This window comes from Arvicola amphibius, chromosome 6, assembly GCF_903992535.2.
Source record: "Arvicola amphibius chromosome 6, mArvAmp1.2, whole genome shotgun sequence".
Lineage (NCBI taxonomy): Eukaryota > Metazoa > Chordata > Mammalia > Rodentia > Cricetidae > Arvicola > Arvicola amphibius.
Genome location: NC_052052.2, coordinates 144,456,863 through 144,586,747, shown reverse-complemented (window position 1 = coordinate 144,586,747; position 129,885 = coordinate 144,456,863). Strand labels below are relative to the sequence as shown.

The 129,885-nt window shown below is 45.1% G+C and overlaps 3 protein-coding genes, 2 long non-coding RNA genes and 1 other non-coding gene across 35 annotated transcripts; 4 read left to right on the top strand and 2 right to left on the bottom strand.

Annotated features, from left to right (window-relative positions):
• Positions 1-1,807: 1,807 nt before the first annotated feature.
• LOC119816195 (sperm motility kinase X-like) lies at positions 1,808-42,794 on the bottom strand. 24 transcript variants are annotated; one of them, XM_042055208.1, is made up of 11 exons: positions 42,657-42,794; positions 41,188-41,248; positions 40,226-40,364; positions 39,941-40,050; positions 21,948-22,265; positions 5,205-6,784; positions 3,649-4,445; positions 3,330-3,505; positions 2,450-2,526; positions 2,081-2,202; positions 1,808-1,905 (listed from the first exon to the last, which is right to left on the bottom strand). In XM_042055208.1, the coding sequence occupies exons 5-6, from the start codon at positions 22,236-22,238 to the stop codon at positions 5,888-5,890; spliced, it is 1,188 nt and encodes a 395-aa protein (XP_041911142.1). In that variant the 5' UTR covers positions 22,239-22,265; positions 39,941-40,050; positions 40,226-40,364; positions 41,188-41,248; positions 42,657-42,794; the 3' UTR covers positions 1,808-1,905; positions 2,081-2,202; positions 2,450-2,526; positions 3,330-3,505; positions 3,649-4,445; positions 5,205-5,887. The 24 variants fall into 24 exon arrangements, with proteins under 24 accessions (XP_041911142.1, XP_041911146.1, XP_041911139.1 ...); XM_042055212.1 differs by having other exon boundaries at positions 40,226-40,361; XM_042055205.1 differs by lacking the exon at positions 42,657-42,794 and adding an exon at positions 42,239-42,371.
• Positions 42,795-50,499: 7,705 nt separating this feature from the next.
• On the top strand, positions 50,500-71,570 carry Tpmt (thiopurine S-methyltransferase). Of its 2 annotated transcripts, none has more exons than XM_038333019.1 (9): positions 50,500-50,642; positions 53,136-53,316; positions 54,488-54,580; positions 59,095-59,227; positions 60,268-60,320; positions 62,421-62,495; positions 66,439-66,524; positions 69,432-69,476; positions 70,814-71,570. In XM_038333019.1, exons 2-9 carry the CDS (start codon positions 53,180-53,182, stop codon positions 70,924-70,926), a joined length of 735 nt encoding a protein of 244 aa, XP_038188947.1. In that variant the 5' UTR covers positions 50,500-50,642; positions 53,136-53,179; the 3' UTR covers positions 70,927-71,570. The 2 variants fall into 2 exon arrangements, with proteins under 2 accessions (XP_038188947.1, XP_038188949.1); XM_038333021.1 differs by lacking the exon at positions 50,500-50,642 and adding an exon at positions 52,377-52,577.
• Positions 71,571-75,909: 4,339 nt separating this feature from the next.
• Nhlrc1 (NHL repeat containing E3 ubiquitin protein ligase 1) lies at positions 75,910-78,269 on the top strand. Of its 2 annotated transcripts, none has more exons than XM_038333018.2 (2): positions 75,910-77,156; positions 78,006-78,269. In XM_038333018.2, the coding sequence occupies exons 1-2, from the start codon at positions 75,983-75,985 to the stop codon at positions 78,026-78,028; spliced, it is 1,197 nt and encodes a 398-aa protein (XP_038188946.1). In that variant the 5' UTR covers positions 75,910-75,982; the 3' UTR covers positions 78,029-78,269. The 2 variants fall into 2 exon arrangements, with proteins under 2 accessions (XP_038188946.1, XP_038188945.1); XM_038333017.2 differs by having other exon boundaries at positions 77,982-78,269.
• On the top strand, positions 77,767-77,863 carry LOC119818164. The gene has a single exon (XR_005286068.1). It is a non-coding gene; the product is annotated as a small nucleolar RNA SNORA26 (small nucleolar RNA).
• A 5,893-nt stretch (positions 78,270-84,162) lies between the features above and the next one.
• Positions 84,163-111,952, bottom strand: LOC119816407. 3 transcript variants are annotated; one of them, XR_005285763.1, is made up of 4 exons: positions 111,836-111,941; positions 111,340-111,391; positions 98,357-98,420; positions 84,163-84,348 (listed from the first exon to the last, which is right to left on the bottom strand). It is a non-coding gene; the product is annotated as an uncharacterized LOC119816407 (long non-coding RNA). The 3 variants fall into 3 exon arrangements; XR_005285762.1 differs by having other exon boundaries at positions 111,667-111,939; XR_005285761.1 differs by lacking the exon at positions 111,340-111,391 and having other exon boundaries at positions 111,836-111,952.
• Positions 109,022-129,343, top strand: LOC119816406. Of its 3 annotated transcripts, XR_005285759.1 has the most exons (4): positions 109,022-109,081; positions 124,505-125,056; positions 128,143-128,604; positions 128,742-129,343. It is a non-coding gene; the product is annotated as an uncharacterized LOC119816406 (long non-coding RNA). The 3 variants fall into 3 exon arrangements; XR_005285760.1 differs by having other exon boundaries at positions 124,505-124,942; positions 128,143-129,343; XR_005285758.1 differs by having other exon boundaries at positions 128,143-129,343.
• Positions 129,344-129,885: the final 542 nt, after the last annotated feature.

The following is a 129,885-nucleotide window of genomic DNA, read 5'->3' as shown; positions in this document are numbered from 1 at the left end:
AGGTGGCCATCAGGCCTATGTTGGAATAGTCTATGTAAAGATCCTGGAGCACATTAGCTTCTGGTGACTGCACACATCCCCTCCAGCAGCGTGGGTAATGTGCAGCCAGGCACTGAGTGTGGTGTTGGGTTTGTGGTCCTGCTCATCACCTGACTATCTCCTCTCATGTTGAAGACTAAAGGCAACAACACCTTTTACTAAGCAGATAGAACATGATCACCCTCACTCCCACAGAGCTACCCAGCTACCTCTATGGTCTTTAGATAAGCCTCTTTCAGAAAAGACCACCTAGTCAGTGCTCAAGCTCTTGACTCTCTGGAGCATCTGTCTAGGGGCTAACAGGACATAGCTGCCACCTTCTCCTTGCCCAGGCCCTGACTTCACTGGGGTGTGGCTGGCCCAAGGGCCTAGCTCAGTAGTTATCCAATGACCTGGACTCACTCTGGCCCCACGAGCAAGCTCAGGGCCAGGCGATGTGAATCTTGCCTCCTACTCATGACCCTGAACCCCATTCAGATGAACTGTCTGGCCAGGGACAGAATTGCCAGAGGCCACCTCATAGGAGCAGCAGGGAGCCATTGACCTCAGAGCGTGGGTCCACCAGGAAGCAAAGCTCTGGTGGATAAAGCTCTGCTGGGTAAATCTCCAATAGGAAAGACCCCAACAACCTCAGCCCCAGCATGTCTCTTGCTACTGCTGTGCCTCTGCACGTGTGCCGCTGCCATCTTTCTCTGGTATCCGGCATGGCATGAATGGGCATGGGAAGATCCCCGCTGCCCTCAGTGTAGTCTTGGAAATATCCTATTCTACTGGGCATTTTTACCTGTGGATTATTGTGAAGATGATTTCCTCCTAAGCTGTTTAACTGAGCAATGATCTTATATAATAATAGTGTTAGTTTAAATAGGAATTTGATGATTGGTTTTTTTTTTTAAATAAACATAGTAAGGGATTATGAAAGAGGTTAATTTAGTGGAAAAATTAACATAGGTAAATACAGGGAGATAAAATGTTGCCCCTTCCTCTGATAAAGCAGAGGCTCAAGAGGATAAAAAAATGAAACAAGAAAGTATCACACAGCTAGAACACGTGAGTTTCTGTTGAGGAGTTGTATGGGCTGTAACTTAAGTTAACGATTAAGAAGAACTTCTGTCCCAGCAGCTCAAATTCTTTCAGTCTTAATATTGGGAGATGTGGTCACAGGTTTCAGAGGCCATCATAGCTGAAAAAAGCTTTCAAAATGACGTAAGGCTATATTAAGATGTTTCGTTAACAGTTCTGAGGTGAAAAACCCAAGGAAACAATCTAAAGTTTAGAAAGGTACATGGTTGAGTCAGGGACTCATTAAGGTTGGCGAACAGGAACAGAGCAGCCCAAATATTATTAGGTGACAAGCCTTTCTTGCCAGGATTGGTTGGTGACCAAAGGCGATGATTAATTCCTTATACCCACATCTGCCCTTAGATTTCTGATAAAAACAGAAACTGTTGATGAGTGGGTGTGCACCCTGAGAATTAAGAACGACTGTTTTTCATGTATGAAAGTTTAGGTTTGTGATTCCTTTAAGATTCTTTATAAGATAATCTTTTGAGATAAATAATAAAATGATTGGTTCTTTCTTTTTTAACTGCAAAGTGGTGCCTGCCAGAAAAAAAAAAAAACTGGCTGAGAAAAATACCTTGATTGCTTATACTGTTAACTGATTACAAGCTGCTTGGGTATGAATGTTCGTGGATTTTTGGGATGTCTTGTTTTTCACTTGTAGTGCATAAAACATTTAACCATGTAAGGGACATGGAAAACATGGTGTTTTTTAAACTTTAAATTTTAATCATTCTTGAAAAAGAGAATATAGCCACATTGTAATTTTTACATTGCTTGAAACAGTTTTCTGGGGTATATAACCTATAAAGGAGAAAAAATAAAGTTAGTTAGAAGGAAAACATCAAAAAGGAGGAAAGGAAAAACATAAGAAAAGATGTAGGAGGAAAGTCAGAAGGAAGACATCAAGATAGACAGAAGGGAAACAAACAAACAAAAATTGAGTAGATCAAGTGACAGAATAATAAAATGAACTAACCTTTGGCCCGCAGAAAAGTCCTCCTGTGTCTGTGTGTCCACTGGTTCACCTGCTCTGCATCTCCTCTTCAGTGTCTCTGACCTGCTGAAGGCTTGCCGTTCATCAGCACCCTCGAGGAGATCCTGCCATGTTGGAGATGTGGGAGATGTGTCTGTTTGTGTATGTGTGTTAATATGTGTGTGTATGTATGTATATGTGTGTGTGTGTGTGTGTGTATAAGTGTGTGTGTGTTTCCTTTCACTGCATGCCCCAATTTAAGTTTTACTCCCTCAGAGAAGTTAAAGGTCCACTGACTCCTCAGGCTCACCCCCAAACCCTGAGCTCTTGGAGGCTGGTCCTCATGGCAGTGATACAGAATGGATGCCATACCGTACAAGTGTGAAAAGATGCTGTCCATCTTCAACATCTCCGTGATGGTCTAGGCACATGCCTTAGGGTTTCTACTGCTGTGAAGAGACACCATGACCATGACAACTCTTATAAAGGAAAAGCTTTTAACTGTGGTGTCTTGCACTTTCAGAGATTCAGTCCATTATCATCATGGCAGGTCATGGCAGTGTGCAGGCAGACATAGTGCTGACTGGGTTTGATCAGAAAGCAGCACAAAATGATCTGAGACATTAGGTATGGCTTGAGAATATATGTGACCTCAAAGCTTGTCCCACAGTGACACACTTCCTCCAACAAGGCCACTCCTGCTCCAACAAAGCTACACCTCCCAATAGTGCCAGTCCCTTTGGTGGTTATTTTCTTTCAAACCACTGCAGCATAGAAGGCCAGGGTGAAGGTGAGCTGTCCTCATGACCCTTCCAAAGTACACCTATGCCTTCTCCCTGTCCTCCTTTGAAAGGCAGGCCAGTGCCAGTTGTTCTTGGGCTTGAGGCAGGCTGGCCTCAACAACCTCATACTTCCCTTTGTACTCAGGCCAGTACTGAGGTTAGATCAGACTCCTGCAACTTATCTTTTCCCAAAGGACTCAGTGACATCTTCATTGAGAGCCCCATACATTTGGCCCCTGCATTCAACACTGTATGGGTGGCCACTTTAAGTGCAAGAAGCCACTCTCTACCCAGGAGAACATGTACACAACTCGTACAGCAAGACACACAAGCTGACAGTGCTGGCTAAAACCCCTAGCCTGATGGTGATCAATGTTTCTAAATATGGACACGGGGTTCAAATGAATTCCACAGCTACTAACAATAGCATCTGGAGTTGCTATGCCCTAGGCCTGGCAAGGCCCACTCACCTCTACAAAGCAGAGCACAATCTCAGTCGTCCAAAGTGACACACATTCTTCTCCAGCTCGCTGGCACTGTCCTGTCGACAGAAGACAGGCTTGACTCTGATTTAAGTCCATGCAAAAGGGGCTGCTTCCTCCTTGTGACTCACTGGCCCAGAATGACATGAGACTGGTCCTCTAGCCTGGAAGGGATGGGGGCCACGGAACAGGAAGCAAAACCAACACCAGCCAGGGGAGCCTGGGGTGTCAGGACCCACAGAGCTCTGGGGACACTGTTGAGCTCGGGTTTTACAGGCTTTGCTCTACACTGAGCTACAGGACTCACCCATCCTGAGAAGAACACCAAGAGGCATTCTGACACAGGTATCCATCTGCCTGCTAACCTCACATGCCATCCGTTAAGCTGGTCACAATGGAATCCAAGTCCTACAGCACCAAGAGATGCAGCATCTTCTACTGTGACAGTTTGAGACCAGCATCCCACTAAGGTGCCTCTACCTTGGCAAGCCTCTGAGTAAAACTGTTGTCAAGCCAATTTACAAGAAGGAATTCTGAGGCCCCGAAGGGACAAGGGTAGAGCTCATGACCAGTGTCAGGAAGTCTCTGAAACTGTCCTTGTAGGGCTGTCCACCCTGACAAGTGTCAACAATTTGTCACAGAAGACTGATTGCGGTGTGGACTCAATCGGGCTGACCTACCTGGGCTCAGCTGGGGTAGGGAGGAAGTAACCGTCTGTCTGCTGAGAAGATCATTCCTCCAGCATTCTCAGTCATCCCCTCTCAACATGAGAAAAGACAGGGGGCAGGGCAGGGGGTGTGTCCCATCAGGTATCTTTGATGCTTGCTCCAAGTAAGGACTACGGGAGCGTCTCACCCCAGGCAGTCAATCCAATCCAAGCAGGACACTGCAAATGCTGGGCCAAATTGCTCCTGGCTGGGATTTCCTGGGGAGAAGCCTGTGGTAGTTTGCTTACCTCCTCCTGCATTGGACAAAGCCTTCTGTGCAGGACGTGTCGACACGCTGCCACCGAGATGTCCTGCCCGCCTCCTGCTGCAACTGTCTCAGTCCACCCCAGGCAGATCCCTACTCACCCTGTGGTTCGGCATCCATGGAGGCTCATCGCTTAAAAGCAGAAAGACATGTGAAATGCACTGTCTTGTGGCTGAAACCCACAGAACTTACTGTTGACTGTGCCGGTCCTGCTGTGCATAGGCCCCCACCGACTTCCTCCCTTCATCTTTGCTCCTTTTAGCCAACAGCCCCCCAGTTGCCTTTTCCCCCAGCCTCTGGTCACCATCCACTAGTCAACTGCTGTGGGATAATGCTCTTGTACCCTGACAAGCTTTGTCACTCATATTGGTTTAATAAAAAGCTGATTGGCCAATAGCCAGGCAGGAAGTATAGGTGGGGCGATGAGATTAGGAGAATTCTTGGAAAAGGAAAGGCTCAGTCTGCAGCCACCACCCAGACACTGAGGAAGCAAGATGAAAATTCTTCACTGAGATAAGGGACCAAGTCACATGGCTAAACATAGACAGGAATAATGAGTTAATTTAAGTTGTAAGAGCTAGTTAAAAATAAGCCTGAGCTAATAGGCCAAACAGTTTATAATTAATATAAGCCTCTGTGTGTTTCTTTGGGACTGAATGGCTGCAGTACCAGGCAGAACAGAAACTACTGTTTAGAGTCAACTTTCTCAGGATCCACATAAGGAGAGTGATGTGAGGTTGGGTCCTCAACTGCTGGCAGCATAGGATATGGGACATATGTTAAGGTACATATCCCAGAAACAGGTGCAATTACCATGTGTCTGTTACCAAAGGATGTTAGAAAATGCATAAATTAAATAAAATAGAAAAGTGCATCTTGGTTCCCCCTTACCTGGTTTTGTGGGACTCCCGTTCCCCTTCCACCAGGGTTTATGTGACTTGATTGTCCCCTCCTTCCTGTGGAGCCACTCTTCTCTGGAAAGTGCAGCTTCTCCTCTCAGCTGGCAAGCAGCAGCATAATCTTCGTAAGCCCTTCACTAGTCTCCTCTTTACCTGCTTCCATCCATCCCATATGCGAGGTGAGGCTATGGTCACTCTCTGGGGTCGGGCACTGGTGAGGTTTGGTTCCGATGTTTCCTGGGGGGTCAAGCTCTTGTCCTGATGAGCCTCTGTAGTGGTCACATCCTCAAGTCCCTCTTCGGAGATTCTCGAAGATGGTGTATGCTGGAGGAATGAGCTGCTCTGATGGGGATTTTCATTCTGGGTGATGTCATTTTCAGAATGAATATCCATGTGCTGCTCAAGGTCATGCTGCACCGGGCCACAGAACACACTCTTGGAAGCCCTGCTTCTCTTCCGCAGGCTGCTTCTCAGGAGCTGCTCATCATGGTTGGGCTGCACTGGACCACAGGAGACGCTCTTGGAAACCCTGCTTCTCTTCTTTAGGCTGCTGCTCAGTAGCTGCTCATGGTCATGCTGCAAAGGACCACACTGCGCCCCTGTGAGTGAGGTTGGCTTTTTTGTTGGCCAGCAGTGGATGGCAGGCATGCTGTGATTTTTTCTGACTGTCCTTTTTTATGAGTTTATTATCACCTGAGATGGATATTTTGCTGGCAGGGTTGAGGTGGAATTGTCAGGCTCACTCCCTATGCTCTTCAGGAGGTAATGGCAGATGGGAGGATCTGCAGGTGCCATGGCAGTATTGGGCTGCATGAGCTTTTCATTACAGTTGGAGTTGTCCACCCAGGGTGAATTATATTTTAATATTAAATAAGTTGCCATAATGCTGTCAAAGTTGTTTTCATATAAAGACTTGCTAATGTCCTTGGGGTTATAGCCCATGCCCCACATGGCTGCCATAATGCTGGGGTTGGGCTTGTTGGGGAGTAGTTCTAAGGACTGGGTGGGTTTTGAAAATTTTTCACTGCCCTTGAGCCACTCATGTTCCATAACGCCATGTATCTTGGGCCTCTGCCTGGGGTTGGTAGTGAACAACTTGACGATGAGACTGGCAATGTGCACTGGGAGCTTTGGTGGAATGTAGCAACGTGGCTTCTGCATTTCGATCTTCATCTGATTGTAAGTTTTTCCTTTGAAAGGGTAGTGCTTTGTCATCATGATATATAGAACCACTCCCATGCTCCAGATGTCAAGTGCCCTGGGATCATAGTCTTGGCTGCTGAAGAGCTCTGGGGCACAATAGGGAAGGGTGCCACAGAACATTGTTGACTCTGGCTCCATACTCACATTGATGGCTAAGCCAAAATCGCACAGCTTAACAATCTTATTTGCATCTATCAGAATGTTTTCTGGTTTGATGTCCCTATGTGCAATATCATTTTCGTGGCAATATTTAACAGCACAGACCAGTTGTGTGAATACGTGCCGGACCTCCACTTCCGGCATATGGTCCACTTCTAAGATATGACCAGCCAGATCACCCCTAGAGGCATATTCCAAAACCAAGTAGATGTGTTCAGTGGTTTTCAAGACATGGAACAATTTGATTATATTAGGGTGATCGAGGAATTTCATAATCTCTACCTCATTTTCAATAATATTAGAATTTGTTTTACCCCTTTCCAGCATCTTCAGAGCAACTGGTACTCCTGTGAGGAGGTGGAGAGCCATTTTCACCTGAGCAAAGTTTCCTGTACTGAGGGTCTTGAGGATCTTGTAATGATCCGTGAGGACATCCTCTTCAGAGCATCTGTCCTGAGGGTCCTGCTGCATCATCACCTCCTCAGTCCTGCTTCCATCCATTGTCTATCTCAGTCCCAACTCACAATACTAGGTATAAAAAATCAAAACCAATTCTGTTACATTTTGTTGTTATATTGAATTACTATGGCTGTAAATTACATATAGCAGGGTTGATTTTGGCTTCCAGAGGGAGCATCCATAATGGCAGGCAAGGTGTGGTTGAAGATGGAAGAAGCACAAAGCTAAGGGGTCATACGCTAGTCACACAGACAAGCAAAGCAGGAGAGGGTATAAATAGCTCCATAAAATATCATACTGGGAGAGACAAATGCCATGAGAAGTCTCCTACAAACCAATTTCAGCGATACATTTTTAAAGTTACTTGTTTCACATTGAATGCTAGTGATGGCCAGAAAGATAGAAAGGGACCATTAGATGGACGGAGGCATGAAAGAGGCCTTAAGGGGAAGGGGAGAGCAGAACATATGAGACATGAAGGGGGAAGAAGGGACTACTAGGCGTGGGAGCAGTAGCCAAATCTAAGGATATATGAAAAACGCATGTGAAAATATGATCATATATGCTTATTAAAAACTACAATTTAAAAAGGAAATTTGTATGATACTGTCCTCAATAAATGAATATAGCTCCTTCTAATGGCCATTGGTTAAGTAAATATCCCAGTGTCAGATACTGTCAGCCAAGGAAACCCCAAAGGCCCTCAAAACAATAGAGACCATTGCCACTGTTCTTAACTGTTCATCAGACTTGGTGGTCAGATTCTATTAATGGACACCACTCACTTGGTCTCAGAATGTACAGAAATCAAGTTGAAGATGAGCTGCATGTTTTCTCCCTATGGGCTACTCTTCACAGTACCAAAGGTGCTCTGCAGACTGCTGGGGGAGAAGAGTCACCAGCAGTCTGACCCAGCTGTGAACCCAGGAGCTACAATAATGACTTCCCAAGCAAGACATGCTCTCTAGGGAAACTGTGCCTGAACTGTTGTGGGCTTAACAACCACTTTTCGACTGGAGGGAACTCATGTCTGATTCTGAAAACCGGTCAAGAACCCTTAGCAGGGAAGGTCATAGGCCCCAGGGGGGACCTGCTGCTGTTTTGATTTCATGTTCTCAGATGACCTTCTAAATACAACACGTTGAATATTCACATATTCATAGATTGACGCTGCAGCCAACCGTCAGTGAAGCTTCCTACTGCTGTAGCCAAAGTAATGAGATTAAGAGACAGATGGTGGAGTGCTCAGCCCTAAACTGAGACAGTTCTATCACCGCCTCCAAGACTCAGGGGAATGTGGACAAAGAAGGCAAAGAGATGCCTCTGGACATGGCATGACTTTAACACTCGTGAACTCCACTTCATGCACTCAACCACACAAGCCTGGGCTCCCCAACTCTTTATCATTGGTAGAGGAAGGGGTCTATGAGACCCCATGGCCTTCTGAGGGACTACTGGAAAGTACTATTGGTTAGAATGAAATCATTTTCTTCAGTGATGTAGCCACGGTTAAGATGCCCTTGCTCAAGGGAACACTCCTCCATTGCTTCTGGGAGTGCAAAATTCATTGTCACTATAGAAATCAACACAGCAGTTGTTCAGAATCCTACCACTAGGACACTTGCTCAACTATGTTCATTGCAGCTTTATTCATAATCGTCAGACATTGAAACAACCTAGACATCCCTCAACCAAAGAATGAATAAAGAAAATGTGGTACACTTATACAATGAGTATTACTCAGCTGTTAAAAATGACATCAAGAAACTTGCAAAACAAGGATGGAACTAGAAAAAAATCATCCTCTGCGCGCAAGGCAACCCAGATTCAAGAAACTCAAATATATATTACCTATAAGTGGGTATCAGCTGTTAAGTAAAAGATAACCACGCTATAATCCACAGACCCAGAGAGGCTAGGTAACAAGAGGGGGCTCTAGTGAGGGGGTACACGGATCTCTCTAGGAATGGGAAATGAAAAGATTTTGTGGGGTGAACTGGGGGCAGGTGAGGATGCGAACAGGAAGAATCAGATGAGGGGGGGAGAGAGTATGGGAGATATGATTGGAATGGGGGCATTTGGTGGGCAATGTGGAAAACTAGTCCAGGGGACGACCTGAGCCTATGAGGTGTGACACTAGCGAGGACTCCTAGCATGAAGGTTGCAGAGCCTGAACTGTCCATCTTTGTAACCTGGTAAGGTTCCCAGGAGTGGGACTTGGGACACCAACCCAGCCACAAACCCTTCAACTATAGACCGCCTGTAGATGTGCTGGGGTAATGGTGGCTCAGAGCTTGTGGGAGTGGTCAGCCAATGGCTGGTCTAACTTAAGACCCACACCAAGAGAAGGAGCTCAGGCCCTGACACTGCTTGGATCCCAGAAAACTGAATCTCCCAGAGACCTAGGATGGAACCAAACATGACTGACAAAAAAAGTGAATGAAATGATTCCTATGATATTCTGCTATACTCATAGACTGGTGTTTAGCCCAATCATCATCAGAGAGACTTCCTCCCACAGTTGATGGGAGCAGAGGCAGAGACCTACAGCCAAACATTAGGTGGAGCTCAGGGACCCCGAGGAAGAGGGTGAAGAAGATAGTAGGATCCAGAAGGGTTGAAGATATCAGGAGAATACAGCCCACAGAGTCAACTAAGCGGTGCTCGTAGAAGCTCACAGAAACTGAAGCATCAACCACAGAGCCTGCATGGGACTATTCTAGATATTCTATAAATGTGCTGTAGTTGTTTTGCTTGGGTTTTTTTTTTTGTGGGACTCCTAACAGTGAGAACGGAGGTTGTCCTCTGACTCATTTCCCTGCTCTTGAGACCCTTTTCCTGCTACTGGATTGCCTCATGCGCCTTGTTATGAGGGTTTATGTTTCCTAGTCTTATTGCATCTTTATTGTTATGTCATCAGGTGGTATCCCTGGAGGTCTGCTCTTTTCTGCAGGGAAAGGGAGGAGGAATGGATATGGAAGGAGTTGGGAGGAACTGGGAGGAGTGGAAGGAGGGGAGGGTGTGGTTGGAATGTTTTGTATGAGAGAATAATAAACAAGCAAGCAAGCAAATGGAGGGGGGGGATGCCCTTGCCCTTACTCTGGCAAATACTCTCTCACCCATTCAAGAACAATACATTCTAATGAAACTTAGGGGGCCACACATTAAAAAGAACATATATATGTTGGAGGGGGGCTTCTTGAGAAGAAGGGCTCAGGCAGGATAGGGAGAGGCATGAGAATGAGAAAGGGGACTGGGATGCGAATGACTAAAATTCATCCTATAACTATCAAACAATAATCAGAACTATACTAAACAACCTAATGATGCACTTCAGGTCAGAGAAAACAGAGCAAACCAGTTGCTAAGCAGTGGGCAGCAATGCATAAAAAGAACAAAAACTGAAATTAACAAAACGTTACCAGAAAAAAAAAGAAAAAGAAACAAAGATATTTGAGAAGACATATAAAACTGAAAACCGTTTACCCCAAAACTAACCAAGAAAAAGGAGACACAAATTAATATAATTAGAGAAGAAAGGAGACAATATCACTTCAGGTACCATTGAAATCCAGGACTGCTAGGAAATGTTTTGAAAACATACTTACTTTAGGTGACTGGAGAATCTGGAATAAGTGGGCACATTTCTAGGCACACATTGGCCTAACAAAATTGAAGCAACAATTTGTAAAAACATTATTAGTAGATCACCAACAAAGTTGAAAAGATAATGAACAAATCCCTAAACAGAAGAAAAGTCCAGTGCCACATGAAATGCAGAGAAGCCTGAAAGACAATTGAAGAAAGAACGATCCCTGGACTAGTCCATTGAAAGGGACAGAATGCTTCCAAACTGCTTCCAGACCACCCTGATACCAAACCTACTAAAGATGCATAAATAGGGAAAAATTATAAGCCCTATTTCCTCCATGAGGCTTGGCTTGAAAATCTTAAGTGTGAATACTCAGTATTTCACACCAGTTTCAGCAACACATGAGACAGGCGATACAGGTCACAATGGAGTGAGTTCATCTAGGACTCATCAATTCAGGGATGGTTCCACATACTCAGACTGATAAGGGATACTGCATATAAACAGAATCCACAGAAAAATCACATGCTCACCATAAAGAGGAATAAAATGTCGACGTTTTTCAGGAGCCGGAGGTGATTGTGTATCACATGACTAGCCAGTGTCATAATCAGGGGTGGAGAGAAAAGGAGAAGGGGTGGAGAGAGAAGAAGAGAGGAGAGATTCAGAGGAGAGAGAGGAAGGAGAGAGAGAGAGAGAGAGGGGAGGGAGGGAGGAGGGGGCAAGAAGGCGGTGGCCTAGTAGGAGCAGTAGCCAGTAACATAAACCCAACCAATGAGGCTTTGACAAACCACCAAACAGTCAGAGTGAAGGGGTCCACGCCAACAGTGTAATGGCAAGTGTGTCACAAGCTGTTGGGTTTAGTCACTTTAGTCACTGTGACTTTTCTCAGCTCAAGGTTCTTTTGCGAGGAGTGCTATGAGGACTCAGAGCCCTTCTCCCCAGAGAACGATGAGTGACCAGACCAAGCAAGAGAATTGTCTTTATAATGATTCTTTACTAGTAGCTTCTATAGCTAATGCATTAAGGGGGTTCACACTCTTAGCACTCATGTAATAGACAACACATAAACAATTCCATATCACAATTATTAATCCTACTAATCCTAATGCATAAACCATTCCTAACCTACCTCATTTGACTTATCAAGTTATCTATAAAAGCATTCTTAACCTTAATACAACTTATCAATTAACATTTCCTAATCTTTAATAGCATTATACAACCTGATATCCTCTGTAAGATTTCTTCAGTCCTGAAGGGACTTTTGGTTTCTTCAGGATGGATGCCCAACCGCAGAAGCTCAGCTCTTGAGCACGTAGTCTGTGGTGGTCTGGCGATGGTCCTGCTCTCGGGTCTGCTCTTGGGGAGGCAAAAACGTTCTGTCTGCTCTCCGGGTCTGCTCCCGGAGACAAAGCGTTCCATCTGCTCTGCCATGGTTGCTGCTACGAGGCTCTGCTCTAGGGAAGCTAGCTCTACTTTCAGGAGCAAGGCTCTGCTCTCGGGAGGCAGGAGTTTGGAGGATCCTACCACTAGGCTCAGCAACATGCCAGGGCCATCATGAAAGTGAGATAACTGCCTTGCTTCTGCCCTCTCTTTTATTGCCCATCTGAAACTGCCTCTTGGCCGTCCTTCTAATAGCCTCATGTCCCAGGCTATCAGTATCACTTAACACAGAAGGGTGGGGGTCCTCGTGTGGCAAGATTACTGTCTTACCAAGGTTACTGGCTGCAGCTTTTCCCCTCTCGCAGGGCCAGATGGGTGTGTGGCAGCCTCTAAGTGGGCAAAATGTTCTCTTAATGTTCCTCCTTAATAATTTGCTACTTCACATCACCACACCCCCACCCAGTTTTTCCCTTACTTACTTTCTATTTTCTGAATTATACCTTATCCTATATTTCCTATATAGACCTATCCTGTACTATCCGCCCTTCCTACTTTACCTGCACTGACAGATCCTCTTTTTTTTTTTTAACTTATTCAGAGGGATCTGTGTCCCAGGCTCATTACAAATGCCAACAGGCAAGACTGTACCTGGGTGTTGGATGAGGAGAACAGGAAGCGCCTTTCCCAAATGCGTGACTCTGCACACTGTCTTCGTCACTGGCGTCCTTGTATTGATGGACGCCAACTGTCTAGATAGCTGAACTTCCAACTGAGTCCTGATTCACGACCTAATTGGTCACACACGCAGAACCTAACCAATCAAGCCAGCCAAGCCCGGAGAGCTCAACTGACTGGGAAGGCTGAAGGCCTGTGACCTGCGTGGGTCTGTGGTGAGGAGGCTCTAGAGGGCGGGATGAGTGACACAACATAAGTATTCATTGTGACTGCTCTCCAGGGCTGTGCCTGCTCCTGCCGCCTCCCCCACCTTTCTGGCCTCTGTCCACAGAATTCACGGCATACTTCTTCCCTCCCCAGTCCTCTTCTCACCTGTAAAGAACCTGCACTGACTTTCTGAAGGTTGGAGGTCGGGTTTCTGTCCAGCCATTAGCTCTCTTCCTGAGGGACATGGCAGACAAGAAACTGTCCACCACTGGGTGGGTCTCTGTCAGCTGCTGGATTCAGGGATCACAGGACTGCAGATACTCATGGCTTCACAGAGCTGGTTGTCTAAAAGGCAAAGTGCTCTCGCTTGAGGAGCGCCAGTGTGTGCCGTCTTCACCCCTGCGCCTCTCTCCTCATTAATGCCTCTGCCCAATCTATGTTAAAAACCTTCTCTTAGTGAATTCCAAGTTTACATCATAAAAAGTCATGGCTTATGCACCTTCTTGTGGTGTCCAACGTCTTAAAAAATTGAGAATTTTCCTCATTCTGAGTCTTTTTCTATTCTCTGCCCTGAGTATGTGATGGGCCGTTCTACAACAGACATTTCTGTTTCTCAGACTTGGAAACTTTCCCCAAACATATCATAACTTTCTCTCGTATGCTGTATCTGCAAACGCTTTCATATTCTTTTTCAATCATCCTCAATTTCTTGTTATGCTTTATCGATGCCCTGAGTGTTCCCTCCAGATCTCCATTTGTGATTTTATTCCTTCATATTCTTATTGAATATTCCTGTTTAAGCACCCCTTTTAAAGTGTCCAGTTATTGCTTGCTGGATGCATAATATTCTCTCATCTCTCCGAGGACTTTGAAGAGGTTATGTAGCAGGACGCTATGAAATAGGGAACTTTGTGCAAAGCTGTGTGGTCAGCAGCCATTTGTTTCCAAGCCTTTGGGAAAACACAGCCTCCAATTTTAGAAGCTGAGTCCTACATGCAGAGCTGGAGGGAACTGAATGGTGACCTTGCTGTACTTTTAACTGAGCAGAAATCTACTTTGTTTATATTTTTTCATAATGCCTCATGGCTCTTAAAACTGTGTTACTGGATAATAGGGGAAACTGTGCCTGAGATATATTGTATGAAAGAAGAATAAATTTTTAAAAGGGACTCACTGATTCTTTTTAAAATTAGGTATTTTTAAATGTGTTTATGTGGATTAGTGTTTTGCTTACATGTATGCCTGTCAGAGGTCTTCAATACAGTTCCTCATGATTTGCTGACCCCCATGCATCAATTTAATTTGTTGCTACCTCATAACTACAATTTTGATACTGTTATGTATCATAATGTAAATATCTGATAAGCATATATATCTTATGTGCGACTGCTTTTGGGGTCGCAACCCACAGGTTGAAAACGCTGGGCTAGAGGGTTAGATGGAAAGTGATCTCAACACTGAGAGTTATGAAATCAAAACGCCTGTCAACTGCGGAGAACATTGAAGAGGGTCTACAGAAACCATTCAGCCAAGATCTAATGTGTTACATGAGCGTGAATAAGGACTTTCATCCCAACAGTGTGCAAACTGCTAGCATGTGCAGGGTGTTGTGAGGGAGGTGTCTATCAAGGAGTGATAGCTCCCCATTTTTGAGGGGATCCGGGGGTGTTTTCCGGGGTCTGACACTTCACAGGGCATATAGAGCAGTTGAGTTCAGGTCATTCAGGGTTTGATACACAGCAGTGTACCCAGGGTGCCTATGGTAGAGGGAGAGGTGTCTAACAAGGCCTGGTATCAGTAGAATTGGATGGTGGCACCAGGGTTCCGTCCCTCTACCTGCAAATTTTATGAAGTCATTGTTTTTTCTTAGCTGAATAGTGTCCCATAGTGTATAACACTTTTAATTATCCAGTCATCAGTTGAAAGACATTTTGGTTTCTTTCCATTTCCGAACTTGTGAGTAGAGCAGTCGTGAGCGTGGCTGAGCAAGTCAAGTGTCTGCGGAACAGGGTGTTGAATCATTTGGGCATATGCCATGGAGTAGACTAGCTGGGTCATATGGTAGATTTTTAGCTTTTCGAAAATTGATGTTATCTTTTTAAATTGTTGCTGTCTTTGAGGCTATGACTGGCCTATTCAGCAACTGCAACTCCCGCCATCTCTAGTGCAGTTTGGCCACTAGAGTCGCAGCCTGAGAAAATTCTGTTACCTCAGGCATCAACTCTTTCAAAGCTACAGAAGGAACATATCTAAATCTCTTTCTCTCTGAAGAAGTCAAGATTCAAATGTTGAGGTAGAATCCTGCTCCCCAGAGAAGCTGAATAGCAAGCAGCTCACCTAGCTCACCTCCTTGCTTCACCCGAGAAATTCTTGTGCTTCTCCTCCCCTTTCCTAAAAATCCCTTCTCCACCTGGCTCCTCAGCTCTCTTCATTGTGTTTTTCCCATTTGGGGCAGGGTCCATGGAGCATATATCATCAAGTGATGTTTGACTTAATCTCCACCAAAGTGCTAGTGCTGCTCTTAGCCTCGGCCCTCCCCAACCTCCTGTGCTAAATAAATGTGCACCACTGATCTCCTCCAACGCCTGGTCACTGCTGACTTTCACAGTTATTCCAAAGTCACATGGTTTGGTATTTCCAGCCGCATCTATAGGATGTTCTTGACTTTTATGTCCCAGTGGCTGATGTTTCTTTTATGAAGGTACTCAGCTGTGGGACCACCTGCTGGAAAATGGGGTGCACCTCCTTCTTCTTAAAGCCAATAGCTGCTTATGAGGTTGACCAAATCTCCCCTACTACAAATTCTGTGCACAAGATGATTTTGCTGGTGTGCTTACTAACATAGTTTCCAGGTATAAGGCTGTTGTTCTTTCATGAGATACACCATGCAAGTGCTCTCTGGGAACTGGTTGATGACTTGTTCTAGACCTCGGTGGTTACTCTGGTGTTGATGGGAATGTGGTACACTCTTAGAAGCCATGCTTCTCTTCTGTAAGCTGCTGCTCAGTTTCTCATCATGTTGTGCTGCACAGGACACGCTCTTGAAGCCTTGCTTCTCTTCTGCAGGCTGCTACTCAAGAGCTGTTTGTCATGGTTGGGCTGCACAGGACCACATCAGATGCTTTTGGAAGTCACACTTCTTTTCTGTAAGCTCTGTTCATAAGTTGTTTCTTACTGTTGTGGTGCACAGGAACAAAGACAAGCTCTTGGAGACCCTATTTAACTTCTGCAGGCTGCTGCTCAGAAGCTGTCAAAGTTAGCCTGGACAGGATGACAAGATACGCTCTTGGAAGCCCTTCTTCTCTTCTGTAGACAGCTGTTCAGTTGCTCATTATGGTTGTGCTGCAGGAGGACCACAGGACATGCTCTTGAAAATAATGGTTCTCTTATGCAGGCTGTTCAGGAGGTGTTCAATGTCATGCAGAACAGGACAACAGGACATATTCTTGGGAGTCCTGTTTCTCTTCTGTAGGCTGCTGTTCAGAGAGTGCTTATGGTCGTGCTACAAAGGAGAACAAAGAAGGCCCTTGGAAACCCTGCTTCTCTTATGTAGGCTGCTGTTCAGTAGCTGCTCATGGTCATGCTGCAAAGGACCACACTGTGCACCTGTGGGGTGAGGTTGGCTTTTTTGCTGGCAGCAGTGGATGGAAGGCATGCTGTGATTTTTTTCTGTCTTTCTTCCTTACAAGTTTGTCATCACCATGAGACTGATATTTTGCTGGCAGGGTAGAGGTGGAATTGTTGGGCTCACTTCCTGTGCTCTTCAGGAAGTAATGGCAGGTGGGAGTTTCTATGGGTGCCATGGCAATATTGGGCTGCATGAGCTTAGTGTTGATGTTTTAAAATTAAGTTGGATGACATTATTAAATATTTTCATGTAAAGAGTCTTTATTGTGCTTAATTCTATAGCCCATGCCCCACATGGCTGCCATCCTACTGGGGTTGGGCTTGTTAGGGGAGTGCTTCTAGGGACAGGGTGGGTTTTGAGAACTCTTCACTGCCCTTGAGCCACTGATGTTCCATAACGTCATGTATCTTGGGACTCGGCAGAGGATGAGTAATGAATGACTGCATGACGAGACTGGCAGTGTGTGCTGGGAGCTTTGGCGGAATGTAGCAATGTTGCTTTTGCATGTTTTCTCCTTCACTTTTTTGTAAGTTGTTGCTGTGAATGGTAGTTAAGACTCTCCTCCAAACTCCCTTGAGGCTTATTTCTGTCCTAAAGGCCTTGAGGTTCAGGTCCTGAGATATTTTTGGCACAACAGGATGCAGGAAGAAAGATTTTAAGGTGAAAGATGTCTTAAGAGTCACATCCTATATATGGGATGGTGCCCGTCATTGGCAAAGTGCATTAAGAAAGCAGCAATCACATGCCCAAGTGAATGTCGGTGGTCATGCCTATGCTGCGTGTCCCATGGGACCACATTTTCTTTCCTTGCTGCCCCTTACCTGAGGGAAGAACTGCTTTTCTTTGTGTAGAAAGGCAGCAGAATAAACAGGAACACATGCAAATGATATGCCCCCTTATCCCCTTCCAGCCCCCTCGTCTGGTGGTTGTGGGGACTGTGGGTACCACTTGAGTCTGATCCTTGTGGATGGTAGGAGCTGGTGATGGTGCCTTGGAGTACAAATCCTCATCAACTCTTCATTTTTGTTTCTCCCATTCTGGGGAGGGTCATGTAGCATATATCATCAGGTGATACTTGATTTCAGTCTCCTCCAAAGTGCTATTGCTGCTATTAGCAGGCACAGCATCGCTCTGTGGGATGGGGTTGCAATGGCTGGTCGTGTCCTGCAGGTAACACAGTATGTGAAGGGATGAATTACTGAATGTTCTGTCATTGTAAACCTCCTGGAAACTCGTGTTCATGCTCTAGGCATCCACAACGTTCTAACACTGTGGGGTGGGGTTACAATTCATAATTGGTGTCCTCGAGGTCGCACAGGATGTCCAGTAACGATGTGGAGCGAGATAACTCCAGTCTGTCAGAAATGGATGCTCAGGCCATTAGCATGGGCCTTGGAGCCTGTGCGGTGAGGTTGGATTTAGATAGCAGCAGTGGATGGCAGGGATGCTGGAATTCTTGCTTGCTTTCTTGCTTTCTTTCTTTCATACAAGTTTGTCATCACCATGAGTCTGATAATTTACTGGCAGTGTAGAGGTGAAATTCTCGGGCTCACTCTATATATTCTTCAGGAAGTAATTAATGGCAGGTAGGAGGTTCTGCGGGTCCCATGGCAATATTGGGCTGCATGAACTTAGCAATATGGTGTTGTTGTCCACCCAGGGTAACTGATGTTATACAATTAGTTAAGTTGGAAGATGCTGTCAAATTTTTTTCAAGGAAGGAGTCTCTGATGTCATGGGGCTATAGTCCATGCCCCACATGGCTGCCATAATACTGGGGTTGGGCTTGATGGGGAGTGGTTCTAGGGACAAGGTGGGTTTTGAAAACTCTTCACTGCTCTTGAGCCACTGATGTTCCATAACGTCATGTATCTTGGGCCTCTGCCCAGGAGGAGTGGTGAACAACTGCACGACAAGACTGGCAACGTGTACTGGAAGCTTTGGCGGAACGAAGCAATGTGGCTCTTGCTTATCTATTTCTTCATTTGTTCATAAGTTTTTGCTTTGAATGACATTTAAGACTATCCTTCAAACTTCAGTGAGGCTTTTTTCTGTCCTACAGGCCTTGAGGAACAGGCCCTGAGATAATTTTGGTAGAACAGGATGCAGGAAGAAAGATTTTAAGGCAAAAGATGTCTTAAGAGTCACGACCTATCAATGGGTGATGCCCGTCATTTGCAAAGGGCATTAAGAACATAGTGATCACATGCCAAAGTGAATGTCATTGGTCATGCTTATGACGTGTGTCTCATGGGACCACATTTTTATTTTCCTTGCTGTCCCTTACCTGAGGGAAGAACTGCTTTTCTTTGTGTAGAAAGGCAGCAGTATAAACAGGAACTCATGAGAATGATTTGCCCCCTTATCCCCTTCCAGCCCCCTCGTCTGGTGGTTGTGGGGACTGTGGGTACCACTTGAGTCTGATCCTTGTGGATGGTAGGAGCTGGTGATGGTGCCTTGGAGTACAAATCCTCATCAACTCTTCATTTTTGTTTCTCCCATTCTGGGGAGGGTCATGTAGCATATATCATCAGGTGATACTTGATTTCAGTCTCCTCCAAAGTGCTATTGCTGCTATTAGCAGGCACAGCATCGCCCTGTGGGATGGGGTTGCAATGGCAGGTCGTGTCCTGCAGGTAACACAGTATGTGAAGGGATGAATTACTGAATGTTCTGTACATTGTCAACCTCCTGGAAACTCGTGTTCATGCTCTAGGCATCCACAACGTTCTAACACTGTGGGGTGGGGTTACAATTCATAATTGGTGTCCTCGAGGTCGCACAGGATGTCCAGTAATGATGTGGAGCGAGATAACTCCAGTCTGTCAGAAATGGATGCTCAGGCCATTAGCATGGGCCTTGGAGCCTGTGCGGTGAGGTTGGATTTAGATAGCAGCAGTGGATGGCAGGGATGCTGGAATTCTTGCTTGCTTTCTTGCTTTCTTTCTTTCATACAAGTTTGTCATCACCATGAGTCTGATAATTTACTGGCAGTGTAGAGGTGAAATTCTCGGGCTCACTCTATATATTCTTCAGGAAGTAATTAATGGCAGGTAGGAGGTTCTACGGGTCCCATGGCAATATTGGGCTGCATGAACTTAGCAATATGGTGTTGTTGTCCACCCAGGGTAACTGATGTTATACAATTAGTTAAGTTGGAAGATGCTGTCAAATTTTTTTCAAGGAAGGAGTCTCTGATGTCATGGGGCTATAGTCCATGCCCCACATGGCTGCCATAATACTGGGGTTGGGCTTGATGGGGAGTGGTTCTAGGGACAAGGTGGGTTTTGAAAACTCTTCACTGCTCTTGAGCCACTGATGTTCCATAACGTCATGTATCTTGGGCCTCTGCCCAAGGATGAGTGGTGAACAACTGCACGACAAGACTGGCAACGTGTACTGGAAACTTTGGCGGAACGAAGCCATGTGGCTCTTGCTTATCTATTTCTTCATTTGTTCGTAAGTTTTTGCTTTAATGACATTTAAGACTATCTTTCAAACTTCAGTGAGGCTTTTTTCTGTCCTACATGCCTTGAGGAATAGGCCCTGAGATATTTTTGGCACAACAGGATGCAGGAAGAAAGATTTTAAGGTGAAAGATGTCTTAAGAGTCACATCCTATATATGGGATGGTGCCCGTCATTGGCAAAGTGCATTAAGAAAGCCGCAATCACATGCCCAAGTGAATGTCGGTGGTCATGCCTATGCTGCGTGTCCCATGGGACCACATTTTTATTTTCCTTGTTGCCCCTTACCCGAGGTAAGTACTGCTTTTCTTTGTGTAGAAAGGCAGCAGTATAAACAGGAACTCATGAGAATGATTTGCCCCCTTATCCCCTTCCAGCCCCCTCGTCTGGTGGTTGTGGGGACTGTGGGTACCACTTGAGTCTGATCCTTGTGGATGGTAGGAGCTGGTGATGGTGCCTTGGAGTACAAATCCTCATCAACTCTTCATTTTTGTTTCTCCCATTCTGGGGAGGGTCATGTAGCATATATCATCAGGTGATACTTGATTTCAGTCTCCTCCAAAGTGCTATTGCTGCTATTAGCAGGCACAGCATCGCTCTGTGGGATGGGGTTGCAATGGCTGGTCGTGTCCTGCAGGTAACACAGTATGTGAAGGGATGAATTACTGAATGTTCTGTCATTGTAAACCTCCTGGAAACTCGTGTTCATGCTCTAGGCATTCAGTGTTCTAACCCTGTGGGTGGGGTTACAATTCATAATCGGTGTCCTTGAGGTAGCACAGGATGTCCTGCAGTGCTGTGCAGCACAATAACTCCAGTCTGTCGGCAATGGATGCTAATGACATTAGCATGGACACTGTTACTCCGTGGAGCAGAATTCCAAGGCCAGCTGGAGTCCAGACACCACTGTAGATGACGTAAGCTGAACCCTGAGCAGCTCTTGCTCCTTCCTTTTCATCCACCTCCTGCAGTTGATTCTTCCCAGAGGAGATGAAAGTGGGCGAGACAGGTGGGACCACCTGAAGGGCTCATGTTTCAACTGGGCTTCACAAGCTTCCCTGCCCATTAAAAAATGTATCCACTTATTAATGGATAATTTATTGTGGGTAGCCATGGCATCATTAAGACTTCGCTTTCCTAGATCACACACGATTTCTTGACCTTTGTAGCCCATGCTTCAGATGGTGTCTACAATCATGGCCACTGGAATTGTGGAAGATGTTTCTATATAGGCCAGTGGAAAACCTTCATCCCAGAGACATAGCTATGGGTGCCCCACAAGATGGCAGGTAGTCATCCTTCATGTGGGAAATACAACAGTAAAAAAGGAGACAAGGTTTGCATGTGCATGGATTTATGTGGAGTCAGACGCTTTGGGAAATGACGATCACCTGGTACTCTGTATCACAAAGTGAATCAGTGTGCCAAGTCACCACGTGTCATTGGAGAGTCTGTGATAGCCTCTGCCCTCCCCAACCTTCTGTGCTAAATAATAGTGTGTGCTACTGATCGCTGTCATCTGGCCACTGACAGCTTTGATTGCCATTCCAACATCACACGGTTTCACACGATTTCGTATTTCTAGCCTTATCTATAGGATGTTCTTGACTTTTATGTCCCATTGGCTGATGTTTCTTTTATGAATGGACTCAACTGTGAGTACCACCTGCTGAAAAATGGGGTGCACATCCTTCTTCATGAGGCCAAAGGCTGCTTATGAGGTTGACCCAATCTCCCCTGCTGCAAATTCTGTACACAAAATGATTTTACTACTGTGCTAACCAACTGAAACAGCTTCCTGGTATGAGGCTGTTGTACTTTCTTGACATCCACCACGCAGGTGCTCTCTGCGAACTTGTTGATGACCTTGTTCTAGACCTTGGCAGTTGGTTTACTCTGGTGTTGGCTTAGATGTGGCAGATGATCACCCCTAGAGGCATATTCCAAAACCAAGTAGATGTGTTCAGTGGTTTTCAAGACATGGAACAATTTGATTATATTAGGGTGATCGAGGAATTTCATAATCTCTACCTCATTTTCAATAATATTAGAATTTGTTTTACCCCTTTCCAGCATCTTCAGAGCAACTGGTACTCCTGTGAGGAGGTGGAGAGCCATTTTCACCTGAGCAAAGTTTCCTGTACTGAGGGTCTTGAGGATCTTGAAATGATCCATGAGGACATCCTCTTCAGAGCATCTGTCCTGAGGGTCCTGCTGCATCATCACCTCCTCAGTCCTGCTTCCATCCATTGTCTATCTCAGTCCCAACTCACAATACTAGGTATAAAAAAATCAAAACCAATTCTGTTACATTTTGTTGTTATATTGAATTACTATGGCTGTAAATTACATATAGCAGAGTTGATTTTGGCTTCCAGAGGGAGCATCCATAATGGCAGGCAAGGTGTGGTTGAAGATGGAAGAAGCACAAAGCTAAGGGGTCATACGCTAGCCACACAGACAAGCAAAGCAGGAGAGGGTATAAATAGCTCCATAAAATATCATACTGGGAGAGACAAATGCCATGAGACGTCTCCTACAAACCAATTTCAGCGATACATTTTTAAAGTTACTTGTTTCACATTGAATGCTAGTGATGGCCAGAAAGATAGAAAGGGACCATTAGATGGACGGAGGCATGAAAGAGGCCTTAAGGGGAAGGGGAGAGCAGAACATATGAGACATGAAGGGGGAAGAAGGGACTACTAGGCGTGGGAGCAGTAGCCAAATCTAAGGATATATGAAAAACGCATGTGAAAATATGATCATATATGCTTATTAAAAACTACAATTTAAAAAGGAAATTTGTATGATACTGTCCTCAATAAATGAATATAGCTCCTTCTAATGGCCATTGGTTAAGTAAATATCCCAGTGTCAGATACTGTCAGCCAAGGAAACCCCAAAGGCCCTCAAAACAATAGAGACCATTGCCACTGTTCTTAACTGTTCATCAGACTTGGTGGTCAGATTCTATTAATGGACACCACTCACTTGGTCTCTGAATGTACAGAAATCAAGTTGAAGATGAGCTGCATGTTTTCTCCCTATGGGCTACTCTTCACAGTACCAAAGGTGCTCTGCAGACTGCTGGGGGAGAAGAGTCACCAGCAGTCTGACCCAGCTGTGAACCCAGGAGCTACAATAATGACTTCCCAAGCAAGACATGCTCTCTAGGGAAACTGTGCCTGAACTGTTGTGGGCTTAACAACCACTTTTCGACTGGAGGGAACTCATGTCTGATTCTGAAAACCGGTCAAGAACCCTTAGCAGGGAAGGTCATAGGCCCAGGGGGGACCTGCTGCTGTTTTGATTTCATGTTCTCAGATGACCTTCTAAATACACACGTTGATATTCACATATTCATAGATTGACGCTGCAGCCAACCGTCAGTGAAGCTTCCTACTGCTGTAGCCAAAGTAATGAGATTAAGAGACAGATGGTGGAGTGCTCAGCCCTAACTGAGACAGTTCTATCACCGCCTCCAAGACTCAGGGAATGTGGACAAAGAGAGGCAAAGAGATGCCTCTGGACATGGCATGACTTTAACACTCGTGAACTCACTTCATGCACTCAACCACACAAGCCTGGGCTCCCCAACTCTTTATCATTGGTAGAGGAAGGGGTCTATGAGACCCCATGGCCTTCTGAGGGACTACTGGAAAGTACTATTGGTTAGAATGAAATCATTTTCTTCAGTGATGTAGCCACTGTTAAGATGCCCTTGCTCAAGGGAACACTCCTCCATTGCTTCTGGGAGTGCAAAATTCATTGTCACTATAGAAATCAACACAGCAGTTGTTCAGAATCCTACCACTAGGACACTTGCTCAACTATGTTCATTGCAGCTTTATTCATAATCGTCAGACATTGAAACAACCTAGACATCCCTCAACCAAAGAATGAATAAAGAAAATGTGGTACACTTATACAATGGAGTATTACTCAGCTGTTAAAAATGACATCAAGAAACTTGCAAACAAGGGATGGAACTAGAAAAAAATCATCCTGCGCAAGGCAACCCAGATTCAGAAACTCAAATATATATTAACCTATAAGTGGGTATCAGCTGTTAAGTAAAAGATAACCACGCTATAATCCACAGACCCAGAGAGGCTAGGTAACAAGAGGGGGCTCTAGTGAGGGGGTACACGGATCTCTCTAGGAATGGGAAATGAAAAGATTTTGTGGTTGAACTGGGGGCAGGTGAGGATGCGAACAGGAAGAATCAAGATGAGGGGGAGAGAGTACTGGGAGAGATGATTGGAATGGGGGCATCTGGTGGGCAATGTGGAAAACTAGTCCAGGGGACGACCTGGAGCCTATGAGGGTGACACTAGCGAGGACTCCTAGCAATGAAGGATGCAGAGCCTGAGCTGTCCATCTTTGTAACCTGGTAAGGTTCCCAGGAGTGGGACTGGGACACCAACCCAGCCACAAACCCTTCAACCTATAGACCTGCCTGTAAGATGTGCTGGGGTAATGGTGGCTCAGAGCTTGTAGGAGTGGTCAGCCAATGGCTGGTCTAACTTAAGACCCACACCAAGAGAAGGAGCTCAGGCCCTGACACTGCTTGGATCCCAGAAAACTGAATCTCCCAGAGACCTAGGATGGAACCAAACATGACTGACAAAAAAAGTGAATGAAATGATTCCTAATGATATTCTGCTATACTCATAGACTGGTGTTTAGCCCAATCATCATCAGAGAGACTTCCTCCCACAGTTGATGGGAGCAGAGGCAGAGACCTACAGCCAAACATTAGGTGGAGCTCAGGGACCCCGAGGAAGAGGGGGAAGAAGATAGTAGGATCCAGAAGGGTTGAAGATATCAGGAGAACACAGCCCAGAGTCAACTAAGCAGTGCTCATAGAAGCTCACAGAAACTGAAGCATCAACCACAGAGCCTGCATGGGACTATTCTAGATATTCTATAAATGTGCTGTAGTTGTTTTGCTTGGGGTTTTTTTTTTTTGTGGGACTCCTAACAGTGAGAACGGAGGTGTCTCTGACTCATTTCCCTGCTCTTGAGACCCTTTTCCTGCTACTGGATTGCCTCATGCAGCCTTGTTATGAGGGTTTATGTTTCCTAGTCTTATTGCATCTTTATTGTTATGTCATCAGGTGGTATCCCTGGGAGGTCTGCTCTTTTCTGCAGGGAAAGGGAGGAGGAATGGATATGGAAGGAGTTGGGAGGAACTGGGAGGAGTGGAAGGAGGGGAGGGTGTGGTTGGAATGTTTTGTATGAGAGAATAATAAACAAGCAAGCAAGCAAATGGAGGGGGGGGATGCCCTTGCCCTTACTCTGGCAAATACTCTCTCACCCATTCAAGAACAATACATTCTAATGAAACTTAGGGGGCCACACATTAAAAAGAAGGTATATATGTTGGAGGGGGGCTTCTTGAGAAGAAGGGCTCAGGCAGGATAGGGAGAGGCATGAGAATGAGAAAGGGGACTGGGATGCGAATGACTAAAATTCATCCTATAACTATCAAACAATAATCAGAACTATACTAAACAACCTAATGATGCACTTCAGGTCAGAGAAAACAGAGCAAACCAGTTCCTAAGCAGTGGGCAGCAATGCATAAAAAGAACAAAAACTGAAATTAACAAAACGTTACCAGAAAAAAAGAAAAAGAAACAAAGATATTTGAGAAGACATATAAAACTGAAAACCGTTTACCCAAAACTAACCAAGAAAAAGGAGACACAAATTAATATAATTAGAGAAAGAAAGGAGACAATATCACTTCAGGTACCATTGAAATCCAGGACTGCTAGGAAATGTTTTGAAAACATACTTACTTTAGTGAACTGGAGAATCTGGAATAAGTGGGCACATTTCTAGGCACACATGGCCTAACAAAATTGAAGCAACAATTTGTAAAACATTATTAGTAGATCACCAACAAAGTTGAAAAGATAATGAACAAATCCCTAAACAGAAGAAAAGTCCAGTGCCACATGAAATGCAGAGAAAGCCTGAAAGACAAATTGAAGAAACGATCCCTGGACTAGTCCATTGAAAGGGACAGAATGCTTCCAAACTGCTTCCAGACCACCCTGATACCAAAACCTAATAAAGATGCCATAAATAGGAAAAATTATAAGCCTATTTCCTCCATGAGGCTTGGCTTGAAAATCTTAAGTGTGAATACTCAGTATTTCACACCAGTTTCAGCAACACATGAGACAGGCGATACAGGTCACAATGGAGTGAGTTCATCCAGGACTCATCAATTCAGGGATGGTTCCACATACTCAGACTGATAAGGGATACTGCATATAAACAGAATCCACAGAAAAATCACATGCTCACCATAAAGAAGAATAAAATGTCGACGTTTTTCAGGAGCCGGAGGTGATTGTGTATCATGTGACTAGCCCATGTCATAATCAGGGGTGGAGAGAAAAGGAGAAGGGGTGGAGAGAGAAGAGAGGAGAGATCAGAGAGGAGAGAAAGGAGAGAGAGAGGGAGAGAGAGAGAGAGAGAGGGAGAGAGGGAGAGAGGGAGGGAGGGAGGAGGGGGCAAGAAGGCGGTGGCCTAGTAGGAGCAGTAGCCAGTAACATAAAACCCAACCAATGAGGCTTTGACAAACCACCAAACAGTCAGAGTGAAGGGTCCACGCCAACAGTGTAATGGCAAGTGTGTCACAAGCTGTTGGGTTTAGTCACTTTAGTCACTGTGACTTTTCTCAGCTCAAGGTTCTTTTGCGAGGAGTGCTATGAGGACTCAGAGCCCTTCTCCCCAGAGAACGATGAGTGACCAGACCAAGCAAGAGAACTGTCTTTATAATGATTCTTTACTAGTAGCTTCTATAGCCAATGCATTAAGGGGGTTCACACTCTTAGCACTCATGTAATAGACAACACATAAATAATTCCATATCACAATTATTAACCCTACTAATCCTAATGCATAAAACCAATTCCTAACCTCCATTTGACTTATCAATTATCTATAAAGCATTTCTTAACCTTAATACAACTTATCAATTAACATTTCCTAATCTTTAAATAGCATTATACAACCTGATATCCTCTGTAAGATTTCTTCAGTCCTGAAAGGGACTTTTGGGTTTCTTCAGGATGGATGCCCAACCGCAGGAAGCTCAGCTCTTGAGCACGTAGTCTGTGTGGTCTGGCGATGGTCTGCTCTCGGGTCTGCTCTTGGGGAGGCAAAAACGTTCTGTCTGCTCTCGGGTCTGCTCCCGGGAGACAAAGCGTTCCATCTGCTCTGCCATGGTGCTGCTACGAGGCTCTGCTCTAGGGAAGCTAGCTCTACTTTCAGGAGCAAGGCTCTGCTCTCAGGAGGCAGGAGTTTGGAGGATCCTACCACTAGGCTCAGCAACATGCCAGGGCCATCATGAAAGTGAGATAACTGCCTTGCTTCTGCCCTCTCTTTTTATGCCCATCTGAAACTGCCTCTTGGCCGATCCTTCTAATAGCCTCATGTCCCAGGCTATCAGTATCCACTTAACACAGAAGGGTGGGGGTCCTCGTGTGGCAAGATTACTGTCATTACCAAGGTTACTGGCTGCAGCTTTCCCCTCTCGCAGGGCCAGATGGGTGTGTGGCAGCCTCTAAGTGGGCAAAATGTTCTCTTAATGTTCCTCCTTAATAATTTGCTACTTCACCCAGTTTTCTTACTTACTTTCTATTTTCTGAAATATACTTATCCTATATTTTCTATATTAGACCTATCCTTGTACTATAGCCTTCCTACTTTACCTGCACTACAGATTCCTCTTTTTTTTTTTTTAACTTATTCAGAGGGATCTGTGTCCATGCTCATTACAAAATGCCAACAGGCAAGACTGTACCTGGGTGTTGGATGAGGAGAACAGGAAGCGCCTTTCCCAAATGCGTGACTCTGCACACTGTCTTCGTCACTGGCGTCCTTGTATTGATGGACGCCAACTGTCTAGATAGCTGAACTTCCAACTATGAGTCCTGATTCAGGACCTAATTGGTCACACACGCAGAACCTAACCAATCAAGCCAGCCAAGCCCGGAGAGCTCAACTGACTGGGAAGGCTGAAGGCCTGTGACCTGCGTGGGTCTGTGGTGAGGAGGCTCTAGAGGGCGGGATGAGTGACACAACATAAGTATTCATTGTGACTGCTCTCCAGGGCTGTGCCTGCTCCTGCCGCCTCCCCCACCTTTCTGGCCTCTGTCCACAGAATTCATGGCATACTTCTTCCCTCCCCAGTCCTCTTCTCACCTGTAAAGAACCTGCACTGACTTTCTGAAGGTTGGAGGTCGGGTTTCTGTCCAGCCATTAGCTCTCTTCCTGAGGGACATGGCAGACAAGAAACTGTCCACCACTGGGTGGGTCTCTGTCAGCTGCTGGATTCAGGAATCACAGGACTGCAGATACTCATGGCTTCACGGAGCTGGTTGTCTAAAAGGCAAAGTGCTCTCGCTTGAGGAGCGCCAGTGTGTGCCGTCTCCACCCCTTCCCCTCTCTCCTCATTAATGCCTCTGCCCAATCTATGTTAAAAACCTTCTCTTAGTGAATTCCAAGTTTACATCATAAAAAGTCATGGCTTATGCACCTTCTTGTGGTGTCCAACGTCTTAAAAAATTGAGAATTTTCCTCATTCTGAGTCTTTTTCTATTCTCTGCCCTGAGTATGTGATGGGCCGTTCTACAGCAGACATTTCTGTTTCTCAGACTTGGAAACTTTCCCCAAACATATCATAACTTTCTCTCGTTTGCTGTATCTGCAAACGCTTTCATATTCTTTTTCAATCATCCTCAATTTCTTGTTATGCTTTATCGATGCCCTGAGTGTTCCCTCCAGATCTCCATTTGTGATTTTATTCCTTCATATTCTTATTGAATATTCCTGTTTAAGCACCCCTTTTAAAGTGTCCAGTTATTGCTTGCTGGATGCATAATATTCTCTCATCTCTCCGAGGACTTTGAAGAGGTTATGTAGCAGGACGCTATGAAATAGGGAACTTTGTGCAAAGCTGTGTGGTCAGCAGCCATTTGTTTCCAAGCCTTTGGGAAAACATAGCCTCCAATTTTAGAAGCTGAGTCCTACATGCAGAGCTGGAGGGAACTGAATGGTGACCTTGCTGTACTTTTAACTGAGCAGAAATCTACTTTGTTTATATTTTTTCATAATGCCTCATGGCTCTTAAAACTGTGTTACTGGATAATAGGGGAAACTGTGCCTGAGATATATTGTATGAAAGAAGAATAAATTTTTAAAAGGGACTCACTGATTCTTTTTAAAATTAGGTATTTTTAAATGTGTTTATGTGGATTAGTGTTTTGCTTACATGTATGCCTGTCAGAGGTCTTCAATACAGTTCCTCATGATTTGCTGACCCCCATGCATCAATTTAATTTGTTGCTACCTCATAACTACAATTTTGATACTGTTATGTATCATAATGTAAATATCTGATAAGCATATATATCTTATGTGCGACTGCTTTTGGGGTCGCAACCCACAGGTTGAAAACGCTGGGCTAGAGGGTTAGATGGAAAGTGATCTCAACACTGAGAGTTATGAAATCAAAACGCCTGTCAACTGCGGAGAACATTGAAGAGGGTCTACAGAAACCATTCAGCCAAGATCTAATGTGTTACATGAGCGTGAATAAGGACTTTCATCCCAACAGTGTGCAAACTGCTAGCATGTGCAGGGTGTTGTGAGGGAGGTGTCTATCAAGGAGTGATAGCTCCCCATTTTTGAGGGGATCCGGGGGTGTTTTCCGGGGTCTGACACTTCACAGGGCATATAGAGCAGTTGAGTTCAGGTCATTCAGGGTTTGATACACAGCAGTGTACCCAGGGTGCCTATGGTAGAGGGAGAGGTGTCTAACAAGGCCTGGTATCTAGCAGTAGAATTGGATGGTGGCACCAGGGTTCCGTCCCTCTACCTGCAAATTTTATGAAGTCATTTTTTTTCTTAGCTGAATAGTGTCCCATAGTGTATAACACTTTTAATTATCCAGTCATCAGTTGAAAGACATTTTGGTTTCTTTCCATTTCTGAACTGTTGTGAGTAGAGCAGTCGTGAGCGTGGCTGAGCAAGTCAAGTGTCTGCGGAACAGGGTGTTGAATCATTTGGGCATATGCCATGGAGTAGACAAGCTGGGTCATATGGTAGATTTTTAGCTTTTCGAAAATTGATGTTGGGGATTTGGAAAGATGAACAAAACTGACCTACCTTCAACCTGAATAACCCAGGTCCTCATAACATGCCTAGCCCTGGGCCTTCAGCCCTCTAGTACCCTATCTGACTCACACTTCTTCCAGAGAGAAGCTTCCACACCGAACGCATAGATCCACAGATCCAAGGACAGATGTCTCCTGAGAGTTGTGGACTTGACCTCGGAGCTCCAAGATCAACTTGGGAGTCAAGTACGTTGTGTCTGTGACCAAAGGCCTGGATATAGAGTCAAGAGGTTCCCTGACAAGATTGTTTGTGTCCTACAGTAAGTACCTAGGATCTCTAAGATGATTCACCAATTATCTTCTTCTGTGGACTTCACAAGGAGGATGTCTGTCAAGAGTGTGGTTGGTCACTATGTAGATCTTCTCCCCCTGAGAAGAAGACGAACAGTTCAAGCAGGTGTTAGTTGAGGTTCTCTAGAAGAACAGAACTGATAGAATGGAATTATGTATAAGGAGGATTTGAGTGACTTACAGACTGTGGCCCAGCTAGTCCAACAGTTGCTGTCTTCTGACAGAAAGGACAATAATCTGGTTATTGTTCAGTCCATGAGGCTGGATGTCTCAGTTGGTCTTCAGTCTACATTGGAATCCCAAAGAAGTAGGTTCTAATGCCAGTAAAGGGACACCTCCACAGCAAGACAGATGAACTTGCCCATGATAGTAAGGGCAAGGAGGTAAAGGTGAATGCTTTCTTCTTCTATGTCCTTTTATGTGAGCTGCCACCAGAAGGTGTGGCTCAGATTTAGGGTAGGACTTCCGACTTCAATTTATCCAGATTTAGGCTGGGACTTCCGACTTCAATTTATCCAGATTTAGGCTGGGACTTCCGACTTCAATTTATCCAGATTTCGGGTGGGACTTCCAACTTCAATTTATCCAGATTTCAGGTGGATTTCAGATTTCTGACTTCATATGATCCAGATTTAGAGCAGGTCTTTCCACCTCAAATATGCCCATCCAGAAATCCCTTCAGTGGTTTTCTCAGCTCCTGGGGTTTTAGCTTCCCAGCTGTAGTCAAGTTGACCACCATCATGAGCAAGCAGGAGGGTAAAGAAGCCGGCTTTGCCAGCCTGCCCCCCGCTTCTCTTCTCCTTTCTTGGTAAAGAGACCAGAGAAACCGGCACTGACTCTTAAGCAGCATGGATGTGTCCATGCCACAGGAAAGTCATCCAGCCTCTTGGTGAGCATCTCTGTGTATTTCAAAGACTCAATATTTGTTGTTCAGCAGTTAGTAGGGGTGGGAAATGTGGGATGCTTCATGGAAGACCTCCAGGGTTTGGAAGTGGAATGGCTCCAGGAACGACTGAGGATTGTGGAATAAAAGCTAATAAAGTTAGTGCCGTCTGTCTGCTATACTCACCATATGGAGGAAACAACTGAGAGCTAAAGGATAGGGTCAGTTCATGCTGTTAGACATTGCTCATGTTTTACTCAGTATCTCCTCAGTTGAGACTTTCTGCAGTAGCCAATGAACCTTCAAAGTCCTTCCCTGTTTTGTCCTGTCTCGCAGGCCCACTGTTCAGTGCTCTGGACTTGGCATCATTGTCCTGTCCACGCTCTGTTTAAAGGCTTTGTTACATGTGCAGAGCACATGTCTAACCCTTGAGTGTCTTGCAGATTTGGATACTCATTCAAGAAATGTTTGACATCCACGTGTTCCTGATGAAGTCAGCATGGGGACTTCACAAAGAATGCAGAAGCCAGGTCTTTGTGTAATTCTTGAGAGCTTTATGGTTGGGTAAGACACAAGTGATACCCACCAACATGTTTGGCGAATGCCTGTAAATGTCAAAGTATCCAAAAGGTAAAAAACTGATGATTCTAGAAGCTGCTTAATGAGAAGATGGTTAATTGGGAATTAACTCAAAGGTGGTTAGTTGGGAATCCCAGGGCTAGGAATGAGTTACCTCCCTAGGAGTTGTGGGCCACAGAAGCCCTCCAGTCCCCAAAGCAACGAAGGCTATTGCCACAGTTGGTTTCATTTCAGAACTGAACAAGACCCTGTTGCCGAAGAGGTTGCATGATTTGGCTTCCAGGCTTGGAGGAACAAATCTAGGACTGGGACCCAAGTGTTCCATGCTGTGAGCTAGCTCTGTAGTACCTGGAGATGTAAGGATGCTGGGGAGAAGAAAGACCAAAAGGTCTACCCCACTGTGGACCCTGCATGCATCAAGATGGAAGTGCCAGGCAAAATGTCTCAGCTGGTGCAATGGTAGGCCAAGTTGTTAGGGACAGAACCAACTTTTTGATTGGCCTTAAGGCTTGCTTCACAGGAGACTCTGATCTAGTACTGAGAGCATAGAGAAAAACTGGGAAGGGACGACGTAAATCATAAGCTCCAGTGGAAAAACAAGTGCTGCTGATGAATTCAATGATACGCCAGCTCAAGTGCTTCCCACAACTGTATTACGACCGTGGGTTATTACCACACTCTGTGTCTGTTGGGTACTTTTCCATTTCCTGTTTTTTGTTCTTTCTCTCACTTGTGTTTTGTAGTAAGAGAAACTCCCCACGAGACTCACCAACTTCCACATTCTGGAGATGGACAGATGAATAGAAAGTCATGAGGATGTGTTGTTCTGAAGGGAGGAGGAGAAACAGTCACACATCTGTATCACCCCCTCCAAGGCTCAGGGACCATTGCGGAAGAGGAGGTGGAAAGAATGTAAGAGCCAGAGGATGGGGTGGACTGTGTTGTGGGTGACTGTCCTTCCCAGACAAGTGGATGCCATCTTACAGAGTTCATCTATGTATGCATGCAAAAGATCTTCCCAGTGGGAGTTGGCTGGAGGCCTACTCCAGTTGGATCCAACTTCTCCCTCCCACCTAACAAGGATGCATGTGGAGTGAGGGAGCAGCTAAAGGATATAAGAACTGGGAAGAAGAGAGCAGGGGCTCCATCTAGGCAGCTGTGGGGAAAACCCTGGCTGGTGCTGGGTAAGGCTTGGGACTGACAGATGTGGCTCGTTGTGGGCAGAGTGTCCACACCCCTGTAAGGCATCCCTTCCATTAGCTTTGTAAGGAAGTTCAATACATTCATTGGTTCTCCAGAGTGCACTTTGACAGAATTCTGCCTCAGTTTGTGGTTGGGACCTCAGAATGAGTGGTAGAGATGGTGCCAAAATTCCTCAGAAAAAGAATTTTAACAATAGATGGTGTGAGGCCTTCCACATTCAAACCCTAAGGAGGATGGAATACATTTTTAACTCGAATAATAACAAAAAAGCTGTGGTAGCCATGAAGACAGACTCAGAAAGTTCTGTGCTTCCCTGGATAGGAGACATACATGTTGCCTAGTTAATGAGTTTACAGACTACTTTAATAGCCTTTTCAACTGGACCCTAAAATTCTCTAATGACCCAGATGACTGCAAACCTCATCAACTCTACACTAGCACTCAATTCCTTTTCTTTAAACTTGTATTTATGGGCATCAAAAGGATGTTGGCTCTTCCTGACACTGTGATAGTGTAAGAAAGTAAGCTGTCCCTCAAGATGTCCTAGTCCATAATTTGTCTCAAGAGTGATTTGGTGGGAGGGGAAGACACTTAGCATGAGATTAATTTGTAAATTAACAGAAAGACGGGGAAAGCGTAGCAAGGGGCAGGTGATCAAGGTGCACATCACAATGCAGCCTCACTCTCCACCAGAACAAAATCCTATTCACCATAGCACAATACCAGTTTTCACAGTTAATATATGGTGACAAAAATTTTTAAAGAAATAAACCAAAGTAAAGAGTGTCAAAGAAAACTGAATAATTAAAAATAGAAATATGGGTGAACATAAAAAAAACAGAAGCATAATATAAACCTCAAACCAAAAGCTATAAATCAAAACCAAGAAAAAAAAAATCCCTTCCACCCCCTAAGAAGCAAACTCACTGTGTTCAGGTCAGTGTGGACCTTTTTCGGGCACTATACCTGCATAAATGTGCTCCACATTGGGCACCAAATATGACAACTCTTTCTTTGGACCACCAGCTCCTGAATAATGACATGGAGACTTTTAATAATTATGAAAGCTTGGATTTAGCTTAGCTTTGTTGCAAACTAGCTCCTAAATTAACTCATTTATATTATCCTATGGTCTGTCATGTGGTTCATTAGCTCTCCTCTCCTCACTACCATAGATCAAATTCCTCTGTATCTGGCTGAGAAATCTCTTGTGTTTTAGATTCTTTCCCAGAGTTCCTATCTCTCCTTGGAAGTCCCTCCTATCTTCTCTTGCCTATCTATTGGCCATTCACCTCTTTATTACACTAAGCAAAAAGTACCTTAGGCAGGTAAGGAAGGACAGAGATACATCTTCACACAGTCTACAAAAAGATTGAACAGACCACTATCCTGATTTTGAGGTGGAGTGAACCACCACCAACTTGTTTATGTCTTGATCAACAGTCAACAATTATTGCCATCTCTTGATCCCATTTCAGGCTATTGAGCAGGCACAGATATTATTCTTTATTTTTCATTTGTTTGTTTTTGTTTTTTGAGATAGGGTTTCTCTGTATAATAGCCCCCCATTCAGGAATTTACTTTGTAGGCCAGGCTGCTGGAACTCAGAGATTTGCCTGCCTCTGCCTCCTGAGTGCTGAGATTAAAGGTGTGTGCTACCATGACCAGCTACAGATACTGTTCTTATGTTCTTATGTTATGGGGCCCCTTTTTGGCAGTTCATTGAAAAGCTGGCCATCTACCTAATACAGGTACCATGAACTACAATGCAAACAGGAGAGGATCATGGAATCTACTCTATCATTAGTGCCATTTAGACACCATCTGTGCTGTATAAGCATGGAGGTTCCATGCACAGAATGAAGCATGAACAAGCCTATGCCATCACACCATAGTGGTGCCCACTGGCCCATCAGAGAGCATGAGGGCTCAATGAGTTTTGTGTCTGTGGATTGAGCACCACACACTAACATACCTGTTCCAGCATTCAGACATATAAATATATGTGTATGTTCACAGTCACACACACGCATATGCACACATAAAAAGATTCAAACAAACCAGAAAGCAGCAATGCAAGGCAGTCACCAGTCACTGTCATCTACAAATGAACACTCCTGCCTGCTCCTTGACTTTCTACAGTTCAACGAGTTGTGAAAAAATTCAGGTATCCATGAAAGACACATGAGTTGAGGGAGCAAAACCTATATCTATTAATCTTTTATTATCCATTTTAATACTTTATAGTTATCTACAAGCTTCCTAAAAGTTATATAAAATCAAAAGTGGGAAAACTTCACATGTACTAGTTTCCTATATTTTTTTTTTTTTTTTTTTTGGTTTTTCGAGACAGGGTTTCTCTGCAGCTTTAGAGCCTGTCCTGGAGCTAGCTCATGTAGACCAGGCTGGTCTCGAACTCACAGAGATCCGCCTGCCTCTGCCTCCCGAGTGCTGGGATTAAAGGCGTGCGCCACCACCGCCCGGCTCTAGTTCCCTATTTTTAAAAATCATTTCTAACTTACATGAATCAAAGGAAACATATTTCCTTAACATATGTAAAACCAACAAAATCCATCAGAAAAAATAAAATATGGTGATGGTTAATTCTGACTAGAATAAACCATTTTATGGTTTTCCTAGGATAAAAACATCAGAAACACTGGATTAAGACAGTCTACCATCTTCTAAGCCACTGAGGGCCACTGAATGGCAGCCATGTTTGAGGGCCTTGGGGGCAACATCCAAACTCATGAAGCTCGCAAGGCTAACATACTTGGGCCTATCACTGTATACTCCACCTGTCAGACCTTCTGAGCCACCTTCTCTTTCCCTCCCTAGGACTTTGTGGGTCCAAAACTTTCACCTACTATTTGTAGAAACCCCAGATTACCCTGGGCTCTTGCCCCACACTAAGCCCCGCAACCCTCCTCCCAACCTTGTCTTACCCCCAAACCCCTTCTTACTCCTGCTCAGAAGCAGTGGAGACCCTCTGCTCTCCTGGGCCTGGGCTTTTAGACCAAGCATTTGCAGATCCTGTCTCACCCTCTTTGTAGATGGGAACTCACTCATGGACAGATCAGGAAACTGCCCACAGCCTATGCAGTGGTCATCCATACCAAGATTGTGGAGGTAGTCCGTCTACCAATGAAAATCATGTCACAAAAGGTGGAGCTGATTGCCCTCACTCGGGCACTCCAGATAACTAAAGGAGAGAGTCAACATCTACACTGACTCAAAATATGCTTTCTTAAAAGCCCACACCCATTCTGTCTTATGGAAAGAAAGAGGCTTCCTCACTACTAAGGGCCATCCCATTGTCAATGGACCCCTTATAGCCACACCCCTGGAGGCCTTCCAGCTCCTAGCAGAGGTAGCTATAATCTACCAACTGGGGCACCAGGCCTCCAAGGATCCAGTGGCGTTGAGCAATGCCAGGGCCAACTAGGTAACCCAGAGGCTGGCCTCCAGTTCCACTGAACCCATGAGACATGCATTTTTTACTTCCTCCTATTAACTCTGTTACCAACCAGAGGAAAGAGACAAACTCCCAAATAAAGGGCCACACAGACAAAAGATGGACAGCTCCGCCTAAAGAACGGCCTCATCCTTCCCTGGAGCAGACACTCTCCATCATCTCTGACACCCACAACACCCTCCACACAGGTCCCAAGGCTTTGTTCCTCCTCTTAGAGCCCTGATTTGATCCCACCAATCCTCGAACCCAATTTTTACAGATTCACTCTACCTGCCTGAGATGGCTGGGGAAAGCTGAAGGATGCCCTACACCTGAGATGGTCCCTGGAAAGCTGAAGGATGCCCTACACCTGAGATGGTCCCTGGAAAGCTGAAGGATGCCCTAAACCTGAGGTGGGCACTGGAAAGCAGAAGGACGCCCTAAACCTGAGGTGGGCACTGGAAAGCTGAAGGACGCCCTACACCTGAGATGGGCACTGGAAAGCAGAAGGACGCCCTAAACCTGAGGTGGGCCCCGGAAAGCTAAATCATCTTGTCACTCTCCACAGGGCAGCATGTTGTGAGTTTGGGTGGCAAAAATGAACTGGCTCTCAAAGCCTGGGGAAATGATTTGCTACTCTTCCTAGGAGGCTTCAAAGGCCCTACCCACATCTTTGGCACCACAGTTCCTCAGGGACAGCATTAGCTTAAGGAGCCACGGGCTACATGTTACAACCGCACCTACTGTCAGAAATTCCCCATAGCAAGGGCTGTGTACATGGCAGAGAATGCTGAGTGTGTGGGATTCAGGGACTAAAAGGGGAAATACACTGCCTGCCTCCTTCCTCTGTGACCTCTTTCAATGGACACCAGCAGGAAAAGCTCAGGGACTTCAGTCTGCAGGAATGAGCTTGGCCTGGCTGGACCTCAGCTGACCAGATCCAGCTCCCCATTAACATGGATGAACCTGGGCCCTCTCCCTTCTTGCTCTCTACCTGATTCTTCTCCACCTGAGTCGGGGTAAACACGCGGTCAAATAAGCCTCCAGGTCACACCCAGCACAGCTGCTGAGCCAACAGCTCTGAAAGCAAAGCACTGGTGTACACTTTGGAAACTCCAAGGGACCTGGATGTTGCCACAGCAGACATTGGTGCTGGGACCAAATGGCCTGGCTCATAACTTAAAGACCATACCCACCAAACATCCTCGGTCCCAAAGAGCAAGTTACTGAGCATCTCTGAGATGCAGCTTCCTCCCCTGTGAGGTGGCCATCAGGCCTATGTTGGAATAGTCTATGTAAAGATCCTGGAGCACATTAGCTTCTGGTGACTGCACACATCCCCTCCAGCAGCGTGGGTAATGTGCAGCCAGGCACTGAGTGTGGTGTTGGGTTTGTGGTCCTGCTCATCACCTGACTATCTCCTCTCATGTTGAAGACTAAAGGCAACAACACCTTTTACTAAGCAGATAGAACATGATCACCCTCACCCCCACAGAGCTACCCAGCTACCTCTATGGTCTTTAGATAAAGCCTCTTTCAGAAAAGACCACCTAGTCAGTGCTCAAGCTCTTGACTCTCTGGAGCATCTGTCTAGGGGCTAACAGGACATAGCTGCCACCTTCTCCTTGCCCAGGCCCTGACTTCACTGGGGTGTGGCTGGCCCAAGGGCCTAGCTCAGTAGTTATCCAATGACCTGGACTCACTCTGGCCCCACGAGCAAGCTCAGGGCCAGGCGATGTGAATCTTGCCTCCTACTCATGACCCTGAACCCATTCAGATGAACTGTCTGGCCAGGGACAGAATTGCCAGAGGCCACCTCATAGGAGCAGCAGGGAGCCATTGACCTCAGAGCGTGGGTCCACCAGGAAGCAAAGCTCTGGTGGATAAAGCTCTGCTGGGTAAATCTCCAATAGGAAAGACCCCAACAACCTCAGCCCCAGCATGTCTCTTGCTACTGCTGTGCCTCTGCACGTGTGCCGCTGCCATCTTTCTCTGGTATCCGGCATGGCATGAATGGGCATGGGAAGATCCCCGCTGCCCTCAGTGTAGTCTTGGAAATATCCTATTCTACTGGGCATTTTTACCTGTGGATTATTGTGAAGATGATTTCCTCCTAAGCTGTTTAACTGAGCAATGATCTTATATAATAATAGTGTTAGTTTAAGTAGGAATTTGATGATTGGTTTTTTTTTAAATAAACATAGTAAGGGATTATGAAAGAGGTTAGTTTAGTGGAAAAATTAACATAGGTAAATACAGGGAGATAAAATGTTGCCCCTTCCTCTGATAAAGCAGAGGCTCAAGAGGATAAAAAAATGAAACAAGAAAGTATCACACAGCTAGAACACGTGCGTTTCTGTTGAGGAGTTGTATGGGCTGTAACTTAAGTTAGCGATTAAGAAGAACTTGTGTCCCAGCAACTCAAATTCTTTCAGTCTTAATATTGGGAGATGTGGTCACAGGTTTCAGAGGCCATCATAGCTGAAAAAAGCTTTCAAAATGACGTAAGGCTATATTAAGATGTTTCGTTAACAGTTCTGAGGTGAAAAACCCAAGAAAACAATCTAAAGTTTAGAAAGGCACATGGTTGAGTCAGGGACTCATTAAGGTTGGCGAACAGGAACAGAGCAGCCCAAATATTATTAGGTGACAAGCCTTTCTTGCCAGGATTGGTTGGTGACCAAAGGCGATGATTAATTCCTTATACCCACATCTGCCCTTAGATTTCTGATAAAAAACAACAAAGAGAAACTTGATGAGTGGGTGTGCACCCTGAGGACTTAGAGACGACTGATTGTTTTTCATATATGAAAGTTTAGGTTTGTGATTCCTTTAAGATTCTTTATAAGATTTTCTTTTGAGATAAAAAAAAATAAAATGTTTCTTCCTTACTGCAAAGTGAAGCCTGCCAGCAAAATAACTGGCTGAGAAAAATACCTTGATTGCTTAAACTTTTAATCTATAACAAGTTGCTTGGGAATGAATGTTCGTACGTTATTGGGATGACTTGTTTTTCACTTGTAGTGCATAAAACATCTAATCATGTAAGGGATATGGTAAAAATGGTGATTTTTTTTACTTGTAATTTTATTTTTAATAATTCTTGAAAAACAGAATGTAACCACATTGTAATTTTTACATTCCTTGAAACAGTTTTCTGGGGTATTTAACCTATAAGGGAGACAAAAAAAGCTAGAAGGAAAACATCAAAAAGGAGGAAAGGAAAACATAAGAAAAGATGTAGGAGGAAAGTCAGAAGGAAGACATCAAGATAGACAGAAGGGAAACAAACAAACAAAAATCGAGTAGATCAAGTGACAGAGTAATAAAATGAACTAACCTTTGGCCCGCAGAAAAGTCCTCCTGTGTCTGTGTGTCCACTGGTTCACCTGCTCTGCATCTCCTCTTCAGTGTCTCTGACCTGCTGAAGGCTTGCCGTTCATCAGCACCCTTGGGGAGATCCTGCCATGTTGGAGATGTGGGAGATGTGTCTGTTTGTGTATGTGTGTTAATATGTGTGTGTATGTATGTATATGTGTGTGTGTGTGTTTCCTTTCATTGCATGCCCCAACTTAAGTTTTACTCCCTCAGAGAAGTCAAAAGTCCACTGACTCCTCAGGCTCACCTCCAAATCCTGAGCTCTTGGAGGCTGGTCCTCATGGCAGTGATACAGAATGGATGCCATACTGTATAAGTGTGAAAAGATGCTGTCCATCTTCAACATCTCCGTGATGGTCTAGGCACATGCCTTAGGGTTTCTACTGCTGTGAAGAGACACCATGACCATGACAACTCTTATAAAGGAAAAGCTTTTAACTGTGGTGTCTTGCACTTTCAGAGATTCAGTCCATTATCATCATGGCGGGTCATGGCAGTGTGCAGGCAGACATAGTGCTGACTGGGTTTGATCAGAAAGCAGCACGAAATGATCTGAGACATTAGGTATGGCTTGAGAATATATGTGACCTCAAAGCCTGTCCCACAGTGACACACTTCCTCCAACAAGGCCACTCCTACTCCAACAAAGCTACACCTCCCAATAGTGCCAGTCCCTTTGGTGGTTATTTTCTTTCAAACCACTGCAGCATAGAAGGCCAGGGTGAAGGTGAGCTGTCCTCATGACCCTTCCAAAGTCACACCTATGTCTTCTCCCTGTCCTCCTTTGTAAGGCAGGCCAGTGCCAGTTGTTCTTGGGCTTGAGGCAGGCTGGCCTCAACAACCTCACACTTCCCTTTGTACTCAGGCCAGTACTGAGGTTAGATCAGACTCCTGCAACTTATCTTTTCCCAAAGGACTCAGTGACATCTTCAGCAGTGAGAGCCCCATACATTTGGCCCCTGCATTCAACACTGTATGGGTGGCCACTTTAAGTGCAAGGAGCCACTCTCTACCCAGGAGAACATGTACACAACTCGTACAGCAAGACACACAAGCTGACAGTGCTGGCTAAAACCCCTAGCCTGATGGTGATCAATGTTTCTGTCTAGGCCTGACCCTAAATGTGGACACGGGGTTCAAATGATTTTCACAGCTACTAACAATAGCATCTGGAGTTGCTATGCCCTAGGCCTGGCAAGGCCCACTCACCTCTACAAAGCAGAGCACAATCAAAGTGACACACATTCTTCTCCAGCTCGCCGGCACTGTCCTGTCAACAGAAGACAGGCTTGACTCTGATTTAAGTCCATGCAAAAGGGGCTGCTTCCTCCTTGTGACTCACTGGCCCAGAATGACATGAGACTGGTCCTCTAGCCTGGAAGGGATGGGGGCCATGGAACAGGAAGCAAAACCAACACCAGCCAGGGGAGCCTGGGGCGTCAGGACCCACAGCGCTCTGGGGTCCTGTCGAGCTCGGGTTTTACAGGCTTTGCTCTGCACTGAGCTACAGGACTCACCCATCCTGAAAAGAACAGCAAGAGGCATTCTGACACAGGTATCCATCTGCCTGCTAATCTCACATGCCATCCGTTAAGCTGGCCACACTGGAATCCAAGTCCTACAGCACCAAGAGATGCAGCATCTTCTACTGTGGACAGTTAGACCCATTAAGGTGACTCTACCTTGGCAAGACTATGAGGAAAAACCTGGTTTTGTGGGACTCTCCTGTTCCCCTTCCTTCCACCTGGTTTTATGTGACTCCATTTTTTCCTCCATCCTGTGGAGTCATTCTTCTCTTGGAAGTACAGTTTCTTCTCTGGTCTGGCAAACTATTGCAAGGGAGGGCCACTTGTTCTTCCCAGCTGCCCGGCTAGCTTAGTCTCGAAAAAAACCACACAAAACTGTATTCATTAAATTGCTGCTTGGCTCATTAGCTCTAATTCTTATTGGCTAACGCTTACATCGTAGTTTAACCCATTTCTATTAATCTGTGTATTGCTATGTGGCAGTGGCTCACAGGCTATGTTTCGGCAGCATGTCTTACTCTGGTGTTGGATCCATTGTGGCTCTTTGTCTCTCTGCCTTCCTTCTTCCAACATTCAGTTCTGTTTTCCCTGCCTACCTAAGTTCTGCCCTATCAAAAGGCCAAGGCAATTTCTTTATTCATTAACCAATTAATGCAATTCATAAACAGAAAAAACTCCTTCACTAGCAAACAACAGAATAATCGTCCTAAGCCCTTCACTGGTCTCCTCTTCACCTGCTTCCATCCACCCCATAGGCGAGGAGAGGCTATGGTCACTCTCTGGGGTTGAACACTGGTGAGGTTTGGTTCAGATGTTTCTAGGGGGTCAAGCTCTTATCCTGATGAGCATCTGTGGTGGTCACATTCCCTAGTCCCTCTTCGGAGCTCCTGAACATGGTGTTTGATGGAGGAATGAGCTGTTTAGGGGGATATTCATTCTGGGGTTAACTGGGTGATGTGGTGTCCAGAAAGGATACTCAGGTTCTGTTCAAGGTCATGCTGCACAGGGCCATAAACACACTCTTGGAAGCCCTGCCTCTCTTCTGTAAGCTGCTGCTCAGCTTCTTATTATGGTTGTGCTGTACAGGACCACAGGACATGTTCTTAGAAGCCCTGCTTCTATTCTGCAAGGTGCTACTCAGAAACTGCTCACCATGGTCATGCTATATGTGACTACAAGACACATTTTTTGGAAGTGCTGTTTCTCTTCTGCAGGCTGCTACTTAGGAGCTGTTCATCATGGTCATGTTGCACAGGACCACAGGATACATTCTTGGAAGCCACACTTCGCTTCTTTAGGCTGTTGCTCAAGAGCTGCTCATCATGGTTGTGCTGCACAGGACCACAGGATATGCTCTTAGAAGCCCTGCTTCTCTTCTGTAGGCTGCCGATCACTTGCTCATCATTGTTGTTCTGCACAGGACCATGGGACATGCTCATGGAAACCCTGTTTCTCTTCTGCAGGCTGCTGCTCTGGATCTGCTCATGGCCATGCTGCACAGGACCACAGGACATGCTCTTGGAAGTCCTTCTTTTCTGCAAGCTGATGCTCAGATTCTCCTCATGGTTGTGCTGCACGTGAGGATGGGACATGCTCTTGGAAGCTCCATTTCTCTTCTGCAAGCTCCTACTCGAGAGCTGCTCATCAAGGTCACATTGGACAGGACCACAAGTCACGATCTTTGAAGCCATGCTTCTTTGCAGGCTGCTACTCTGGAACTGCTCACAGTCGTGCTGTACAAGATAATTTGAGATAATTATCAGGAAACTTCCGAAGTTGTACTGTACTTAAATACCTAAAAAATAAACTGCCCAGAGTCAGACTCTAAAAGTTTGACCCAATACCAGCTACTGAGTTGAGTTGAACTAGATTTGCTCCTTGCTACATGTAGCTCATTACTCTGCAAGTCATGGCATTTGCAGACACCCCCACATATGCCCAGCTCAAAGATGCAGCTGTGAGGGAGAATCGGTCCTCCCTTGATATGCCAGGAGAGAGACAGGCTCCACCAGAAAGTTATCTGAAGAAAATCATAAGGATTATTCTACAGTACCCCGACCTCATCATGAAAGACAAGGGGCAGGGGCATTCTCTGAAGAATGAAAGCCTACCACCAGCTACTGTGATGAGCCAGGAGTCAGACACAAGAGAAAAGCTTATCTACAGTATGGCAGCTGAAGTATATTCCCTCATGAATGTTCCGTTACAGATCCTGGTGAACTGACTGAGTCTTGATCCAGGGGACCCATCAGAGGTACAATGACGTAAAGTGGAGCCAATGACATACCAGGTGGGTTTCTCTTTTCGCACTTCTGAGCGTATGACCCAAAGAAAATCCAACCAGTGAGAAGAATGAGCAGTAGTCACTGCACTAGCTCCAAATGATACAACCATCCATTCATGTACAGGGGAATTAGAGAGGGCTCGGCGCTCAGAGAGCCTGTGCTCAACCTCAGAACAGAGTGACGAGAGGAATGGACTTTGACTGACTGTCCACTCCCAAAGGAAACAACCATCCACGTAGGCACAGGGGAACTGAACACAAGCAGCAGTTAGGTGTTGGTGCCCAGAAAGACTGACTCTGATCAAATTAGAACAAATTTGCTGTCCACATACCAGTCCCAAGGAACTCAGCCATCTATTTATGCACAGAGGTGTTGGAGACAAGGATCAGGTGCTGTCCATAGAGCCTGTGCCCACATCAAAGTACACAGAAAGGAACGGGCTGTGGCCACCTCACCAATTCCAAAGAGAACAACCCTCCAGTCACACACAGGGGAACTGGAGACAAGAAGCAGTTATGTGTTCCTACCCAGGGAGCTGGTCATCCCAAACAGACCTTACCAGCATAGGCCAAAGAGCAGGTGCATCAGGCCATCTTGGTCTTTGTGCAGCATGAAATACTCCATAAGATGCCCCATCTGCCCAGCCATTGTTTCCCCCGTGATTTCCTGGTAATAAATGTCATTTTATCTTATTTTTTCTAGCAAAGCAAATCTTCTTCCTACTGACGCTCATCCTCTGTTGCTGATGGCTCCTGAGAGACAGGAGCCACTTCCTAGTTTATGCTAGTTCCTTTTAGCACAGTGGTTTCTGTCTTGCAGGGATGGGGAGCGGAAGGTCAACATTCCGTCTGCCATAGTGCAGTCTTTGGAAGGGATGGGACTTGTGGGGAAGTCACAGTCTGTGAGGTGTCCTCATCCAGTCCCACCTACCCCAGGAGCCATACTCACCTTGATGCAGGCTGAGGACGGGCGGACCCCCAGCACCTCTTACCTCAGCCTGGGTGACAGGGCAGTGACAGTGTCCTTAGTCTGCCTTCCTTTCTGACTAGAGCAGGGGCCAGAATAGAGCTTGCAGTTGTGACCACAGTTGGCTACTGAGGGCTGTGTCACACAGACCTGCCCAGTAATGCAGGAAGTGCTTTCTGAGCCACAAACATCTCACTGGGGTCACTCAGTCCCCTCCCTGGAGATCTGCATCCATCCTGCCCATACCATTACCAAGCAGCCACCTGAACGTGCAGCTCATATGATGTTGTACCAACGCTGTTCTGGTGTAAAGAATGTCTAAGTCAGTTAACAGATTAGTTCCTGGTGGAAGACTTCTATATGGATAATAATGTGGAAATCCATGCTCCTACTTTACGTTCTTTCTGGGCTCTGAGGAGATAAAAGAGGCTATCCGCATCCGTTGCTCAACCCTCAGTCTTTCCTCACATTTCTGTTTGACTATGCACTCTATGTCGCCAAGCCCTGTCCTAAACAATCAGATTCTCTCCCTATCTCTGTCTCTCTATCTCTCATAAACATGCGCGCGTTCGCACACATACACACACACACACACACACACACCTGCTTCACCAGATCTCATCTTTACTATTTCTTCTTCATTTTCTTCATATATTTTTTTAGTGAAAAATGAGAAATATAGCAAAATATATATGGGATGTCATTCCACTATATAAAACCCTGCACAAGCCGGGCGGTGGTGGCGCACGCCTTTAATCCCAGCACTTGGGAGGCAGAGGCAGGTGGATCTCTGTGAATTCGAGACCAGCCTGGTCTACAAGAGCTAGTTCCAGGATAGGCTTCAAAGCTACAGAGAAACCCTGTCTCGAAAAACCAAAATAATAATAATAATAATAATAATAATAAAATAAAATAAAACCCTGCACAAACAGCCCCAGGGTAAAAATAAACACTGCTGCCAACCCCTCAAAACCCATGTGCTCCTTTATCACACCTGCCCCCTCCACCAGGGAAACCACCTTGGCCTCAGCGTCCCATTCTGAAAGCATCCAACCCATCTGTGATTCTCCCATCACCCCCCTCCCCCCAGGTGCAACTCTCCACTCCCCTCGCCCACCCTTGAGGGCACAGCTAGAGTACCTGCCTCCCGGAGCTCCTCAAAGGCAGGCTATCCAAAGAAACCTCTAAAGCACCTCTCCTCTTTGACCTCCCTCAAGGTGTTGCCATTGTTTTTGGAAAATCTGGAAGGGGGGAAATAAACCATTAAATTATTAGCATGTGCTGATATTTCAAGCCATTGTCACGAGGAGGCTGAGGATAAAACCCCAGCTTCCAAGTTGTTTAACCTCCTGATGTCTCTGCTGTCATGTATAAAAGAGAACAAGCCAAGCATGCTGATGTGCACCTGTCAGCCTTGAACTTGGGAGGCAGAGGCAGGAGGACCAGAAGTTCCAGGTCATCCTCTGCTGTACAACAATCCAGGCCAGCCAGGGCTGCAAGGGTTACCTTGTCAGTTTTTGCTATGGCCTCCCCCGACCTAACTGTCCTGTTAGGGTTTCCTCAATCTAGATGTCTTAGTATAAGACTTACTTATTCTGAGTACAAGTTAAGAAATACCAGGCACTGGACAGGAATACTTCTACACAGAATACGAGACTCTGGATTAGATAAAAGCACTATTATCTTCTACTAGACAAATCTTAATTTTCAAACTAGTCTGTTAACAGCATGGCTAAACAAGCATTGAGAGCAAACATCTAGCTGGGTGTGGCCACTCATGCCTGCAGTTCCAGTGGAGAAGGAGATGGTGGCAGAGGACTGGGAATTCACAGCCAGTTTCAGCTGCACAGTGAGTTCAAGGCCAGTCTGGACTTGAGCCACTGTCTCAAAACCAACCGAACAAACAAAACCCAACATCTATGAATTAGGCATTGAAACCATGAAAGAGTATGAGCTCTTAGAATATATCCGGTAAGATAAGGAAACGCTTAGAGTAAACAATGACCTATGAATCTATAGTTATTCAGCCTTTCCTGCCGCTCACACACCAAAGGGAGGAACGAAGAGCAAGGAGGACATCTGTGTGAGTAATGTGGGGGCAGCAAAGTGGCACCACAGAGGGCAGGAACTGGCGCCACACCATGTTAATCTTGGAGAAAAGTCTGAAGACCTTGTTACTCAGTTTCCACTTGTAAATTCCATTCATGTCCACAAGTCCAGTTCCCATAAATTATTAACAACACATGGAAACTCTCATATCCACACTAAGAAATTACAATACCAATACTGTGGGTGGTTCAACTTTTCATCACTTTCTGCAGGCCAGCAGAATGCTAGCCACAAACACAGTAAACCTGCATATTCTAAGATGCAGAAGACGACTTTTTCCTAAGAGGCATTTTTTCCTTTGTTTATGTACTGTGGGGGGTGCACATACCACAGCACAAGTGTGGAGGTCAGAGGTCAACCTCTGGGGGGAACCATTTCCCTCCTTCTCCCATGTGTGTTCCAGGGATCAAACTCAGGTTATTAGGTTTGGCAGCAAAAGCCCTTTACCTGCTGATCCATCTGTGTCTCACTGGCCCCCAATGGGGAGTGGAGGGCGCTAGGAGTTTAGTTCAATGATAAAAGACAAGCCTGGTGTACATGAGGCCCTGAACTAAGTCCCCAACACAAAAAATAAAATCCGTTCTATGCTGGTACAGTGCTGACAGTAGAAATACAATTTACCTTCAATTCTTGTTAAATAAAGGCTTTCTGAGCCTGGCGGTGGTGGTGCATGCCTTTAATTCCAGCACTCAGGATAAGGAGGCAGGTGGGTTTCTGAGTTCAAGGCCAGCCTGGTCCACATAGCAAGTTTTAGGACGGCCAGAGCTACACAGAGAACCTATGCCAAACCACCACCACCACCACCAACAACAACAACAGACTTTCCAGATTCCAGTCGCACTTTTTAAATTAACTTATGTTGTGCTGTAGGCAAGCACCCTACCTCTGAGCTACGTCTCATGCCTCATCTGTACTTTAAAAACGAGTGTCCAACTTAACCATTCCCCTAAATATTTCCACATACATAAAAATACATAATTTACATGTAAAACATGTATTCTGTATTCACAAGACGGGCCACAAATAGAATATGTAAATATTCTGTGTTCACGAAGCCCAGTCAGCACATGTAAGTACTGTAGCAAGAGCACCTGAAGCTCAATGTGAGGTTCAGGAACACGAGAAATGAGCCTCAATTTATGCAACACTGAACGTAAGCCAGAAACGCATGGTTTCCAGACATTTCACATTTTCACACCTATACAGTGGAAAACAGGCACAAACAGACAGCAAGGAATATCTGAAGAAATGGGAACACTGTAGGAGCTATCAAATCTGAAAATTGAGGCAGTGCATCTTCACCTGTAAGAATCCAATCAGAGTAAAGAGCTTCCGCTCTCTAAAGCGCTTCCACTGTTGCTCAGTCCTTGGGTCTTCATTAAAATGAAGGGGAAATGATTTGACCCGGAAGTCGGCAAACTTCTGTTTTAAAATATACTCTTCGAAATAGAGGGTCATTAAAACAAGTACGCTGACTGCTTTCCCACCTGGTTTTCTTGGTAGCACAGGGTTTTACAGGTAGCCCTGGCTACTCTAACTCTTGGCAATCCTCCTGCCTCTGTCTCCAGAATGCTGGGATTACAGGAGAAGCACCACACACACAGCTGCTCCTCCCACCTGGTTCTTCAGTAAAGATACAAACAGTCAAGAAAAGACACGAGGCAACAGGGAATTCACAACTGCATTACTGGGCTGGGTCCTCAATGTTAAATTAGATCACTGAGTCCGTATTTCTGAAACTCTGACTGGCATGGGAATATGAGGTGCCCCGCTTGCCTTATTATAAGTGACAACATAGCATAGAATTTGCCTCATGGCCAATATTTTATAAGCCTACTTCTGCCCAATTTTAAATGCAGAGTTTTAATTTTCTTTTGATTAAAAGATTACGATACAAGAAAATAAAGCAATATTTAGAATTATGTTTAAAATAACTCCCAGGTGTTATGAATGTAGCTTATTCAAGAGTTTAAACACCAACCATAAAATTCATAAAAACATCAATTAAAAAGAATCCAAAATAGATAAAATTCACAGTAGAGGCAGTACTATTTGTAAGAACAGAGCAAACTACTAGAAACTTCGTTAGGAAACTGAAATCCTCTTGGGTCACTTAAAATAAGGCAAGATGGGCACCCCATATTCCCATGACAATCTGAGTTTCAAAAATACGAACCCAGTGCTATAATTTAATATTGAATACCAACCCAATAATTCAATTCTGAATTCCCTATTGCCCCCTGTCTTTTCTTGACTATTCCCTGTATGGAAGACAATTATTAATGGGAATTGTCTCATGTACCCTCGGAAGAAAACCTCAAAGGCTTTCACCACAATATATTTTGTAAACATTCAAAGCAGATGGGGTGGCTCTGTATTCCAACAGAGAGATTGAGGCAGGAGGACTGCTGTGAGTTGGGGGCGGGGGTGAGGGGAGGAACTAGTTAAAGCCAGAGTTGTGCCTGTGTTAACTGAGGGACTCCCCAACAACAGACATGGTCTGTGGCGAGCTCAAGGACCTGGGCCTCAGCGGTTGAGTTCAAGATCACTCAACCCCAACTTTCTGCAGCTGGGCCTGCTGGTTCCTTTCTCTCTCACGTGACAGCTGCCCGAAGGACCAAACCCCAGACCGGACCTGGCAGTGTGCAATCTCCAGGGGAGGCATCCCGGGAGCAATCAGGACAGCTGCGCAGGGGTACCCCCTACATCTGCAAACCCGAGGGCACCCCGCTTCCCTAGGTGGGGAGCCTGGCATGGGGTCCCTCCTCCTGGCCGCGGAGGTCCCCACAGCCCCCGATGGGAGCCAGCATAGGGTCCCGCCTCCATGCTGAAGGGTCAGACAGCACTGGGTGGGTTCCCAGAGTGAGGTCCCTCTTCCGGGCTGCGGGGTTCCTAGAGCCCGGGTGGAAACCCAGCCTGTGGTCCCCTCCGCCCGGTTTGGGACTGGAGAAGGCGCCGCCGCCCCAAGTCACCTCCAGCCGGCCAAGGCGCAAGAGGCTACCTGCAGGCTTCGGAGACAGCGGCAGGTGGGAAAGACCGCAGCCCAGCGCGGGAAGCCCCGGTTCGCACAGGGTCCCCTGCGCACCCCTTCCAGACGCGGGACGCCGGGGAGCCCCGTGGAACGCGCGCGCCTCTCGCCCGGGCTCGTCCCACAGCCGGCCGCTTTGTGAGGCTCCTTCACCCGAAACCCGCCGCCCTCCACAGGGCGCGCCCGCGGAGCAGCTACTCCCTACCTCCGAGCGCTGGCCAGGCGGCAGCGCTGCCCGGGCTGCACAGGACTGCAGGATCCACCCCAGCTGCTGCAGCACCTCGGCCGCCGCCGCCGCCACCGCCCCTACCGCGGCGTGACCCGGGGTGGGAGGAGCTCGGAGGCCCAGGCAGTTGGAGGGTCTGGGCGCTCGCCCCGCCTCGGCCATTTCAGTCGCTGCGCAAACTCCTCACCTGCGTAGGGCGGGGCCTATGGGCTCTGGGCGGAGCCCTTTTGTGGGGGCGGGGGCAAGGCTTTGGTTTGGGAGCGGGGTTCTTGTACCAGAGGAGGGGCCTGCGAGTCTTGGGCGTGGCCTGGACAGCGGAGGCATCCGTGCGTTCTGGGCGGGGTTCACCCGCCCGGGTAGCGCCTATAGGACAGGAGCCCGGGCGTCTTCTCCGGGGCGGGGTCTGTCAGTATGGGGCGGGGCCTTTGTCCGTGAAGTGGGGCCTGAGCGTCCATGCACGGGTCGGGTAGTCGCAGACTCAGGTGCCCCCTAGGGTCAGAGGAAGGCAGCAGGGCGCAGCCAAGGTAAGTTCCTTGCCAGTGAGAAAGGCTAAGACTGTGTGAGCTGTTACAGGGTTCTTCAGAAGGGAGTGTGTGAAAAGCTACCCGCGTCCCTGAAAAGGGCTTCGGGAACCGCCACAAAACCTGGGGAGAATTCAGAATGCAGAGGCTTTGAGTCCTCCTGTTAAGTAGACTCCGTGCTTAGTGGCGTGTTTCACGTGTTTTAAACGTGTCCAAGTGTCATTCCATAGTCATGCTCGAGAGCTGTGCACTTTAGTGAAGTTATTTTTTAGTTTAAAGAAATTTAGGAATAAAGCTAAAGCAGACGTCAGGCTTTGTAGTGCAGGCCAGTAACCCAGCTCGACAGTGCTGAGGCAGGAGGAACTCAGTGAGTTAGAGATCAGCCCCAACTACATGGTGAATTCCAGAAAGACCCTCTGTTAAAAAAATAATAATAATCCTAAAGCAGAAACAAGTGTTTTTTAGGGCTTGGACCAATGAGAATACTGGAAGTTAACATTTATGAGAGGAATCTATTGTGGGTTTGTCTTTTATTGTTGTACTTTGCACTTTTATTGTATTCAGAATTTTATTTCTCCAGAAATGAACAGTGAACACCACATTGAGGCACTGTTACTACAGCTAAGTGATTGCATTTATGACGGCTTCGGTGAGAGGGATAGAGCTGGGCAGGGTAAAGATTATTCTAAGTTCAGAAGAGCACTTCTTTCTGAGGGCAACTTTTGGAGCCACAGTTTCTGATGAAAGAAAATCCAGATAGGAGAAGAGCAATTCTCTTGCTTTTCTATATTCACAATAATCCCATACTTGCTGCTGATCTTTCAGAATTCTGACGTCAGGTCCTGGAAAAAAAGCCTTTTGTTAGTAAACACTTGCTGCGAAGTGCATCTTTGTTCCCAGAGTTAAGGATGGTGTCCTTTAATCCTAAGCATGGACTCTAAATCATGCAACAAAACAGGCATTTCCTTACATTGCTGCTTTTGTGATGTTTGCTGTTTCACAAATGAAATCTTTACATTCAAGTCATATAATCACCAGTGATTTAAAGGGCAGTTGGGAATTCTGGGGGAAAAATTTATATTTATTTATTTTACTTTATGTAAACAAATGTCTTATTTGTATGCCTGTGTACACATATATACAAACCACCATGAGAAACCATGTGATTTCTGGGATCATACCTTGGTCCTTTGCAAGAAGAATACGTGCTCTTAGTCACTGAACGAACCATCTCTCTAGTTCCTAGAATTGTGGTACTATATTGCCCTTAATATTGAAAGGACAGGCATCTCCTTACATACTCAATCTGCAGTTGCAGGTACACGAAGCTCCTACCCCCTCAGTTCCTTTCTTGTGCATGTTCTCGTGCAAGTGGGAGCAGGGGTATAGCTCAGAGGCATAGTGCTTGCCTGGAACACACGAACCCATAGGTTCAATTTGCAGTACCCTTCCAAAAGCTATGAGAACATTATTTGACAATACAATCTTTCAATGATGTAGCAGTAATATATTAAACCCAAGTATCTATCTTTTTCATCCTCCTGAGGCCCTACCAAATGTCGGGATTTTTAAATACATCAACCATTAATGAAGGAAGCAGAGGACAGGACTTCTGGTTAAGCACTCCACGGGTTCAACAGACTGAACTCTGATCTGGCCATGGGGCCAGCCAATGGATGATCTCGAACCCTCCTGTCTTAACAGTACTATTCCCAGAAACGGGAGTGGGAGTGGAACTAGGGCGATGGTCGGCTGAATTTCTGGTTTCAAAAAGGCTAAAATCAAAAACTCCTTTAGTCAACTTCTTACACCCAGATTTCCACTCCTTGTTACATCTGTAGGCTTGTAGGGTGGGGTGCAGGCTCTTCTCTGAAGCCAACTTTCCTGACAGAGCAATGAAGTGTTCTTAGTCCTAGACTTGCTGAAATGTAATTTTTGGTATGACTTACTGGATGTTGAAAGTTGGGTTTTGTTGTTTGGTTGGTTTTGGTGTTTGTTTCTTTTTGATACAAGGTTTCACTGTAGCCCTGACTGGCCTGGAACTCACAGAGAGCCTCTTGCCTCTGCCTCCCTAGTGCTGGGCTTAGAGGCATATGCCACCATGCCTGTCTTGTTTGTTTTTGAGAGAGGGTCCTGCTATGTAGCCTTGGCTGGCCTGCAATTGGCAACAACCCTCTTATCTCCCAAGGACTGGGGACATGTGATACCACCCTGGCTTCGATGTTGACATTTTTTTAGATTTATTTATTTATTGTGCATACAATGTTCAGTCTGCACGTGTGCCTGCAGGCCAGAAGAGGGCACCAAATCTCATTACAGATCCTCGTGAGCCACCATATGGTTGCTGGGACTTGAACTCAGAACCTCTGGAAGAGCAGTCAGTGCTCTTAACCACTGAGCCATCTACTTTTAAAAAACTGTTGCCAAAGGGTTTTGTATAGTTCATCAACAGAATCACAGGTCCTGATGTCATTGCGGTTATTTTTTTCCATTTAGGCACTGGAGATACCATCCTCTGAGACAAAAATTGTCTACAAATTATGGCTGATGCCACCTCACTCAATGTGAAAGAGCTCCCCAATGCTGAAGTGCAGAAGAACCGCGTACTAACCCTGGAAGAATGGCAGGATAGATGGGTGACCCGTAACATCGGATTTCATCAGGAACAAGGGCATCGGTAAGACGTGTTTTGTCTCTAACAGAGAAATTGACTGGAGTGAGGTGGGGTGGGGAGGTAGCGTGTGCCTCAGTTAGTAGAGAGCTCTCTTACCATGCAGGACACTTGGTGTGATCCACAGCACTGAACAAAATTGGGCATGATGGTGTATGCCTGTAATAACAATTGGGAAATTGAATCAAGAAGAATCAGAAGTTGAAGCTACATAAGTTTGAGACCAGTGCTTGGCTCTATGAGACTTTGCCTCTGATAGAAAAGGAAGGGGGGAGGAAGCAAAAAGAAGCTGACTTTAAAAGTATATTCAAATATAATTTTGAATTTATTTTTATTGTAATCGTCTCATATTATGCAGCCTCTCACATATCAGTAAGTATCCATAGCCAGCCATACTTTAATTAGCAGTGTGTGTTTTCTTTCATTGTATAATGATTTGACTTGCAGACAATAACATCTTAGATTTATGAAATGCGTTTTCTTTTTTTTAAACCACCATACTTTGGTCATGGTGCTTATACATGCAGCAAAATGCTGAAGCGAGATTTAAGCTTATGTCTCTGTATGTTCAAAAGTGAGGGTGAAGGCTGGCAGCCTGGCTCCGCCCAGGAAAGCATGTGCCACCAACCCCAACAGTCTGCCTTTCATCCCTAAGCCCCACAGGATGAACTGACTCTTGGAAGTTGTCTTCTGACCTCCAGACATGTGCCATGACAGACGTGTACCCATACATACACACATACATCATAAATTAATTTAATTAAAATTTAAAAAGAGTTAAGCTCATTGAGAAGCTATTCTGTATTGAAAGGATTGAAAATGTAGATAGGTCTATAGAACACTTAACACCACTTAGGTCACAACAAAAATCAGAGTGTAAATGTGGTGATTAGGACAGACTTTTCCAAACATATCACTCATGGAAGCAGAAGTTATTTTGCAGTCATGAAAACTCAGGTTGTTAGTCATATTTAATTCTAAGTAGCTGTGTAATGAAGCAAGTTTCTTAGCTGCCCTGTTTCTTTAAGTATAAACTGGAGGTTGTAATAATTTACATCATCTTCTTGTTAAATTGTTGGGAGCTTGGGAAGTTCTTAGTGTCATTAATTCTATCCCCTTCTCCTGTGCATTGGGCTAGTTAAAGCAAGCACTGTTATAACTTTGTTTTTCTCCCCAGGCTATTAAAGAAGCATTTGGATACATTTCTTAAAGGCCAGAGTGGACTGAGAGTGTTTTTCCCTCTCTGTGGAAAAGCAGTTGAGATGAAATGGTAACCCTTACCTAGTTTTTGTGGAGTAATACTTGGGGTGAATATTTAACAAGATATGTGTATGTTTAAAAAAAAAGGGTAGGGGGAGCAGGAGAAGGGTAGGGAATGGGAACTGGGATTGGTATGTAAAATGAGAAAAGATTGTTTAAAAAAATTTTTTTAAAAATTCTCAGAGTCATCTGTGGCAGGACATACCTATAATGGTAGTACGTAGGAGGTGACAGCAAAAGGATCAGGAATTCAAGACCAGCCTTGGCTACATATATATTCAAGGGTCACTAGGATAGGTGAGGCCCTGTTCAAGAAGCCAGTCAAGCAATCATACAAAGATTAACAATAAAATATCATCCTCAAATATTAGTGTCTTTATTTTAGGAGACTCTGTCATAGTTATAAAATTAGAGATACTGTTTCCAAACAACAAGAGTGCAAACTGAGTCAGGCATGACCTTGTCTTTCTGTATTTTGTTTCAGAGGCCACCCAGAAAATAGTTTGTGGGGACCTGAGGATTTAGCACAGTTGGTAGAGCACTTGCCTAGCATGCACAAGGCCCTGGGTTCAGTCCCTGACATTGCTTAAAACAAGGGTGGTGGTATACACTTGTGATCTTGGCAATTACAGGGTGAATTAATTTAGAACCAGCAGGGGAACGCTAGCCTCCTTTTTTGTATCTCCTGGATCTGTGTATGTGGTCTAATGTCTATAAGTAGCTTAGAGATTTCAATAACTATGGATGTTTGAAATGGAAGGTAACAGAAATACACAAACTGTAGCACAAGCTTTTAGCAGGGCAGTGTTTATAGTCCAGAGTTCAGCTCAGCTCTTCTGCCCATGAGCAAACAGGAGATTTTGTTAGTGTGAGCCACTATTATAAACCCAGTGGTGAGGAGAGTAGTTGTTGTGAGCAGTCCTCTGCAGAAAGAACTCACGCCAATCAACAAGCCGCACTACTAGAGGGCTACCCTGAGTCACAACCCTAGAAATTACTTTTACACACAACACTGCTGTCATGATAATGCACAGCTACAAACACAGCCTCCAAAATGTGTATTTGCTTAAATCTTAAATGTTGAGAACTCCTATCGATTACTAAGCAGGAGAGAAGAAAAGATCAGTGGAAAAGGTTAGTAAATACAAAATAGACTTACCTTTAAAAGGCTCAGCTCCCACCCCCATGTCAATACCAGTGATCTACCCACAAAACATATGCATTTGGATTTCATTCTCCAATAGAGAGTAAAATTTTGCAGGCTGCACTGTCTCAACTTGTAGCTAAAAGCATGTATTAAATGGCTGTTACAGGGCTAGATAGGTGGCTCTGTGGTTAAGAGCACTTGCTGCTCTTGAGAGGACACAGGTTCAATTCCCAGTACCGACATCAGGTGGCTCACAACTACCAGGAAAACCCTCTTCTGGCTTCTGTGGTCTCTCTCTTCCTCTCTCCCTCTTCCGTGCTCTCTCTCTTTCTCTCCCTCTCTCTCTCTCATACACACACACATACACAGAACATATATACAAAGACATACACATAAACATAAATAAAAAATTAACAAATAAAAACTTTAAATGGCTGTTATAACCTGAGATTCAAATGTGGCCATGAAATTAAGGATTTTTTCTTATTAGAGCCATGCTTTAATGGGCTCTTGCCAAACCAGAAGAGAGTGACTTTGCAAGGTACATATGAGAAACAACTCTGTAAACAGAAATGGTAATTCTGTGGCTGGAGCCGAGAGTTTAGGCAACAGTAATGAAACTGTATAGCTGCTGGCTGGGTGTTTATTGGATATTTTGGGAGTCTCAATCCATTTGTAACAAAAAATCTAAGGTTTGGGGATGTAATTCAGTGGGATAGTCCTTGCCTGGCATCCACCAGCTCAGGCTTTATTCCCCCAAACTGCAAAATAATAATAAAAGATGAAATACAAATACAGAACGGAGCTACTGTCATTGCATATAAGTTATCTTTTCACTCGGGTAGCTGACCTGTGTGTACAGGCACTGGCTATGAGCAGATAAACTAACTGGGAACAGGGGCCAGAAAGCATTAACATGAAATAGGAGCGTTATTTCAGGGCTTCACTTTGGCCTTATTTGTATTCCAGGCGATGGCGCATGTGTTGGCTGGGAAGATACAAATACATGCAGCCAATTTGGATAATGCCTTTGCTTACATTTTCTAACCTCAAAAACATGTACAAAGAAGGAAGAACTAGTCTCTGTGCTAGAGTACAGATCCTGGGCAGTATGAGAGACAGGTTATCAGTGCACTTCACTTTAGAACTATAAACTTTATAAACTGTAAACTCTACCCACGTTGGGAGCGTGCACTCTTGTGTCGATAGTAGATACCGTCCATTCTCAGTTAACAGATGCGAGAATGCTTGGAAATCACGTGATGTTCCCTTTGGTCACCTGTGGCTTCATCTGCAGAGGACATGAGATAAAAGCCAAACTCCGCCCCCACGTGAAGCTGCATATGAACAGACTAAATCCACATGTGTGCTGTTCAGACAGTGCCCTGCTGCCTCAGTTTACCCCCAGACCCAGCCTTTCTCCTCCACACAAACTTCCCATTCAGTTTCCCTCATCCCATCTTCACAGCGATTCAAACAGCACATTTTCCAACACCCACCTTCTGAAACCGCCCTTAGGACTCCATCACAGGGAGTGCCCCATTGTACTGTTTCTCCAGCTGTTACACTGACAGGTTTGTGTGGGTGTGGTATGTACTTGTGTAATTGTACTTGTATGTGCAGATACACACATGTGCAGTCCAACGTCTACATGGGGCATCTTCACTTATTGATCTCCATCTTATTTTTAAAGACCAGGTCTCACTGAACCTGGAATCTGCTGACAGGCCCCAGGTATCCTCTTGTCCCTGCCTCTCAGCACTGGCATTGCAGGTACGGGTTGTCATGCCTGGCTTTCTCTGTGGGTGCTGGGGATTTGAACTTAGGTCCTCATGCTTGTGTAGCAAGCACTTTACCTATTGAGCCCTTGCCTCATTCCTAGTTTTCTTTGGTGTGTGTGTGTGTGTGTGTGTGTGTGTGTGTGTGTGTGTGTTTTAAGATTTGTTTTAAGTATATGTTGACTGGTGTGTGCACATGAGGGCTGTTGCCCTTGAAGGTCAAGAAAGGTCAGGATATGAGATCCCCTGGAGCTGGAGTCACAGGCCAATGTGAATCATTGTGATACAGGTGCTGGGAACTAAACTCCACTCTTCTGCAAGGGCAGCAGGTGCTCCTAACCACTGGGCTATTTCTCCAACCCCCTTTGTGTATCTTTGAGACAGAGTCTCCTGTAGCTCACGCTCGTCTCAAACACGTATAGCTGTGGTTGACCTTGAACGCCGGATCCTCTTGCCGCCACTTCCTAAGAAGCCTATGCCCCATGCCCAACTCACAATGTTTTTCATATTGGTTCCTAGCCCTTACTTTCCCTTCAACCTTGTGATTTCTATGTATGACTCTGAATAGTGCAGTAACATTTTGCTAGGCTTCTTCTGCTTTACAGCAGAACTGTTTAGTTTTTATGTAATTTGATATCTCAGTATTTGGGCACCTGCTACTTTTTTTCTGTTTAAGATTTCTGCTACTATTTACGATCCTCATTGTGAAATCTGTAACTATAGAACTTGTTAGGAAAATGTTGCTATTTACATATAGTAATAAGATTCATTTTCCAATCATGTTTATTGTTAATAAATGGGAATTATAGGACTTATTACCAAAAATGCACAAAGTATCTCAAGCTTGCACTCTACTAGGGCAATACTAGTCACATGTAGCAATTTTTAAAAATTCACTTAATTACATTTTTTCAGTTTTGAAACAGTCTTGCTGTATGTTCAGCGTGGCCTCAATCTCAAGCTCTTCGGCTCCACAGTACTGGAACTAGGGGCATAACATAATGCTGGACTTGGCTACTTAAATATAAGCCAAATGAAAATTTAAAGTTATTTCTATGGAACTGACCAAATTGCCTGATGCATAGTAAGTAGCCAGTGTAGCCAGTGGCTCTCTTTTGTACAGAACAGAGACAGGCATATCCATCATCACAGAAAAAGAATCAATAACCAGTGCTAATTTAGAGGGACCGAAAAGCATTTTCTCTAGTCAAACACATTTAGATGAATGCCTGCGAAGATATGAATCCCTCAAAATTAAGGAAAAGAAGCTGGGCGGTGGTGGCGCACGCCTTTAATCCCAGTACTTGGGAGGCAGAGACAGGTGAATCTCTTGTGAGTTCAAGGGCAGCTTGGTCTACTACAGGATGAGTTCCAGGATAGGCTCCAAAGCTACACAGGGAAACCCTGCCTCGAAAAACCAAAATAAAATAAAAAAGTTATTTTCTTTCTTACAGTGATGCACTTTCAGCACAGGGCTTTGGGCATGGCAGGGACTCTGGTTAGTGAGTTGTATTCTCAGCCAAAGGTACTATCTGTCTATTATGGCTTTTTCCTGTGCTGTATATGAAGTTAACCTGAAGTGTAACTCTTTTTCTCCAGGTTTGCAGACTGGGGCCACACTGTGGTTGGTGTCGAAATCAGTGAAATTGCGATTCGGGAATTTTTTACAGAACAGAATCTTTCATATACAGAGAAACCACTGACCGAAATTGCTGGTGCCAAAGTATTTAAGGTTTGTGTCAGTTGTAAGTAAGTATTTTCATGCCTCACACAGAAAAAAAAAAAAAGACTTTTTTTTTCTTTTAACCATGAGTAATGAAGATGTTAAACAGTGTCAGATGGCTCTTGTACCACAGATTAGCGCCATGTGATAAACTGCGGTGAGCTACGGCTTCAGCGTGCAGATGGCAGCTCAGCACTCCGCAGGTGGAGGCAAGAGGATCATGTATTCAAGGCTAGCCTAGGCTACTTAGGGAGACTTTTTGTCTCAAAACAAAAGATGCTAGATAGATAAATATTAACAATAAATGATAGAACTAAACATATAGATGATAGTTTGATATGTAGATGATGAATAATGGCTAAATCGATATTAGGAATAGATATAGAGGTTGTAGACTACATATATGTGTGTGTGTGTATGTATGTATGTACATATATATACACAAACACACACACATATATATGCATATATCATGGTGCCCATGGAGAGGGGAGAGTCAGTTCTCTCCTTCCACCATGGAAGACCCAGGGACTAACCCCAGGTTGTCAGGCTTGGCTGCAGCCTTACCCTCTGAGTCATCTGGCTGGCCCACTCCAGGTTTTAAAAGAAAACATAAGTTACAGTTAAACTCCAATGAACTTATATTAATGAGTGTTCTCTCTGTTTCCTTGGCTTTGTCTGAACCCTGTTTGCTTTCCTTGACTATTTAAAGATCTGCTAGCTAAGTATAGAAAATGATGGCTCAAGAAGTTAAGAGCACTGGCTGCTCTTCCAAAGGACCCGGGTTCAATTCCCAGCACCCCCATGGCAGTTCACAACTGTCTGTAACTCCAGTTCCAGGGTATCTGACACCCTCATACAGACATGCATGCAGGCAAAACCCCAATGTACATTAAATAAATCTTGAAAGGAAGGAAGGAAGGAAGGAAGGAAGGAAGGAAGGAAGGAAGGAAGGAAGGAAGGAAGGAAGGGAAAGAAAGAAAGAAAGAAAGAAAGAAAGAAAGAAAGAAAGAAAGAAAGAAAGAAAGTTTCCTATTGTTTCGTTACAGAGTTCTTCAGGGAACATCTCAGTGTATTCCTGCAGCCTGTTTGATCTTCCCAGGTAGGACTGAGTGCTCTATCCACACCCTTATGTGAGTGTGTGAATGAGTGATCCCTTTGCACCAGTGTGTGAGTGCGTGTGTGTAAGAGAGAATGAATGTGAATGTGTGTATGTGTGAAAGCGTGAGTGGGTTGTGTGAGTCTGTGTAAATGTGTGCAAGTGCGTGTATGTGTGAATGTTAGTGTGTGTTTCTCTGAGTAACCATTTTGTATGTGAGTGTGTGTGAGTGTATATGCCCAAATGTGTGAGAGTGTGAGTTTATGTTCGATTGTGTGCATGCTGTGGCACATGAGTGGCAGTCAGGGAACAACCTTAGATGCCAGTCCTTGCCTCCTACCCTGTTTGAGACAGGGTTCCATGGCCCTGTGCTAGCTGGCCTTCACACTTGCAGGAATCCTCCTGTCTCCACCTCCCGTCTCACCAGGGGAGCACTGGTATTACAAATGTCTTGCTCTTACATGGGTTGTGGCTGTCTGAACTCACATACTTGTGCTTGTGTGCTAAGTGCTTTATCCACCAAAACAGTCATTTGTTCATTTAATAAGGGATGGTGGCACACACTTTAACATAGCACTTGAAACAGGCAGATCTCTGTGAGCTGGAGGCCATCCTGTTCTGGATAGCAAGTTCCAGGTCAGGGCTATATATGAGATGCTGTCTTGAAATATAAAAAAAAAAAAAAACAGAAAGAAAAGAAAAGAAAAAAAGGTGGTCCTTGGTCCAGCAAGATAGCTAAGAGGATAAAGGTGCTTGTCTTGCAAGCTTGATGACCTAAGTTTAATTCCCAAAACCCATGGTAGAAGGAAAGAAGAAACTCCTGAATGTTGTCCTCTGACCTCTGTATGTATGCACAGCTTAGCATGCATGTGCTTCCACACATGCACCACACATAAGAATCACGAGTAATAACAGTAACAATGGAGGTGGCCTTGTTTGGCAGTGCTGGGGTAGGGAATCTGTTTGCCACTCCTGTTCACTCTGCAGCAACAAACATTGTCCTACAGCTGTCCTTACCAAAACCCCATCTTTCCACTTCATGGGCATAGCTCCCAAACCTTCAAAATCGTTATTACGATCCAGAGTAAGTAGACATGGAAAGAGGAATACCAAGTCTTCTACCTGGTACCTGAGCCTGTAACCAAATGAATTACAAGGTGCAGGAGGCAATGTGGTACCTGCCAGAGCCTGATGCCTGAGCTGGGGACAGGAACAGAGCTGTCACTCACTGCCTCTTGTGGGATATTTGCACACTGTGTGAAGATGTGTCACCGTGATTGGTGTAATAAAAAGTTCAATGGCCAATAGCTAGGCAGGAGGTATAGGTGGGACTTCCAGACAGAGAGAGAACTCATGAAGAAGAAAGGCAGAGTCGCCAGCGAGACCAGGAGAGGAAACAGAAGTTGCAAGATGGAAGAGAGTCAATACCAGAACAGATTAATATAAATGGGTTATATTAATCCCATTAATGATGGTAGAACATAGATTAATATAAATGGGTTAATTTAAGTTTTTTTTAATATTTATTTATTTATTATGTATACAATATTCTGTCTGTGTGTATGCCTGCAGGCCAGAAGAGAGCACCAGACCCCATTACAGATGGTTGTGAGCCACCATGTGGTTGCTGGGAATTGAACTCAGGACCTTTGGAAGAGCAGGCAATGCTCTTAACCTCTGAGCCATCTCTCCAGCCCTTAATTTAAGTTTTAAGAGCTAGTTGAGATAAGCCTAAGCCAAAGGCTAAGCTTTCATAATAAATAATAAGTTTTCATGTCATTATTTGTGAGATGGTGGCCAGTGAAAAAGCTTGCTACAACTTCCTGTTGACAGGTTCCATCTGCAGCTGCCCTCTCTCTGTTCTCCCTCCTTTTCCCAAGTCACAGCAAAACAAGGAGGCTTCTGAGAGAGTAGAAAGTGGACAGCCCCACACTGGGCCAGTACACCCCTCTAAAGTCTATAGAGAAAAGCCACCATGAGGCCCTGATACCCTGATGATAGGTGAGATTTCCAACATGTCCCCTGCAGAACCTCAGATATCTTGTTTGAGATTTGACCTTTTCCAGACAAAATGGAACAACCTTTACCCTCTCTTCTGGGCAGAGTGAATATTGGCAAGTTTGACAGGATTTGGGACAGAGGATCGTTAGTGGCTATCAATCCAGGTGACCATGATCGGTAAGTCAATTTCTTCGGTTGTTTTGGTTTTCATTGTGTTTAGCTGAGTTTGAGGAAAGACTCCAGGGTTCGTTCACTTTGCAAGCTCTGTTGCCTCTAACAAAGCACTGTGGTTTTCTGAGCTTCAGTTTGCTCCTCTGCGACACAAGACAATTCTGCTAGCGCCATCACCGTTGCTGACCGCTGTTGGACTCTGACCTCTGCCAGGCATTGTTTGGAATATTCAGTGTGCGACAACACATTTAACTAGCCTGACAGGCCTATGACATGTGTGCTGTCTTGATTCCAATATGCCTGTGAGAAATTTAAGGTCAAAGAGATATGTTCCAAGTTAGATAGCTAGGACCTGACAGTTGAGTCTAACCTGCCGAGTTTGTTCAGAGTGCCACATCCATGACCTTGAAGAGTTGCTATGGGGATTCAAAACAAAAATATGTGAGCCAGGTATGGTGGCACACAGCTGTAATCGTGGCGCTTGGGAGTCCAAGGCGAACCTGGGTCATAATGAGGCCGTGAGACTATGTCTCCTTGCCGCAGACCAACTCTCTTGGAGATCGAAGACAGAGGGAGAACGGGTGAAGGCTAAGGAGAACCAGGATTCGGCGAATGACAGACACAACTCTAATGAGGTTTGAATCTGCTGCAAATTTACTAAAATTCAAGCATTACTTTTATGAGATTACAGAAGGAAGTTGGCAGACACAAAAGCTTACATGAAAAAAATGATTACAGGCAGTTGATTGTTTTCAGCATGTCTTGTGGTCAGGGCCAGGTGGGCAGAGCTTTTCTTTGAAATTCGTCTCACACCATTAACCAACTGCTAACTTTCTCATGGCCCTAAATCATATCTGCCCTCAAGGTAACCCAAACATTATTCTTCAGGATTTTACCCCCAGGGCTTGCTCCAATATTGAATGTTTGGCTTCATATTGTCAAGAATAGCCTGCCTTTCTTTCCTATCTAAAATGCACCAGGGGTTTCTCATTTTGGCTAGCCTCTCCATAAATGGTAACTCATGTCACTCCATACGTTTTCCTTCATAATTTACCCATCTTCTCCTGTCATGAGCTCTTTCTGTTCGGGTATCCATAAATTCCCCCAGAGAGTGAGCCAGAGTCTTAATCATAACGTTAATGGCCTGAATCAAGGGAGGGGACTGACGCATCAGTTCCTCCGTATTCAAGGAGCCGTTGGGAATGTTTCCTGGTTCCTTGAACAGATTAAGTTTTTTGCAAGAGAAAAATAGGACAGAGAAAGAAAATAGCAGAGCCAACGCAAAGAACCATCGCCAGGAACAAAGTGAACGAGGTCGTTGAGGCCAATCAGGCACCACAACTCAAGCAGACTGCCAGGGAACCGCCGGGGGCCAAGCTCCGGGAAGCATGAGCCCCTCATTTTGAAATGGCCAACACCTGAGAGGCATTTTGTCACACAGGCCAGACAGCCGTGGATGTGGCATCTCCTAAATAAAAGAGCAAGGAAATCCATGAGAAATGTGTTATCAACTCTGACTAAACTTACAAAAGCACTTGTTGATCCTTTGAGTGATCCTGTTTATACCTAGCCTTGCTAGAAAGTCAAATTAAGAAAGCATGTGAGGGAAATACAATTCCCCTTTTCCTGTGTAAATGCTACATATGCGTCCCTTCAGATTTGGCCGGTTAGATACTGAATCACTCATTACACAGAGGCAGGCTCTTCACACATGGCCAAAAAGTCTAAGCTCCATGTCAGTGACACATTTTTTTTTTATTTAAAAAACCAACTGCTTCATATGTAAGGCCATTGCCAAACCTAATCGTTGGCATCCCACACCAGAAATATACATATTTTCTCTTTCACTGATAATTTCTCTCTCTTTCCTCTCCCCTCCTCTCATCTCCCTTTCTACACCCCACCCCACCCTGCATCCTCATCTGGGCTTGTCTCTGCCATACTTGCTCCTGAACGATCATTTGAATTCTGTTCCTGGCATTCAGCTTTTCAAAAGCTACTTGTTACATTCCCATTGGATTCTTAGATATCCCCTATGTCAGGTGCTGGGGAAGCAGGCGTGGCTTTTGCCACAACAGTTCTTCCGTCACCCAGCTCTTCCAAACATCCGCATCACATTTCCAGAGCATGGCCTGCATTTCCCAAGTGGTATTCATGTTCTTCCTCAGCGCAAAGCATCACCTGAAACCCCTTCGTCTTCATAACTCACTGTATTTGTGGACCACATTCAGTTCTGCAAAATGCTGAAGTTTGTAGCTATTTCCTGAGCCCTCTCCAGGATGGTCCTCTGTTTCTTTGGGGGTTAATTCCTTCGTGGGTTTTTGTTTACTCTATAAAAATTCACAGGTTGCCAGGGAGAAAGCAGGATGTTGAGTGCATATCATTAGACCTGATATACACTTAGTGCAGGTAAGATATCTGTAGTTACCGTGACTAAATGTAGACAATCAAGCTTACATCAGGCAAGACAAATGTACCGTTTCTTGCATCAGCTCCTCTGTCCTTAGCTGTGAAGGCTACCCTAGTGGCTGGCCCTCTGTTCATGGCTAACAAGGCAAGTGACACCCAAGGGGAAGCTTCCTCAGAGAACCAAGTTCTAGCTGGGCCAGGGAGTCACAATCCTTCCTGTTCCCCTGATCTGCCTCTTCTACCCCTACCCCCCCCCACCCCGTATGTGTGTCTCTGTGGTCACAGGGTAAACACACTCAAGCATGTTGGACATTTTTATCAGAATTAATTACTTGGAGATGTTTAATTCTTTTATTTGTGTGTATGTGTGTGCACATATGGTGGATGACCATGGAGGTCAAGAGAGGGCTCTGGATACCGTGGAGCTAAAGATGCAGGTGGTTGGGAGCCAAACAACGTGGATGCTAGAAATCAAACTTCGGTCCTCTATAAGAGCAGTTTGTGCTCTCTGAGCCATTTCTCCAGCCCCACTTTTCTAGATTCTTTTTGAGATTGATTGAAAGTCCACATTCCAAGAGGATTGATGGCTGTCAGTTCCAAGAGACAGGGCTGAGATGCTCTGATGGATCACCTTTCTAGGGACAGGTTTCTTTTTCCCGCTTCTTTTTTTTTTTTTCCGAGATAGGGTTTCCCTGTAGTTTCTAGAGTCTGTCCTGGAACTAGCTCTTGTAGACCAGGCTGGCCTCGAACTCAGAGATCCGCCTGCCTCTGCCTCCCGAGTGCTGGGATTAAAGGCGTGCGCCACCACAACCCGGCCTTTCTTCCCACTTCTTAAGAATAAGAGTCACACATGCACAAAGCCCATGTCCCCACCCTCATCCTGCCATCAATTTATGTGGTGTTGCAGGCCTATAATCCCAGCACTTAGAAAGTGGAAGCAGGAGGATCAGAAAGTCAAGGACAACCTTGGCTACTTAGTGAATTTGAGGCCAACCTGGGGCACAAGAACCAGGTCATCTTAGTTCTGTTCTGTTGCTGTGAAGAGACACCATGACCAAGGCAGCTTATAAATGCAAGCATTGAATTGGGGGCTGGCTTATAGTTTCAGAGACTTAGTCTATGACCATCATGGTGGGGAGCATGGCAGCATCACTGGAACAGTAGCTGACAGCCCACATCCTGATCTGTAGAAGGCAGAGAGAGAGTGGGGGGGGGGAGAGACCGGACCTAGCTGTGCCTGGCATGGACTTTTGAAACATCAAAGCCCACCCCCAGTGACTTACCTCTGCTAACAAGGCCACACCTCCTAATGCTTCCCATATAATTCCACCAACTGGGGACCAGTGCTCAAATCTGTGAGCCCCTGGAGGCCCGTTCTTATTGAAACCACCATACAGGTTTATATGGTTACTAGGAGAATTTCACTGTAGGTAGTAGTGTAGTAGTGTATATAGTAGGTGCTGGCTTCCTTCATTGCCTTTTGTCCCTCCCAGACTCTGTCTTTATAGAGAAATGAAACACTTTTTTGTGCCCTCTCTAGCTATGCAGATGTAATACTGTCCCTACTGAACAAAGGGTTTCACTACCTCGTGGCCATCCTTTCTTATGATCCAACTAAACATGCAGGTAAGCCACACTTGTTTTGTCTGCTTTGTTCCCTGATTTAATTCTATTATTATTTCTTCTTCCCCATCTTATCTCATAGGATGTATACTGCTTATGTGTGTGAAGATAATTCTGGGATAATGAGAACAGTAAACCTTTGTGCTCTTCCACACTGTCCTTGTTTCCTTATATTCCTTTATTGTTTGGTTCATCAGTCATAGTTCAAACTGTAGGAGGGGGAAATGGATGATCCTAATGTAAAGAGATAGCTCAAGAGTCCCAGAGTAGAAGAAAGAAATGTGGCTATCCTGCCATGGGTATTGCATTATTGCCCTGACGTGGGTATTGCATGGTTGCCCTGCTATGAGCATTGCATGACTGTGCTGCCCCCAGAGGTGGCATTGCATGAAGCAAATATTGATACACATTCAGATACATTCCCACAGGAATTCAAACAGAAGGGGAAGAGACATGAGGAACTGTGGGGGTTGTGGGGAAATCTCTTAAATGGTGTGCTTTTGTTTCGTTTTTGAAACAAAGTCTGACTTTAAAGCCCAGCCTGGTCTAGAACTTACTATGTAGCCTAGGCTAGCATCAAACTCAAGATCTCTGTGCTTCAGTATCCCAAGTGCCTGAACTGTAGACATGGGCCACCACTCCTAGCTAATCTTAGGTTTTATCTATTGGATGCTACTACTGTCTCTCTGATTTTGTTTGTTTTGTGTAACATTTGGCATCAGTGAGGATCAAACCCAGGGCATTGTCAGTGCTAGGCAAACCCATTCTCACTGAGCTTTCTCCCTGGCCTAATTATTTTCAATTTCTAGAAATGGTGATTCCTCTGACTCATTGTAGGCAGAATTTTCCTTTCCCACAGTCATTCTCAAATAATCACTCAGAGGCTTAATATTAATTACAAATGTTCGGCCAATAGCTCAGACTTATAACTAACTAGCACTTACATTTTAACCCATGTTTCTTATTTATGCTCTGCCACATAGTGGTACCTTTATTAGCATGGCACATTCTTCTCCTGCTCCCCCAGTGTCTCCTGGTGACTCCAGACTCTGCCCTTCTTCCTCCCAGCATTCTCCTGCTGTGAGATAATGCTCTTGTACACTGTAAAGGTTTGTTACTCATATTAGTTTAGTAAAATGCTGATTGGCCAGTAGCCAGGCAGGAAGTATAGGCGAGATGACCAAACTAAGAGAATTCTGGGAAGAGAAAAGGCAGAGAGTCAGTCACCAGCCAGAGGCAGAGGAAGAAAAATGAGAATGCATTGCTGAGAAAAGGTACGAAGCCACATGGCTAAATATAGACAAGAATTGTGGGTTAACTTAAGTTGTAAGAGCTAGTTAATAATAAGCCTGAGCTGATAGGCCAAATAGTTTATAGTTAATATAAGCCTCTGTGTGTTTCTTTGGGACTGAATGGCTGCAGGACTGGGAGGGACAGAAACATCCATCTACCTTCTCCTAGTCTGGCTCTTCTGCCTAACCTTATTCTGTTTAGCTATTGACCAGTCAGCTTCTTTATTAAGCCAATCACAGTGCCATTTATTCACACAGTGTGAATCCCACAGCAGCTCATTTTGTTGCACTGGGAGGAAGCTTTCTCAGCACTGGGGATGGACCCCAGAGCCTTACAGGTACTAGGCAAGTGCTGTCCCGCAGAGCCACCTCCCAGCCTTGGACACTATAGCTTAGTGTTTGCTTTGGGCAGACTTGTATTTTCATGAAGGAGTTAAAATCAAGTATTTAGACTTTTAATTTGTAAGAATCCTGGTGGTTTTCTTGTTGAGGGCGAAGGATGTTTGTTGGTTGGTTGGCTGGTTGATTGTTTTTGAGGCAGTGTCTCATGATGAAGCCCACGCTGGTCTCAAACTCAGTATCCTTCTCCCTCCACCTCCTGAGTGCTAGAACCATAGTTGGTTCACTGGGGTTGTTTGTTGGTTTTTGAGAGAGAGCAGTTTCATGTAGCCTAGGCTGGCCTTGAACTCTTGTTCCTGCCACCCTGACTTCCTAGACATTGCAATTACAGGTATGAGCTAGTGTGTCTGGCATTGTTTGATTTTTTTAATTGAGCTTTTTTAAAGTGCCCCATTTTTATTAATATTTGTGTGCAGTCTTTTGTTGTTCTATTTGAAAACCTTGGGTCTAAAAAACTCATTAAAAGATGAGACTTGGTCTCTGTGATTATGTCTGAGGCAGTCAGAAGGAAGTAGAAGTCAGTGGAGGCCAAAATGAGCTCTGCTCATCTCATTTACGTTCTGCTCATGAGCAGGAGGCCCAGGGAAGGCACCATGGGAAGCAGCACAGCTTTAAAGGACAGAGGGGAAGATGATGCAAATCCCTGTCCCATAGCCGAGTGGGAGGGATATAGTGTCAGAGGGCCGAAATCAACAGCCTGGAAGGTGAAGGACATCTAGAGGAACCTGTCAATGGGCTCCACTCTGATCTCTGATATGAGATATACAAAAGCCAGGTCTGGGGAACAGGAATGTAGCTGAGTTAGTAGAGTGCTTGCCTAGCCTGCAGGAAGTCTCTGGACTGATACCCAGCACTGTGTAAACCAGATGTGGCAGTACATGCCTGCAATCTCAGTACTTGGGAGACAGAGGTAGGGGGTCAGAAGCTCAACATCATCCTTGGCTCCACAGTGAGTTCAAGGCCTGCCTGAACTACATAAGACCCTATGTCTTTAAACACACACACACACACACACACATATGTACACAACCACATGTATATACACACACTAGAAAGTCCTGCTTAAATGCTCACCTCTCTGGATTTCTGAGTAGTTTATAGAATAAGTCTCCATAACTTGACTGAAATTAAACTGAGAGGTGAACCCCACAAATTTGTTTGTTTTCAGAATTAGAGTTGGAGAGATAAACTATTCTTCACCAGACTCTTTTTCTCTTAGGCCCGCCATTTTATGTTCCAGATGCAGAACTTAAAAGGTTATTTGGTAAGTTAACATTCTTCTTTAATACCCATGCCCTGAGTGTGTGTGAGTGTGTGTGTGTGTGTGTGTGTGTGTGTGATGTGACATGTAGAGGTCACAAGACAAACTTGCAGAAAGTCAGTTCTTCCACCTCGTGGATTTTGGGGATTGACTCGGGTTGTCAGGCAGGCTTGCAGACACCCTACCAGGGGTTAGAAGTTATGCGCTCCCTTTCTTCCCCCCCCCCACCTTGTCTCTGTGTAGCCCTGACTGTCCTAGAACTCACAATGTAACCCAGGCTGGCCTTGAACCCAAGAGACCCATCTACCTCTGCCTCCCGAGCGCTAGGTTAAAGTAGTGGTGTGCTTTATATTTTTCAAAGGCTTTTTTATTATTTGAATTATATATATGTGTATATGTGTCTTTATGGATATGTGCACATGTCTAGAGAGGCCAGAAGCATCAGAGCCCCAGGTATTGGAGGGATAGGCAATTGTGAGCAAACTGGGGTCTTCTGCAAGACAGGTAAAGCGCTGTGACTGCTGAGCCATCTCCAGCCCCAATTATGTTCTTTGTAAATAAAGTTAGTAGATCTAGGGTGGTGTACACAACTGTAATCCCAGATCGCAAATAGCTAAATCAAGAGGAGAGAGTTCCAGGCCAGCCTGAGTCTAGATCAAAGAGAAAAGCCTGTCTGAAAAATAGAATTAAATAAAAGTAAACCAAGAAAGTAAACAGTCACCTGTTCAGTCGCTAGTGAACTATTAGTATATGCAATTAAAGCATATAAAATGTAAAAAGCAGAGTCTATGATATGAAAGAATGTTTTATCCTAGAGAAGGGAGTAGTGTGCCCTTTTATCTGTGTGCTTTATAATAAAGACACCACCTGTGGTCCTAGCTTTTGGGAGGCTGGTGCTGGAGCATCAGAAGTTCAAGGCAATCCTTAGCTACCTAACGAATTTAAGGCCGGCTTCATTTACAGAGGGCAGGGAAGATAACACAGTCTGTGCAGTGCCTGCCAGGCAAGCAGGAAGACCTGCGTTTGGATCCCCAGCACTGACATCAAAACCAGACCTGGTCATTCATGCCTATGACCCTAGCAACTGCCGTGGAGGGGGTGCAGGCAGATTCTCAGATCACTGAGAAATCCTGTCTCAAAAGATAAAGTAGAGAGTAATACAGAAGATGCCAAATAACAGTCCCTTCCCCCTTCGCATGCATGCGCAGGCACGCATACAGGCACGCACAAATACACAAAAAGATAAGATTTTTAGCTACGAAATCCTCCAGAGCTTTTGTAGAGGCATCCCTGATGTCCTTCACAATGTTTTATTTAACTTGTTGCCTTTCTGACTTCAGGTACGAAGTGCAACATTCAGTTCCTTGAGGAGGCTGATGCTCTTGAAGAACGACACAAAGCCTGGGGAACTGATTACATTTTTGAAAAATTGTATCTCCTTACAGAAAAGTAAACCACAGCTGGCGGTGGTGGCACAGCCTTTAATCCCTGCATGCGGGAGGCAGGGGCAGGCTGAGCTCTGTGAGTTCCAGGCCAGCCTGGTGTACACAGCTCCAGGGCAGCCTGGACTATGCGGAGAAACTCTGTCTTAGAAAAAAAACAAGCAAAACAAAAATAATCAATCTTTGTATGAGTTTTTGAAAAATGAAAGATTATGTTAATGCTTGAAAGTATAATCGCTTGGAATTTTCTTATGCAGCGTACAGATCTTTGCTTGTGGCTTTTTAAGTGAAATAGCACACTAAATACCGTGTGTCTTTTTTATAGTCAGCATGTATTACTTCTATAATGAAAAATCAAAAATCTAATATCTGTAACTTTAAACAACAAATAAAAATATATATTATGTATGAAAACTGGAGTCACCAAGGAAACATAAGATCTTAGTAGGATTTGGGGTAGTCTAAATAGTTTCATTAAAAATTGTACTTTACTATAAATCCTAATCTACTTAGGTCCTGGGATCCCAGCTTCATGTTTCCCCCTTGAATAATTTTATATATAACAGAATCCAGAAACAACAAAGAACAATTTTAAACCAGCCTATATGGAAAAAGTATTTTCTCCAAATTGTAAGAATAAAACCTTAAAAAAATTTCTGAGTTTGGCAATTTTTTTTCTTTTAATTTAGTCTTACTTAGATGGGTGGCACAGGGCATTTATTGTGCAAGTTTAGTTTCAGAATTTGTCAGGTTTTTTTTTTTTATCAACAATCACATTTTGCTTAGATGTCACTCTGTATCTCCATGCCTCCTAACACATATGTGGTTATATTTCTAGTGTTAATACAGTAATGTGTATTAGTATAGTAATGTGTATTTTAGAAAATAGGTTACTGTGTATCTGTGGGAATATTTGTGCAAGTCCTAAGGTAATGATTGTTTTGGGGAACACCATTAATATTAATATTGTATATATTCTCCCCTAGAGATTATTTTTTTAAATTTAAACCTGGGGCTGGAAAGAAGGCTTAATGGCTAAGAGCACTTGGCACTCTTGCAGAGGACAGGGGTTTGGCTCCCAGCATGCATATGTCAGTCACTACTGCCTATTACTACCTCCGGGGAGACAGTACTCTTTTCTGGCTCTGGTGGACACCAAGCATGCACGTGGTGCAATATATACATGCAGGCAAACTACTCAACACAAAAAAATATATTTTATTTTATTTTTTAACTGTCAATCACTGAGGTTTTATTAAGTTCCCGAGGCTCTTCAAAATTATCATTAGGGGAGTAGAATTTCACTACTGCTGGTTTTTCTGGAACATTCAGATTTTTATGCTCCTGAATTTGACAACTGTTCACATTTGACCTGTCATTTCTTCACTCCCACAAGGCTCAAGAGAAGTGGCTTCAGTTTGACCTGGCCTTTTGGCATTTAATTTTCTTAAAGCTTCTTTCCCTCATCTTATTCGGCAAGGCAGAGTCACATCTTGCTTCTTCTGTAGCTGGGTCAGGGCTCAAAAATATATTTTAAATATTAAACTTTGTGTAAACTTCTCAATGTTGACCTCACACCCTCTATGACAGCATTGAGGATTCTGTCCTTGGATATCTTTTGTCATTAATCTATTCAGATATCCTGATCAGACTTGCTTCTCTGAAACCTGCCTCGGTCTATGGAGTGAACTTCTAGAAGCCATGAGCACGTGACCTCACCTTTGTAGCCAGTTGAATGAACAATATTGGACCACTGAGCTGAGCCAATCCAATTCTCTTTAGAGAATTTTTTTTTAAGCTCAAATCTGGAAAGACAAGTTAGCTGCTCATAGGGCAAAACTAATAGGTACAGCCAGGATCTCTCGAGTTGCCATGGCTGCCACAGAGCTGAGAAGTGGAGACACAGACAGTAGAGGAGCAGCCGGTGTTCCGGTTCCCTATTTTGCCTTCCAGAAGCCCTGCTGCCCAACCTAAGGAAGAAAGTCTCTCTCCGCTCATGCAGTAGCTCGCGTTCATTCTCCAACCCAGGGTCTTAAATGGCACAAATCAGATCGCTTTTTGTAGTCAGTCTTTTATGTAAAATTTGTCCTCACTGGGGGCATAATTGAAAAAAAAACCTTAACTGACAATCAAATGCCATACTTTTAATTTACTATTTGGGCGTGTCATGCTCACACCTGTGATTCCAGCACGGGGGTGGTAGAGGCAGGAGGATCATGAGCTCAGAGTCCGCCTCAGCTCCATAACCAATATGAACGCAGCATGAACCACATAAGACCCTGTCTCAAACAAACCACAACAAAACTCAAACTCATTGTTAGGGGCTTGATAGCTGACCCCTGGGAGTAGATTGCGCCTTAGGCATCAAAGCCTGGGGCTAACGAGCTGATGGTGCAGTACCGTCAGTGGCCTCACAGGGGCGGCAAAGGATTGAGAAGGCCGAACAGACAGGCTTAGGAGGCAAGTTGTTATCTCTGGGGAACATAAGCTTGGCCACAGGCGGCAATGAATTGGGGTCGGGTTAGACACAAGCACGGGTTCAGTGAGGTCTGTCTGGGAAATACTTTCAAAGGCAACATCTCATAGCAAGACCAGGTCTGCATTTGCCAGGCTCCATGTGGAAGCCACCTGGAGCGTGTTAGCTTATCTGAATTGGGTGCACCGTGAGTGTAAAACACACTAGATTTTACTTAGCATATAAAATGAGTATAAAAATCTCTCATATTTTCAAGTGATTACAAGTCCAAGTGATGGTTTTAAGAATACAACTAAACCAATTTCATTTTCTTTTAATTTTTAAGAATGGAGTTATGAGGAAATTATTTTAAAACGTGGGTTTCATTATATTTCTGTTGGACAAGACTGGCTCTAAAAATAGCCCAGTTTTTCTTTCCTGAATGTATTCCTCAATTTAAAAATTATTTCTGAGGAGCTGGAGAGATGGCTCAACAGTGAGGAGTACGTGTGGTACTCTCTCAGAAGACCTAAGTTCCACTTCCAGGGCTCATCTCATGGCTCACAGCCATCTGTAATTCCGGTTCCAGGAGTCTTGGTAGCCTCTTCTGACGTCCCAGGGCGCCAGGCATGCACGCAGTACATATACATAATGTAGAGAGAGCACTTGTGCACACAAAGGAAAATAAATATTTGTGTTACTTCTGAGGGGCTGGAGAGATTGCTCAGTGGTTAAACACACTTGTTGCTCAGTCCTGGGACCCTGCATTTGGATCCCACCATCCACACAGTAAGTGGCTCACAAACTCTTATAATTCCTGCTCCCAGATACCTAACACTCTTTTCTGGACTCCAGGGTTCTCACAGAGACACAGAGACACACACATGCACACACAGAGACAAATCTTAAAAATTAGTATGAAGAGAAATTTGTATAAGATATGCTTTTAGTTGGTTTCTTATTTAGAACAGAAATGTGCTCTGACGTCATAACATCAGCTTGGTTATTCTGGTCTAATGCTCATGGAACACTTGATAAAATGTTTTTCTTTGCCTTCCACAGAATCTCTCTCCAGGAGTGTTAGACAAGAGTGAGCCCTCCATTTTCTTGGAAGTCTATGGAACAAGAGTGTAAACGATCATGATCATGACTTGTAAACAAACAGGGATAATAAACTCCTAAGTATGAGAGACCTGAACGTCATAATGGATTCCTGAAGATTACAGTGACCATAACTTTAAGATTATTCCAAGATATGTAGATCATCTTTACTTTCAAGTTTCCAATTTTTAAATATTTCTTGTAATTATTTATAAGCATGTGTGTATGTTTGTGTGAATGTATGTCACATGCGCACAAATACATGGAGACCAGAAGGGGACACTGGATTCCCTGGAGCTGGAGTTACAGGTGGTTGTGAACCACCCAGTGTGGGTGCTGGGAACTGAACTCATGTCCTCTCAAAGGGCAGCAAGCACTCTTGAGCACAGAGCCATTTCTTCAGGGCCTCTACTTTTAGGCTTACGTGAGACTGACTGGAGGGCAGCGTGAATGAATCACTGGCTCAGACTTCCCTGTACATTATAATCCCCTTCACAGCTCCCTGCAGCCCAACCCTCACCCTGGACGGTTAAGCCTTTGTCATATAGAACCATATTTGATGATCAGCGCCAGATAGCGAGAGGCCCATCCTAGTCTGGCCATTCATTGTCCAGGTCATTCCAATTGTCCATGAGGCCTGACTGAAACAATGCATGCAATCACTGAAAAGAAGGCGGGCATGTAGTGAATTTTCTAGTAATTGCTAGTAACTATCAGTTTTGTTGTTGCTTGTTTGTTTCCTTGAGACAGGTTCTCAGTATATCGCTCTAGCGGGCCTGGAGCTCACCATATAGTCCACCATGCGAGGCAACTAACAGCTTTTAAATATTCCTTCCACACAAACCCATTTCACACATATTCTTTTGTTTGTTTGTTTTTGTTTGGCGGGATGAGAAGGTTGAGACAGTCTGTGTATCCTAGGATGGCCTAGCTAACTAACTGCTAGTTTCTGCCTCCTGAGAGCTGGGATTTTAGCTACCATACCCAGGGCTGCAAGTGTTAGGTATCTACCTTCTCCCAAATGTGATAAAAACACAGCAAACAAGTATGTAGGTGCACCTGCCTCACCCCCTTGAAGTTACCTTCTTTCGAGTCTCTCTCCTCAGTCAAATCATAATAAACCTAGGCTAGGAGCCCTGTCATACTCCTGCCCAGCCCTGGTACCCAGCACCCAGCGCCGCTGAGTGGCAGCTCTGCATGCCGTAAGCATCGGGAGACTAGGTTCTGGTGGGTGCTGGCTTTGCGACTTACAGGTTAACAGCGAGCCACCCACTCGTTCTCCCAAGGTGTGGCTCAACTCTAAAGCCGGAATCTCTCACCCGGTATGTGATGATCCCACGTCTCCGCACGGCGCATGCGAACGACTGCGACGTGTGCCCGCCAGGGGGCAGCAGCGAGCACCCGGCCAGACCGCGTCGCCTCACGTCAGAGCGGATGCCCCGCCCCATGACCGTGACCGTGACTGTGGCCGTGACCGAGGGCTGCACGGGGGCCGCGGCGCGACGGGAGCGATGGGGGAGGAGGAGGCGGGGGTGCGGCCCGAACTGGTGCGCGAGGCGGAGGTCAGCCTGCTGGAGTGCAAGGTGTGTTTCGAGAGGTTCGGCCACCGGCAGCAGCGGCGCCCGCGCAACCTGCCCTGTGGCCACGTGGTCTGCCTGGCCTGCGTGGCCGCCCTTGCGCACCCGCGATCGCTGGCCTTCGAATGTCCCTTCTGCCGGCGGGCCTGCAGAGCCTGTGACACCAGCGACTGTCTTCCGGTGTTGCACCTTTTGGAGCTCCTGGGCTCCACGCTTCGCGCGTCCCCGGCTGCCCTCAATGCCGCCCCCTGCGCGCCCGGGGTGCTCACCTGTCACCACGCCTTTGGCGGGTGGGGGACCCTGGTGAACCCCACGGGGCTTGCACTGTGTCCCAAGACCGGACGGGTCGTGGTCGTGCACGATGGTAAGAGGAGGGTTAAGATCTTTGACTCCGGAGGAGGTGGTGCACACCAGTTTGGAGAGAAGGGGGATGCAGCGCATGACGTGAAGTACCCACAGGACGTCGCCGTCACCAACGACTTCCACGTGGTTGTCACCGACGCTGGCGACCGCTCCCTCAAAGTGTTTGATTTCTTTGGCCAGATCAAGCTGGTTGTGGGAAAGCAGTTTTCCCTGCCTTGGGGTGTGGAGATCACCCCTCAGAACCAGGTCCTGATGACTGACACAGAGGCAGGGACCTTGCACTTGCTGGAAGTGGACTTCCCCGAAGGGGTCCTTCGGAGGACTGAGAGATTGCAAGCTCAACTCTGCAGTCCCCGTGGTGTGGCTGTGTCTTGGCTCACCGGAGCCATCGCAGTCCTAGAGCACCCCTGGCCCTTGGGGACATCAGGCAACAACACACGGGTGAAGGTGTTCAGCGCCACTATGCAGCTGATTGGCCAGGTGGATAGCTTCGGACTGAACCTCCTCTTTCCCTCTAAAATAACTGCCTCAGCTGTAGTCTTCGATCCCCAGGGAAATGTGATCGTCGCAGATACCTGCGGACCAGCCATCATATGCTTGGGGAGACCTGAGGCGTTTCCGGCCCTGAAGCCCATGATCACGTATGATCTGTCTCGTCCTGTGGCACTGGCCTTCACCAAGGAGAATTCTCTTCTTGTGCTGGATACGGCTTCCCACTCTGTAAAAGTCTTTAAAGCGCTGGATGGTAATGGAGGGTGATGGGGACCCGCGATCCTGGAGTTAGAAGTCCTGGTGTCTTTAGGAGTGAATTGCACCCTGGATGAGTCACTAGCACTCGTCCATCCAGGCAGGAATAATAGGAACTGCCTGACCGACGTGCTGGGTGTGAGACAGTTATTAAAGACTAATAATTAAATTTGTCATTTAGTGAACGTCTGTTCTCGCTGTTAAGAAGTGTGTAAGTCTTAGCTCGTTTGCTCCTTAACACGAAGAGATGTGATTTCTGTTATTAGTCCCATTTCAGAGATGAGAAGGCAGATCCAGAGAATTTAATATGTCTTCGAGTCGTTTTTACTGGGACAGTCACAATTGAACTCAGTTCTGACTCCAAACCCCTTGCTCTTAAATATGATGCCAGATGTTAAAAAATAAGTGAGTATGTCTTATGTATGTTCCCCCTACAAGCAGCTAACTGGTTAAGTGCACCAAGAACCAAAAGAAAGGGCTCTCCGTGGAGGTTTCAGGAGAAAAAGGATTTTGTTTGGGTGTCAGTCACCTTTGTCTGGAAGCTTCCCCCATGGCAGAGTAGACAGATTATTACTAATCCCAAGACTTGAATAAGAAACACAGTTGGGGTCCTGCCTTATAAGGCAAAGGTAGTCTAGTTGCTCTTCATGAAACCCATGGAGGAGACTGTGCACCTCCTCTTTGGATTCTGTCTGGAGTCTAGTTGGTAGTGTGTGCCAATAATCCCAGCACTTGAGACCACCAGGAGTTCAACGCCATCAACAACTACCAAGTTTGAGGCTAGGCTGGGCTACATGAAATCCTGTCTTTTTTTTTTAAATAGGTGCCAGTGTTTCCTCCTCCACAGGTACTGGGGACATCCCTGAGTGATGTTTGAGCAAAGCCTGGAGAGCCACTGCCTGCTGGTGGCATGGACAGCTGAGACTCTTCTGTTAGTTAGGAGATGTCGTCCCGGCACATTCATGGCAGGAACATTCATGGCACGAATGGTTTCGTTTGCTCTGTGGTCTTCTCTGCCACCTAAAGTGCTTTGTGATGGGAGTTTTCTCTGTGTGCTTTAAAATGTGGTTCTGACGCTGTCTGCTCAATAAACAGTTGCCTCGTCCCTTCAGAGCATTGTAAACATGTCTTTCACTGAAGCATAACCTTGGCCCATGCAAGGGCTCCTTAATGCTGCAATTAAGGAAAGGAATAGGAGGAAATTTGGGTGAAGTGGTGATCCTCTGTATGTTTTATTTTTTTTAAGCAAGTGCAAAAATCTTCGGGTTGAAATTATACCAAATAACTTAAAGCTCTGAAGCAGCAGGGAAATGTTTTCTGGGGGCTGCTCTCAAAAGGTGACAGTTTGCTTTAGATAGTAATGGATGCCGTGTCAGCAAAAACGGTATTCTTTTAGCCAAAGAGGCTGTTTGTTACCTTAGACTGGCCTTGGACTTGCTCTGTAGCGAAGGATGACCTTCAACTTCGGATCCTCCTGTGTCCACCTCCCAAATGCCGGATGACAGGCTTGCACTGAAACGCCTGGGGTTCTATGGTACGGGAGGTAGATAGAACCCAGGGCTTCTACCTGCTAAGCAAGCACCTACCCACTGAGTTACAAAGAGTTTTAAGAGAGATATTGTATCCATTGAAGGTCGCCCCAAAAGTTTGAGTGAGATACCTTCCAAAAGATATGAAAGCTGACATTAGGAGCCCAAATGAAAGCCTGGCTCCCATGCCAGTCCAAAAAATCCATGTTGCTTTTATTTAAAAGTCATTACACTTATTTACTTAGTGTGTGGGGTGCGTATGCCATCCTGTGTGTGGAGATCAGCAGACAGCTTGAGTGAGTCTGTTCTCTTCTGCCACCTTCTGGGACCTGGGGATTGAACTCAGGTCATCGGCCTTGGTGGCAAGCACCTTTACTCCCAAAACTCATCCTCCTCTCCCACCCCCGCCCCCACTGTTGCTTTCCCTGCTTCCATCACATAGCACCGACAGTAGCATCCTGGGTATCCCATAGCACCGTTGGTCCTCTAGTAGGACCTCCAGTGGTTGATTTCTCCCCCATCACTTGTCCTTCAGCTGGATATGGTGGCACATACCGATTGATAATCCTAGCACTTAGTTCGCTGAGGCCAGCTTGGGCTACATCGTCAGACCCTGCCTCAAACAAACAAAATTAAAAAATCCTCACCGGTGGACGAGTGACTTCACAGCTGTTTTGACGGTACAACAGCAAAACTTCGAGAGGGAAATGTGAGTTCACTGGTGAGGAGGGTAACAATGGCTCGGTCTTATAATGTTTTCCTTCCGAACCACGGCATTTCAATGACGTTAGTGTTCATTGACCCAATTCAAAAGATTTTTTAAAAAAAAAAATTATCAATTACATCTTTTGGTCTACGTTCTATGTGTACCTTTAAGGGAGCATATCCAGCACCCAGGGTGGTTGTGAGGAGTGGCATGTCCCCAGGTGGAGAGTCAGATGTGGGTTTGAACACCGTGCCAGCATTACCCTGGAGATGTGATGACTGTAACGGGCACACTCGGTAACAGCTTGTCTTCCTTGGGAGTAGGGTGGGTGAAGGTACCCAGCAAGAAGCATCTAGGGCAGATCTTCCTGCGAGTCAGTGTGATACGGAGCAGTTTGTTCTTCATCTCCAAGCATCCTCGGCTGAGGGACTCCATGTCATCAACTTATGACGTGGATCTAAATTTTGTCTTCTGTGCCGAGATCTTTAAAGCACACTGAACTCCAGGTGGCTAAAGATGTTGAGGAGTTCTCAGATAATCAAGAAGAAACAGTTCCGGCAGACCACACGGGGTGCCAACATGATGGAATAGAGATGAAATGGGACAAGAAAATATGACAGGAGTAAAGAACAAAAGAAACAAATTCTTCCAGGACACCGGTGATGGCCATCTAGTGACCGCAGAAGCAAACACAGTGCCTGCTTCATGCTCTCACATCACCTTCCACCTCTTCCCCTCGGGCACTGTCAGCTGATTTTGACCTCATCTGCTCTCTAGAGCTGGCTTTCCCCTATCTTTTTCCTTTGGCATTTCCTAAGAATGGTTTAGAGTCTTAACTCTCTCTTATAGCTACCCTAGCTTTGGTGCTGAGGGCTCAAACCATCAAACTTGGTAGGTCCTTGTTTAGACCTGTCAGGGTTCCACTTGGAGGGGGTACAGACCCCTCTGGAGATTAGCTATATGAACCTTTTGAGGAAGAAGTGTAATTCCATATACATCAGAAAAATGAGCAAGAACTGCTGATGGCCACAGATTTAATGTTCCTTACACTTGGCCCAAACAAAAGAAATACACCCTGGGGACAAGCCAGATCACAGAGAGAAGGCTCTAGGCAGAGAAAAGAAACCCACTAGAGTACTTGGGTGAGGATGCATTCGTTGTGGGATAATCTTTTTTGTATACTGTGAAGATGCATCTGCCTGAGCAGATTGGTTTAATAAAAAGCTGAATGGCCAATAGCTAGGCAGGATTAAATAGGTGGAACTTCTTTGAGGTAGAGAAGGGAACTCAGGAAGAATCTGAGGTGCATTAAATTAAACAAACAAGATGCAGAGCAAGTGGGACCTATGGTATGGAGGAGAGGTAATTTACGAGCCATGTGGTAGAATGTAGATTAATGTAAGTGGGTTAGTTTAGGTTATAAGAGCTAGTTGGGAACAAGCCTAAGCTAAGGCCAAACATTCATAATTAATAAAAAGTGTCCGTGTCATTATTTGGGGGCTGGTAGTTCAAAGAAAGTCCAACAAGAAAGACCCACTACACCCACTGGCAGACCAGGAAGATGGCTCAGCCAGTGAAGGCGCTTGTCACCAAACCTAACTACCTGAGCTGGATCCCTAGGTTTCACATGATGGAAGGAAAACGTTTAATTAGGTGGCTTACATTTTCAGAGGTCTAGTCCATTATCAACATGGCGGGACATGGTGGTGCACAGGCAGACATGGTGCTGGAGAAGGAGCTAAGAGTCCTACCTCTTGATCCACAGGCAACAGGAAGTGAACTGAGACATTAGGCATGGCTTGCGTATATATGAGACCTCAAAGCCCACCTCCACAGTGACACACTTCCTCCTTCAAGGCCACACCTAGTCCAACAAAGCCACACCTCCTAATGATACCACTCCCCATGAGCTCACAGAGGCCCCGATTACATTCAAACCACCACACTTCCCAAGTGGCAGGATTCCCATACCCAGATCAAAAGTTACACGATTTTGCTGATCCATTTGCACGAAAATTAACTAAACCTACAAGTTTGGGTGCCAGAAATAACTAAATCTGAAGGGAGTAGAACTCTCCCATGGATACAATCCTGGTGTTCTGGAATCAGGCAACAAGTGAGAATTCCTGTGCCAAGGGTCTAAACAGTTAAGTTATACAATAAGACAACACGGATCCTCCTACTTCGGCAAAAGGTAACTATAAATGCTAAACAATACATGTCATTGTGACCTGGAAAACCAAATTACATTTTTTGATATCATGAGGTTTTCCTCAGCCTTGGCAATGCTGCATTTTTAAGAGGATTGTAGTGACTACACACTTTTTAATTCTAGCATTTGGGAGGCTAAGGCAGGAGATATCTCAAGTTCCAATCTAGCTTGGACTGCAAAGTAAGACCCAGTCTCAAACAAACTAAAGCGTACAAAACTTAAGCAAGCTGAACGTATATTAAAGAGACAAAGAACTGACAGACTTTGTTTTCTGTATGTTTTTTAACTAGAATGTAATCCCTCATGAGCGACGTTTGTGCTGTTCAAAGAGGTATCTCTTATGTCTGACACACTGTAGGCATTCAGATATATTTTTGAATTAGTGTGTATTTTTTTCCCCCAAAGAAAACTTCCAGATTCTGTTTCCACTCCCTGATGAAAAGTGAAGTCGCGTAGACAGGTGGGGACCCTTGGTAGCGTGGTTTTAACGTAAGGTGGCCCTGTGGTGGGTTTGCCTCAGTGACTCGGAGAAAGAAGCAAAGGCCCTGGGGTTTGGCTTGGGTGGTGAAGAACTTTGTGTTACAGTTGACATGTGAAATCTTCACTCAAGAACAGGGATACTGAAGGCCTGGAGTGGCCTCGAGACATCTTTGGTCTAACCTCAGGCAACCAGAGGTAGTCGCCCTGGTTATAACTCTTCCATGTCAGAAAGTGATTCAGCTGCTCTGGAGGCCGATGGAACTCAATGCTCATGGGCTACGTGCCTGGCCATGCTTGAATCATTACTGAATGTCACTTCCGAGTAATTTTGGCTAATAACGGTGCATAAAGTGGCTTCTGGCTTCCTCAGGAATGACACACTTGCTGACTCCAAGCTGTGGAAAAGGTCCACGACCCGTAGCTGACCCAACAGTCCCTGCTTTACTGAAGAAACCATATGTTATTACAGCGGTAATCTCCTGATGAGAGATTATTGGTTTGGCAAATGATGACTTAAAAGCAGTTAGAGGAAAAATCTAAAATCATTTACAAATTGTGCCTTAAGCCACTTAGTTTAGGAAAGGAAAGAAATTGTGTTTTTCTACTACAATGTACTCCAGCTCCAACTGAGCCTACAGAAACAGAAACTGGCTGAGCTTTGCACCGTTTAAGGGAAGAATTAACTAGGAATAGGCTCCAATTTGCCCCAATCTTGTGGGAGAGGATTTGACAGTCCATGACTGACGAACACACATGCACACACACACACACACCCGTTCTTTATCTTTGTACTTTCCCTAAGTGACCTTTTCATTGTTTTCATAGTTTCCACTAGGATTATCATACTGTTTTGTTTCTCAAAAACATCATGTTTGTCCTACACAGTGGTCTGAGAATGCTACTGTTTTTCAGAATGACCAGTTTGACCCTAACCTTGAGGCCATTCTCTTTGGTTGCTGTCTAAATAAGCCTTTATGGGCCCAGAAGCATAAGACTGGGTCTCCCTACAGTGTGCCAGTTCTATTCCATGGTCATCAGATGTAGTCTGTGCTCATCTTGTGACAGAAAAGAGCCTGTGTCTGCAAGAAGCCCATGAGAGAACCCAATGTGACTACCTTGTCTCGCTGTTTGCCTGACTTTAGAAAACAATCCATTTATTTGCTCTTTACAATATCTCTTGAAGCAGCCAGATTTTTCTAGACTTTTAAGTGGAGAAACTGTGGTTCACAGAAATTGAGTGGCCTGCTCAAGATGACATAGTTGAACCCTGTTATTTTTGACTTGGGAGAATGAGTGGTTTTTTTTAATTTAAATTTATTTTATTTTATTTTATTTTTTGGTTTTTCGAGACAGGGTTTCTCTGTGGCTTTGGAGCCTGTCCTGGAACTAGCTCTTGTAGACCAATTTTATGTGTGTGAGTGTTTTATCTGCATGTATTTCTGTGTCTGTATGTATGTCTGTGCATCTTGTGTGTGCAGTACCCATGGAGGCCAGAAGAGGGCAATGGGACTGAAGGTACAGATGGTTGTGAGCTGCTTTATGGGTACTGGAATTGGACCCAGGTCTTCTGGAAGAGCAGACAGTGCTCATAACCATTGATCCATCTCTCTAACCCAGAGAATAATTTTTTTTCTAAACACTCCTTGCCCACCAAGGTGATTTCTTTCACCCAAAGTTGGCTATCACTCTCTACCCTACTAACACAGAACCTAAATATCCCTTCATGGTGTCATTTCCACTGTGCCCACTATTTGCCCCTGTAACATTCCCAGTGATGTTTGGGGAGGGGAGTGCCATTCTTGGCAGGATTCAGATCCTAAATTCCCAATGAAGATGGACTGTTCACTTCTGAGTGTTTCATGATCTATAGATCATGAATGGTCCCTTCTTTGATCAGCTAGAGAGCAATCACCAAATATGAAGGGACTTGTTTCTGAGCTGGAAGATCTCCAACAGGGTTTCGGGGAGAAGGTTTCATGATGGGAATCAAGTTCAGTGAATTTCTTTAAATCAACTACTGTCATTTTTAAAAAAAAAAAAAAAATATATATATATATATATATATATATATATATATATATAAAATGAGCTTGCTTTCAGAATTGCCAGTGTTCTGTAGCTTTCTGAACAGACTGTTGCATAGGACCGACTCAATGCGGGGAGCAACTTCAACAGGGAAGTGCCAAATGGTGGGGCCAAGAAGACACTGCTCTTTCCAAACTTGGAGTCTTCAAGGGTCTCTCCTAGTTCATCCTCTTGTCACCTAAGAGAAATGGAAATAACAGGATGTGTATGCGTTGTAAGAGGAGATTTGTAGAATGGCTTTCCCCATAGGATTTAAGTAGGCCATCTGCAGGCCCTAGAAGCAGAGAAATCATAGCTGCTTCCTCAGTCCATGAAGCCTCGACAGTCCCAGTTACTGAAGACCTAGAGGATTCCTGGAGAGCTGCTGGCATCCAGTCTGCCTCAGTCTGAGGGCAGCAGAGGATGGCAGCCCTGGCAGTGGCAGAAGGGCAAATGCCCTCGGGAAGGAGGGAGAGCAGGCAGACAACAGTCTTTCCTTGGACCTTTTCTATCTGGGCCACCTGGAAAAGTGCTGCCCACTCTGAGAGTTGATCTTCCCCCTCAGTTAATCCTCACAGGCACACCCAGATGTGTATCTTCTAGGTAATTCCACTCACAATCAAGATTAGCCACTGCCCAGCAGGTTCCATGAGGGCTATCTGCCCCTCCCCCCAACAATAGAAGCAACACATGTTTACTGTAGTGTTGGAAAATGCAGCTAAATATAGATACCAAAGCACTTCCAATTAAAAAAAAAAACCCACAGTTACTATTTTTGCAGAGTTGACTATATTGCCAACCCAGGATTAGTAGTCTTAGAAATTACATCATATACCCAAATTTCATTGAAAAAAAAAAAACCATGAAGGCATTACGTAAGCCACAAATTCCCCTGCCAAAAAGGAAATTTTAGGGGCACACAACCAGACATCGGAAGGGAAGCTCCATGGGGTTGGGAGTGAGCGCAAAGGCAGCAGACATCTGCCCTCCTCGTGTCTCAGCCCTTACAACAAGTGTGTGATTATTTTCTATCTTCCACCATCAAGCCCCTGTTCCAGCTGTTAGGAGTCCTACAAGAGGGTCAAGCTACACCTATGACATATGTGCAGAGAGCCCAGGTCAGTCCCATGCAGGCTCCCTGGTTGTCGGTTTGATCTCTGTGAGCCCCTGTAAACCCAGGCTAGTTGATTCTCTGAGATTCCTTGTATCTTGAGCATGCAAAGTTGGGTAGCTGGGGAAGGGGTATGGGTCTGGGAAGGTTGCATAAAGATTATGAAATGAATTCTATGAAATGTTCAAAGGACTAGTAGAAAATGAGGAAAAACAGGAGTGTATACTGCTCTTGAACAGGACATAGATTCAGTTCCCTGCACACACAGCAGGTATCTCACAACTGACGACGGCTCCAGAGATCTTATGCCTGCCCTGTTCTCCACTCCATGGCACCTGCACCCACAGAACACACACATAAACACACACACACACACACACACACACACACACACACAGAGAGAGAGAGAGAGAGAGAGAGAGAGAGAGAATTATAAACATAAACTTCTTAAAGGAGTAATAGCATGTTAGGGAGCCTGGGAATAGTTTTGATTCCAGGCAAACATCACTTGGTCAGGAAATCCAGGATAAATCCTGCAGTTCAACCACCTGACAATGCATTGACTCCATAGGCTATTTCACAGCCCGGTTTAGAGGTATTTGTTGCCAGTTCATATATTAAATTTTCTATGAGGCGCTATCTTTGTGGTGAAGCTTGCCAATAATTTATGAATGGCGTTGAGCACCATCCCCTCATGAAATCGCCATCAATGAAAGACTTCCCATGAGGAGGTGACCTTCACTTGGGTTCCGTACTGTCTCTTCCCGCCAAGTTAAACTCATTACCATCTCCCTCCTGGGGAGACTGGGCTAACCCCCAGCACTCTCCTGCTGGCATATTCTGAAGCTGGCTCCTTTGGGGCTTTCGGGTTTCAGGTCCCCCATTTAGTAAGGGGCTTTAGTTAAAGGGTTTTTAAATCTGGGATGTCCCGTCCAGTACACAGAATTGTCATTGGCCCCCCAAGCAGGCTGGATGACAGTCCTGACCCTGCCTACTCACAGACCCAAGTTGACAAGGCAAATACTTTCCCATGGTCCTCGCTGGAGGTCCTGCCATCGCCTGTGCTCTTGCCACATCGTGATGCTCTGCCTCCTCCAACAGGCTCAGCCGGGCCAAGGCCAGACACTGTGACCTTGAGGGCGTCACTTCTGTTCTGCTGTGCCCAACGCCAGTAGCTCAGGTGGCAGAGCTCTTGCGCTCTTACCAGGGAATGATCCAGTCCAAATCAGCCATCCACTGTGATATGTTCTTTGTTACCTAATGCTACGACAGGGTGAACACCCATGCTGGCTTGTTTTATGTCACCTGGACACAGACTAGAGTCATAGGGAAGAGAGAACCTCAACTAAAAAAAAAAAAAAATGCCCCCACCAGATTGGCCTGGAAGGCATTTTCTTGATTAATGATGGAGGTGGGTGGGGTCATCTGTTAGCAGTGCTGTTTCTGGGCAGATTGTCTTGGTGTATAAGAAAAGCAGGCTAAGTGACCAACCAGTTGGGGACCAACCCAGGAAGTTCCATCCTCTATGGCTTCTGTTTCAGTTCCTGCTTCCAGGCTCCTGCCCTGAGTACCTGCCCTGATTTCCTTTGCTGAAGGCCTGTGATGTATGAGTGTAAGCCAAATGAATCATTCCTCCCTGGGTTGCTTTTGGGCATGGTGTTTTAATCACTGCCTTAAACGCCCTAATTAAGACAGCACTCATGAGTCTCAAATCTGAAACTTACAATGCTCCAAAATCTAAAATGTTTGAGTTCTAATAAGTAGAAAGTTTCTAATCAAAACTTCTGTCACAGACCGTAAACAAAAAGCATTTTTTTTTTTCAAATATTGTGGAAAGTGGGCTTAAGGCACTGTGTTTACAGCGTGCAAGAAACATAACGAACTTGTTTAAACATGGGTCCCACGCCCAGATGTCTCATTATGTGATATGCTAATATTCCAGACCTTGCCATGGCCAAGAAACCTCCCATACCAAGCACGGATGAGATACCAGATTCCTGTAAAGAACACTGAAGTTATGAAGTTTGGAGTAGGAAGCCAAAGAAAATATTCCATTTTTTTTTTTTAAAGTAGGAGCCGAGCTGCTGGGCATTAACTGAAATGATTTCTCTTCATGCTTCTTAGATACATAAAACTTTAAAGTTTACCACAATCCCAGAGGTGCTGATGTCTACAAACCCCGATGCCTATAAATGAGTAACCTGAGCCTGGGCGGATCTTGGGAAAAATAAACCAGAGAGCAGAAAAACTGGGATGCTAAACCGTGCTACACTTTTCATTCAGCAGTGGAGTGTGCTTGGGACTTCTTTTCTGCATGGATACAAAGGGTGAAGGATAAATAGATGACTTCAGCTCATTTGACTCCTGACCCACCTCCCCCCACCACACCCCGTGTCTTACTCCTTCTACAGGCAAACATCTTCCCTGTAGCTACCGTGTTTATTTAAAATCAATCAGCACGGTAAATACAATGGGTGCATAGTGTGGACCTCTAGGCATATGGAAAATAATAGAATGAAGTCATGTGTTTACATATATTTACAAGTTAAATAGAATTTTTTTACTGTAGTACTTTAGTACTCTGTGCCATTAATAAGTTATTCTGCATCGTAAGCAGGGTGGGTAGGGTTACACACAGGCTACAGTGCCTGACAAACCATGATGTCACCGATCTAGCACTGGGATGTCTTAGTGGAAGCAAGAATTTGTACCTTTCTTCCCAAAGCTCAACAGTCAGTCACTTCTCTGCCACGCACAGCGCCCCCGTGTCTGTGCTCTGTGCGCTGGCACCCAGTTCGTGAGCTTCGGGCAAGGGGGCTGGAGGTTAAAATACACAGACACACAGAGACAGAGAGACAGCGACATGGGTCATCCTTGAATTCCCCAAGAATGCCCCCTTTATTGTGTTCAGGGGCAGATTATATAGAGATAGCCATGCCCCAGCCAAACCCATCAGAAACCACTCTCCTGCCATCAGGAACTCCTGAAGGTCTCGTGCTCAGAGCAGCTGTAGGCACTCAGATCAGGGGATTACAAGAAATTCACTGCTCCCAACACCTCTCAATGATTCAACCTGTCTTTCTCTGATTCTTTTATTTTTTCTTTTTCTTTCCTTCCTTCCTTCCTTCCTTCCTTCCTTCCTTCCTTCCTTCTTTCCTTCTTTCCTTCCTTCCTTCTTTCCTTCCTTTCTTCTTTTCTTAGAGACAGGCTCTCACTCTGTAGCCCAGGTCTTAAACTCCTATGTCAGCTTCCCAAATGCTGGGATTATAGGCATGAGCCACCACAACTTTTCCTTTGTCATTCTTTCCAGATATTCGTATTCATTTCTCACTCTACTGCTGACATCTGTATTCTTGCAAATTCAGATACTCAGTTGTCTTACTTATTGCCTCTGTTGCTGTGAAGAAGGGGCACCACGACCACGGCCACTCTTTTAAAGGAAAGCGTTTAGTTGGGGCCGGCTTACAGGTTCAGAGGTTCAGTCTTCAGTCGTCGTGGTGGGGAAACATGGCACGCAGGCAGACATGGTGCTGGAGAAGGAGCTGAGAGTTCTACATCTGGATAGGCAGGCAGCAGGACTAGACAGTCACACTAGGCTGGCTTCATCATTTTAGACCTCAAAGTCAACCCGCAGTGACACATTAATTCCAACAAGGCCACACCTACTCCAACGAGGCCATATCTCCTAATAGTGCCACTCCCTATAACCAAGCATTCAAACACATGAGTTATGTGGGCCATACCTATTCCAACCACCACACTTAATAGTTTTCTGGTTATGATTCTTGTATGTAAAGGTTTTATTCTCTGGATAAGGCGGTACACTGAGCCAATGTCTCTGGCAGGTTTTATTTAAGGAAGAATAACTGACAGGGCCCAATCTGATGGTTAGAAGCAACCCTAACTTACTTTTTATCAATAGACTTCTGCCTCCGGTGAGCTTGTGGGAAAGGGTAGATACCCGTGCCTGTTGTTTTGCATTCAATGCAGTGGCTGCACTTTAAGCAACTGCTGTCCAAACTGGTAATTGCAACTCCGCAGAGGTTTGGCAGCATGGACCAGACCGCAGTCAGGTGGGAATTCTGTTCCCTCAGGCACACGCGCTATCACAGCTGCTGAAGGAAACCGCATCTAAATCTCTTTCCTTCTATAGAACTCAAGATTCAAAAGTTGAGGTGATATCCTGCTAGCTCAGAGAGGCTGAATAGCAAGTAGCTAACCTTCTCTCCTTGCCTGCGTCTCCCCAAAAGGGCCATCCTTCAGTTCAACCCCCCATTTAAGAACCCTAGCTACACATGTGATTCCTCCCTACCACTTCCTGTCAGCCAGTTGTTGACTCGGCCTCCTGACCCCAGGTTAATTTTATCTAATCAAACAAATGTAACATGTCTTCGTATCGTTAACAAAAGCAGCAGAAGCAAATGTCACACACCTTTACACAGTTAAAATAATATTCCACAACACATGTCTTCGGGAGGCTACAAGAGTCATGAATGCCACTGTCACCCATTCATACTCATTCTCCCAGGCACGAGCCTGGCAGTGAGGCCTCCCTGAGAACACCTAAGCTTCAGAAGCCATGCTCCTGACTGCCAGCGCAACACAGACAAGTCAGACTTGGCTCAGCCTCTTCTCTTCGGGTAAGCTGGCCCTACGGGCATGGTGGCATTGGTGTTCTGACTAGAAGGTCTGTGCAATAATTACTATGTATGGTGCTGTCTTTTCTTTCATAAGTATTCAGTTTTGCTTGTGTCTTGTTTTGAGATAAAGTCTTATGAAGCCCAGGATGCCCTCAAATTCATCTATGTAGCCAAAGCTAGCTTTTTTTTTTTCCCTTCCTTCACCTCTGGAGTTCTGGGATTACAGGTGTACGCCACCACACTAGATCTTTCTAAAGTATTCTGCATTGTCTAAGTTTGCTTTCGTGTGCCCTCCAGATTCTATTGGTCACTAGACTAAGTTCTGCACTCTGGATTGAGTGTGTTCGTCTACAGAGATGGCTCGGAGGTTAAGAGCACTTGCTGTTCTCGAAGAGATAGAGGTCTGAATAGGAGCCTATTTCAGAGAGTGGGAACTTGCCTCTGGTTCCTTCGAGGTTATCATGCTTCTACCTCAAAGGTCCCACCTAGAGGAAGCTCAGAGAGCTCTGCTCTCAAGGTCATTGTCGACAGGTGCGGCTAATAGCCAGACCTTGTGCTCCAGGAGTAGAGAAGTAGATCTCTCTGCTCCTACCTCAAACAAAAGTCTAAGGTTCCAGCTAAATTCCAGTTCCCTTAAGGAGGTAAGGTTGGATTCCATCCAGGGAGTGGTTTGTCCACAGAATATTTTGGTCTAGGGTGTGAGTGAGAGTTGGTTCTAGCAACAGAAGGTTTTACTGTGAAGGCAGCCCACGACCTTCAATTGGTCTGTTCATTTCCTTGTGTCATGTTAATGCAGTCTTTTGTCTTACTCCTACCTTTTGGGGTCAGGGGTATTTTAAGCAATTGGAAATTGCGAATCTCTGGAACTCCCTCCCAATACTATCCTATATGTTTCTCCGTTTTATTATTTTCATTCGCGTCTTCATATTCTTTACTATATTTCTAAATCCCCACACCTCTATCCTGGCTAGAGGTATTTTTTTGTTGAGGCTAGTCCCCGACAGCAGAGGACCTGGCTTCAGTTCCCAGCAGCCCCATGGGGACCCCCAACCTGTCCCAGGAATCCTTCTTCTGGCCTCTGCAGATACTGCATGCCTATGCTGCAAGCATGCATAAGACAAACACTTACACACATGAAATAAAAATAAAAAAATCTTAAGAAAATAAAACATAAACTCTGCAAGGCTTAGAGTCCTAGCTGCAGGCATCACACTGATGCTTCCAAACAATAGGACGCTGGAATTGGCAACAGCGCTGAAACCGCTGCATTAAAATAATATTTTTACATTTTTTGTTTTTGTCACAGGCCTTCTTTTCCTTTTGGCAAATTGTTTATGCCACCTGATTTGGGTGCTGGAAATCCACCTCAGGCTCAGGCCCCCTGCAAGAACAATATATGCTTTTACTTGCTCAGCTACGGCTCCAGTCTATGCCATTATACATGTAAACCTCTTGATTTACACTGGGATGCCTCAGTCCCTGTCCTCTGCCTCCCTCCGTGTCGGATCCATCTAAAAATGACTTAAAACATGAAGCAGGAACCACCAAACATTTTATCAAAGAAGTCACGTACTGGGATCATAGTCGTCTGAAATCTCCCTTCGTTTTATCATCTTAACATCAGTGGATGAACACCAGAGTGGAAAAGTTTGCCTCCCACAGTTCATCTCAGCTGTAATGATTCTGCTGACTGGCTCAAGGCTGACGTGAAATGATGGATCAAAAGGTACACTTGCCGCTCTGATGGTAGCAGAGAGTGAACAGGAGCACCAGGGTCAAGGCTGTAAAGGCCTGAAGGCATGAACACCCTCTAGGAGTTCCCAATAAGGCAAAGATCAGGTGACAAAGCTGTGAGTGGAGACGCAACGTGTAGTCACTTAAATGCCTTAAATCTAAATGCCTACGCAGGAGCCACCTAGGCAACCATTTTGCCATTCAAAGGCAACACTTTTCCCGATGCCTTGTGTGAATTCTTTGTGGTCTAGCTAGATAGGATACATTTTTTTTCATTTGCATCATTAAAATCTCTCTCTCCCTCTCTCCCTCTCTCCCTCTCCCCCCCCCTCTCTCTCTCTGTGTGTGTGTGTGTGTGTGTGTGTGTGCGCGCACGCGTGTGTGTAGGTATGCATGAGTTCTTATTTTCATGTTTATGTATGGAGGTTCTTGTTCACATGTATGAGTGTGCATGTGGGAATCAGAAGTCAACCTCTGGTGTCCGTCCTTCCTTCCTTCTGTCCTTCCTTCCTTCCTTTCTGACAGGTTCTCTCCCTTACCTGGAGTTCCTGAGATGGCTCTGGCTGGCTAGCCAGTGAGTCACAGGGATCTGCCTGTCTCTGCTTCTGTAGCCCTGGGATTACTGTTCCTGGCTTTTCTTCAAGGGTTCTTGGCATCCAACTCAGATCTTCATGCTAGCAGGGCAAACATTTTACTGGCTATCTCCCCAGTCCCTAGAGTCACTATTAGTAGTCTATTGCCCCATCATAGATTACCATAAATTTAATGGCTTAAAATCACATGGTTATTGTCTTTCAGCTCAAAGTCCAGGTATTATATGCCTACACTCTCTCCTTAGATCCCCATGAAGCTGAAATTAAGAGGTGGCTGGACTGAATTCTCAACTCAAAACTGAGTTTAACTAAGGAAGAATCATTTCCAACCTCCTTTAAGTTGTTGGTGGGAAGACAAAGGAACTGGGTTTCTAGTTGCCATAGGACCAAGGTGTCTGTGTTCTTGTTTGTTGTTGGCTGAGGATGGTGTGAAGACGTTGCTTACAGGTCCTTGGCTTGTGGCCACTTCCAACTTCAAAGCCAGTAGTGAAGAAACTTCCTGGCGTTAAATCTTTCTCATGCTTCCAATCTCTTTTTATAAGCCTAGAGCTTTGATATGGTCCCCATGATTGCAATCAGACTCATTCAGATAATCTCCTTTCTTAAAGGCACATATATCACCTGGTCACTGGAGCACACAGAGCACTGTATTCAAGGCAGAGGATTATGCTGTGTGCATATGCCAAGGGTCAGGAATCTTAGGCAACGAAGTGTTAGTTAGCTAGTCCACAGAGACCAAATCCCTCGAGGGCTGGAAGTGGATAGAGAATGTTCTAGACCCTAGCACAGTGCCTTGCCATTGATGTAGCTCAGTTAAGACAATTGATCTGGAAAGCACATCTCTGCCAAACCTCACTTTCTTATTCTCAGCACTTACCACAACCTGACATGTTACATATATGGTTGGATTGTCCCTTACTCGGGTGCATAGAATCAGAAGTGCTACAGGTGCAAGTCTGTAATATTCACATGTGCAGAACTGGGTATCTTGGTTATGACCCAAGACTAAATATGGAATCCATGTATGGCATATGTTTTATACACAGAACTGAAAAGTAATTAACTGTACTATTTTAAGATAATTTTGTGCTTGAGACAACATTCTGTGGCAAAGAATCATCTCTGGTGTCATGTTGACACCTGAAGAGCCTGAGAATTTACACATTTTGGATCTGCAATTATTATAGCATATAGTTAATATTTATTTATTAAATATATATTTAATAATATATACTATTAAATATATATTTAATAATGTATATTATTAAATATGTCTTTGTTCACTATCTGACTTCCCACAGTTCAATGGAACCATCTTTGGGGCACGGACATTTTCTAGCTTATCTTGTGTCCCCAGTATTAAAACTAGTGCTTGACACATGATAAACACCAAATAACTAATAATTTGTAAGAGCTGGGGGAGATGGCTCAGTGGATAAAGTGCTTGCCATTCAAACATGAGGACCTCAGTTCCGATCTCCAAACCTATAAAAATCCCAGAACTCGTGAGAAGACCTGGAACAGTAGTGCATGTGTTTATAATCCCGTGCATGCTGCCCACAGAGGCCAGGGAAAAGTATCAGAACCCCTCAGACGGGAGTTAGGCTGAGCTTTCAGCCTCCAAAGCTTCACACCAAATAAACATTTGTTCTTTATCAGACCTCTAGCCTCAGGTGTTTTGCTATAGCAACCAAAAGCAAACCTTGCAGTCACACACAACACCTCATTTTATACAAGATTTTAAGCCTTCACTTCTCCAATGCCCTGCCCTGCCTGGCCCCCATTGTCATTCATTTACCTTGTTCCCTGGTTTGAATATGGTTTTATTATATTCCTCTCAAAGGTTTAATTGCTCAAAATGTGGCAGTGTTGAGGCAGCATATCCCCAGGCAGTAGAATAGGGTTGTGTGTGTGTGTGTATGTGTGTGTGTGTGTGTGTAGCTCAGTGGTTAAGAGGTCTTGTGGTTTGAGTAGCAATAGACCTCATAGACTCATAGATTTGAGTACTTGGTCTCAGGTTGGTAGAACTGTTTGTGAAGGATTAGGAGGGGGGGCCTTGATGGAGGAGGTGTGTCATTAAGGGTAAGCTTTAAGGTTCCGAAAGCACATACCATTCCCAGTTTCCCAGTCTCTCCCTTTCTCTGACTTGTGCGTGTGGATCAGATCCAAGCTCTCAGCTGCTGCTCCTACACCATGCCTGTCTGCAGCCACACTCCCTATCATCATGGCAATGGGCTAACCCTCTGAAACTGTAAGCCCCAAATTAAACTCTTCTAGAAGTTGCGTTGGTCATGGTGTCTGATCACAACAGTAGGAACGTGACTAAGACAGGGGCCACTGAGATGGACCATCTGGCAAAGGTGCCTGCTGCTAAGCCTAACAACCTGAATTCTATTCATGGGTTCCATATAGTGGCAAGAGAATGCTGACTGCTGTCCTTTGACCTCCATACATTGGGCTGTGGTATGGATGCATATATACACAAAAAAAGTAATACTTTTTTTAAAAAAAATACACAAAGGTCTTAAATAGATGTTTTTCACAAAGAAGATATATCATTTGCTAAGAAGAGCATTAAGCAAATGACCAGAGATAAAATGCTCACAGTGCAAGCATGAGGACTTGAATCTCCAGCACCCACATAAAAAGCTGGGTACAGTAGTATGGACCTGTAATTCCAGGCCTGGTGACACAGAGCGGGGAGGATTACTGGAGCTGGCTGGCTAGGAAGCCTTGTCAGTTTAGAGAGAGACTTTGATTAAAAAACAGTAAGGTTGGAAACGATAGAGGAAAACACCCCATGGCAACCTCTGGCCTCCACATGCGTGTACGCGCACGCACACATTTATATTTACACCCACACATGCAAACATGTATACATGTATATACCAAAAAGATCAATTACACTGTCATTAGGAAAATGCAAATCAAGGGGCTGGATGCAGCTCAGCTGGTAGAGGGCTCACCCAGTAGGCACAAAGCTCTGGGGTCAGCTCCTTGCGTTGTGTAGAGCTGAGCATGGTGCATACTTCCAATCCCAGCACCTTAGATATGAGGCATGAGGAGCAAAAGAGCAAAGGTCATTTTTCAGCTACAGCGAGAGTTTGAGGCCAGCCTAAGCTATGTCAGACCTTGCTTCAAACATAAATAAATAGATATTCTTAGGAAAGGAAAGATAAGACAAATCAAAATGATGAGATACAACTTTACACCCATTATAATGGGCACAAAACTAAACAAAACAGAAAGCACTGATGATAAAAGTTCAGAATGGAATCCCTCAAGCATTACTTACAGGAATGTAAAATGTTGCTGTTGTATAAAACAGTTGGTGATTCCTCAAAAGATTAAATATAGAATTTCCCTAAGTATTTAACAGTTACCCTTCTAGGTATTCTCAGAATTGAAAGCAACATCTTAGACATATACTTGTTCACAACAACCAAAAAAAAAATGTAAAATATCCAGATGTCAATCTATAGATATCTGGATAAATAAAATGTGATACATACAGGCAAAGGAATATTATTCAAAAGAAAGAAAGAAAGCTTGTAGGCAGAAGTTTCTATCCTACCAAACAGTTCCCAAATAATCACACAGAGACTTATTACTAATGATAACTCTCGACCAATAGCTTAAGCCTGTTACTAACTAGCTCTTACATCTTAAATTAACCCATTTCTATTCCTCTACGTGCTGTCATATGGCTCATGGCTTGTTACCTCATTTTGTACAAGTCCTGCTTCCTCTGTTTCTGGATGGCAACTCTGCCCTTCTTCCTCCCAGAGAGCTCTCTCCCTGTTCACAAGTCCCACCTAACCTCTTCCTGCCTAGCTATTGGCCATTCAACTCTTTATTAAACCAATGAGAGCAACACATCTTCACAGTGTACAACAAAATTGTTCTACAACAGAAGCTGGGAGTGTAGCCCGGTGCCACTGTCTCACTTATTGTGCACGAGGCCTTGGGTTCTACCCTGTTGCTCAAATCCCTTCCCTCCTCTCTAAGGTCCCATCAACAAACCAAGGTAGAATGCCATCAAAGTTCCCCTGGGACACCAATGAGGACAACTTCTGGGAATCCGTTCTCCCCTTTTGTTGTGGGTTCTGGAGAACTTAGGTTGCCATGGTTACAGCACAAGTGTCCTTACCAGAACCATCTTGCTAGCCGGATAAAAATATTCCTGAGGAGTTGACCTTCAACTGTAAGAGCCCTATTAACATTCGCCACAGAGTGCTCCTGGGAGCACTCCTTTAAATTACAAAACGTGTTTTCCGAGTGAGAGAAGATGCTTTTCTCCACTGAAACGGTTGCTGGGCTGGTGTACTGCCGGTGCCCCGAGAAACTACGGAGATGGAAGGCTGTTAGGATGCTGCACGGACGCGAAGGATGAAAATTAAAAGTAAAAGAACACAAGTCCAAGTACTTTTCCTTGTTGTAAAAACTAACTCTGCCTAAGACATTGCCAATATTATTCAGATGCCAGCCAACAAATAACAAGCCCAGCAAACCCCACTAGCTCTGTTTTTCATGCTTGCTCTTGCCAGCACTTGCTCTTTGAGGGCTTCGTCCACCATCTTGCCTGAGGAAGACAGTTCTCATGCTGGCTGTGGGACCCAGTGCTGGGCTGAAGACTTCTGGGGTTCTTTCACCCCAGTTACACTTGAAGTACTAAGGGTCATCTGTTCAACGTGGAGGGGGCACTAATTGTGGCACCCTTACTTTTTCTTGATGCACACTGATTTTCACTGTTACAGTTTTAAGGCAGGTCTTATGTAGCCCAGGCTAGCTTCAGGCTCACTCTATAGCTGAGGCTGGTTTTGAACTCATCCTCCTGCATCTACCTCCCAAGTACTAGGATGAGAGGTGTATACCACTATGACCAGCTTTGCTTTTGATGTCTATGATTCAGTATTTTTCAGTAGGTTTCAGGGGAATTATTGGTTGCCCAAGAAACTAGAGATTTATTTTCTATATAAAACATCTTTTCTTACTGGGGATATAGCTCAGGGGTCCAGCACTTACTTAGCCTACATAAGGCCCTGGGTTCAATCTCCAATATCACTAACATAGCCTATGTCTCTGTGTATTTATTAATATAATTATAACAAGGGCTATTGAGTTAGAATAAGGACAAATGAGTTACTGGTCACACTGAGTTCCTCATTAAGTGTGCCTATAGGATTAAAGTGACCCCTGAAGTGTGACTGCCACCACAGGATTAGATAGATGTTGGGTACTGAGTTGTGTTTGTCCAAAGTTAGTATGCCGAAGTCCTAATTCCTAGCACCCTAGAACCCGTTCTCTTTGGAAATAGAGTCTTTAAAGATAAAATTGACTTAAAACACGGTCATTGGGGCAGGACCTCATCCGATAAGATGAAGTCCTTCACCAAGAGGAAATACAGACACACAGAGAAAAGACCAACAGAGCACACAGCGAGAGGGCAGTCGTTTGCAATCCAGGAAAAAGGCTTCACAAGAAACTAACACATCAGACACCTTGACCTGGGATGTCGAGCTTTCAGAACCACGAGACAGTGGCTTTCTGTTGAAGCTATGCTGTCTGTGGCACTTGGCCATGGCAGGACAATGGGCAAAAGAATAAGCAAAGACCTTCCGGGGAAGTGCACACTCAGGAAAAGGTAGAGGAAGCAGTGGGGAGAGAGCCACCTGACCACAGTACAAGCAGGACCTCTGAGGAGTCAAAGAAACAGAAGGACCAATAGGACGGCTTCAGGCTTTAGCCCGTGCCTGGCAGCCCCAAGAGAATGCTGTCTATTAGAGAAGTCCTTCCCCCTGGTTCTAACACCTTGGTCACACCCAGAACCCAGCTGAAGAGGCTCAAGGCCATGTAGCTGGACATGAAACAGCAACAGACCTACCGACAGGCTGTGCTGACAGCCCATCACACTCCCCACTGTGTGATCTGCTGACAGGGACCTAGGAAACTCATCTCTACCACTGTTAGGTAGGATGAACAACAGAGGGCCTGCCTCAGGCCTTTCCCTTTCCAGGGCCCCTTCTCTTCCATGCCTTCCATAGAACAAGTGCTCATTGAGAATCCTCAGGAACCCAGTATGGGCTGGGGTGTCCCAGGGCATTGGAAAGTGAGGCAGGGAAACCTTACCTGGTTGGCCTTGATGAAACGCGCCTGTAATCCAGCATTTGAGAGACTGAGGCAGAAGGTCAACCTGGGATACATAGTTAAAAGTCAGCCGGGGATAAATACCAGCAATGCAAAACAATAAAATAGAGCTATGGACACTCCCAGACCAAGAAATACTGGAAACCTGGAAACACCACTCTGCTGGTGTTCGTCCTGCTCTCACCGCCCTTGTCTTGACTCTCAGTGACAGCTGTAGTGGATTTTGACCCTTCCAGAGTGCGCTCTCTCTCTCTCTCTCTCTCTCTCTCTCTCTCTCTCTCTCTCTCTCTCTCTCTCTCTCTCTCCTCGCTCTCTCTGTGGGGGTGGGGATGTGTCTGTCTCTCTGTCTGTCTCTGTCTTTCTCTCACACACACATGCATACACATTCACAGAGTCACTATACAAATTAAGCACATGTACATTTAAAACATAAAATCTGACTTAGATGTGGCGGCACACACTTGTAATTACAGCACTCAGAAAGCCAAGGCAGCAGAATTATAAGGTTTATATCCAACCAGAACTACATTTCAAAATACCAACAAAGGCAGGGAGGGTGATGCACATCTTTAATCCTAGCACTCAAACGAGAGAGACAGGCAGATCTCTGTGAGTTCAAGGCCAGTCTGGGCTACATAGCAAGTCCCAGGCCAGCTAGGACTACATAGTGAGACCCTGTCAAAAACAAAACAAAACAAAACTCAAAACACCAGCAAATTGCAAGCAGCATAAAGTTGGAAAACAAACAGGCATAAATCTACAAACAAACAAACAAACAAACAAACCACAACATAGATCAATAAAGAGGGGATTTCCTAACCTCTGCTCTATGTTGGAGAATACTGGCCTTTTAGAGAAAGGCTGTAAAACAAGCAAGCATCCAAGTTCTAGTACCTTTTGTGGCTCTGGTTCATTCTCCCTCTTCTACCTTTAGATTTCACTTCCCTTCTTCCAACATGTCATCATCTTTCACATCTTTGTACCTACCATCCCCTTCCTACAGTGCTCTTCCAGATCCCCCCACTTTCTGCCAGGCCAATGGTGACAGCTCAGGTCCCGTGCAGGGATCCAGCGGACTCAGGTTGACAGTCTCAGCAGCTCTTACAGGCTCATCTCCCTGGGGCCGTTGTACTTTCTCTTCACAAAGCTACATCCCTACTCCAGGGAAGGAATTTTTGTTTTGTTTATGATTGTTACCCTAGCAACTATCATGGCAACACCATCTTAGGGCTCACTGGACACTCAGCTGAATTTGATGGATGAATGAGACTGCTTCGTGGACGCTGTGTGTAAAAGACACATTTTCACTGTGAGCTTGCTCTGAATGTAAACAGCTACCATGTGCTGCACTTTCTGCTAGCCTGCGTATACATCTCATTCAGAGAAATGTATGTTGAATTATTTCCTAACAGAGGTCATGTTTTTTTTAAATTTATGGTTTGTAATTCATGAGTAAATGAAATACCGCACAACCAATTAGGAGACAGAGCTGAGAAAACGGTATGTGTAAATACGCAGCCGGACTGTGCTTGGTTACCCAGAGTTTCTCGCTATGACCCATTTTGTAACAGTAGATGCTGAGATTAGCATTTTTGTCTGCTTTGTGCTACTGTAACAGAAGAGCTGAAGCTGAGCAATTAATAAAGGGCAGGGATTTCTTTCTCACCATCATGGAGGCTGGGAAGTTGAGGGTTATGGGTCCCATGGTTGTTGAGGCTTGCTTACATATCATTCTATGATAAGAAGAGGAAAGGAAAGAGAACTGGAGGTGAGAAGAAAAGGGGGAGAGGAGGAGAAGGGGAGAAAGGAAGAAAAGAAGAAGGAAAGAGAAGAGGAGATGAGAAAAGAGAGAGGAAATGGAGAAAAGAGAAGAGGAGAGAGAGAGGGGGGGGAGAAAGAGAGAGCGAGCTTGTCAAGCCTATGATATGAATCAGCTGGTAAAGGTGCTTGCCCACAAACCTGATGATCAGGATGCAATCCCTGTAACCCACAGGATGGATGGATGCAATTTGTGACTTCCACAAGTTGTCCTCTCCTACACACACACACACACACACACACACACACACACACGTGTATTTTTTAAAGATGTTTTTGATCATTGTCCTCACTCACACAGAATCACACTTTGAGGAAGAAAAAAAGACAGGACTAAAAATAGCTAAAGGAATGCTTACCAGAGGTAAGCATCATTGTGGGCAGATGGTTGAGGGCTGAGGCAAGTGCCCTGAATCTTGAGTACGAGCATCTAGAGGATGGACATTTAGAGATTCCTTTTGCCCACATATTGGGCTTTTTCAGACTAATTTGTTGGGAGATGAGGAGCTGAGCTGATGAAGGCCTTGAGTTTAATCTGATAACAAGTGGGCAAGGGTTTTGCATCTCCAGCACAGGGACAAGTCACAGGGCCTTTTGGGAACGAGGAGCAAGTACAGACCAGAATGTCTGTTTACCATCCTCATTAGTGACTCTGTGGAAGACTCATCTCATGCAACCTTTGCTTGAGTTTGTTACAGGTAATGATTACAGAATGTGCCAACAGAAAGACAACCATGAGTCGTCACTCAGCTCAGTTAATCCTATGGAATGAAGACAAAGGGTGACAAAGGTTTTGCTTCTCCAAGATTCACAGAAGTAAAATTTAGGTTATCGACAATTGGCAATTACTCAGTTATCTGCAAGTGAGTTCTGTGATCATTCATTCAATTAACTGAACAACTATTTATTGAAGGTTCATTATATGCTGTTAGCACACAAAGCATAGGTTTAAAAATAGATAGGGGACCGGGAACATGACTCAGTCAATAAACTGTATTTGCATGACAACCTAAGTTTGACCCTTAACACCCACATAAACAGGTGAGGTGGCATGTGTCTGTAATTTCAGCTTAGGGGAGGTGGAGGCAGGAGGATCACTGGGCTCGATGGCCAGCCAGCCTTGCTGATTTGTTGAGTTCCAAGTTCAGTGTTATACCCTGTCTAAAAAAATAAGGTGGAGAGGGATGGAGGAGGATGACTAATGCCATGTTCTACAGCTCCTGACCCCATGTGTGTACATACAACATACTGTGATGGTTTGAGTAAGAATGACCTCATAGGTTCATCTACTTGAGTGTTTTGTTATCAGGGAGTAGCCCTACTTGACAGAGATTAGGAGGTATGGCCTTGCTGGAGGAAGTGTGTCACTGGGGTTGACTTTGGGGTTTCAAAATCCCAAGCCAGTCCCACTGTCTTTCTTTTCCTGCTGTCCGTTGGTGATGGGTGGCAGAGGTGAGCCTGAGTTGGTGTGTCCTTTGTGCTCCCTCCAGGAAGCTTCACAATGCTCCCCTAAGGAGTTTGAGCCGTACTGAAGGCATGGAAACCTTGAGGCTTTTTGAGTCCAGAATTTAGCCATTCTTTGTGAAATTAACCTAGCAATGAACTTCCACTTAGAATTTTTTCCTTTTTCCTTTTTTAAAACAATTTTTTTTAAAAAAAATCCACCAAACAAAAGCAAAAACACGATAACATAAAATTTGCCATCTTGTTTGAGTCATCTCAGGGATGTTATCTACTCACACGGCTGTGCCACAGTCCTCCAGAACCTCACCCGGGAAACTCAAACTCCATCCCATTAGACACCTACAACTGATAACCTGCCAGTCACCATGCTGATTCCAGTCTCTAGGAATGTGCATTTTCAAGTTACTTCATACAGCTGGAGTCAGGAAGCATTTGGGCGTTTGTGGCTAACTTTTCTTTTGGGGCTACCAGCTCACAAAAATGTCACAGACTTATTAATTATGAAAGCTTGACCTGAGTTTAGGCTTGTTCCCAACTAGCTCTTATAACTTAAATTAGTCCGAATTTTTTAATCTATGTTCTCCCCATTTGCTCGTTACTTTTTCTCTATCAAGCTCATCCTGGTTATTCCAAGTCTGACTGGCAACGCTGCCTTTCTTCTTCCCAGAGTTCTCTTTGTCCAAAAGTCCCGCCTCTACCTCCTGCCTAGACATTGGCTGTTTAGCTTTTTATTAAACCAATCACAGTGACACATCTTCACACAGTATAAAGGGATATTCCACAACAGATTGGCTTGTTTTGCTCAGTGTATGGTCATCAGGGTTTGTTTGTTCTAGCCCGTGAAGGTGGTTTTCTGGTGAAGGCTGTATAATATGATAATTAGCATGGCCCTTTGCTTATTCATTCATCTATTCATAGACAGCTGAGCGGCTATAAAACTGTAATGAACATGAATATCCAAACATCTGAGAGCTTGACTTATTCCCTGTAATCCATCCTTCCCCATCTTCTTTCTTTTTCCTTCCTTCGTTCCTTTGTTACTTTCTTACTCCTTTCTTCCTCCCTCTCCGCCCCCTTTCCTTGCTACTTTGGTAGCCAGCTTCCCCTCTTTTGTCTATTTATTGGTTCTGGATGCTAGAGATTAAACCCAAGGACTTACACAGGCTTTTAAACTCTCTATTCCTAAGGCATACCCAGCCCCCACGCTTTTTTCCACCCGCGATCCTTCAGCCTGTGATGGCTTGACTTAGCTTTTAGACTTGGCAATGGTGTGAATGGAACACATTCAGTAGACACTGTCCTTTGAATTTTGACCTTTCCCCAAGCTATTGATGTATATAATACAACACTGTTCCACAACCCTGGGCAGCGACAGGAACCAGCAATTCTCAGAGAGCCCTGTGATCAAGATGAGGACAACCAACGCTCTGCAGTGTGCTGTGTAGCTAAGCCTAGGTGCTGGGTAGGTTAGGAGTTTTGAGTTATATATAGTGTTGACTTATTATAGGCTTAGCTGGGCACAATGCTGCATGCTTATAATCCCAGTCCTTGGGAGCTTGAGGGAGAAAGATCAGGCATTTTAGCTATCAGTGAATTGGAGACCAGCCTGGGCTATGGGAGATCTTATCTGAAAACAAACAAACCCAAGGGTAGTCAGAATTTCACCTCATTATGACTCAGAGGATCTATGTACTCTGAACTGGACTTTCTGGATCAAATAATAGGTACATTTTAAATTTTCTTGGGAACAATATATTGTTCTCGTAGTGGTTGTACATTTTACATTCTTATTAACAGTACACAAGTGTTGTAATGGATTAAGTAAAATGCAGCAAGTTCCCGAGGGACTGCAGTGGGCAGTGGGCCATGAGACCATGCTGCAGGTCCCTGAGTGAGGGCAGGCAGCAGGCAGCGGGTCCCAGGAGCAGCCAGTCCCAGGCAGGGATGGCACAGTTTCCCAAGTGGCTGCAGTGGGCCATGAGGGGCAGTGAGTCCCATAAGGAGAGGCAGACAGATGGGCATACCATGAGACCACACTGCAGGAACCTGAAGGCGGCTGGTCCCTGGAAAAGGAGTCACACGGCAAGAGAGAGACAGATGGATAGGTACGCCATGCAGAATGAGGTTGGACATTTATTTAGTGGGTTATGGAAGGGAAAGGGGAGAAGAGCAGAGAGAGAAAGAGAAGTAGAGAGGGAGAGAGAGAGAGAAAGAGAGAGAGAGGCAGAGAGAGAGAGAGCGCGAGAGAGAGAGAGAGACAGAGAGAGAGAGAGAGAGAGAGAAACAGAAGGGTTAAGGGGAGAAGTGGGGAGAAGGGAGAAGCCAAAGCTGCCTCTTCTAGAGGGAGACAGAAAAAGGAAGGGACTCAGGCTGGAAGCTGAAATCAGCTTGCCTCAGCAGACTGGGAGGGAGTTATCTCTTTTTTTTTTTTTTTTTTTTTTTTTTTGGCTTTTCGAGACAGGGTTTCTCTGTGGCTTTGGAGCCTGTCCTGGAACTAGCTCTTGTAGACCAGGCTGGCCTCGAACTCACAGAGATCCACCTGCCTCTGCCTCCCGAGTGCTGGGATTAAAGGCGTGCGCCACCGCCGCCCGGCTGGGAGTTATCTCTTAAAGGGACAGAGCAGACCATTACAAGTGTTAGACAGTTCCTTCAACCCCTCTCAGGACTTGTTATTTGTTCTGTTTTTATAGTAGTGATGTTAGTAGATGTGAGAGTTTTTTGTTCTGCTTCCTATTTGTTTTTAAGTCAATAAATTTTTATTGAAGGGATTTCATGTGTGATGCCTTCAGTGTCCATCAGGGTCACTGGGTTCAGTGCTTCGCAGGGTAGCCCTTTCTCAAAGAGCTGATGCTTATGCAGTTGTGCTAACAGCACAAAGATCTTCAGTATCAATTTCTTCAAGTTACGTTCAGAACCATTTTAGGGCAGATTTATCTTTCATGCCAACATCTCATATGAGTTCAAATCATATGCATTCCTAGCACACCTGGAATGCTATCGATCTGTATGTAGGATATGCCAGGGTCAGGAGGAGGGAAAGGGGAAGGGGAAAATTAGTGAATCCTTCATAGTTCACTGTCTCATAGTCCCCCATAGGCCCTAGAAACAGTCCTGTGAGCATCTAAATGTGAGGCATTTCTTTTCTTTCTTTTCTTCCTTCCTTTCTTTATTTCCTTTGCGGGGATAAACCCATTTTTTAATAAGATAAAACCAGAGATGCTGATGTTCTCTGTTTCTGGTTAATCTCTTTGTGTGTTTCTGGGTGTTAGAGGAATATGAAGGAGCTAAGCAAGACAACAGTAGTATCTGGCTTTCAATGCAGCATGTCCTTATGCCAGGGAGGGTGCTGGCACCTCGAATTTCTCTGTGTGGACCAGTGGAAGATGCTCCAAGGATCAAGAAATGGCATTTTATATTTGAACTTTGTTCCTTTCCTATGGGCCCAAATCTCCTTTCTCAATTCTTCACTAGCTCGCTTTCCTTTTTCCGGGACCTAGCACGAGCCTCTATTTGAGACCCAGTTCTCAATTCTTATGTTCTTATATTCTGTTGATCTGATAATTTGCCTGTGGTGAGGCATTTCTAATGATGTGTGGCCATTGAAGAAATCCTGTCAGGAGAGCCCTCGAGCAGTTAAGTCCCTGCAAATTCCTGCCACTGCTTCTCCTTTCAGCCGTCTCAGTCTGCACACCCTGCTCACTTCCACTGAATTCTCCAAATCAGTGTCTTAGAACATGCCATGACACATGGGAGTCCAAGCCAGTAAAAGTAAGAAATGACTAAAACCCTTTCTTCCCCCAATGCACTCTATTTTAAAAATTCTTTTAAATTTGTATTTACTTTCTTATTTATATGGGTTTGTACACATATGTAAACACATGAATGTCAGAGAACTTGAAGGGGTCAGTTCTCTCCGTCTGCCATGTTGGTCTGGGGCTCAACCCGAGTCCTCAGGCTTGGCTGTAAGCACCTTTACCTGCTGAGCACCCCTTCCTAACGCACCCCTACCCCCACTCCGTGCCTAAACTCTTTCATTGCCCGTTTGTGTCAGGAAGGATGAACACGAACTTAGCATCTTTGCTAATCTTTGTGATCAGCCTTACCCATAGGACGTGAACTCAGGAGAAGGCCTTCTCCTTGTCCCCTTGGACAGGAAAGTGGCATCCAGTTCCTCATAGGAGTGACTGCAGCTTGGCCAGCATATTGGTTTTGGCCTCTGTAGGGCTCCATACTTACTGAGCACCCCGTTTTTATAGTTTGGCTGTTAGGATTCAAGACTCCAGTTGATTAGATAAGGGATTCCTAGCAAGTCAGTTGAAGGGTGGAGGAGGAAGGTATTATATCACAGCCCTCCCCAGCCCTGCTCTGTGAAGCCCTCCACCCTCAGAGCCAGCCTCACTGAGTTCCCCTCACCAAGCATGTCCGTGGCAAGCGCTGACTCTTATTTGGAAGTTTTCTGTGTTGAATAGGAGGCCTTTGATTTTTTTCCCCCTTCTGACCTTCTTTTTTAAAATTGCTGTAGTTAAGAGCCCGGGCCAGATCCTGCCCCTAGCTACTATTTCTATGACATTTGGATTATACACATAGGATTATACACACTGAGTGGGACTTCATCGTGACCTTTTAATAGCAGCTTCCTTCCTTCTGCTTTTCTCTTTAGAGCGGAGATGTTTGCATGCATAACTCTTCGTGGGACCCACGTACATACAAACACTGGGGTAAACAGAGCAGAAATTAGACCTGTTTTAGAGAAGAGTTGAGCCTCAGAGGGATTAAACAGTTGGACCAACGCATATGCGGGACTCAAGCCCAGACCTTTTGATTTTTAAATCTGTACCAGGGAGGATTTTGTTTTGAACTGGTGGTTATGGAATTATAAAAACACATGGAAAAATAGGTTGGTAAATTTTTTTATGTCTACTTGCTTGCAAAAGATTTGAAAAGTATGGAAGAAAATATAATCAGACGCAATAACTTCATTTGTGAAATCCAAGATGCAGGAAATGATCTTACAGAAGCTGTGGGGAAAGAATATGAAAGATTGCTGTAATTCATGTAGCTAGTCTTTGACAATAATCTCCAGGAAGGGCTAAATGAGGAATGAAAAGTAGTGGACGGAGCTACTTAGAGTTCTACATAAGCTCTCCCAAGACCGTGAGCCCAGACTGTTTAACTGGAGCCTCTACACAGAGAGGGGGTGGAGGCAATAGGAGCCTGGCTTCTATAAGGAGCAGAGATCATGCCTTCCAGACCCAGAACTCTGGAGGCTAAAGCAGGAGGGTCACAAGCTCAGAGCTAGCCTGGGCTACAGAGTAAGACCCTATGTCAAGAAAAAAAGGGAAGAAAGAAGGGGAGTCACATAAATACACGGAGAGAGACTTAGTTTGCAGTGGCTCCTTGGGCCCCTGCCTCAGAATTATGTGTTTGGGAACAGAGCCAACACTATGCAGGCAGCTTCTGCTTGGAGTTTACCATTTGTCTGTATTTTGCTGTGTTTATTAATATTAGTCCCTCCAGCAATTGATGTGAAAATCTCAAGGTGCTTTAAGAGTTCCCTGGTTTACCCCAGGGACTCTAGAAATGTCCTTGGGCTTTGCGGCAGCCTCGAGGAACAGACAAGAGTCAAGAGTCATCTGGCTGAGCAGAAAGCCATGGAACAGGAGCTGGCTGCCTCTCTCCCTTCCCTAGCCATTGGATTTGGGAGAGTAGTCCTCTAAAGTCTAGCCTTTGGAATGGGGGAGGGGTACAAACAGCAATGCAGAGGCATTGGGGAGAGGTTGTTTGTAGGCGGCCATTGGCTGAGCTCACCAAGAGTGGCTTTTGTTAGCAGTGTGGTGTTTGTATCCCCACAAATGTAGACAGAAGTTGTGATGTTCCATGTCCTGACTCAGGGTTTGATAAGGCAAACTATAAAACTCTAAATGGACACACAATTTAAATGGCCAAAGGATATCTGTAGAAAGTCTTACACAAAATAAGGAGTAGATATAATTCGGTATTTCAGATCGTCCTTTCATATATCAGTAATCAATGCCACCCATAGTTGCTGGCATTCAAGTATGTATTTTCTTATTTCCAGTTTTGTTCAAAGTGAGGTTAACAGCGTTTTGTGAGTGTCAATGTGGCCTGGGAGATTGATGATGGTGTTTTATTCAGTGGTATTCACTTGATTTCTCTGGGCTGTGTGTGGGTAATTACTGACATGGGGTTTGAACGGGATTCCTCTGTTTCTCCTTGAAGTTCTGATTATGTTCTATTGTGAGGCACACACATGGCAATTACTGTTATCTCTTAAATTAGTGGCCTTTAAAACTATGTAATGTGTGTGTATTTCTGAGTGTGTGTGTGCACACATATGTATGCAGGTGATCACAGAGGCCAGGAGGAGGGTTTGGATCCCTTTGAGCATTTGTAAGATGCATGATGTGTGTGCTAGGATCTGAACTCTAGTCCTTTGGTAGAGTAGTAAGCTCTCTCTAACCACTGAGCCATCTCTCCAGCCCCTAAATCACCTCTGTTTCACTATGCTATGTTCTTCTACATAATAGTTCTCCTGGTTCTCAACTCTATGCAAGGAAAGTCTGAAATACATTTCTGGTGGATAATCCTGGTTGCCAACTTGACTACATTGAAAGATGCCGAAAAGATTAGTAAAGAACATTTCTGTGTGTATACATGTGGGGGTGGGGAGGTGCATTGTGTGTGTGGGGGGGGTGTTTCTGGAGAAGATTAACAAAAGAAGAAAGACCCACCTTGAACACGGGCAGCACTATTTTAGGCTGGATGCTGAGATGGAGTGAAAGGAGAAAAGGGAGGAAGGCCATGAGAATACTCTCTCTCTCTCTCTCTCTCTCTCTCTCTCTCTCTCTCTCTCTCTCTCTCTCTCTGCTCTTTCCCCTTTCCTGTCTACCATAAGGTGAACAGCCTCCTCTACATACTCCTGCCACCATAATGCTCTCCTTGTAGAAGGCTCAAAAACATGGAGTCACTTGCCTGTGATTATAACCTGCAATCATGAGTCAAAATAACATTTCTCCCTTCAATCTGTTTCTCTCCAGCATTTATCACAGCGACAAACAAACAGACTTAGGCAATGGAGCATGGTCCATGGGTACCAGAGTTCATCTGGAGGGCTCCCAAAAGTATAGTGACATTTCACTTGTATTTTAATAAACAAAACTTGCCTGAGGATCAGAAAAGTAAAACAGCCTGGCCGTCCTTATAGAGCAGGCAGCAATAACACACACCTTTAATCCCAGTAGCCGCACTAGTTGCCATAGAAACCGGGGGTGCATGCCTTTAATCCCAGTGGTGCACGCTTTTAATCCAAGAACCAGAAAGGATTATAAAACAGGAGGAGACAGCTCTCAGACACAGTCTCATTCTAAGATTCCTGGAGGCAGGATCACCATTTCGGAGGTCGAGGTAAGAGCCAGTGGCTTGTTGCTTTGCTTTTTGGATCTTCAGGTTGAAACCCAATTTCTCTCTCTGGGTTTTTATTAATCGTGTTTCACAAAGGCAATTTTCCAGAACACTAAGCTTCACTGTTAAGGAGACTGAGAAATTTTTCACAGAAAAGAAAAATTTATGTGGGAATGACATAAAAATCTATTTACCAAACTCTTGGTTCTTACCTGTTTCATTAGCAGATATTAGTTATGTATAACAATGGACTTATGACATTTTCACACTTGTAAATAAAGCATTTTGACTGCATTTGATACCCATGACTGTCTTGCACTTCTGCTGATTGTTCCGTCTTTACAGCCAGTCCTGTTTCCTTTCCTCCTCCCTCCCTCCCACCCTCCTTTCCTTCCTTCCTCCTTTGGTATACGTGAGCCTATGAATTTAATTTAATTAGGGTGCATTTCAGGAGCATGGACACCTTACCAGTGGCTACACCACTAAAGAAAATGTTTCTCCCAGGATGACAGGATGGCTCAGGGGTAAAAAGGTGCTTGCTTGATGCCAAGCCCAACAACCCGAATTCAATCCCCAGGCCTCACAGGGCGGAAAGAGGGAACCAACTCCCACAAGTTGTTCTCTGATTTCTGTGTGTGCCCCCCAAACACTTACAAAAATAAATCTTTGAAAAAAGAAAGCCTTAAAAATCCTTTATTTCCAAAACTAAGAATCTTCTAGACTTAGAGCGAGAAGGTTTAAGACCAGTTTATTTTTCCCTTCCATGGCCTTAGTGTCAGGCACCTCTGAAATAAATGCCTTTCAAGTGGGACTTCTGAATGTCGATCCTGGACAATGGCTAATGTTGCCAGGACAAAGACATCTTTCTTAAGAAAGAATCCCAGGAACTGTTCCCCACTGGGGGGAGAGCACCAAGACACTTGCTGTCTGCACACCCAGAGACCCGTGCCTGAAACCAGGGTTTAAGGCTGTGTAGAGCTTCCCTAGACAGACAGTAGAGGGTCATTCAAAGTGAAGGGAGTTCAGAGACAGATGTAAACAAAAACAATAAAAGGAATTTTATACCAAAAACTCATTTTAATTAGCTATTGTAATAGCATTGTGACTAATTAATATATAAGGGACAAAATGACATGATATTAGAAAGTTCCTTTAAACACTTTTGAAGGAAGCTGGGTGTGTTAGCATGCCCCTGTGGTTCCAGCATTTGAGAGGTAATGGTAGGAGTGTCGGGAGTTCAAGGTTATCCACAGCTACGTAGTGAGTATTAGGGGCAGCCTGGGCTACGTGAGACCATGTTTCAAAAATAAATGCATGCATACACACATACATACTTCAGAAAGGATGAAGGGAAGTAAAGAAAGGAGACACAAGGAAAAAATAGGTGATGAATATGATATGAAAACATTGTGACTGACACCCACAGATATAAATCATTCATTTCCTGAAGCTGTCACAACAAATTACTCCACATTTGGGAGCTTAAGCAACATTAATTTAATCTCTCACAGATTGTAGGCCAGAGGTGTGAAATCTGGCTGTGAGCAAGGTCACCTCTCCTGAGCTGACTTAAGCATCCTAGTTCCCTTTTCTCTCCAAGCTGCACATTTTTCTCTGCTTTCTTCCTTGCTTGTTGCTCTTTCTTGCCATAGCCATCAATACAAACTATCAGCAATATAACCATGCCAGATACTCAACATGATGCTCTCTTGAAATTTCCCTCACCAAATATATGACTCCAGTACTTTCAAATCCAGCCTCAGGCAAGTTCCCCAAACACGGAAAGAAGGCAACCAGAGTCTTTATGAAAAATATCACGAATGGCTTCTAGCCTGGTTGCTAAAGAATCCTTCTTCCCCTTTGAAACCTCATATGCTGGGCCTTCACTGTACACATTACTCTCAACCCTAATCTTCCAGAATCCCCCCCTAGAATCACCCATTAAGCCCTGCTTGCAGCATTTCATGGCCTGTCTACTCTGCAGTTCTAAAGTCTCCTCAGCCCTTGAAGACGCAGTACGGTGAACTTCACAGAAACTGCCTCTGCTGCTCCCAAGTTCTGCCCTAGTTACTCACTCCTGCAGCCAAGAACCCGCAGCCCTCTGCCTCAGACCGTGAGCCAAAATAAACACTCTTCCTTCTTTAAATTGCTTCGTGTTAAGTATTTGATTGTAACACTGAGAAAAGTAACTACCGCAGAACAGGCCAGGCCCCATCTACCCGAGCAGATGTGGTCTCTGCAGGGGTGGGGACATGACTTACTTAGAAAACTTGAACAAAGCCAGACGTTTTCTCGGTCAGTAAGTCATTCAGGCTGCAAAGTTAGGAGAAAAGAAGTCAGTTCGTAGTAAGAGGCAGAAAAAGGAGGAGAAGGAAGAGGAGGAGAAGGGAGAGAGTCATAGCAGAGACCCATGCCAAGGTGGGATTGTGCCCACGTGATTAAAACGACAGATGAAGAAGAGGGAAAACTGAGTAATGAGAACAAACACCTAGTGGAGAAGAGAGAGAGCTACAGGAGAGAAAGAGCCCCTGTCCCTAAGAGATGCAAAGAGTAGCAGGCCTCTGAGCCAACTCTAGGCCAGCACTTACTGTGTGTGTTGCTGTTGTTGTTGTTGCTGAGACAGGGTCTCACGCAGCCCAGAGTGTCCTTGAATTCACTATATAGCTGTGGCTGTTCTTGAACTCTTTCTCCCGCTGCTTCCTCCTCCTAAGCGCTGAGATTACAGGCATGCACCACCCACCTTGGCTTGAACCCTACCTTTCTCAAGACAGTTTTACTGGGCCTTTCAGCATCGAAAGTATCCAAGCTCCAATAATCTTTCCTCCACTTCATGACATGTTGAATTATATTTTCTTTGTTCAGCTTACATTTCTGGCCAGAAAACACTTGAGATGTTAAATTATAACCAGAACAGGAAGTGTCCTAAATCCCCACCCTTCTGGAAAACTACTGGGCTTATTTATCAAGCTGGCAGGACACCTATGCTGAAAACCTAGCCCTGAAAGTTCAGAGTGGCGGTAACAATGCTGGTGAAGCTAGGATGTGATGGGGTGGTGAAGAAGGAAAATCTTGCCCAGCTCCAGCGCCACCTCCTGATGCTTTGCTCTGCCATGTTTTCTCTGGTTTTGGTTCAGAACCTGGGGCTCCTGTGCCATCTCCCATCTTCTCTGACAACACCGCTTAATGGTGGCTGTGCACGTCCCAGTAGAATTGAAGGCTCTTGCAGATACTTCGTCTCTACTGATGCTAGTGTGGGTATCTTTAGCAACAGTTTTCAAACAGGAGCTTCCGGAAAAAAAGAAAGAGGAAGAAGAAGGCACCTGCTCTTTATTACATGGATAGAGATGGGCCAGCGAGTTGACTCAGTGGGAGGCACATCCACTGCCAAGCCCGACGACCTGAGTTCAAACACCAGGACCCAGTGATGGAAGGTGGCAGCCGATTCCACAGGCACACACACACACACACACACACACACACACACACACACACAAATAAATAAATAAAATACAAAAAGAGAAACTTCTAAAACATATCAAATATCATAACACAAACTATTACTATTATCATTATTGTTACATTATTGTTATTATTATTATTATTATTATTATTGACAGGTTTTTCACTAGGTAGACCTACCTGGTCTGGAACTCATATATAGACTAGGCTGGCCTCGAAGTTATAGCAATGCTCCTGCCTCTGTGTGTCCCTACTCTGAGAACTGGGATTACTGGCATGCACTACCATGCCTGGGACTAATTAGTATATAAAATAATGGGTTTTGTTATGACCTCTTCATACATATACTACTTTTCTCCTCTACCTGCTCTCTTGTCTCCTCCTCTCACTGGTTCCATTTTGTTATAGTTTGAACGTGAAATGTCTCCCATTGGCTACCTGTTTGAACAATTGGGCCCCAGCTGGTGGCACTGGTTTGGAGGGCTGTGGAAGCTTCAGGAGTAGAGCCTTGTTAAAGGAAGTGAATGGGGTGGGGGCGGGCATAGCATGACCAGCTACCCCAGACTCCAGCCACCATTCCCTCCTGACCATGATGGGCTGTAACTCCCACTCCTTCCTCCTCTCACTCCTCCCTCCTCTCCCACTTCTTTCTCTTTTTCTTCTCCCCCACTCCTCCCTCCTCCTCATCGTCCTTCTTTGTGTGTGTGTGTGTGTGTGTGTGTGTGTGTGTTTGAGGGGGAACACGGCTGAGTCTCACTATGTATCTCTGGCTGTCCTGGAACTCACTATGTAGATGACTAGGCTGTCCTCGAACTCACAGAGATCCACCTGTCTCTGCATCCCAAATGCTAGAATTAAAGGGGTGTGCCACCATCGCTCTGGCTTAATTGTAGCCTTTTTAACTCTTAAAACAAAACAGAGCCTTGCTCTTAAAAGTTGCTCCCTGTCAGATATTTGGGGACTGATTTCTGAGATGGTTTCCACATATACCTCAGGCTGGCCCTCAGCTCACCAAGTATAGCCAAGGCTGGTCTCAAACCCACGACCCTCTTGCCCCTACCCCCATGTGCTCAGATTTCAGGTGTGAACCACCATCCACAGCAGAACAATCTTAGTTACAGAGATCAACTGTCCTTGTCATCCCTTAGGGTTGGTTGTTATTTAGACTTTGACTTTGTGGATTCTCTTGCTATACAATCAAAGCTACACTTAGGGGGCATTAGCCTCCATTATTTCAGGATATCATACCCACATAGCTCCTTCTTTTATCACAGAGCGTCTAATCCCACTTCCCATCTGATGAATGTTGCGGAATATTAGTTTAAGATGTGTTACATTCATTTACGCTGTGGAATATTTGTTTAATGATGCAAAGATGTGTTGCATTCTTTTATGTTACATTTGTTTAACTTTGTAAAACTGTGTTACTTTGCCTGTCTAAACACTTGATGATGTAATAAAGAGCTGAGCGGCCAATACCTAAGCAGGAGAGAAAAATAGGTGGGGCTTCCAGGCAGAGAGAATAATTAAGAGGAAACTAGGAGGGAGGGAAGGAGGGAGGGAGGGAGGAAGAGAGAGAGAGAGAGAGAGAGAGAGAGAGAGAGAGAGAGAGAGAGAGAGAGAGAGAGAGAGAGAGAGGTGGGGGGAGAGAGAGAGAGAGGAGCAAGAAAAGGAAAAAGAGAGGAGGATGTCAGCCACTTAGCTTTACAACCAGCCACAGAGTAAGAAGGGAAGAAAGACATAGAGAATAAAGGTTAAAAGCCCAGCATCAAAATGTAGAAGAAGAGAAATGGGTTAACTTGAGTTAGAAAAACTGGCTAGAAACAAGCCAAGCAAAGGCCGGGCATTCATAAGTAAGAATAAGTCTCTGTATACTTATTTGGGAGTTAGGTGGCAGGCCCCCAAAGAGTTAAAAAAAAAAAGTCAACTACAAAAGAATGTAATTTGTAATTGTGTCTGCAAAGCTGGGAATAACCTGGGAGATTAAGAGATGCGAGCAAGATTCCTGCTTGGCCAAGTCTATCATTGCTGGTGCTGCCTGGAGCCTTGTGCTGACTCGGCAGGGAAGAGATTTCATCGGTCAGCACCATCTGTCTTCCACATGGGCCTGATTTAGCCCAACCTTGCTGTACATGTTAGAAATGAGAGACCCCGTGGCTTACAAGGCTCTGCAAATGCAACACCAGTTGTCACTGACAGAGCGAGGACTGTGCATTCAATGGAAAATTGGCCTTTTTTTAAAATGTAACATTCCTAAGGAGGAAAGGTTAATGTTCAGCTCACAGGAGATGACAGGACAACAGCTCAATGACTGTGCAATCGGGGCATGAGGTGACACACTAGACCTCTAAGGCTGGTGCATAAACGTGAAACTTGGGGCCGAAGAGACAGCTCAGCCATTAGAAGCACTTGCCGAAGACCAGGGTTCAGTTCCCAGTACACACATGGTAACTCACAACCATCTGTAGCTCCAGCCCTAGGGGATCTAACTCTTACTTCTGGCCTCTACAGGCATGATATATGTACATACATGAAGACATACACACATACACATAAAGTAAACATAAACCCCAAGCAAAAAATGTAGACTTTTCATTTTATATGCAGAGGGAATATATGCAAATAGTGATTAGAAGCGTGGGAAACAGCCTTCTTACCGTTATCAGGTGTTATATGCTGAGCATAGTGCATGTGATATAATTATTTACATCATCATCACTACCAGTTTATGAGTAATGCATTGCTTTTTGATACCAGCCGTGAAGCCCCTAGGTGGTAGGAATTCTCCAGCTCCACTGTAATTCCACGGGACCACTGTCATGCGCATAGCCCACCGTTGACCAAAATATCGTCACACAGCACATGATGCTAAGTGTTTTAATCCTTCATCTCTTTGTTTTTTCTCAATGCATCCCCCTGGGCAGAGGCTATTCATTTTTATCAAGTTCAGTTTCTAATACTGTCTTCTCTGTTTCTTATAAGTCATTCGAAAAATGCTCCTGAGACTAAATTCTGTTCGCTAGAGTCTTTGGAGTTTTAGCTTTCAGATTTAGGATCGCGGTCATTATTTAGTTCATCGTACTGTGTATTTTGAGACAGGGTCTCACTCTGTATCTCAGGCTGTCCTTGAACACTTCACAATACTACTGCCTCAGCCTCCTGATGGTTGAGATTTGCAGGCAGGAGTCACCAGATCTGGATCATTTATTTTTCTAATCATAAGCAAGAAAACAATGAATTGTTAGGTATTAATAAAGTAAGCAGGAAGCACAGGTGTATTCAGTTCTCTCTGCTCTTCATCACGGATGGTGTGACCAGCTGTCTCAAGCGTCTGCACTGGTTTCCCCCAAAATGAAGTACTGTGACCTGGAATTGCTCATGCCTACAGGCTATGCAGAATGCAGCTCCCAGACAAAGGGCTTCAACTAGTGGTTAACTAGAGAGAAAAATAAAACAGAAACTTCTACTGGTCAGAAGGGGTCTAAGCAGGGAAAAACCACCATTGGCCAGGACTAGGAATTCTTAAGTTCTTAAGGAAAAATGGAGGAAGGAGAGGGAATTAGCATAACTGCAGCTCTCTTTCCCAAGGATACAGCTCTTCACCGCCAATGCTGCGCACTGGCACCTTTGCCTCTTTTGGGAATCTCAAGCTCAAGAGAGCCTTGGGAGACTTTGGTGGCTACTGGAGCATCTTATTCTTCTTTCTTCATTCCCTTACACATTTTCTTCTCAAGGTAATGTCTAATAAAGAACACCTCTGTGAACAATGTTGAATCTTACGCTCTGAATAGTGACCAGCGCAGAATGTGCTACTAACTGGGCGTGTTACCTACTTTCAGAGACTGAGCCTGGATAAATCTTAAGAGTTTTTTTCTCAAAACAGCTCTTGAGGACTAGGGAGATGGCTCAGGGGATGATGGGACCTGCTGCCAAGCCTAACAACCTGAGTTCAGTTCCTCAGGGCTCCACATGGTGGAAGGAGAGAACCAGCTTCTACAGGTTGTCCTCTGAATACCACATACAAGCTGTGGCATGCACACACACACCCACATCCAAATAAATGTAATTGGAAAAAAAGTAGAACAACTCTTGAAGTAACTACAAAAACAAAAACACAACGAGAGTGACAGACAAGTTAAAATTCATTTGTCACGCCCCTGTTTCTGAGCTGTTTTCTTTTTTTCTAATAATTTATTTACTTTTATTTCACCTGCATTAGCATTTTGCCTCCATGTATGTCTGTGTGAGGATGTCAGATATTGGTGTTAGAGACAATTGTTAGCTGCCATGTGGGTGCTGAGAATTGAACCCAAGCCCTCTGGAAGAGCAGGCAATGCTCTTAACTGCTGAGTCATCTATCTCTCCAGCCCCGCCCCCAGAGCTGTTAATTTCATATCAATCCACGAAATCTTAGTGTCAGGTAGTAGGAACAGACAAGGAGAGACATGCCCGAAGAAAAGCACACCAAGGACATTTTTAAAAATCTATTTAACCCAAGGACTTGAACAAAGCCGATTTAAACGGTTTATCTTTAATTATCCCAAGAGGCCTCTTAGGAAGAAACCCTGAGATACTGTTTAAGATGAGAAAACCAATATAAGGGGAGGTGGCCAATATAAGGGGGGGGGGGCCTGTCCAAGACAAGGAAGATTTCTCTTCACCAGCAAGTAAGCAATCACTCTGCAGCTACACAGAGAGTCCAGAAGGCATCTGGACAGGTAGGCCTTGCTAACTTTCTATTAGCAGAGCTTCCAGAGAGACAAACCTGTGGAGGTCCCTGGGGGCAAGCGAGAGCAGAAGCATATGAAAGATGTAGAGTTTGGCAAGGGAAAGAGAATGAGAGAGTTTAAAGATGGAGACAAGGTGGGTGCAGAGAAAGTGGCTGTAATGTAAAGGAAATAGGGAAGCTGCACGGAGGGTAAGACCACACCCACTGAAGACTCTGACTGGGGGCGGGGGGAGGGAAATGGCTGCTCACGGGAAAGGAGGCAACCTGTTATGGGAATGCCACTGAAGAGTCTACCTGGTCCAAAACAACCACCTAGAGAAGTGTTCCCAGCTTCAGCTGACAAGGAACACAGGCGCCTCTACAGATTTGGCAGAAGGAGGCCATATTGCATATTGGGCTGACATAGAACCACAATGTTCTACATTCGTATAGTACTGGCTTTGCAAGTGTGCAAAACGCAGTAGAGCTTGCACCAAGATTATAGAAACTCACTGAGACCAGGCAATATATGGCAGGCTCAGAGTTCCCAAGAGGCCATGTGCATGAAGTTATGAAAATCAAGCCTAAATTGCAATGGAAAATGAGGATCTTGGATATGACAGGCCCTGGGGACATCTGCTGACAAAAACTGTAGGCACAGACACAGAATAGAGGTGGCCCAAAAGGGAGGCCATGTGTGTTACAGGCAGCAGAGCTGAAAGGGTGGAGCCCAGATGATGCTAATACCAGCCCCCGATGCCAGATGCAAAGCTGCATGATTGATTGATTGATTGATTGATTGATCAGTTTTGTTTTCAAGACAGGGTTTCTCTGTAGCTTTGGAGCCTGTCCTGGAACTAGTCTTGTAGACCAGGCTGGCCTCGAACTCACAGAGATCTGCCTGCCTCTGCCTCCTGAGTGCTGGGATTAAAGGCATGCGCTACCACCGTCCGGCTATAATTTATTATTATCTGCTAGGTTTTGTTCTTGCTTCAGTACAATCTTTCCTTGTTATCCCCCTAGTCTTCCCTTTTGGAATGACTATGATTCCATCATATATTGAAAGTATGAAACTTAATTTTTCCTCTTCCTGGGACTCTTAGTTAAGATAGTGTCTTGAATCTTAGAAGAGACTTTGGGGCTTTTGAGAAATGTCAGAGCTGTTAAGATTTGAGGGCTCTGAAAGATGAGCTCAATGCATTTTGCGTTATGTTATGTCCACCAGCCTTTGACAACCAAGGGTGGAACATTGTGATTCAAAAGTGATATTCTGGGGTGTGAAGTTGGCAAGGGGTAGATTTGTATTCATCATCATTGTTAATGTGACCAGACTTAGACTCATCTAGAAACACATGCATAGGTGTGCCCACGGGGATGCTTAGATTTAGACTCATCTAGAAACACAATGAGAGGTTAGTGATTTGACTCAGTGGGTAAGGCTGGCCACCTGGATTCAGCCCTCAAGACTCACTTGTCTGTTTGCTGACTCCACAAGTTGTTTGCTGATCTCTACACTGGTGCCATGGCATACACACACACACATACACACACACACACACACACACACACAAAGCTTACAAAATGGAACAGATTGATAACACTGAGTTATTCAATAGAAATGTCTGATACTAATGGTGGTCCAAATATCCCAGGATGGAGAATGGTGGTAGAGAATAAGAAAATGGGAGAATCATTCTGGGAATCTCAAAATTCAGCCAGTAGATACCACATACAGAAGAAAGAACTGTCTCCGAAATACTGACGCAGTGCTGCCTGCCCAGAACTACAGCGCATGCGCCTCCTACAGGAAGCACAGACGCCCAGAGCGATAGCGAAGGGGCTGGGGAGCTGGCTTGGGCAATAAACAGCTTGCTGCTCAAGCGTGAGGACCTGAGTTCCAGCTCCAGAACCTGAACAGAAAGCTGGGTGTGGTGGTGCACACTTGTCAGCCCGGGCTAGGAAGGAGAAGATGGTAGGTCCCCGGGGCTGGCCAGCTAGCCTTAAGTGATGGGTGAGTTTCGGGTTCAGTGAGAGACACTGTTTCAAATAAACAAGGTTGACAACACCTAAGGAAGAACACCGTAAGTTTACCTCTGGCCTCCTATACGCATGCGCGTAAGCATTCAAACTCACACACACGCTGCCCTCAGTATCGTAACAAAGAAGATGGTGATGCTGGCGGTGATATTGATGCTGGTGATGATAATATGTCACACCACAGAACATCCTCCCGGATTTTCATAAACTAAAGGGTGGCTTCGAAATTAATTTTAGAAAGGAATTTCTCAAAGACCATTCTTTCACAGACAGATGAACATGGACCAATTTCCTGCAAATATTATCTTCTCTTATCTAAAACCATGATATTTTTATGTCCTTTCCCCTTTAAATCCTCCTCCCCATAAAATAATTCAAATCTTCCCCCCTCCTTTTCTTCCCCCATTTTTGGCATAAAAAAATTACTAGATTCAGGAAATTCATTAAGAGAACAGAATTCTCAAAGGATAGTTCTGGAGGCTTGAGTAATGCGGTGAATAAATCACGGCTTCGTCATGCTCTGAGGCTCGTAACTCAATTGGAATATAAAGGTGTCTTTCATTTGAAAGGCTATTATTCTTCATACTCTAATGAAAACACTATGGGAGATTGCTCTCCGCTCTTCCTCTCCTCTTCAAGCAGATCGCAGTCCCCTGACCTGAACAGATGGGCTCCCTGAGATAAACAGTGCAGTGTTCCAAGGAGCCAGTGATGAACTGACATCCTGTCCCCAGTGTTCGTAAGCTGTTCTGTCCTCCCACCTCAGACTAGACTAGAGCAGTGTTTAAGATTCAGATAATGAACTGGCGGGGGTTACTTCCAGTTGTCCTGTCCTCTAGCTGCTCCTTATAGCAATAAGGAGCTAGGCGAGTGTTCAAGGAAGGCTTCTGGAGAGACTAGGGGAAAGAGGGATACAGCCCCTCCTTCCTGGTGGCTTCTGCATTGATAACTCCAACGATGCCGATGGCCATGGCGTCTGCTCATCCTGATTCCCACAGGATCAGGCTGATCTTTCCTGTGCTAATACAACTGTAATAAAGAGTGCATGTCCACACACACACACACACACACACACACACACACACACACATCCCTTCCTCATCTGCCTCCTGGGTCCTATCTTTGGAAATCCTCACCTTCCCCAGCATCACCAGAAAGACTGGCAGCCATCACTGACTGAGAAATTCTTTCTCTGAATGTCTTTGCTGTGTTGATGATTTCCCCTGCGCTGTTGAGAACTCAGGGATGCTGGGGTGAACTTGCATCTGAGCTCCCTTTGCCATGCTCTGGCAGAAACAGCTAATAGTAAACCAGCAAATAAACCACAAGAAACAGCCCACGTTGTTCCAGGGGTGCTGAGTATTCGCCGGAGGGATTGAGAATGAGTTTGAACCCAAGCCCTGCTGTGCATGCCTGCATCCAAACATCTGTGGGCGGCACTTTTCCCTTTCTGCCCCAGTCTGCCTCCTCATTCAAACAAATCCTGCTTAACAAGGGCTGCTAGCCAAGTGCTTGCTGCATAGACGTTTAAGCACCCAACCCTCAACAATTGTTGACTGCAGTCCAGCCGCTAGGCAGCAAGGCTCTGGATGCTTGGTGGGTGTAGCAGGTGGGTTCCAGCTCTCATCAGTCTTTCAGGTTGGTGGCTTCCCATGCCAAAGAGTATGGAATCCAGTGGGGGCTCCTGGGACAAGCAAAGAGCATATAGGGGCCAGGGATGGAGCTCCCGGCTCACTGGTAAAGAAATTGTTTAGCCTGTGTGAAGCCCTGGGTTCTAGATTGGCCATGCCATTATATAAAATATTGATTTAGAAAGAGTATCAAAATTGCAAAAAAAAAAAAAAAAAAAAAAGAATTGCAAAAGGGCTTCATTTAAGTGAAGGACCCATGCAGGAAGAAGTAGGCCCTGCCTCCAGTAAGAAAAACAGATTTCCCCTAGCTGACTGGGGACCAGAATGACTTCAAGGAAAGCATTCTTCAGCTTGTCAAGTCAGTGAGGTATAAAGAGTAAGTCAGCGCACCTGACTGGAAGGTGCTTTCCTTCCTCCAGGGTGTGGCTCGGGTGTCAGAGGAAGGACAAACAGGCAGCCCAGACACAGTTGCTACCAGCTAAACCAAGGCTAGTGAGCCCTCGAGACACCTAATATAATCATAGGCCTTGTTTGTCAAGGGATTTAGGGCCTTGTAATGTGGACACTTCCAAATGTTACTGTAGTTGGAGGCGCTTTAGAATCCCTTGTCTGGAGGGTGAGCAGAGTGGGTGGACCTGGTTTAGCATTTCCCAAACTTCTCTGCAGTGGAGGATGTACAGAGATGATGTGCCCAAAAGGTCTGTGGCCCCGAGGGAGGGAGGATGGCCAAGAAAGGGGCTCTCATGAAATTAACAAGAGACAAGCAAGACCCAGAAAGCTTACAACACTGACTCCTGAGTGCCCATCCAGGGGTTGACGTAAGCAGTAGATGATCGCTGGGGAGCAGACATGCTTCAGAGGCCCCGGGGACAGCAAGTTTCACAAGGGAGCTCCAGAGATACAGCTTTTGGGACTTGTCACTTCTGTTACTTGTGCTGAGGTGTGGGCTTTTCAGCCCTTCAGTTGCCTCTGGGTTATTCATGCTCCTGAAAGTGACCCCAATAAACTCTTTGCTTTGCCAAGCTGGAGCTGGGTGGAATCATTTCTTTGCCCATCATGGTCCTCTGTATCTAGGGGTGAATAGAAAGAGGCTCCAAGGAAAAGTGATGTCACGTGGAACGTGGTATCTAGGAAATGCTGCTGAGTGGTGGCTATAACTCACTATGATTATATGGCTCATGTGTTAAAGGTTTGGTCCCTAGCTCAAAATTTGGGAGACAGTGGAATATGTAGCAGGGAGCTGAGCGAAAAGAAGTTAGACCACTTATCCCTTCAATCGGGTAACTGGCTCCCGACCCTTTCATCTTTCTGTTCTCAGCCACTTGGAGATGAGCAAGACGCTCTGCTATATGTTACTACTATGAGGTTCTGTGCCCCCACAGGCCCCAATTCAACAGGCCAACTATGCGTGGATTGAAACCTCCAAAAGCTGCCAGTTAAAATGAACCTTTCCTTTTCACAAGTTGACCATCCCTAGTATCCTGCCATAGCAAGGGGTGGCTAAGAAACACATGTTCTTTACTGCCAACAGTTAAAACAGCTTTACCACAGTTAAAACTCCCCAGACTGCGACAGGCTCTGCGGTTTGTCTAAGGACACACTGCCTTACCAAATGGATCTGGGATGTCAACTCTTATCTTTCTGGATCTGAACCTCCAGCTTGGGCCTGGGTGTAGCTCAGTGATAGAATGCTCAGCTCACATTCTTGAGGTCCTGTGTTTTAACTCCAGGACTGTAAAAGAAACAATCTCAAAATCCATCCCATTTTCCTACCTCATATTGATTCCCCTGACACAAGATCCTCTGTTACTAACCTTACAAATTTCTCCTAAATTCAGTTTGACTCCGGTCTTTCTAGAAAAGAACCTGCAGAGAGGGCTGGAAAGGTAGCTCATAGGTTAAAAGCACTGGCTGCTCTTGCAGAGAACCCAAGTTCTGAATACCTCAGTCTGACAGTTCACAACCACCTGTGATCTCACTGCCAGGATATCTGATGCCCTCTTCTGGTCTCCAGGGGCACCTGCACCCATGTGCACACACCACATCCCCCCATACACATATAAAAATAAAAAATAATTTAAAAAAAGAGCCTGATGAGCAGACCTAAGAATGCCATCCCACCGCAGCCCCCTAGGTGAGCACAGACAATGCCTCTGTAAGCCTCTCACCTCTTCTGGGCATGGTACACCCTCTTTCTGTTCCTTTCCCTTCCTCCTCCCCCATGCTTCTTTTCATGTAGCTCAGGCTAGCCTTGCACCATCACACTTAGCTTGTTTCTCCTTCTTAAGTCTTGTTCATTTGAACTCTGCTATATCCTTGATATTGATACATTTTTGGACTCTTCCTTGTATTTGAGAGTGACTCCAAATTGTGTGTGTGTATGCATGTGTGTATGTATTCTTACATGTTATTTATTTCTAATAGCCTTGTACATCTGTGCTGTTTTATTTTTTTTGTTTTTGAGGACTACTTGACCACCTATTAAAATATCCATCTTCTTGCCAGGTGATGATAGTACACATCTTTAATCCCAGCTCTTGGGAGGCAGAGGCAGATGGATCTATGAGTTTAAGGCCAGCCTGGTCTACAGAGTGAGTTTCAGGACAAGGAGGGCTACACAGAGAACCCTGTCTCAAAAACCAATATCTATCTCCATCTTCTGAGACCACTCCTATTCATTGATGGTGAAATACATTTCGAATATGCTGTGTACTTGATAGTAGAATGGGGTTGGGGATGTGACTTAGAGGTAGGTAAAGTGGTTACCCAGCAAGCATAAGACCTTGGGTTTAGTCCTCTGAACCACAAGTGGGAGGGAGGAAGTGAAGGTGGTCACTAGATCCAAGGAAGGAGAGGATAAGGAAAAAAATGGGGTGAGCTGGATGATTGGCACCAAAATACAGTTAAATGGAAGGAGTAGGTTGTGATGTGCCATATCAGAGTAAGATGAAGATAGTTCACAACAATTCATTATGTATTATATATTTATATATATTATAGAGAAATAAGACTAAAGGAATTTGAATCACACCCCAAAAGGGGGAAAGCAAATTACCTTGATCTGGTCATTAATTAGCCAGCTTTGTGCTGTCCCAACAAAGCGCCTGGTGTAAACAGCCTGTGGGAAGGAAAGACGTGCGTTGGCTCACAGTCCACCAGCATTTGGCCCATTGCTGTGGGCCTTGGCAGCGCTGTCCACTGCAGGAGCAACATGGTAGCTACGTCCTCGAGGACCCATTTCAGTATGCAGACCCAGCATGGAGAAGGACAGCACTGGCTTGCTCAAGAAGCCCCATCTAAAGAGTGGCGTGCTGTGGAAATTTGCTTGAAATAGGGCCATCTCAGTGTCACTAAAGGATAAGACCAGAAGAAAATAGGACCACACACTGCACATGGTGTGAGCTCTCATCCAACGATGGAATAGTCAATAATCAGGCAGGGATTGCTGAGCAGACCAACAGAAGACTCACAGAGGTTGATCCAGGCTCTCCCTAAAAATGATTACAGATTATGTAATTTTCCCCTCCCTAAATTCTTTGTGGGATCAACTCCACCCATGTGGCTCATAAATCTCTCTCTCTCTCCCTGCAGTAAATGAAGCAAGCACTTCGAATGATCAGAGATTAAATGTCTGTAACACGTTAGGACCAGAATACTCAGTGTTAATCAGAGCTGTTACGTAAGCGGTTCAGGAATTCTTCTGCACACAGACAGCCCATCAGCAATGAAATGGACATGACAGGTCTAGCCCAGTCATCTGTCATCCAAGAAGCATTCCAAGAGGGCTGTGCATCCTACACGCCACGACGTGAAAAAAAAAATTGGTCAGACCAGACAGCAACAGCTCTCTGAAGCACTGCGGGCTCGAATGGATGGTATTACCCTGAACTGTGAGAATGAACTCATAAGCGGAATTTCAACTCTTAGATAACACCTGCTTTCTCCAGACTATCTGAACTCCTGGAGCTGGGGAGAGGGACACAGATGGCTAAATTCCAGCCCTGAAGACAACGAGACTCCAAGACAAGGGTATGAGTGTGACCCTAAACGCCAGGGTGTGTCTACTCATCAGTCACCACAGAACCCTGCTGCACCTGCAGGCAAAGCAGACAGTCTGCCTAGGGGACCAGCCCTGATGTCTGGGTACGCCCTTGTGATGTTCAGGCTGAAATGACCTCTTTGAATTATTGGTCAGACACCATTGTTCTTAAGATGAATACCCCATTCATCTGGGCCATGTGACCACTAGAAGTCCTAACTCATGGTCATACACACCTTTGTCTCTGATTGCCTTTCGACAGTGAGGAGGCGGGATACTTTATTTAGTCCAGAAAAAGCTGTTAATAACAGAGTGAAGAGCCCAGGATCCAACTCAGCACCGGTGCTGCTACAGATGGCAGGGGAGGGAGGGATTACCATGAATGCATTGCTTGCCTGTAGGGACAGGTAGCTTGTGCTAACTCAGAGCCAAGAAACAGATGTCAAATTGAGATGAACGGCACATGGGTTGTATTGGGGCAGCGCACATGCTGTGGGGGATGCTTTGCACCACTGTGCGAATATGACCCTGAGGAAAAAGGGGTGGGCAGGTATTCTGGTATCATTAAAGGTCCATGCCTCCTGTGGTCACAGTCTGTGATCCAGCACTTGGGTGGCTGAGGCAGAAGCATTGAGGTGCGTTTGAGGCTAGGCTGGGTTACATATTGAATTCCAAGCCAGCCTGGGCTTCATAGAGAGAGAGAGAGAGAGAGAGAGAGAGAGAGAGAGAGAGAGAGAGAGAGAGAGAAGGAAGGGGAAGAGAAGAGGAAGACAGGGAATGGAAGGGAAGGGGGCAATGGAAGAAAATGGAGGGGAGAGAATGTGGAGAGGAGGAGAGGGAAGGAGAACGGAGGGGAGGGAAGGGAAAGGGAGGGAAGGATGTTCAGTAAGACGAGGCAGCTAGAGACACTTCCTTGACATTCAGAACTGGCTTGCTGCCTGTCTGGCACTGCCCAGGAGTTGTCCCTGGTCAGCCACAGTTCCCTAGGCTGGGGGTATATGCATAGTCTTGAGGCTGCTTCAGATCAAGCAGCCTACAAGTCAAAATGGCACCAACACTAAGAAGAGGCAGTGTGTGCTTACACTAGAAACTAAGCATATGCTGGTGGCTGGGGAGAAACAAAGGCTGCATCCAGAGATGTGTCTGGGATTTCCCTGAGAAGAAGGTGAGTGAGCAGAGCAGGGCGTGATGGCAAATACATGTAATCCTAGCACTTGGGAGACTGAGACAGGAGGATCATGAATTATAGGCTAGCTCCCCAAGCAGCCACAACAAAAAGCCTGAGTATGCAGCTCAGGGATAGGGAAAGGGCTCTTGCCTAACACATGTGAGGCCCTGGATTTGAGTCCTAACACTGGAAAGGGATGCTCATACCCTGACTATGTGAGTGTGTGTGTGTGTGTGTGTGTGTGTGTGTGTGTGTGTGTGTGTGTAGGGGGCAATGATTGATGGTTCACACCCTAACTGTGAGCATAGCCCACCCTTATGCTAATTCAGCAGAGTCGAGCCCCCTCATTGGCCATTTCTCCCTAGTAGTCAAATTTGATTCCAAAGGCTGGGGGTGGACGTCAGCCTCAACATAGTAAGAGGATCAGATTTGAGCAGATGGGGATTTGGGAATATTTCCCCCCAAAGAACAATTCATCTGTTGGCTGTATTGCTCTGGGCGAAGTGTGGGTAAATCTGTGTGAAAGTCTTGGATATCTGCCTATTAATTTTTATAACAAAATGCAGGCCAAACTCTCTGGCTGAGATGAAGCTGTAGACGATCAAACGCTGATAAAAATTCACTACTTGGATAAGTGCAGCATTTTCCAATTAGTAGAGAAAAGGTCGCTTCATAAATTGTGTTGAATCAACTGGTAGCCATCTGGGAAAAAAAAATCTATTTTTACCTCAGAAGTTACATCAGAATTCATTTAGGATGGATTAAAGATCTGAACGTTAAAAATGAAAGAACGTGGGGGTTAGGAGATGGATCCGTGATTGAGAGAGCACTTCTTGTTCTTGCACGGGACAGGGTTTCAGTTCTCAGTACCTACCCTATAGTTCTGTAGTTCACAACCATCGGGAGCTCTAGTTCCAGGGCACCCAATGACCTCTTTTGACCTCTGTGGGTACCAGGCATAGACATGGTATACATACATACATACATACATTCAAGCAAACACTCATACACACACAAATAAAGTAGACTGCAAAATATTTTAAGAGATGGGAGAGGAGAGAGAGCACGGTGGCTGGAGAGATGGCTCAGTGGTTAAGAGAACATGCTTCTCTCTTGCAGAGGACCTGACATTGGTTTCCAGTACCCACATGGTAGCTCACAACCACCTGTAACTCCAGTTCCAAGAGACCCGAGGCCCTCTTTTACCCTCTGAGAATATGAAGCACAAACATGGTGCTTGCACGTGCAGCCAAAACAATCCTATACATAAAATAAAGAAGTACATCTTTAAAAACATAGGTAAAAGAACTTATAGGACATTTTAAGCACAAGGTAAAGGACTTCTAAAATGTGAAGCAAAATCCAGATACCAGAAAAAGATAGAAAAATTAATTTGATTTTTAAAAACTACTTATGCACGGGAAAATACTTTAACCAGAATCACAAAAATAAACTGTGAAAGGCAGTTTACAAACCTTGTTGCTAAAAATCTGACTTCCCAGCCGGGCGGTGGTGGCGCACTCCTTTAATCCCAGCACTCAGGAGGCAGAGGTAGGCGGATCTTTGTGAGTTCGAGGCCAGCCTGGTCTACATAGGGAGTTCCAGGACAGGCTCCAAAGCTACAGAGAAACCCTGTCTCGAAAAAACCAAAAACCCAAAAAATAAAATAAAAAAATAAAAAAATAAAAATCTGACTTCCCTGAAATAGAATGAAAACCTACAAATTAGTTTTTTAAAAAAGGGCATTAATTAATGAAGAAAAGGGTACAGAATACAGACAGCTACAGAGGAAAAATACAAAATGCTCCTACAGATGAAAATGCACAACTTTCTGCATAATTTTAAAAGTGTATGTTACGGAAATGGGGATCTGAACCCAGTTCCTCATGCTTGTGTGGCGAGCATTCTGCTGACCGAACTAGCCCCCAAATCTCTGGGTTTTGTTTGTTTTGAAACAGGGTCTCAAGTGGCCCAGGCTAGCCCTAAAGTTCCTCTATAGCCAAGGATGACCTTGAATTTCAGGTCTACCTTCTGAGTGCCGCAATATACTGTGTGCCAAGGTCTCCCTGGTTTCCCCCATGCACAGTGTGGATAGAAAACTCTCAAGGTCTTCTGAAGTGATCTTAATTTTCTGGAGCCCTTTGCTTTGCCTTTCTGACTACCAAACTGATGAAGAATTATATCAAAATTGATCACCACCATTCCGTAAGTAAGTAATTCCGTTCTGTTTTTTGTTTGTTTGTTTGGTTGGTTTTGTTTTTCGAGACAGAGTTTCTCTCTGTGTAGTTTTGGAGTCTGTTCTGGAACCAGCTCTGGTAGACCAGGCTGGCCTCGAACTCACAGAGATCTGCCTGCCTCTGCCTGTGCCTCTGCTTCCCCAGTGCTGGAATTAAAGGCATGCACCACCACCACCTGACTCCTTCCCGTTTCTTGAGTCAGCGCCTCGGGAGATGCAGCTGCGGTTCATCTTGACCGGATCTAGAGGTAAGGGCATTTCCAGAAAGGTTACACTGAGGAGGGGGAACTCTGCTTGAATGTGGCAGAACATCCCATGGTCGGGGTCGGAGACTGAATAACAAGAAGAAAGCGAGCTGAGCACCGTCATTCACCTCTGTTTCCAGACTTAAGCTGCATTGTGGCCTGCTGCCTCTGGCTCCTTCTGCCATGCCTCACCCGCCGTGATGGACCACATACTCAAAATGTGAGTCAAAACAAACCCTCCTTTCTTGAGTTGCTTTGTCAGGTACTTTATCTCAGCAGCGGGAAAAGTAACGCACACGGTGGTGGCCAAGGCTGGCATCAATCCCACAATCCCCCTTCTGGTAGGATCTGCCTCCTGAGTGTGGGGATTCGAGGCATGTGTCCCAGCACCCGGATCTACAATGGATCTACTACAAAAGTATGGTTTGGTCCAGGAGGCTCTTCATCTTTCCTTCATGTGCACGCCCAGCCTCACCAGTTCATCTTGCAGCAAATGTGCTGCGTGTGCCCATTCTAATAGCCGCCCCGATAGGACTGCGATCGAGCTAGAGTGGCAGGACCGCTCCATCTATGCAGAGTCCACTGGGGCTGTGACCTTGTTCCGTTAACAGCATCCTGAGAGACAAGGTGGTCCCTGTCACACACCCAGCTCTGTAGGGGTCTGCTTCACTGTGTAGGACACTGATGAAACAATCTCACTCTGATTGGTGGGGACTCTGAGATTCCTACAGCCTGTAAGGGGGGGGGGGGGGAGAGGGGAGAGTGTCACTAATATAAAGAAACTGTGCCTTTAATCACCTCTTTCTAAAATTCCAAGCGAGTAGGATTATAGCCTATGTTTACACAGAAGAACAATTTTTGTTACAAATCACCGTTCTGACCCGCCTTCTTTGTACTTCCCAAAGAACATTTGGGGATTTGTGGAAGTGAACCATTTTTAGTTGAACCTTCGAATTGCTTTGCTGTGGTCATGTGTTAACTACCCACTTCTATCTGATCATGAATTATTGACAACAGGCTCTTTAAAACTTAATTTGCTCTGCACTGGGCTTCCACGTGCCCTACTTCAAGCTCGTTGGGTTGGCGTTTAATTCACAAAGGCATCTATCTCCCGTGGCTCTCCAGTATTGGAATTTCTCTTGGAAGATGGAGGTTTGCATTTATCTTTGGAACACTTGATTTTACAATACTTGAAAGCATTCGCAAATTTCTCTTCATCGAAAACTCCACAAGAGCAGTTTGCTACACTTATACTTGGCATGTCACCCTTTTGGTCCCATTCTT

Bases quoted from the DNA above. Each gene is read 5' to 3' on its own strand.
- LOC119816195 (XM_042055208.1), bottom strand. From the start codon at position 22,238: ATGGATGGAAGCAGGACTGAGGAGGTGATGATGCAGCAGGACCCTCAG. The intron at 6,785-21,947 runs ATCTACTTGGTT...ACCACTGAACAC, and splicing joins TCTTGAAAACCACTGAACAC to ATCTACTTGGTTTTGGAATA.
- Tpmt (XM_038333019.1), top strand. From the start codon at position 53,180: ATGGCTGATGCCACCTCACTCAATGTGAAAGAGCTCCCCAATGCTGAA. The intron at 54,581-59,094 runs GTAACCCTTACC...CTTTTTCTCCAG, and splicing joins AAAGCAGTTGAGATGAAATG to GTTTGCAGACTGGGGCCACA. The intron at 59,228-60,267 runs GTTTGTGTCAGT...GTTTCGTTACAG, and splicing joins CTGGTGCCAAAGTATTTAAG to AGTTCTTCAGGGAACATCTC.
- Nhlrc1 (XM_038333017.2), top strand. From the start codon at position 75,983: ATGGGGGAGGAGGAGGCGGGGGTGCGGCCCGAACTGGTGCGCGAGGCG. The intron at 77,157-77,981 runs GTAATGGAGGGT...TTTTTTAAATAG, and splicing joins AGTCTTTAAAGCGCTGGATG to GTGCCAGTGTTTCCTCCTCC.